This window comes from Myodes glareolus, chromosome 4 (assembly GCF_982192425.1).
Source record: "Myodes glareolus chromosome 4, mMyoGla1.1, whole genome shotgun sequence".
Classification (NCBI taxonomy): Eukaryota; Metazoa; Chordata; class Mammalia; order Rodentia; family Cricetidae; genus Myodes; species Myodes glareolus.
Genome location: NC_142029.1, coordinates 111,455,675 through 111,599,853, shown reverse-complemented (window position 1 = coordinate 111,599,853; position 144,179 = coordinate 111,455,675). Strand labels below are relative to the sequence as shown.

General features: G+C 44.0%; 2 protein-coding genes and 1 long non-coding RNA gene across 4 annotated transcripts; 2 read left to right on the top strand and 1 right to left on the bottom strand.

The window, feature by feature from the left end:
- The first annotated feature begins 25,237 nt into the window (after positions 1-25,237).
- Sesn3 (sestrin 3) lies at positions 25,238-89,914 on the top strand. 2 transcript variants are annotated; one of them, XM_085689912.2, is made up of 10 exons: positions 25,238-25,422; positions 64,155-64,220; positions 66,354-66,551; positions 68,155-68,337; positions 70,412-70,648; positions 72,355-72,529; positions 77,970-78,088; positions 78,794-78,984; positions 80,821-80,965; positions 82,506-89,914. In XM_085689912.2, the coding sequence occupies exons 1-10, from the start codon at positions 25,345-25,347 to the stop codon at positions 82,590-82,592; spliced, it is 1,479 nt and encodes a 492-aa protein (XP_085546038.1). In that variant the 5' UTR covers positions 25,238-25,344; the 3' UTR covers positions 82,593-89,914. The 2 variants fall into 2 exon arrangements, with proteins under 2 accessions (XP_085546038.1, XP_048289567.1); XM_048433610.3 differs by lacking the exon at positions 25,238-25,422 and adding an exon at positions 63,815-63,879.
- A 12,067-nt stretch (positions 89,915-101,981) lies between these two features.
- Endod1 (endonuclease domain containing 1) lies at positions 101,982-133,816 on the bottom strand. Its single transcript, XM_048433624.3, has 2 exons — positions 133,467-133,816; positions 101,982-105,788 (listed from the first exon to the last, which is right to left on the bottom strand). The coding sequence occupies exons 1-2, from the start codon at positions 133,764-133,766 to the stop codon at positions 104,568-104,570; spliced, it is 1,521 nt and encodes a 506-aa protein (XP_048289581.3). The 5' UTR covers positions 133,767-133,816; the 3' UTR covers positions 101,982-104,567.
- A 2,977-nt stretch (positions 133,817-136,793) lies between these two features.
- Positions 136,794-143,970, top strand: LOC125400681 (uncharacterized). Its single transcript, XR_007232049.3, has 3 exons — positions 136,794-136,904; positions 140,825-141,094; positions 143,036-143,970. It is a non-coding gene; the product is annotated as an uncharacterized LOC125400681 (long non-coding RNA).
- The last annotated feature ends 209 nt before the right edge of the window (positions 143,971-144,179 follow it).

The following is a 144,179-nucleotide window of genomic DNA, read 5'->3' as shown; positions in this document are numbered from 1 at the left end:
CCAACTCCAGCTTCACCTTCGCATGCAACATTGCAATAAGGAGCCGACCTGACCCACGTATGTAGCCCAGGCCATCATACCCATACATTCCCACATAAAATGGCACCCTCTTGACTGGCTTCCACTGGCTTAAACATAGGCCAAGATCTGCTAGGGCTTGTAAAGGAATGAACGGCCTATTGATTCAAAATCAGGCCGATCTCTGCTCCTAGGCGAAGCTGTAGCTGCAGTCTTCGTCATCTCTACTTGAGCTAGTGGTGCAGGGAAGATTGGATGGCACCGCAACCGGGAAATCGCAGCTTTCCTGCCAGCAGGAGGTACGCTGCCGTACAGCTCCGCGCATGCCCAGGTTGACTCTGCCTAGAGGGAGAAGGAGGCCGCCTCCACTGTGGGAAGCTACTCTCCCGGTCCAGTGAATTATCTTAGTCAGCAAAGGCATCTCTGTAGGAAAGAGGCCAGGCAGAAGTAGTCAGTGCTGCCGTTTCCCGTGGTCTTTTTAATTTCTGACTAATGAGGAACCAGAGTCCAAAATAGCTGGTTTGAGCTCACCCAGGAAGTGCACCCACACCCCCACTTCCTTCTACTCCTCTCGCACTGCAACTGCTGTGCCCTATAACCTGCCCCCGGGGTTTTCACCTTCACACAGTCTGCTGGTCCACCCTAGTTAACAGCTTCCCTTAAAGCCCTCTGCCCTCGGCAGCGCGTTTGTCCTTGAGGATATCCAGACAGAGACAGGGAACGCTGACCATGTTTCAGGTGCTTCATCTGTTATATCTCTCTTGAAAAGACCCACAAATGGAGCTGGAGAATTTTAAGAGACCCCTGGCACTACTCTCAAAGTTTTCAGAACACTGAGACTTAGATCACGCCTTCACTTAGTCTCTGAGTCAGCCCAACAGAAAACAACTGAAACTTACTTTTGCCCTTACAGTGAGGATTGGCTAAGCAAATGAATGCATTAGTGTAAACAGGGCCTCTCCAGTCTGCCCAGGAACCTGTAAGGCAGGGGCTTTCAGCCTCAGAAGCAAGCCTTTTTTATGCTAATTCCAAATCCCGCAGTATTGGTGAAATGGGCCTCTCTGGGACGTCTATTTGCCAACAAGTTGTTTATTTCCAGCTTAAAGGGAGGAGGGCTATGAATTATTGAGTAGCCCTCTCCCAACCCCTGTGTGTCCAGCCAGTGAGCCCCTGCGCAACAGCTGTTTATCTTCGTTGCCATCCTTGGATTTGAGCAGCGCCCAGTCTGCCCCTCTGGGCTGAGCGGCAGAGCTGCTAAGTGATTAAAATGGGCACCCAGCGCAAGACAGGCACGCGTGTCCGCAGGTACCACCCTCTGGCCACGCGCTCTGCTTTTCTCTAGGTTCTCCAATCCCATCATCGCGGTAGTGCAGGGTGGTATGTCCCTAATTCGCGCAAATTAACACAATTTTATAAATCTTGTTTTCATTTCAGTAATGAGAAAAGGGAGGCATTCAGTCAAGACACAAACTGTCGAAAGGGCTGTGTCACATGTAGACCTAACTGAGTTGATGGTGCTTCCTGAAGCCTACCAACAACTCTAGAAGAAGATGGAAAATCAGCATCTCCTTGTCAGATACTTCTTTCCTAGGCAAAGAAGTGTTTTCAACCACTCATGGGAGAGAAAGCTTAGAGGCCTCGGCTCACGCAGACAAGGTGTGTACCCGGGAGGTGTTGACAGTGATGCAGACACGTGGACTTAAACCTTCACCTGCGCCCTTTCTGATGCTGGTGTCACTGTCTTCCAAGCTCTGAAGACTGAAAAACTGTCTGGAAATAAACTTGGTGTTTTCAGGAACCCTGCATGCCTGCCTCACCTGGAAGGCAGTCTGCAGACCACATCATAATCTCTCCTGTAAACTTGTTTCAGGGCACACAGGGAGCACGTTTTAGCAAATTAGAAAGTTGGGCTTTTGACCCAGAGATGAAATGGCTGTTGATTTTCAGGCTGCTTGCCATTAGAAGACCTGAAACGTCACCAGCAAGTTCAAACTCTCTGAAGTTTACGGAGCATGCTCTGAACTTTACATAATGGCCCCTGTGCCATTAGCTTATTAGCCTCCCAGCGGCAGTCATTGCATGAAACAAACCAGTTTTCAGACGAACACAAGACAACATGTATAAATCAAGCCTTTGAAATAGTCACTAATCCTGACTTTTTCATGGTCCCCAAAATTCTTGCAGAAACGCATCGATGTGACTCTTAGGAGTTGCAGGACCGGCTCTGGAAGCGAACGGCCTCAGGACCGGCTCTGAAAGCGAACGGCCTCAACGCCTGCGCTCACAGTGCTCTTTCAGCTAAGGAGCCACCCAGTCTAGGCTTCAAGTGCAGAGGAACTGCAAATAACACGGGCACTTCAGAACTGAGCTTGCTTTTGCTAAGAGACTGCTGAGCAAAATCCCAGCTCGCTCTGATTCATTCTGCGTACTGATTGGTTGTTTTCCCTGGCCGCTGACGTCATCCTGTTGCTGGGTGGAAAACTTCTGCACTACAGTCCTCCGCACTGACTTCAGATTCTCGTGAAAGGGACATTGTGCTCCACAGCGAAATCAGATTATGGCTCAAGTGGAATGAGAGACTCTTTTGGGGTGATTGCTTCAGTCATCATACTGCCCTCCACCCCATAAATTAGCAGATGCTTTCATGTGGCACTTTCTCCTTCAAGCCACCCAACCCCCTTGAGAATCTTCGAAGAAACCTATCCTTTTTTCCTTTGTAAATGGAAGATGTTTTCACATCTCCTAGACTGGGCGAGCTTTCTGATGGCTTTATATCTGCCTCTACGGACAGGATTCAAGGGTGTCCTCATTTGCTACACTGGTTGTGGAGGAGGGCTTTTTGTAATAAGTGGCTTTCTCATCCTCATGTAGCCAGCATTCTGTGAGGCAAAGAGGAACTGGGTGGTGCTGACCACCTCCCTGCCCTTTATAACGTTCACGGCACTCTGTAGATGAATGTCTCTGGGCTCTCTCCAGTAGCCCTGTGAACCAGGGACTGTTACCTCTCCTATTATATAGATAAGGCCTCCTTTGCTAGGTATGGCATGGAGCTCACAGAGGGCAAGGCTGCGACTCCACCCTTGGCTTTCTGACCTGAATTCTGAGTACTTTTCCTCTTGGACAGAACAACTTTCAGGGCTGACAGCAAAATGATTTGCAAGGACTGGTTTGACGTAAATAGATAACCCAGCAAAGCACCAATCCCCAGTCCGGTCCGTCTGGACAGAGCCTTTGCTTCCGGGGAGCTCTTAGCACAGTCTCAGGCGATGCTCCTAGATACACATTTATTATAGAAACCTCTGGGCTTTTACAGCTCTTACTTAAGGCAGCTCTGAGGGGAGAAAATAAAAGCCTAATAATTTCGCTGCACATTTGCATGCGTTACATAAGGCTTCTCTAAGGGTGAGATTATCCAGTTGCAGGCTTATTTTAGGTCTTAATGGAATGGCTCTGACAGAGCAGAAATAGCAGGCTTCAGAACCAGCTCAGTAACTCAGATGTCAGAGCAGATAGGAGGCACCTGCTGGGCCATGCAGAAAGGGTTGCCCTTCTGTGCCCCTGATGGGGTGGAGGACGGCCTTCTGTTTGGCTCTCACACTGCCCAGTCTCAGAAGTCACCTCCTTCACCTCATCCTCAGCTGTACACCTCTCTTTTATTCAACCTCTGTTGCACGTGTGAAATAGTTCAGCTTTCCTAAGTTATTTTTACATAGGAAAAAGCAGATCACACACAAACACCTCAGATTCACTGCATGGAAACCACCACATCTGGCTCACTCAGTTGTAATCAAGGTTGCCTTAGTTTGAAACTAGACAGAGGCCTACAGGACACTTCAACCAAGGCTATGAGACCAACGGCTAGAGAAAGAACATGAGTAGGAGGGACACAAAGAGTGGGTGGGTGACTTTTAGTTTACGTTTGGTTTGGGGTTTTGTTTTGTTTTTCTCGCTTGACCTTGGGCTATAACCCCAAACCCAGCCTCCTGAGGGTGGGGCTGGGAGTGTATCCAGTAGGCTCTGCCGAACTTCTGATACTTCTTTCATTTTCCCAAGGGTGGCTTTGTGTCATGTAACGCTGTAGCGACCCATGCACCCCAGGTCATCCTGACTGGTGTGTAGCGCATCACTCTCGGTTTCAGCAGAATGTGTCATCTGAAACTAGATTTTGTTTTTCACAATGCCCAGATCGTCAGACTTTTACTGAATCTGTTTTCCTGTGTCGTTTTCTGGTAACAAGCAATGTGTCACATGAAAACTCATGATCTTTGTCTCGGTTCTCTCTGCCATTTCCGAGGACACAACACACCTGTGTGCTTGCTGTCACTTTGGTAGCTCTTTAAAAATGACAGAGTTAGGATTCCACGGAGGCTCAAGGAAATACCCATGTCATATACCTAGTCACTAGCTGCCAACCTCACTTAATTTATTGTGAATATTTGACTGATGAAGAAATACATAAATGCAGATTTAAAAGTTCATGTACTATCCACGCAGTTCAGAGTGCTGGAGACAGCAGTCAAATCCAGCTGCCCTACCCAGCCCTCCCTCTCCCTGACTTTTGTTCTCCTGAGCCCAGAAAGTAACTTAGTTGATGAACTCCATAAGTAGCCTTCATGTGCAGAGCCAGGTGAGCCCTGAGGCCACGTCTGGCATGGCTTGCTGTCTTTGGGCTCTGGTAGAGCTGTCAGCACTGCGCCTAGAGTTCAGGACCTAGAACTGGGCCTCGTTCACTCTTCACCCCTGTAACATACCAGCACACCAAGAGTAGGGATGGTAACCAAAGTCAATGTGGCAATGATTTCCCCACTAATTTAGTTTAAAAATAAACTAGGGACAGCAATGGATCTTTCCATCATTGGTGAATCTGAATGTGCTAATAACTGGGATATTCACATCACAGAACTAGGATGCACAGTGCAGAAAGGTCTCAAAAAGCCAGGCATGGCAGCGCATGCCTGTTGTCGCAGCACTGCAGGGGCTTCTGCAGGAGGACTGCAATGGATTTGATGCCAGCCTGGGCTACACACCGAGTTTCAGGATAGTTGGGTTGCTTAGTGAGACTCTATTTTAACAACTACAACAGCAAAGTCTCAGGAAAGGTTACTAAGTGCACAAGCATTTGTGCCAAACATATAGAAACGTAACTATAGTAAGAAAAACTCAGGCAGGGCTCAGTGTAGGAACCTGGGGAGCCACAGTTTAATTGCAGAAAACAGTGAAATGTGTCAACAGACAGTGAAAAAGTACAAACATTAAAAATAATTACAAATAGTTTTTCTTTTAAATTTAGCAACTGACTTTTCAATACCACACAAAGACGTTTGCCAATTTCTATATCAATTAATGGGAGCTCTATCTGTAAGTTTCAGGCACTGTGACACACTGCCTATAAAATTAAAAATGGTGACTTATATGAGTTCTGCCTCTCTTTTCTTCAGATTTATCAGCAATTATTTATTGTTATTATTGCTGTGTATACATGTTTATGGGTGTAAATGTGCCAAGGCACGTGAGTTGCAGTCAGCAAGGCACATGTGTTGTGGTCAGATCACAACTTTCAGGAGTCGGTTCTCTTCAGGGGTCCGGAGATTGAACTTGGGCCATCGGGTTTGCATACCAACCACCTTTATAGGTGGAGCCATGTCACCAACAAGTATTCTTGGATTTACCGCATCACTTGTAGAGCCTCTGGATCTACCGGAGAGACTAAGAGTTTCTATGACCCATGGTGCAGAGCATGCAGCACTGTAGAACTCCCAGGAATGAATGGTAGCCCTGTAGCTCAGTAACCCAGACAAAGCTAAACCAGTCACAGACCTGGAAATTATCTGCCAGGGTTTTACATTTCCACTTTCAAAGTTAACCAAACACCCTGGCTGTTTTGCATACTTCCTGCAAGTCTAAAAACAGTATGGGTTAAGTTGTGGAGAAAATGGTTGTTGAATGTCCACCCATGGCCATGCATTGTGCTCCAACTGAGAATAAGGTAGTGAGTAAAACAGCAGCACTTTATGGATCATCAGTCTATGACAAAATTGCAGTGTAACATCAGAGCTACTGTGAACCCTGAACTCGCAGGTCTTGTGAGCACCTTAAACAGAGCATCTGTCTCCACCTACGAGCTAAGATGCGGCTCAGGAAGAATGCCGTGTGTATGGACTGGCTTCTACTACCGCTCTGCTGAGGGGTGCCCTTGAGGATCCTGAGACCTGTCGTCAGTGTTTGAGGAGCGTCCTAGGACAACAGCAGACCGCATGCAGCAGATCTGCACACAGTGCAATTGGCAGGGAGAATGTTAGGAACGTGCAGGCTGACGCATGGTTCATAATACACGGCAGGCTGAGAAGGCTGAAATCAGAAAGATGTAGAAGTCTGTATGAAGAACACAAACAACTGCCAACCAAAACCAGTGCTGGGAAAACTGAATCTGAAGTAGTCCACACGAGACAGCAAGGAATCAACTGGGAACAATCCCCGCTCTATGAATAAACTTCTGTGATGAAGCCAGGTGTCACCTAATACCTCAAGGGTAGGGAGTGCATCTCAATATTTTAATTCCTCTCCCTTGTCTAGGACAAGGCCTCATTTAAAGAATTCTCAATCTTTCTGAAACCAGTCAAAATAAAGACACCTAAATAATGGCTCCAGCAACGAAGAAGACGCTGTATTTGGAGCCATTATCGGAGCCTGGGTCACTTCTCTTCTTGAATGTGGTCTTCCCATGTTGTCCAGGCTTTTCTCTTCCCATTTTCTTCTGAATGTAAAACTCAAGGCGCCGGATTTGATACCTCTAAAATCCCCACACGAACTCATGGCCAACTTTTCCTGCTCTCTCCACGACTCATACGTGCTCTAACTCTTGCCATTGCTTCCAGACCCTGTGTCTCCTCCACTCTGTACTCTTTACATGGGAGGTTTAACACACACGTCCCATATGCTTTAGGGGAGCCCCCTTGGACCCCACAGTCCAGGCAGAGCCCCGCTATTGGATGCTTGCTGATTCCTAACACTAACCTCAGCCATCACTCATTGTCAACTATGCAATTGTTTCACTATTTCTGTGCTAGAGAGACTTCTGTAAGGGTGGAAGTTCCGGCTGTCTTGTTCCTCCTCCCTATCGGCTGAGGCCGAGGTGAGTGTTCTTTACTTAAGCGTTACTAGTTCCTGGAGAAACTGGCATTTTGTGAACCTACAGACTGACTCAGTGGGGCTGAGGTGGGACCTGAGGCTCACACTTTCTTACAAGCTTCTAATAAGCTCTAAAGTTATGGGTACCCTGATCTACTTTAAGCAGCAAAGGCCTATAGCACAGCCATCTTACACGTCTTCGACGCCTTGAAGAAGCCCTTCTTCCTACCCATCCAGCTACTGCCTTAGTAGGGTCCCACTGTACTTTTCAACCAAACCATTTAGTCTCTAGCCAGTCTCCCAATCTTGGTTTTCTAGAGGTTCGAAACCATCAAACCAGCTTCCCTAACTGTAAAGCTGCTTGTGCTACTCCTACCTCCTGTGAAAACTTTTGAGACTCGGTGTGATCTTACAGGAAAAACACCTGCCTTTCTAGTGTGACCCTCAGGGCTTTCTCAAGCTCTACCTGGTGCTTTCTTGGCTCTCCCTCATGCGATCCACTCCTGTGTTGGCAAAGCCTTTTTGGGTCCGTTTTATGCTTCTGACACTTGTCCGAAACCCCCTCCACGTCTACCCTGGCTTCCCTCCTGCATGAAGGCACTTTGGTGGTTGCCCTCTCCAAGGGTTCTGTGCTAGCTCCTGTGCCACCAGCTTATTCCCACAGCAGCCTGGCCCTGTGTGAACAGAGTGCAGAGCATGGTGTCTTTCATCCTTATCATCTTTAGGCCTATATGACTGACACCTAAGAAAAATGTAACACAAATGAGTCAATGTCATTGTGCACCCAGCTCCAGGTGCACAGTTAAAAGGGATACTATGCACAGTGGAGTCCTCTGCAGAAGGAATGGTCCAGAGTCCCTTCCATATGAGGAGTAGCTCAAAGAATGGTCTAAACATGTAGCTGGAGAAAAAAAGCTACTTATATACAGTACATGCCCAATAAATGTTGAATAAAAGAAGGAGTAAGTGAGCCATACCACTGTGTCCATATAGAGCTGTCAGGTTGGAAAGAGTACATGATGTGAGCTACGTGTGCGCTCCAGTAGATTTCAGCCCAATAAAATGATGGATTCCTATGAAGACTATGACTTACCAAATGCTATTTCCTTTGTGAGTCTTCTTAATGATCTCTTTCTTAGAAAATTATAAAGTCACATGGTCTTGGGATTAGCATTTTTTGTAACAACTAATATTAAAAAACAAAACCAGTTTATCAACTCTACTATGTCTCAGGGACCCCTTTTCCCTTTTTCTGTCTCTGCCCACAGCACCTCCTCCTGTGTGGCTTCAGTGGAAAGGCCCCACAGCAACAGTACCCACCGCCGACCTCCTAGAGCAGGTTGTTCACAAACTGTGGCCTGCAACCCCTTTGGTGTCCAAGGACCCTTTCACAGGGCCACCCATGACCATAGGAGAACACTGGTATTTACATCACAATTCATAACAGTAGCAAAATTACAATCATGAAGTAGCAATGGAAACAATTTTATGGTTGCAAGTGACCACAACATGAGGAATTACTTCAAAGGGTTGCAGCACTAGCAAGGTTGAGAAGCACTGCCCCAGAGGCCCCTGTGGCAGCTGGAGTACAGGGGTGGGGCTGTGCAGTAATTCACTACACACTACCACTCACTCCTACCTCCAAGTTACAGTCAACACTGAGGGCAACACTGTAAAGCAGTCTGCCACCGTGGGCACCAGAGCCACTTTCCACTAGGAATTCACGGCTGCTGCGGCACAAATGAAAGCTCCACTGAGTTGATTATTCTGTCTCCAAAGTTTTCATACTGAATATAGGATGATGAAGAAAGTTGTCCTCACAGACCATCTAATCTCGTGGAGAAGGAAATTCTATAAAGATCACAGTGTGGGCGGCAGGTCTGTCAGAAAACATCCTGTGTCCATTCTGCATGGAGACACAAGAAGACAGGCTCAATGGCTAGGAAAGAGGCTGGGTTTCTTTGCTCCCTGGCCCCACTCCCTCTCCGTGCAGATTAGCTGCCACTGTTGTGCTCCCTCTCCGTGCAGATGATTCGCTGAAGCACTGTTGTGCTGAAGTCACCTCTTCTTTTTCTCTGCACACCAGAGGTATGAGCTTCTTGCTTTGGAGTTCGTGCTTACAGACTCAGAAAGACTCACAAATGTGCCACTGCGGGCATAAGTGATTTAAGAATCAGAACCTTCAGAAGCACGAAGGAAACATGAGATTGGCGATGTCTCAATGTCCACACGATTTGAGCCCTTATGTCACGCTACGTCCTTGGTTTCACTCATTCTTCTCAGATCGGTGCTCTGAACTAGTTCCAGCATCACAGAGCCGAATATTCTTTCTATCTGCGGGAGGAGAGTCCACGACTTGCCTTCCAGGACCCGAGGTCAGGGAGAGGGTGGTCGCCATTCCTCTCGGTGAGAGTCAGGATGCTCTGCCTTGTCTTCCAGCCTCCCTCACACGAGAGTTTGGGTTGTTTAGTTTTCAAGTAACGCAGCAGGAGCTGCCTGACAAAGCTCTCCAGATTCTGGGGTTTGCTTTGTACTTTGTTCTTTTTTCCAATTACTCATAACAATGTTGGTTGATAAGTAGCATACTATGATTACGTATCTGAGCACCTAGGAAATGGCTCTGGATGACTGTTCCCCCCAGGGAAAGCACAAGTGTGCTACCCTCAGGTGTCCCAAGAGGCAGTAGGTTCCATTGTAATTGCTGGCCCAATTGTGGGGCCAGCTGGACTGACATTTTAATTTCTCTCTCTTTTGTGGCTTCCATTATCCTTAGGGCCAAGGTATAAACGTGTCTGGAATCACAATTTGTGGGAGGTTAGTACAGTTTTGGAGCAGGGCCAGAACCATTCAGGGCTTGGGATGGATTTCCTGGAGATGGTCCAGATGCAAGACTTGTCCATTTGTGCCGTCTAGAATAGACAGTTACCATAAAGGTCTGCTTCCCGCAGCTAGCCACACAATGGGAAAAGCCTGAGTGAGCAGTCTGCAGAGGAGCACCTGGCTTCAGGGCTGGGGAAGGCTGCTGGAGCACAGGGAGGGCAGCATGCTTAGGAAGCAGTTACTACCTCAGGGAAGACCCCAGGGTCCTGATGGGTGCAACTACACAGGCTCTGTCTGCCCAAAAGGTAGCTGTGTAATGAAAAGAACACAGCGAACCAAAAATCCAAGGTCTGCTGGTTTTGTATTTCAGCTCCGATGCTCCTCAATTGTGTGACTGAGAAATCTTACCCCTCAGAAAAGCAATGATGTCATGAATCTAGGGATAAAGAAGCTAATGTGTTAAAGATTTAGCAGAAGGCCTGATACAGAAAGTAAGTATTTAGACTCAATCAAAAATATTACAGTTGGGCGATAGTGGTGCGTGCCTTTAATCCCAGCACTTGGGAGGTAGAAGCAGGCAGATTTCTGAATTCAAGGCCAAACTGGTCTACAGAGTGAGCTTCAGGATAGTCAGGGCTACACAGAGAAACCCTGTCTTGAACCCTTCATATATTCATTCATATATACACACATATATATGAATATACAATTCACATATATATTATGCATATATAGATATATATCTAATTGTAATTTATATATAGATATATATTACAATTAGAGGGTTGGGCGCTTACATTCTCTTGGGAACCAATGAAAATGGGACCCATGCTCCTCACTGGAAAGAGAACTCATACACAAAAGTACAGGTTTAGGGACTTAAAGATATAAGGCACAACCACAGGCTTCATGTTCAGAAACTTTGTTCTAGAGCTGGCCTCAGTTATGGAATAATATTTTAAATAGGCAAAGATTGCTACATCTGTTTATGCTGTGGAATATTACTTTAACTGTGTAAAGACTGTTACATTTGTTTCTGCTGCCTTTGTTAATGATGTAAGGTTGCTACATTTGTTTCTGCTGTGTTTAATTATGTAAAACTGTGTTGCATTTGTTTTTCCTTGTCTGCCTAAGATACCTTATTGGTCTAATAAAAAGATGAATGGCCAGTAGAACTAGGCAGAAGAGGGACAGGCAGGGTTGCTGGGTAGAAAGAATACATAGAGAAGGAGGAAGAAAGAGAGACACATCCAGGGCTAGAAGCCAGGCAGCCACCAGCCAGCTAAATGAAGTGGGACGTATAGAAAGAAAAGGTAAAAAGACTCAAGGCAAAATGTAAAGAAAGAGAAACAGGTTAAGCTGTAAGAGTTAGCCAGAAATGAGCCCAAGCTACGCTGAGCATTCATAATAAGTCTCCATGTCATGACTTGGGAGCTGGTTGGTGGCCTAATAGAAAAAACCTGGTACAGGCCCCATTCATAAGAGATAGACTAAAGTCCTTGGTTTTATTGATTGCCTATAATTTTGATTACTTACCATCAAAACCTCATAAGATATTTAATTTGACAGTAATTATTTATTTTCTCTAATGTAAATCCTCTCTCTTTCTTTTAAATATCTTTTAGGAGAAACTGCTAAAATCCTGAGAAAATACTTGGTGTTCAGGTAAACATGGAACTCTTTACCAATTTCACATTTCTGTGATAGTTTTTAAAAATAAATTTTCTTTATTTAGTCCCCTGATATTTTAGTAAAATTATAATTTGTTCCTAATCCCACTCTGAGACACACTCACAATTCTCAGAAATGCATAGCCACGCAAATCCCCTCTGTGTAAATGAAAATCTCCTCCACCACATTCATTTGCTACTGAGTAAGTTAACGCAAGAGCTTTGTTGAAGTGCCTCTAATGACATTGTCTGGTCAGCATTTCAACTAACAGACTGATTTGAATATCTAGAAGAGGCTCCACGCCACTGCATATGGTATACCCGAAAGAGCAGAACCTGGGCAGAGGGCAAGCCTCATGGAGCTTACAGTCAGCAACACAAAGGTCTTCTCTTTCAGAACAATATGGCCATGAGCAGCGTTGAGTCAATTCACACACGCAGGGTAAAGTGCGAGCATCCAGCCACAAGAATAGCACTAGTGTTCATACCGCCACTCTTCAAGGACACTTGCATCTGTTTACTTCACAAAAGTCACTGGTTCAGTACGGATAACATAAGACATGGAACAGAGTGTCTAGGCAAATCCCGCTGACCATTCCCCTGAGGAGGAGCAGGGACCAAGGTGGAAAGCAGCCGTGCCCTGTAAGTCATTTCTGAAAGCTACACTGAAAAGAAAATCTGTTTAAGCTCTTCTACTTTGCTATCAGGATAATGCGGGTGGCTTTGAGAAAAACCTAAACAATAAAGCAAAGTTCCTGGGGTTTGGTGGTTTGCTATAGTGAGAAGTTAGCAGGAAATACAGCAACTGATGTCAAATGCCACAGATTAATACAATGGATAGGAGCCTGGAACATGAATAATGGGAGGCAGGTCAGAGAAGTGACAGGGTGAAAGGCAGGAGACGCCAGACGCCTTGTAATTGCATGCTGCTGACAGTGCTCAGGGCAGAAGCAATGTGACACCATCAGGACAGCTGGCTTGTCACTGGGATCCACAGGTCTGAGGGATTCACCTCTCACTTCAGAATAGGGCAGGGTCATGCTGCCCAAACCTTGCTCAGGGATGTTAAGAAGGCACTGAACAATAGGCAAAGAAATGCAGCAGAGGGATGACTGATGTTCTGAAATCTAAGCAAAGAGGAATCAACCTAAATGAGTTAAACCATTAACCTACAAGAGCAGCCATTTGCTTTTGATCCACCCGTGAGGCAGTGATCTTGTTCCATGCACTCCTAAGTCATGGGCCACCAGAGTTTCATTTGGCAAATGAATTGCTTATCTCTATTCCCAGTGAATGCTGTCATAAATGCGGAGTAAATATCCTGTAGCCTAGGTTCTTAGCTTTGTAAACAACCAGGAAACAAATCAGGCATTTGGCTGATGACCAGTTCAGGCTGATGATAACCCTCTCTAAGCGGAAGGCAGTCATGCCTGCTGCACTTGGGATGGGCTTTTCCTGCTCTGCCCATTGTATAACTCAAAGGTGTCTCTCAGGCCCATAGCTAGGTTCCTACTTGAGTCACAAGGAACATTCTGAGCACATTACCTTTGTGATTTTGTTCATGTCACAAAAAGGTAGTTGTTTCCTGCAGAGTAAAGCTGGAATCATCAGCTATAACTAGTAGGCGACGTGCTTGAATTGCCCCCAAAGCTCTCTAGCCTATACTTCTGGCTGTTCAGTGGGAATAATAATCCCTTTTCATTAACTGTCAAACTATAATTCTTTAGTTAAAAGCTTAAAGAAGGATTGCCATCTCTAGCTTAGAAGAGCTTCGAAGAGGACGCAAAAATGTACACACATCTATGTCATATACACTAACCTGAAAACACAGGCAAAGCCAAACTGCAGACATCATCTTTCTTCCTTCTCAGAGACTGAAATGAGAGACGCATTCCTGGCACTTAGTTTTGCAAGTGTGTGTTTTCTTCTTTCTTTGCCAGTGCTGCATGCAATGCTGAAGTCTCTGTCTTATAGAACATGACCGGGTAGAGTGACAGAGGCAAAAAATGTGCTTAGCAAACACAAGTACCATAGCAACACTTCATGATAAACCATGTGTTTATCACTAAAAGCACTTCAGACCCTTTAAACTATGACAAATTGTCCCAGCAAACTGTATGGGAGGTCAGAACATTAAAATTCAAGTAAATTTCAATTGCTAGTGAAAATGTGTATTACTATTACATGAGACTGTGTCTACCTTCAAGCTTTTCTCTTAAATTATATATTTTCCTTAATTATTCTTTCATAATTTTATACATGTATATAATGTATCTTGATCATATCCAACCTGAAGTCTTTGGCCCTGTGCCACTGTTCCCTCAATTAAAAAATAACCCATTCTGTCCAGTTAGTGCTGTTTGCAGGCCCACAGGTGTGAGGCTCCCTACCAGAGCACAGGCAATGTACCAGTAGCCACATCCCAAGGAAAATGACTCCCCTCCCCCACAGCTGTCATTGCCAGGGATGGAGCCTCATCAGCCCCTTTCCTGTCCACGTTAGAATGCTCACTGACTTGATCTTCTGCAGATAAGTACAGCGACTGAGGGGTCACGGGAGCAGCAGCTGTGCTACAGCCGAAGGTGACATGTTATAGTGTGTCCCCCCTCTCCCAGCTCTTACATTCTTTCTGTTCCCTCTTCGGTGTGACTCTCTGAACTTTTGTTGGGAGAGTTAATATAAATGTTCCTTTTAGGGCCGAGCACCCAACAGTCCCTTCTCTCAGCACTTCAAAGCATTTTAAAACAACGAAACTAGTGACACTTATTGAGCGCTCAGATAGGAGAAACTGGTCTGTACACTTTATGCATTTTTAAAAATTTCATTCTCACAAACTCTATAAACACTACAAGATAAAGTTTAAAGAGCTCTTAAACAGCAATTAGATTCTATAGTATTAGAGAAGATATAAAGAGCGAAAGAATTTCCAGTTTTACCCTTATAGGCATCCTAGGCTATCTACTTCAGGTGATCACTGAAGCCACACTGTGGAACAAAGATTGTCTCCATATGATCTTAGTACTGGGCATTTCAGTTTCTCACAGACTTGAGACTTTCTAGGTGTCAGTGTCTTTAATGAGAAATAGAAAGCCATCTCACCGCCAGTGACCTCCCTCCTAGGATCACCAGGGAAACCGATCCATAAAGAAAACCACCACTGAGTGAAGGATTCCTTTATTTTCCAAAGGCTTAACAAAGCTTGAGAACTATTCTACAGAAAGCAGTGAGACAGGTGTGAGGGTTGGCGGACTGACAAGGAGACCAGCGGAAATTAGCAGAGAGACTGAGGCTCCCCAGCAGGGATGAGGAACGCGACTCAGGAAGAAAAGCAGAAAATCCCAACTCAAAGGGTTGAAACCTTCTTTCCACAGAATGCCTCTTCTTTCTTTCCTGGCCAGCATCCTCGCTCTTATCTCTACTGCTCCAGTACAGGCCTAGTCTGTACACAGTGCGTGACATTCTTTCTCTCCCACTCTGACTCCACTGATAACCGGCTTAGTGTCTCAGTGTCCCAAGGCTGACTTTCCAAGTACTGAATCTGACTGGTTCAGATTACCATTTAACCACTCCATACCTGCTAGCGATTGGTGCTGTAGAAACAGGACAGTTAGCCGTTAAGGAACATTGCTCAGGAAAATTGAGTCTAATAAAAACAACTCCACACATTTGTATTTGCAATGCAGAATGACCTCCTGGGACCTTCACACCCCGTGGGACTATCACAGTGCTGATTAATCTGCAGCCTGACACCGCTGTGTTCTCAACAATTTTGCCTTTTTTTTTTTTGACTACTAAAATTTCAGAAAATTTTGAGTTTAACCAATTTTTGTTTGTTTTTACTTTTTTTTTTAATCTTGGGACTCATAAACTCTAGGAAATCACTGGACTGGATCCACAGGCATCAAGTCTGGATGAAGGACTGAATGGGAAGGGTAAAGATTTGGTCTCAACATTTTCTTTGTAGGCAGCTGACAAAAGAGATGTGAGAACTACTTTAACCTTGATCCTGGAGAAATACGCTATGGGCAATAATACTGGTCACTGCTCTAAGGAGTTCTTTAAGGGACAAAAAATAGGTTCTAAGGAGTTTGAGAGTTTACACACACACTTTCTTAATGAAACTTTAAGACGTTTTCAGTGTGCAAAAACTAATGTGGAGCTTTCTGGCCCACTAAGTTCTTGTTCTTTCTTTTGGAATGTCTTACAACCTTTTACTAGCGAGAACTAAGAGTATAGTTCCTATGTCGGGAAGTTTGACATGGGAAAGAAGGAAGATTAACCCAACTAATCTTGTTTTCTCAAAAGAAACATGGGTATAGTTACTCAAAGAGTTAGTAGTGTTAAGAAATTTGACTGGGTAAGAGAAATCCCCGCACGCATAAACAGGGTCCAGAAATGGAGACCACCAGACCCCAGGGCAGCTCCAAGACCACGGGACTCTTTTTCCATGCATTGCCCACCCTCCTTCCCCAATCAGTGGTCTTCGCTTGCACATGTTCATAACATCCTCTCAGGATCTGACAAGTAAGATTCCAAGTAAGGAATCTGATTGGCTGAGATGATCATTTTTAGAACACTTTATAAAGATGAACAGCCAAGTTACAGAATGGCTGACAGACTTTGAGTCAAGATTCTATCTGACAATGGACAGATCTCAAACATGAAGTGATCACATGGCAGAGCACTGAGAACAAGTGTGTAGAGGCCACCAGCAGAAAGCGCTCCTTAGAAGAGGTTGCGAATTGGCAAATCATTATAAACATCTCAGGTTGCTGGCAGACTATCTGGAAACAGTTCATTCACCTTGGCAGTTAGCCGTACTAATTGCAAAAGCTCTGGTACTACCTTGATGCAGTGAGAGCAGCAACACCACCTTTCCCAGCTCTATCATCTCATGTTCACCTCTGCATCTCCATGTCTAGCTGTGTGCACGCGAGTCACCAAATATTCAAACATTTGGAATTTTATCCTAACATGCAAACAAAACTATTTTCCTTACCCAGAGATCATCTAGTTGCTTTATTTTAGAAGCAACATATCCGTGGGAAATAGATACTAGAATATAGGCCAGCAAAGTGTCTCAGTGGGCAAGACATCCGCCATCAACCATGACTACTTAGCTGATTCCTGGAACACACATGGAAGAAAGCAAGAACTAACTCCTACAAGTTATCCTTTCATCTCCACCAAGTGCTGTGGCACGCATGTGCCCACAAACATTTGCTACAAATAAATGTCAAAATATTTTGGATTAATTTTAGTTATTAGAATAGGGAATGGTGAGTACTTCTTTGCCCAATCTCAATGTTTATTTCACAAATGTCATGGAGGTACCCAAATATATGACAGATCTAAGCCAATCTGCTTGGTAGTTTGATAGCATAACACAAAATTCATTCAACTAATATTTACATTGACTGGCTGAATACAGTAATGTCAAGATTGGAATCATGTGACACTGTAAAAACAAGTTCAAATCACAATTCTTCCTTGAAACAACTATGTAACACTCACTAGACTTTTATTGCTATAAATCATATGCAAAATGGACTCAATACAACCAGTCCATTGGGGTTTACAAATATTAATATTTGTATGCATAATGATTGGCAAATAGTAAGTTCTCAGCATATGGTGGTAGTTGCTCCTATTACTATATAGATAATGACGAACATATTATATTATAAGGTTTGGAGAATACAGAGTAGTGGTAGGATTATATCTTCAAGTACTTTATATTCTTAATGCATAAGAACATACTAGTCAGGCAGTGGTGGTGCACGCCTTTAATCCCAGCACTTTAGAGGCAGAGACAGGTGGATCTTTGTGAGTTGAGGCCAGCCTGGTCTACAAGAGCTAGTTCCAGGACAGTGAGGACTGTTGCACAGAGAAACCCTGTCTCAAACAACAACAACAACAACAACAAACAAACAAGCAAACATAGCATACTAGAAGCAGTACACACATGCAACTGCGGATGGAACTTGGCAGTGTAAAGGTGTAAATGTGAGATAAGAAAGTCAACTAAAAGTCTTTCATCAGGAAAGGAGGAAAGATTCTGTCGAATGTTTGTTTAAGGGGTAGAACTCTTAGGAAATAACTGAGGATTTCACACTATGTGGAAGTTTGGTGGCTGCAATATATCAGGGCTCACGGGGGTTTTGTAAGTGGAACTTAACTCTATGGAATGGGAAATTGAGCCATTAAAATGAGAACTGTGTAAGGAAAAGGCTCCTCACATGGGGTACGAGAGCATCACTCTGGGCATGAGAAAAGGCAGCCGCTATGTGGATTTACTTTTTACTTTAACTAGGAGGCCTAAACAAAGTGACCAGCTCTGTTGTTGATTTCTTGTCTTGTTTCCCCTAGTCCAGCAGTCACTAGTGTTACTTATTTAAGGTTTATTTTTCTTGGCTCTGTTGTAAATTGTGACTTTTCTACTCTTCATGTCAGGTCTATGATGAAGCAAGTGCCGGTGCACGGGAAGCATTAAGGAACACAAAACCAGGATGCAAGCCCACTGTGATACTACTCCGCATCATCCTTCAGTCCTTGTAGATCAACCCCATGCTCTTGTTGATGTTGTAACTGCACAATATACAGGAACTCTTCCTCAGATGTCCCCAGCACTACTACTGACGGGCATCTGGTTAGAGGGATATGCGTCCAAAAGGTCTCTCTGAGCTCGCTGTAGTAATCGTTTCCTTCTAGTCTCCAGTTGCCATTTCTCTTCTCTAGTCATGCCGAGATTATGCCATAGCCACACCACTAGCTCATAAAACTGTCCCATCAGTTTTATTACCAGGACTTTCTATTTGGTAAGGGTTGAATAACAAAGAGTGGAAATAGAGGGAAATTTAGGCCATATGTTCTTCACAGCACATACTTCCAAACGTGATGTCTTCTAGCATCTCATAAACAGCTATTGTGGTTCCAAGCTTGCAATTCCTATTTGTGTGCATTCCCTTAGATCAGCATTGCATCTCTGAAGTGCTACATGGTTGCATCCTTCATTGAAATGGAAATTATCTCTTTACTAACAAGGTCAGCGAGTAGACTTTATGCTTGCATGCGAAGATGCTTACAACTTCAAGACTACTTGAAAAATTTTATTGGTAAAATAATATGTCCACTTGATTTCAGTTAGCAAACTCTGGCACATTTTATTGTTTCCATCTGAAAACTTTTGAATACCTCTTAAATTTTCAACTGCTAGAAATACCCAACAGAGTAAAACTTTCCCATGAGATGGATGTCTAGAGTCTAGGCATATCACAGCTATGTTCAGAAGCTCTGAAAAGTGCACTGAAGGTCATTATGCCCTTCCGAGGCCCCTCCAATCTTACTTTCATGTGCTGATTCCTGAAAAGTCCTTATAAAATGTAACACTATTCTAAAATCTCTAGGTCTTAGGTAATACTTCTGTGTTCATATTAGCCATATATTAGAGAATAATAAACTGCCTTATTCTCACATGGATGTCCCAGTTATAACACTTAGACAACCAGTGTACTTCATGGTTATCTTTACAGAAAAGATATAAATACTTTTGCTGTAGATGGCATTACGGATGGAATTTGTCATCTTTATTACATTTGCTCCTCTTGGGGCAGTGAATTTGGAGTCTCTGGGAGACGAGCAGAGTGACAGAAAATGTCCCCAGGACACAAAGAAAAACTAACACAATTTCCAAGTATGCTAGAGAGGCTAATAAAATCCACACTTTAGGATTTATCACTAATACTGGGTCATCTCTGGCCCCAGGAGAGCTTCAGGCCATATATTAACATAGTTCTATTTTAATTAAATTTCAAAAATAAGTATTTTTACCCACTACTGGCAAAGACTATATATAGTCTTTCGTTGTTCCAGTTCACTCCTTCCCACCTTCCTACGCGCTGGAGGCTCTGGATAGCAGTGCATCGTTGTCTTTCCTGCTAAGAAGGCTGAGATGAGAATAATTCTCTAGTCTGGACAACATTGGCAGTCTTCATGAAGATCAGTCGTTTCTGTATATAGTGATAATGTCTACAATGATTCACTATTATTAATTTTGTATTTGTAGCATTATTTTTTTCTTAAAGACAGTCCTTTATAGTACATGTTTCAAGTCTTTACAAAGCTGGAATCTGGTCTTTGTTTAACTTAATCACCACATACACTTTGTGGGATTGGAAAGCTGAGGCCTCGTATCATTTAGCTCATGGTGGTACTGTACTCAGTCCCGTGTTTCTTCACTTTCTGTACACTGCTATCGACACTGCCCCCATTTCATCTTCCATTCAAGACCAAATGTCAAAAACAAAGATCTTCAATGACAGAAGTCACTTTTATATTACAGTATTTCTTATAAACTAGGGATCATTTTCAAGTGTTTACATAGACTCAGACCATGATCACGGTATATGGAGAGCATAGCACCTTCATATTGCTCCAGCGGCGGCGGCTGCTGTACTGCTTGGCTCACCATAGGCAGTAGCTCATGCCATCTCTAAAGCCACCCTTGAGGACAGGTAACATTATTATCCCTTGTTACACTTGAAAAAACAGAGGAATAAAGAGATTTGTTGTCTAGTCCAAAGTCATGTATTGAGGAAAGGCCAAAGTCAACAGTCAGATTCAACCCATTGGTACCCAGTGTTTTAGCCCACCGAAGAAAACTTCCAATGAATGGACCAGTTCTGCCCTCTGTGGTTTTTTTGCCCTGTCATTACTTCCATGTCCATCTCCTGTGGTCTCCTTATTCTCAAACAACAATTAAAAGGGGAATGAAAGCCGCATTAGGGTAAGGAGTGGGGTTGATGGCTAAACAATAGCGGCTGTTGTTACACAATTGTCCTTCCCATCAGGGGGAGAGGACACAGACAGGCAGACCACACACACATCCTCATCAGGATATGTCACACTGTCATACATTGACCCCTTTTCTCGACTTTTGCTGGAGCTGGGAGATAACATTTACTTTTAATCCACACTATATAATAAAGTTAAGTGTAAAAATAAACAGATGAATCATTTAGATGCTGGAGAAAATTTATATAGGTGGCAATTCTAAACCTACAAAGGTTGGGAAAATAATACAAATAAAACAGCAAAACAAGTAACCAATAATGCATGGCAGAGACTGCATCAGACAGTGGTACAGTTCAGCAGAACGTTAGTGTGTAAGGAAGGAAGCCCAGCATGACCAGACCTCACAAAGTCTAAAAAAATCTGATATTTCTGGTACAAGAAATTCCTGAATAAGAAAAGTTAAAAAAAATCGCTTTTTAAAAAACATGAAATCGAATGGCATTGGACAGCAAAATAAACTGACACCATATTTGTGTGGTTTTCACTTGTAATCAGCCTTACAATGGGGTAGGAAACCCGCAGGTTAGGGGAAGGCTAGTAGGATCCATAACCTAGCAGATATTCATAACAATGGTTGTGTTGGTGGATGATTGAGGGGATACAATGTGACTAAGCCTGGCCTTTCTATAGGTGACTCTTCTGCTCCTCACGGTTGTACTGCTCCTGGGCACGGGGCAGGGATGGGAACAGCACAGGAAGGGAACAGCTCTGAGAGAGCAATCAACTCACAGCTGTTTGCAGTGCAGATTCCCCTGCAAGAAACAAACCACAGAATCTGCAAATGTGTAAATACTACAGGCTTTCTTTGCAGACCAAATGCCTTGGATGAGGGTGTGTGTGTGTGTGTGTGTGTGTGTGTGTGTATGAGAGAGAGAGAGAGAGAGAGAGAGAGACAGACAGACAGACAGACAGACAGACAGACAGACACACACACACACAGATCACAAACCAGGAACAGAATTTTAAAGATGTCTTTAGTAGTTATTGTCGCTACTGAATCCTTGCTTAGCAATCGCATAGGGCATGATAGTTAAGTCAATGGAATGAGAGTCTCTAGATAAGTCCAAAATTTACCTCATGTCACTAACTGGGTTCTTCCTTTCAAGAGATCTAAACATAAAACATTTCTCTCAGTGCTTCCTTCATACCTAATTTGTGTCAAGAGCATTAATTCTATAAAAGCAGCCCCAAGCAATAACCACATTCAATCCAAATAAGGGATCATGGCAGATAGACATGGGCCCAATCTCTCTGCTCCACAACACTTGCTTTTATGGGACATTCTATTCACAAACACTTACTGGAACCCTTTTATAAGAGCTCACCATTGTTAGTAAAGACGAGAAGGGCCCACCCTGAAAGAATGTTTGAAAGTAAGAATGCAAACTCATCCCTCTCGAGGATTTTCTAAGCACTTAGTTGTGAACACAGGTAAGAGTTAGGGATGTCATGGACTCCGTCTATGACCTCCAGGGGTTCAAAGTCTGGTGAGAAAGCATTTTACATCATTCCAGCAGGGAGTTTGATGATAAGGAAGAGTCCTAGAAAGGGACCCTGGATACTTGGACAAGCATCTGAATTCATCAGGAAATCTTTCAACAGAGGAAAAGCAATGACTCCTCAGAGGGAGAGAGAGGGCTTCCAGGTAGAGATAAACTTCCAGGGTAGAGATAGTAGGCCGGATACTAAGGGACTGACACCAGGGAGGACAGGGCAGATCTGCATATTCTGTAAAAAAAAAAAAATCACATTTGGAAGAATATTTCAAAACCAGCAAAATGATTATGACATGGATTTCAAATCATGTTAACATCTTTAAGAAAGTATCACCCTAAGTTTTTAATGGAAAAATTAAATAGGGCGATGGCTCAGTAGGTGAAAGCACCTGCCCCACGCCTCAGGACTGGGTCTGAGCCCTGGACACACTCGGCAGAAGGAGAGCACTGGCTCCTACAGTCGTCCTTTGACCCCCACACCTGTGCACTCAACTGCACACACATAAGCACACAATAAAAAATAAAGTAAAAATAAATAATTCTCCACATTGGTAGTAAGTTTCACCTATGTCTGATTTTTTTATATTTCTTACCTATTTTAGACATCAGACAACAAAGGATTGGCATTTTTTCCCATCTTGAGTAAAATAAAAGCAACTGGCTTTTTCTTCCTCTCTAAGTGATGAGTAGGATCTTGGATTGGTTGATCACTCTAAGTCTCATTCTCTTCAGTCAAGTCAGTTGATACACTAAGGAAACCCTCAGCGTGTAAAGAACTAATGGAAGCTGGATTCTACAGGAGCGAGAACAAGTGTGATGGAAGCTGCATGCTGGGAATGACTTGATGACACTGGGCATTTCAGGAGGGGACACACATATACACATCATGACTCAATATAAGAAATCTCTCTCTCTCTCTCTCTCTCTCTCTCTCTCTCTCACACACACACACACACACACACACACACACACACACCAACCAAAGGCCAGGCAGGCATGGAGGCACACACCTTCAATCCCAACACTTAAGAAACAGAGCAGAGGAAGGCAGATCTCTGAGTTAGTTCCAGGCCAGCCTGGTCTCCATAGTGAGTTGTGTGGGGGAGTGTTATATAGTGGGACCCTGTCAGAGAGGGGGAGGGATGGAGAGAGGGAGAGAGATCCAGGTAGGAATATAGCTCAAGAAGCTCAGCAAAATGGGAACACACATGTGTTTCATTTTTCAGAAAAACCGTGCCCTGCTGACTTTCTGCCTAGAATTCTTGTTTCTCTGCAATGAAGGGCACTCAGTAATCTTGTCTTTCATTGAGTTTTCTTTCTTTCATGGTTTCTTTTATATGAATGTTTAACATTTTACCCAAGCCACTGCTATTCTAGGCTATGTAGGTTTACCCAGCATCAAGCCACCCTTTGCTAGTTATCAGTAGCTAAATAGACCTTCACACTTATCTAACCATATCACCTAGACCCTTGGGGTTTTCCAGTCTATTTAAACCCTACGCGGGCAGATTTCCATTTCCTTTGTTCTTTGCATAGGCTTGTTTAAGATGTAGGTCTCTAAAGTGGATGGAAGAGAGACAGATGTTGAGAATGGAAGAGATTGGCAGTTTGAACAGCAGTTTGGTCTAATGGCTTTGTTATGCTAAACGTGCGAGCTCTTTCAAGTGCGCCTTGGATTTTGACCATACTACGTTAAATCCCTAACGTAGGGTAGTGTGTTAAATAATATAAGAAATGTAAACCAGTGGGTCAGTTCTTTTCAGTCATCTCCACAGACACATTCTGCGAACTGCAGGCCTTCACAAATCCTGCCACACTCGAGACCTTCAGAAAAGGAGAAGCCGAGAATACAGATTAGGTTCTCAAGAGCAAAAACAGGTGATGTCATAGCACGCAATGCGGTGTGGTCACCGCCAAGGCCGGTTGGGGGACTGCAGTTCCTGGGTGCCTAGTGCTCTGCGCCAGCGGCAGAGGCACCCTGACACGGGCCCGGCAACATCGGTGAGCACCGGCACCAATCAGGTGCTCGCTCTGCACAGTCTTTGTTCTCACTGGGGAGCAGTCTGCCGGAGTCTGGTCTGCAATCCTCCTTGCAGGATTGGTTCCTCAGGGTACCTGGCTCCCAGACTCGCCTAGGTTGGGCATCCGGCCAGCAGAGCTTTCTGCAGTGACTGCTGTCTTCTGTTTCCAGAACATAAAAGCTAAACCCTGGCCACCGTTGTCAGCGTTGGGAGACGGAGGTCCAGTCGTTTGAAATGGCAATTCGTGCTCAGAACCTACCTTCCCAAGCAGGGATTGCTTCTGTACGTCTCTAACTAGCTGCCTCGGACAGAATGTGTGTGTGTGTGTGTGTGTGTGTGTGTGTGTGTGTGTGTGTGTGTGTGTACTTCTGACCTGTTCATGATAGATAAAAGAACTTTCTTTGCTGTGAGAATAATCGTCAGGGGAGAGGGAAAAATCCTCTAAACCAAAGATGTGTCTCCCGGTCCCCAACTCCATTAGCTGTAGAGAACTCAGACCTCTGTCCCTGCAGCCTCAGGTAGTTGGATGGTCTTTCGCACAAGACTCAGAGTGAAGCATGAAGTTCTTTGAGATCTCTGGGTGCAAAGTGGTGCAAGACCGCAGTCTTCCTCACAGCTATTCTTAGATTTCGACCGAGAGAAAGCCAAACCACTGCCCCGGAGGAAGGGACGTTCTAGCGTTCCTGTCCACCACCGAGAGAGCAGGAAACGTTTAGCTCGGTCTCAGATCCTCTAGCGAGCTCTAGCTTCCAGCTATTTAATCTCACTCCATTCTGCCCCGACCTCGCTTGGGGGGAGGGAGGAGTGGCTTGTCCTGAGGGCGGCGCTAGAGCCCCCGGGGTAATTTGCATACACCACACCCTCCGCTTCTCATTGGCGGGATGGAGCCCCTCCCACCCCGCTGCCTAACTAACCCGCGGTCACCCTTCAGCTCCGAGCCTCGGAGATAAACTTAACTTGCCCGGAGATTCGAGGTGCTCTCGCCTTCCGCGATTGGCCGACGCCACTCATTGGCGGCGGGTGCGGAAGGGGGCGTGGCCGGCGCGATCTGATTGGCGGGAGGGGGCGGCTCCCGGCGCTGCAGCCCTGAAGGCGGCGGACCGCGGGGGCGGGGTTGCACTGAGGCGCTGAGACGGCCGCGGCTGCTCGTCCTGGCCGGCGGGGCGGGGGTCTGGCGATGGGGGCGGGAGGAACAACGGGCCGGTGAGCGCCGCGGCCGCAGTCCCCGCCGAGCTCGCGCGGGCAGCCGCTGCACCGTAGCCGCCGCCCGACCCCCTGAGAGAGGACGTTGAGGCGGCCCTCCGCTAGCAGCCGCGGTGACAGCCCGGCGTCGGCGCGATGAACCGCGGTGGCGGCAGCGCGTCGGCCTCGGCCAACTACCTGCTCTGCACCAACTGCCGGAAAGTGCTGCGGAAGGTACGGCGCGGCCGCGTCCGGCGGCGGTGGGGCGCTCCCCGGGGCCGGGGGCCGGCTGGAGCTCCAGTGGGGCGAGACGCGAAGGGTCCACCCGCGGGGTCCCCGTGCCCGGCCTGCCCCGAGGCTGAAGGGATGCTGGGATGCTGGGAGGGACCGACTCGGCTGGGGATGGAGGCTGGCCTGAAATCACTGCAGCCTGTCTGGTCTGCAGAAGCCTGGCTCCCTCTCCGCCGAGGCTGTCTGTGGGGGTATTTTCTTTGACTGGCTCGCTGCTGCCAGGCCAACCGTGCCCCGGCACCCACTCTTGATATTTTCTTGGTGGATCCCGAAAGGCCCCGTGTCGGCATCTTGAACTTTATGCCCATGGGAAACGCTGTTGGATCTTCCAGTTCCTTCTGCTGGGGTTGGTGGAGGTGGAGGCTGAAGCAGTCGTGGTGTCGCCCTCCGTAACATCCCCCACCGCGGTGTGGATCCAGAAAATCCGACCCAGAATCGGCTTATTGCTTTCCAGGCTGACTGATAGAAAGTTTACTCCAGTATTGTTTAGCTTACTTGGCTTAATCGCTCCGTGGGGGATGGGGATGCAGGGAGAGAAAGGATGACAAAATGTCCCTGTAGGCGCAGAAGAGTTTTTAACAGATCTGAGCAGCTTCCTTGAATAATATAACCCGTTTCTACTCCACACTCTATTTTTACATTGCATGAAGTGAGATCCTTAGGTGAGGTGGCTCTGTTTGTCCAGCACCAATGAATTAAAATTGCTGAGCTGTGCATATCCGAGAGCTAAGATGAATACAGTGCCGTTTTCGTCAATTTCCCTGTCTAAAGTCACTTTAGGATTGTTCTTTATGTATTAAGAAAAACAAGCGAGCAAGCACATAAATAAGCAAGCTCAAATATTTGCGTTCTTTGTCCAAAAACTGTTTTTCTTCCTCTGTGGGTCAGGCCAAGTGCCAATCAAAGTTGTTTTTCAAGCCTCTTTTCCCTGCAGTGAAGCGTTTTTTTTTCCCCCCCTCCTTTCTCCTATTTTATTTGAGAGCGTCAGGAAAGCAAAGGGATTGCAGGTTTGAAGTTAATCAAACAATTAAATACGCCTTAAATTGTGTTTATTGGATATGTTTCTCTTAAAACAGATTTTTATTAAATGTGCATGTTGAGTATGTGCAGTTATTTTTTCCTCATAAACTCCTGGATCAAATTACAGTTGATACTTGCTCAGCTCATTGTGGGGCAGCTTGTGAGAAATGTAATGGATCAGAAGCTCGGTTCAGTGCAGTCGGATGTTAACTCCTTCGTTGCTGGACCAGGTGGCATCTGAATTTAGCTTTTAAAAAATATTGGTTCTTATTTTTTAAACCGAAACTGCCTTTGTCAGTAAAAACAATGCCAGTGAGACCTGTTTAATTCAGTTTACTCTCAGTTAAAATGAGAGAAAATTATATATTTTTAACTGAATGTGGGGAAAGGTGCTATAACTGACTTGCTTAAATGATATAATTCTGTTTCAATCAAAGCACATTAAAATTTTAATAAAATTTTAAATAGTTAATAGCAAATTGTTTGACTAATAGGATAATTGTAATAGATATTTGGCTTCATATTTTTTAATTTTTCTTTTGAAAAAAGCTTTGATTATGGATCCATAACACCAGCGCTAAGGACATGTTTATGATTTTCTTCTAGTTATTAAGGCACTGGTATTTCTGTTTACCTAGGAAGGCCATCCCCACTTCTAGACATAGCTAGAAAAAGAGAAGCATGTGCACAACTGGGCACACACATTTTCACATTTTTAAAGTTGTGGTGCCCACCACAGCCAGTACTCAGTTTTCAGTAACTACAAGGTGTTTAATTTTGACTCATGTAGTAGCACAAAATGAGTTTAGATGGGAAAAGAATTCTTTTTGCCAGTTAAGACATGACCTGGCAATGTTTGAAGCTTTTTAAGATTGCTATTCTTACGGATTCTAGAAAGAAATCAGTATCTAGTACTAAATGCTTCATCATTCTAAAAGTGCCACATAAAGATTTAGTTCTGTTAATGAGATGATTTTATTTTTGATAGAATATATGATTTTGCAAAGTTAATCTACAGCTCTCACAGCCTGATACTTTACATTTTCGTGTGTCCATTTAATAGTGTACAGTAATAAACAAGTGAGTGATAGCCCTGTGGGTTGTAACTGAGTGTTGGTCATTGTGGAAGAAGAACATCACAAAGGGTCAGTGACCCTTTGCTATTAGAACCGACATTAATAATGGGACAAGGCTTTACCTTTATATATGACAGAAAACTTTTTTCTGTCTGCAAGCAGCCTAATTTATGCAATATGTATGATGGATTCTGAGGAAACTTCAAAAGGAACTGAATTAGCTGTCAAAGAAAAGAATTTGTTTTAACTCTCTCTGAACAGTGAATTGTGTATTGTATGAGAATCTCATTATTCTTAGAAGAATCTTCACAGTTTAGGTTCACTGTTTTGCAAAACAAAGAGAGTTGTTGATGTATCTGATTTGGTAACTTGAGTCAGAGAAAACCAGAGGAGAGAGCAAGAGCATCAGATCCATAGGTCTAGGTTGGCCTGCTCTGTCACCATACACAGTACCTGCTCTGTCACCATGCACAGGTGAGTGCGCCTGCTCTGTCACCATACACAGCTGAGTGCACCTGCTCTGTCACCATACACAGCACCTGCTCTGTCACCATGCACAGGTGAGTGCGCCTGCTCTGTCACCATACACAGCTGAGTGCACCTGCTCTGTCACCATACACAGCACCTGCTCTGTCACCATACACAGCACCTGCTCTGTCACCATACACAGCACCTGCTCTGTCACCATACACAGCACCTGCTCTGTCACCATGCACAGGTGAGTGCACCTGCTCTGTCACCATACACAGCTGAGTGCACCTGCTCTGTCACCATACACAGCTGAGCACACCTGCTCTGTCACCATACACAGCACCTGCTCTGTCACCATACACAGCTGAGTGCACCTGCTCTGCCACCATACGCAGCACATGCTCTGTCACCATACCCAGCACCTGCTCTGTCACCATACACAGCACCTGCTCTGTCACCATGCACAGGTGAGTGCGCTTGCTCTGTCACCATACACAGCTGAGTGCACCTGCTCTGTCACCATACACAGCTGAGCACATCTGCTCTGTTACCATACACAGCACCTGCTCTGTCACCATACACAGCTGAGTACACCTGCTCTGTCATCATACACTGCACCTGTTCTGTCACCATACACAGCTAAACGCACCTGCTCTGTCACCATACACAGCACCTATTCTGTCACCATACACAGCTGAGCGCACCTCAGAATTAAGGTGGTGTACTACACATATTTTGTGTTTTGAACTATTACTACTATTAGATAAATGAAATTTATTGATATAAATTAAAGGCTTTACATTTTTATTTCTTTCATTTTTAACAAAACAGACTTTCCCTGTGGAGCCTGGGCTATTCTCAATGTAGTTCAGGCTAGCCTTGAACTCTTGATTCTCCTGCTTTAGTCCTCCAAGTGCTGAGATTACAAGTGTGCAGCACTATGCTGAGAGGTTTCAATTCCTTAATATGATTCTAAGTAGTTCTAGTAATACATCTTATTGTGGCTATAGTATTTTTTCACTTATGCAGTTTGATATTCGTACAACTTCTTGATGTTTTAATAAGCAAAGAGAATATCAAATAAAATGAAAGAAATGTTACTTTGACCCATATGATCCTCACTTAATATAATCAAAATGGTCAGTATTAGAAATTTTATCTAGTTCACCCAATGGAATAGATTTGCTTACATGATGGACAGGTAGCTACCTTCTACCTTTGCCTAAGTGGGCTTTCTTGGGTTTTATATTTTTGATTGTGAAGTGGTTTTTTAATTAATGCTATCTTAGATCAAGTAGTAAGTTTGCAATAGCAAACCTAGATGCAGTTCTCTTCAGTCTACTCTCTGTGGAGTGCTAAGATGCTTTAGGGTGTTAAAACGCTTGAGTTGGATTAAATATTTAAGTATGTATTCAATTATTTTTAATGTAATTAAAAATATAAATACTTATAAAATGTACCCATAATTTTAACACATTCGAATCTATCATAATTATCTTGTTACAAGATGTTGCTAATGATCATGATGGTTATGATGGAGATGATGATAGTGGTGGTTATATTATACATTAGAACTTTTTATTACATTATTGATTAGGAAGATTGTCATTGTTTGTGAAGGCAGTAGACTTTATAAAAACTTTTTTTCCTATATATCACATATTTGTTTCTGGGACCACAAACTTAGTAATATAAATAATTATTAATTTGTAACAAAATACTAATTTAAATTGTTGCTTTGTATATTTAATGCTTCATAGTTCAAGATCAATGTAAGATTTAATTGGTAAAATGACTTCTGCTGCTTCCCATATTTTATAAGGTGGTTACAGTTTGATCTTTGGGTAAATTAACTAACTTCCTTGAAACCCAGTTTTTTTCCTGTAGACTACACATGGTTTCTACCTGTCTCGTGGTGGCTTTGTGGCTTAAAGAGAGTATGTGTAAGCACTGTGCAAAACCTCAAATGTCACTATACAAGAATGAAAAGCCCAGTCTGTGTGTTTTCCTTTGTGTGTTAGGATTATGGCTACTAATACACACTAAGTAATTTGGTTTGTAGTCATTTTCCATAGAAATTTTAATGATTGCTAGTATAAAAGAGGCCATGATAATATTTTTATTGAGAATAACCCTTATGCATATTTTTGGTTTCACGTTTTCATTTGTATCCTCCTGTCTTCATACATACCCTCCTTTAAAGAATAATTTGATATATTGCTTTTAGATTTTCCAGTAATTAATTAAATCCCTTTGACCAGGAAAATGGATATTTGCTTGAAGAGACCATGGGTTAACAGAGAAGACCTAGAATAAAGCAAGGGCATCAGTTACTTAGTTTAGGAGAAGAGTTATGTAACAGTAGTCTCCTAATCTCAGCACCTGAGTTTTCCATTTTTTTTTCCCTTGGAAGACAGTGACCTTGATAGTTTATAGAGTGCCTTTGCATCTTCTCGGGTCTCTCCCAACACTGAGAAGGTTTAGGTGGCAGAGTCTACCATACAGCTAGTAAGAAGTACCCTTAAGCTGGGCTCTATTGCTGTGATGAACTTTTTCCTTCTTCCCTGCAGTGCTGAGACTGCCAGGGAATATCTCCATTCCACACTCAGCCTCTGTGCAATGCTCCGAGGATCCTAGAACTGGGATTAGAAAGTTAGCCTTCCTAGACAGGGTGCAGCAGCTCAAGGGGAAAGAGCACAGGGAGTCAGCTGCACCTCCCAGCTCTTGAATGCTTGCAGGCCCCTCACTCCTCACTCTGGCCCTGGACTTGGGGAGTATGTCTAGGACATACTAGACATAATCAAAAACTGTTTTTTTGAACTTTTTTGAGGCTATAATCTCAAAAAACTGTTCTTATTTTTCTTTCTTTAGTCTGTATAAAAGCAGTGCGGGCATAATTGTGCTGATCCTTAAGCATAAATCAAGGAAATGGTCCCACTCAACATGGCGGAAGTGAGATCGGTCTCATTTAGGAATGCTGTTGGAGAAGCACTAAGCCTTACTCTTTGAATCGTCACCCTCGAGGACCCATCCTTTCACACGTGTGAGGCAGTTGGAAGGTGCACAGCACTCTGTGCAACAAGCTGCCTCTCTCCTGTGTAAACCTGTGCAGTAGTTTTAGTAGCATGCTCCATCAGACAGTTTTTCATATAACCCATTTTACTCAGAAGAGCACTGACAGACCTTTGCTTCCTCAGATTTCAGTATTTATGTAAACACAGATATTAAACAAATTTTTGTAAAATTATATTTTTCCATTAAATTGTTTCTTGTATCTATGTTCTGTTATTGAGACGGGCTCGGTATATAGCCCTGGAGGCATGGAATTTAGTATGTAAATCAGGCTGGCTTGGAGCCCCAGAGATCTGCCTGCCTCTGCTTCCCTAGTCCTGGGATTGAAGGCGTACACCATCATACCTGGTGCGAGCTTCTCACCTTTTAAACTCTCTCCTCATCAAGTGAAAGATTATATTAATGGATGTGATTTTTGACACGACATATGTGCACCAACATTTGGAAGATACACAGAACCCAGAAAACCAGTTTGTGGAAACTGCAAGTTGTTATACCCTGCTTCCTCTGTACCCCCCACAACCCACTGCCTTTCAGCCAAGGACCAAATCATTACATCATAGTGGGTATACACTTTGGGTTTGGCCAATGAATGTCTTAACACTGACGATGAATATTGTCAGTTGTTTTCTTTGAATTTTCAGGATGGTGTTATTCATTTTTGAGGTGTTTATCAAGATCACATAGAGATAAAATATCTGTTCAAAATGTAAGATGGATAGGTAGACTTTAATATAATATAAAATGTTAAATTCATGTATATGGTTTTAGAAGGGATATTTAAAAGTTTTGATGTGATGTCTAAGAAAAGTATTCATAATTGTCTCCTTTTTTAACCACATATCTGATTTTCTTAAATATTCTTCAGTCAAAACATCACAGCCTATGAATGCAAAAAGCCCAGCTATCTTATGATAAATAGACATTGAAGAGATTTGCAAAAATGTAAATGAACCTCACTGTTTCGTTGTAGAAAATAAAGTTCCATAAAGATATATGATTTATGTTAACATGTAATAGACTTTGGGGGGCTGATTTTTCGAAACAGGGTTTCTATGTGAAACAGTCCTGGCTATCCTAGAACTCTGTAGAGCAGGCTAGTCTTGAACTCACAGAGATCTGCGTGCCTCTGCCTCCCAGGTGCTGGGATTAAAGGTGAGCATCACCTTCGCCCAGCCATGTAGTAGACTTTTATTTTAGGTGAATTAAACATTTAAACTCTCCCTACCTTTAATTTCTATTACAGTAACTATTGACAGTTATAATCTGCATATGAACAAACTGCTCTGGTGTTTGCGATGTTTTTTGAGTGTGAAGGGCTTCCATGAGGGGATATCTAAAAACTGTTATGTTAGAGTTACGGACTGTAGAACATGGTACAAGCAGAAGGAGAAACTAAAAAGCAAGTCCTGATAGCATTGGCAGAAGATACGTATAAGGCCACCTAGTCACCTCTGCTGTATGGGGATGCTTGTAGATACTGCCTGGCATCTCTTTGTTGATGCTCTAGAAGCATTTCTCTTAGCATGGTAAGACTTTGATCAACTGCAGATGATCTTTTTGTGATTCTCCTGGGCATCCCTTTAGGTGGTAGAAATTAGGTAAAAGGGCAAAATTTTGGTTCTGAAGGAGTATTCTCTCTGCTATGTGAAGCAACTGAAGAAAGGTCTGGTCCAAGGCTGTCCATGGCACTCTAATTGCCTGGCGTTTGGCTGAAAAGGAGAGGAAGACCCTGAGTAGCAAGATTACTCTGTATGGCTTGAAAGTAATAGAGGGCAAAGGGAGTATCAGACAAAAGAGAAGTGTCAAGTCCAAGGCTCTGCTCATAGCATTCTATGACAAAGGAAACAAGGGCACTGGTGTGGATGGGAAATAGCTCTGAAGTCAGGGCTTCTGGCTGTTTTCTTCACAGGGGAGTTGTGTATGTGTGTGTCAGAGAAAGGATGCAGAGGCAGTGTGTTGAATGCATGGAAGCTCGGTAACCTTCAGTTGCCTAGCCTATGATCCCCAGGGTACAGGACAGGGATCTATTTACGCTCTGTGGTTAACTAAGACCTGAAAGTGGCAAGCAGTGTCTGGCCTATCTTAGATATCATTGTGATAAGTGTGAGAAAGAAAGTATAATTTGCTATTAATCTTCCCACCCTTTTCCTTCTCTGATGCCTGGACTCCAGGCTGTGCAGCTATTGCGTCAGTTGCCCTTCCTATTCTTCATTAGCACAAAGTTACATGGATTTTTGTCATACAAGATGGTCTCTTTTTTGGAATCTGGTTCATGAAGGTTTTTTGGGTTTTTGTTTTTTTTTCTCAAATGATGAGACTTCTATTTAAACACATAGGTATTGGCAGTGTGTTCATATTGGATGCAGTACAGTAGAGCCGGTACAGTACAATCACACCATTTCTGAAATGTATCGAGTCCTTTCCACCTTGATTCTACTGCCATTATAAGGAACATTGTCAGAAATACAGTAATAAAGATTATTTGAAAAATAAAGTGTACTGGTTGTTTTACTGTTTTGCTATTTTATTGTTTTTGTGGCCACAAGACTGTTTCAACTAACTATCCTACTAATCTTTGAACAGTGTTGTCAGAGAGTAAGAATGTTTACTGAGAGAGTGTGCCAACACCAGCCTCAGCTGCTAGTCATGCTTAGAAATATAAAATAGCTGTTGCTTTGGTGTGAACTCTTAAAATTTGCTCTTAGACTTAGAATTTGCCAGTGTTCTGCAAGGAATGGCTGTTTTAGACGAGTAGTTAAGGGCATATCTTCAATTTCCAAAATGTTTTGTAGGTATCTCTGAAGGTTCCCATTCAGTAAAGGGTTTGCTTGACCTTCCCTTCCCCTCCTCCAAGCCCTTTCCTTTACAAGGCTCCCACGCCAGCTACAGGCACGTTGTTCATCAAGCACTCTTATAGTAACCACGGAACAGAATGTTTTGTAGCCTCTGACTACCCCATAACTAGCCTTTACCTTTAAGATCCACCCAAGAATGACTCATTCATTGCTCTGTAAGCCAGAATATTGGTTGCCACCAAGGAGAAGACACAGATATTACAGATAGGATAACTGCAGGATATTTTGTCCTTACTTGGACTCAATGGTGGGTTGAAAACACTCACATTCTACCCCTGAAACTTCTGATAAGCTCTGACAGGTGCTTTACCTTATTCTTCTTAAAGAATAAAGCTCATATATGAATAAGCATAACCAGCATTTAAATATGCCTAGCTTAGAACTGGATTATTTCTTATACCAGTACTTCCTAACCAGAATAAGATACATATTTTCACCTTATTTTCTACAAATCAACAAGTTGTAATAGAGAAATGCATCTGAATATCTTATTTCAGTTTTGCCTTTTCCTGTACAACAGCTAAAGCAGGGCAGTTGAAGAAATGAATTTCATTGTTGTAATTACAGATGTGTGTACAATGTTTAGAAAGCTCCTAGCAGGGTAAGTAAAAATGGATTTTTAGATCATTATAATTATCTGAGACTGTGACACAGTTTCAAGTAATTTTATAATGTCAGTAACAAGGCATCTTTCGTTTTATGCTCTCTGTGTTGCCAGTCCCCAGTAGGTATTGAGTTCTATGTATGTTCACATTCTCTCTCTCTCTCTCTCTCTCTCTCTCTCTCTCTCTCTCTCTCTCTCTCTCATATGCTTGCATGTGTTTATATGTGTGTGTGTGTATATATATATACATATATATATGTGTGTATATATATATATATGCTTCTGCTCAGCTGTGCATGTGTGTGTGGGGGACATAGAATGACCCTGAATATCTTCTCAGTTGCTCTCCACCTTATTTTTTGAAATCAGGTCTCTCGCTGACCCAGAAGCTCACCAATGCAGATAGAGTAGCCGTCCAGCAAGGCCCCTGGATTCTCCTGGCTCCCCTCCCCCTTTTAGCACTGGGTTACAGATCTTCTTCTTGACCAGCTTTTTACATGGGTGCTAGGGAAACAGACTCAGAACTTAATACTTATATAGCAAGCACTTTATCCACTGAACCTGGCTATCACTTTTTAACAGTGAAGAAGCTGGGACTCAGAGGCATTTGGGAACTAGCTGTGGGTCATAGTACTAACAAGCTAACAGGATTTGAAACTAGTTTGAGATCCAAAGTGTGGCACAGTATACAGCTATAAACATTGTGGGACTGTATATTCCACAGTTTTCTCAATGTGAACAACTCCTCAAGTCTTCTGAAGTACAATTGACTGTACTGAATAGGAACCTAGAGCCTCCAGAGATTAACAGGTATGATCTCAAAGTTAGGTGTTTTCTACTCTTTTCCTTCTTAATGATTTTAAATGAGGTTATTAATAATCTGGGTCATTCCCTGTTAATGTGATTATCACAAGATTGATTCAGACAGATGTAAGTTGTTTTTTTTTTTTCCTCTTGTAGTAGCAGTTGAACCTAGGATTAGGATTGTGCACATGGGAGAGAGACAGAGTTGAAGTGCTCATTACAGTTTTCATTTATTAGTTTTTGCTTTTATCCTCCAAACCCCCAATTATGTGGTCAGTCTTTCTTGATCTCAGAATGCCTTTTTCAGACTGCCCAGCACACTTGACTCCTTTTCCTGCCAAGTCATAACTTAATCTCACGGTATCACTCAGGACTAGTACTGTATTTTTTGAAAAAGGATTGTCTAGGACTATTTCAGTTGTGTTTCTTGAATTGGACTCCCAAGAAATATTCTCACCTTTTGGTAAATTCTTTGCCATTCTTTCTGAAGCTAAGAAGTGATGTGAGTGCTCGTTTTTGCCATTCAGGTCAGCGTTCACACTGAGTATTAGTTAAAGGTGCTAAGAAGCCTGCACTGCTGGTGTCCCCTGCTTGCTGGCCCCCACCCCAGGTCCCTTGCATCTGCTGCTGTGCTGTCCTCAGCACGGTTCCATCCTTTACCTGGGTTTGTTTGAAAAGAGGGATTCCTGAAAGGGTAGGTCTGCTGTAGTAGATCAGAACTCCCAAATAATAACACAGAGACTTATTATTAATTATGAAAGATCATCCTTAACTTAGGCTTGTCCCACTAGCTCTTAAAACTTAAATTAACTCATTTCTTTTAATCTACATTCTGTCACATGGCTCATTACCTTATCTCTCCATGCTGGTCCTGCTGCTTCCTCAGCATCTTGCTGGTGACTTCTTCCCAGAGTTCTCTCTCTGCCCTGAAGTCCCACCTATACCTCCTGCCTAGCTATTGGCTGTAAAACTTTTTATTACACCAATCACAGCAATATATCTTCACACAGTGTACAAATATCACACAACGAAGAGTTCCCACAGAAACACATAAGATGCTTCTGTGTGGTAGATTGCTGTGGACATTGCAGGTCTGTAGAGGTGCTAACTGACGACCCTGCAAACCTGGCCACTAGGTATTGTTTCCAGGAGAAAGGAAGTCCTGAGATCAAAGTAACAACTTCCTTACGAATGTCTTTCCTAACTGACATTTTAGAAGGGTACAGATTTGGGCATACATGCAAGGAAAATCATTTCTCATCCAAACTTTTCTGTAATTTATTTGAAACTGGTGAATTCTCAGTTGTATTGTAGCCTACCTATTTATAGTGTGGTGTTGTTATTTAAATATGTTGTGTTTGGTATATATTATGTTTAAATACATTATGTTAATACTATATAATATAGATATTAAATGTGGCTATAAGATATAGGTTTCAATATTATTTAGGCTAAGTTGTTGATACTTGGAAATTATTTTAGCTTGGCCAGGTAATGAGTCAGTTGTAGATTACTTGTCAAGCATTTTTAAGGCTCTGGATTTATTCCCCAATAATACTTAAAAGAAATTACTGTAAACTACGAATTTCATTTAATTATGCTGGAAGCCTATTTAGTAGTTGGCTCTCTTTAAAATGAGGGAGATGTATGTTTAGGTAAATAAAAACTGTAGATTTTTTAGTAACATTATGTTTCTGTGTCAAATATTTTTTTAAAATGGCCTTCACATTCTCAGAAAAGAAATATTGTCTGTTAATATCTATAAGCCATTCAGTACTATATATCTTCCATTAATTAATTTATTTCTTCACACTTAAATCCTTCTACCTGGTAGGTGCCAAAAGATCAGGAAATGAGAAGACCATCATTTGTACCTAAGCAGTGATTGACAGTGTGCCTTTGGATCTTGGGAAGGTCTTCATGGTTGTGGTTATGTTCTTCAAGAAGGTTTGCGTGTATTTTGTAATGGCTTGGGCAATGCTTTAGGATTCATTTCATACTCACAAACATAGTGTCTTTAGCCACAATAGATAGTGCAAAGTGTATGTCTTTTTCTATCCTTGACCTGGCTCACTGCCTACCTTCCTTAACCAACCCTGACAAAAGCACCCATGAAATAAGTCTTGTAAGTGAAATGCCTGCATCCATCAGAGCTGGCAAGGGTAGCACCTGATGCAGGCTGCATGAATGTTGGCTTGGGGGACGTAGTGAAGGGGGATGTTCACTAGAAGGTGATCCTTCTAAGAGTGTTCCAAATACTACTGATGAAGATGAGCTTTTAAAATGAGGTCCTAAGCATTTAATCAGTGACTTTACGTAAATGGTGCTGTTTATCTGGGTCACCAGTGTATAAGTGCATCTGGATGTGATGGTAGGAACCTATTGACACTCAGAGCAGTGACACAGCCATTCAGCATGCACATTTCAAGCCTATTTGATCAGAATTCTCACTGAATGCGGAGTTGACAACCCTGCACTTAGGTCTAGAGGAAGTACTTTGACAAGCTCTTGCCATGATGCCCATGTAGAACTTCAATCCACACAAGCCATATGTCAGTAAATAGACTAAGAAATTTTACTGATAACTATCTTGTGAAATATTCACTAACTAATGTGTAAGTTTTAAAAAGAAAACAACTTGTTGATACATAAGCAGCCATATGTGATGGAAAATATTTTACTTCTGACTGGCTTTGAACTTTTAAAGGCAAGCACACACGTGACATTTGTGTTTTGTACTTTGCTTCCTTTACTGATTATTCACTAATACCTAGGTGGTTCTATTTTCCTTTTTTTTTTTTTTTCTAAATCTTGTCTTCACAAGAGGTATTGCAGAATGGCTCCCTGTGATAGGTGTGCGCTACTCATCCTTCGCAGAGGCCTGGAGCCCACGTTTCTCTTCTTCCTCATAGTCATTTCATGCACTTAGCATTCATGGATGATTGACTCTAAATAAAGGTATACTGTGAAGTCCATTGAAGATCAGTCAGCTCAAGGTGGAGTTCTAAGATAAAGATATAAGTCCATGGGAAAGGCTCACAGGAGGCAGATGCTTGCCTTTTCCTGAAATATAAATAATGCATAATTGGCTTTCAGTCCTAAGAGAAATTTACATACAAGTAGTAAGTTTCTCCTCAGTCCCTAGCAGTAGGACTTGTTTCTTGAAATCCGTGAATGCATAGGATGCAAGCTCTCTAGCACCACTGAAGGTCTGGGTTCTTTGTGTCTGCAGAACTAATAACAAGTTAGGACGTAACTAGGGCTTGACAAAAGCAAATACCTTTCTACATTACTATGATTGATTCCCCCGCCCCCACACACTGAAACTTGCTTTTCTTTTTAAAAGTTCATTTTGGAAAGATTAAAAAAATTAGCATGAGGTGGTTCTAAACTGATCCTAGTTATAAAAATGCGTGGTCATTAATCTAGACTAGTGTATGAGTGTTTTGCCTGCATGTATATATGTTCACCACGTGTGGGCAGTGCCCTGCTGGAGGAGTCCAGAGGGGAGTCAGATCTTCTAGAACTAGAGTTCTGAGCCACCATGTGGGTGCTTGGAATTGATCCTGGTCCCTCTGAAAGAGCAGCAAATGTTCTTAAATGCTAAGTCTGAAGACTGATGTTTAAATTCTCACAATGAAAATAATTTTTCCCTTAAAGAGAACTAGGACACATATCCTTTAAAAAGACCAAGGATTGATGTATTTGTTTTATTGTTTTGTCCTTAAGAGAAGATTTAAGCATTTATATAAATTGTAGGTATATTTTCATTTATGGTTACTTGCCTGCCTTGTGTAAATATTAGGAAGGCTGTAAATGAAGAGCAGATCCAGGATACAAACCTATATGTTACATGCATGTGCACACACACACACACATACATACATACAAATGCTCATATACACATGCATGCACATGCCACTAAGTGGAAGCTAGCTCTTTGCAAAGCATAGATTGCTTCAGTCAGTTACAGTCTTATCTATAGCAGCAATCACAACTAATTTTATTCTGTTTGGTTGATTCTAATTTTGTGGTAATGGGTGTTTTCCTAGTGTTGTCTCTAGTGCTAAACTCGAGCCTGTTGTTGATCTTAGGCAAGAGGCGGCTCATTACATGGTTCCCTGCCACACCTCCAGATGCCCAGGTGTAGGCCACTGAAGAAGCAATTGCAGTTACTTAATTTGAAACTGTGGGGAGAGTTGCTTTTCTATTGACCGTTTTCTGTATTCTGTGAGGAAAGGACTAATAGAGTGCCTTAAATAGAACTGTCTCCATGGCAGTGGGCACTCAGCTTTTGACTTGGAGTTTCATAAAAAGGAAATGTGAAAACATATTTTCATGATCTGAAATAGCAATATGGCATCAGTAAAGCATGGGAGTGCTTCCCGTCAGCCACTGCACCATTGACTCCACCAGAAGAAGGTACCTTTCTTTGAGTAGCACTCGATCTGAGCATTTTTAGTCTGGAAAACTCATCTTAATTAAGGGGTAACAGTGCTGATCTTCAAATTGACAGTAAACTCTAGAATCTCTTACAAATTTGGAACTGGGACCAGGACCTGAGAAAAAGGTATCTTTGATTGTATTCTTGCAAAGGAAGAAATACTGACCCAAGGATGGATTATTCTTGATTATACTTAAACAGTATTATCTCTAAAATAGTGGAAGCAATAACAATATTTAAAGTTTAGTAAAATGTATTTTCTGGTCACTACAATTTGTAATCTTAGATCAGTTTTCTTGTTTAAAAGACAGCTGGCAACCTGGCCCTTCTGCTTCTTCCCACACCCATAGAAGAGACAGCACCATTTGACTAGCTGTTGGGCCCCCTCGCTGCCAGTGAAGGCCAATAAAGGTGCACCCACAGTAGAGTCTAGGATGGGAAAAGCTAGCTTCTTCTAAGTATGTGAAATTTTAGTTTTTAAGAAGACAGACACAGAAGAAGGAATGTCTAAACTGACAAGATTAATTGGAGATGCTGAGATTGAAGATTATTTTAACAATGCTTATTATTCTTGTTTTTTAGTTTGTTTTTATTACTAAGCATGAATTGATAAAATTGTTAAAGCTGTTACCGCACATGTGAGGCAAACACTCTGCAACTGAATCTATTCCCAACAGCCCCCAACTTGGGGTTATAGATGATCAGGTTATTTGCTTATTACTATTAACAGTGGTCACAGAACAGATAAAACTCCAAATGCTCAAATATATTACTGTATGGAACAGAAGAGTGCTTAAATATGGGATTCTTGTGGACCTCCTACATGTATTTCTCAGGAAAAGCATAATCTTCTAGAATGAGGGAAATTACTATTTCTTGTTAGAAATGGTCTGACTGAAATTTGAATGTATCATTCTAAGGTCCCAGTTCCTTGAGGCAGCACTGAGTGATCTTCACAGCTATCTCATCTATCCTGTGTAAATGCTTTATGAAGCTGAGATGCCATGCCCACTTCATGAAAATGTTTTCCTACTGGCCCAACACTGCACCAGGACTATGGTACATACAAGTTCCCTTCCGAGGAAAATGTAGATAAGGGAACACTTTTATTTTAAAGTTATTATTTATAATAAAAAATACAGCTATCTTGTTTTCTAAATGAGAAAAAGCATATCTTTTCTAGGAAAAATACTTGCCAGCTTTTGTGCAGAAGGGTTTCATTGCCATATAGCCTTGGGAATCGATATTTCATGATTTGTCCAGTAGAGAATTAATTCAGAGCTGATGGAACTGAGTGATCCCTTGTACCTACAGCATTCTCGTGTAACTCCTGCATGTCTTTCCTAAGAAATCAAATAGCGTTCAAATATAAGAGGTCCACATTTACATGTGCACATTGAAATCCAGGTGTCTTGGTGTGTTAATTCTTTGAAAATATTTGCTAACTAAACTCTACTTATTAAATATATGTGTCTATCCAAACTACAACTTAAAATGATTTTCCTCACGTTATAGGTGGGTATGCCGTGGTAATTTGATTTCTGTTCTCCTTCACAAGGTAAAGTCACCATTGGAGTGATCAGTAAATTCTATGTTGATTGATCTGGAAGTGTACTGTCATGTGGTCTTGTTTCCACATAGGTAACTGCTGAAAAGTCTCAAAGCTGTTCTCACAGTGATGTGTACATTGTAAGGAAATGATAGTCTGGGGTACCTGGGAACTCAAATGCTTTGCCTTAGAAAGTAAAATTGGTCTGAGGAACCAACAGGAACTGCCAGGGTGCCCTGCAGCTTCAGCCTTTGCCTGTTTGGATGCTTCTCTGGGGACTAAACCCCATGACTAGAGAATGTGGGAGCAGTTCCTAAGAGGGAAACCAGGATATTGAACCAGTGGTAGTCCATTAGCTTACGACATCCTGACCTGTCAGCCCACCCATGTGCTGTGACAGTAGTAAATGAACTTGGCATTGGGGATCACATAGTCCATCTTTTATCAGAGAATGTTTGGTCTGGGGAGATGTGTTTCTTGGGCAGGAACAGCTATACTTGAAAGTCTGTCAGGATCCTGAGAACTCGCTAACAAAAGTTATGAAAAGTTAAGCTACAGCACTGAGCTGGTTCAGTTGGAAAAGTGCTCTCTGTGAGCATGAGGACCTGAGTGTGAGCTCCACAACCAGGTAAAAAGCCAAGATGGTGGCACACACGCCAGTGCTGAGGACATAGACAGGAACACCTCTTGAGCTCAGTGCCCAGCCAGCTTGCTATTTGTTGAGCTCCAGTCCAGAGAGACTCTGTCTAGACAACACAGTGGGCATGATGGGGAGATGACACAGAGGGTAAAAACACTTGTTGCTCTTGCAGAAGAATTAGATTTGATTCCCAGCTCCTATCCAGCAGAGCACAGCCACCTGTAACTCTAGTTCCAGGGAATCTAATGTTTTCTTTGACTTCCATGGGCACCAGGCACACACATGTGCTCATGCATACTTGAAGGCAAACATTCATACATATAAAAATAAATAAATCTTCAAGAGGAAAGCTCCTGAGCAACAACACCCAAAGTTTACCCATATGCACACACATATCCCACACAAACCTACAGTATATCCAGATCAAGTAATCCTTAATGCTGAAGCTAAGATTCCATACTATGTTTTTAATGGAAATATCTGAGGAAAGCATATCCATATATTGTTTTGTGAGAACTTTTAAAATTATTTATAACAATAGATTATGAAGATTATTAAAAAGGAGCTGGAAAGGTGATTCAGTGGTTAAGAGCACTGCTCTTCCAGAGGTCCTGAGTTCAATTCCCAGCACTCACATGGTGGCTCATAACCTTCTATAATGAGATCTGATGCCCTCTTCTGGCATACAAGCAGAACACTGTATACATAATGAATAAAGTCTTTTTTAAAAGATTATATTTAAAAAACTCATTTATATAACTTTGCTTATCATCTCTTGATTTGTAAAGAAAAGAAAAATATAGAGAAGAAGATCATTAAGTACTATAACAACACATGGACTTAATTTTCTTAAAGTATGATATGATGTGTGTGTGTGTGTGTGCATTCATGCATGTGTTTCTGTGGGTGTGCACGTGAGAGCAGGTGGATGTGCTATGGCTCACTTGGTCCACTAAGCTCTCTGTCTGGCTTGAGAATGAAATGTTTTTCTGTCTGGGTCACTCATAGAGAACAAAGAATGTAGACCGCTGAAAAGAACTTTCAGCATATTAAAGTCATTCTATACTAAAAATGCAAGTTATATAGCATATAATTTTGTTTATAGTCTTGGCTTTATAACATTTTATCAACAGAATCCAAAGCCTAATAGCTTATCAGCATATTAATTAATGAAAATCATTATTTGTCAATTTATTGCTATTACATTTGTTTATGGTGGGTATCACGTGGGAATCAGAGGACAACGTTGGAGAGTCGGTTCCTGCCTTCTACCAAGTGGTTCTTGGGGATCAAACTCAGGTGATCAACCCTAGCAGCAAGCACCTTTACCTACTGAGCCATCTAGCTACCCCAGATATTTATTATAAGCACCAAAACTTAGTTAAAATTAACAAGAATAACAGGGAAAACATTTATAGTGTTCTGCTTATTTTGTTTCTGAAAATGTTCTACCATCATTCATACCATATCACAGCATAACCATGCCACACAGATGCAAATGGTCTTTAATGATTGCTTCTTGTTCTACAAGGGAAGACCCATGTCTCCTCTAGCAACCAGGTCTTTCAGTGGCTAAAGCGGTCAAGAGCTCAGGCCTTGCAGTTCTTGCTACGGTGTAGCTTTCACCTACATTCAGTCACATAGCACTCAGTTCTTGTTTGCACTCTGTGTCAGTCATCAAGTGGTGGGAGCTCCTTTCAGGAGCGTTAAGACTTTGTATATGTCTGTACTTTATATTTGTGTGTTGTTAAAACATAATTATATAAACTAACAGGGGAGAATTTGGTTAGCATATACTGGTTGGCTGGTCGATTTATTTGAAAGTATGTGGTATTCTTTTTAGATTAGAATACCCAATGCAGTTCTCCAGTTCCTAGTAGATGGTCTTTAGTTCTTAAAGTTTAATAATGCATAGATCATATGAATGATCTTATTTATTTTGAGTTAAGTAAAAATAACTGTGGGTTTAGTACACTAACATTACAGCAGTAAGTACAGGCTATAATCCAGCCTGTTTTCATTAATCAGCACAGAATGGTACAGGGTGAAAAGCTGAAATGGCCAGCTGCGAACAGTGGGAGACGAGAACAGCAAACTCATAACGGAAGTCACAGATTATAATCATACCATGATTGCTCTTCACCCTTGCTGTCAAAGGCTACACTGAGTGTTTTTCAGAATGAAGATTCACAATATTTAAGTGATATGAAAGAATTCTACTGTGTGTGTGTGTGTGTGTGTGTGTGTGTGTGTGTGTGTGTAGACTGAGGTAAGTCCAGGATATCAGAACAATGCTTCGAATGGTTACTGTCCTGAAGTGGTTCCTCATATTGTGATGGTTAGTCTTGACTTTCAGCTTGGGTGGCCTAAAAGATTAGAGTAGCATACTTCTGGTTGTGTCTTCATAGGCATGTCCAGAGACAGGTCTTGAAAGCTATGGGCTAATGAGTGGATTAATAAGATAGCATTTTTTGGAGTTGGTAAAAAGTATGAAGTTGGGCCTAGTTGGAGGAAGCAGATCACTGGGAGTATTTCTCTGAGCGATATCTTGTCCTGGCCCCTTCCTATATTCCCTTTGATCTGCCTTCTGCCACCATAATATAAATGCTCTAATACACATTCTCCACCATGAAGGACTGAGCCATTAGAACCATGGGCCAAAACAAATATGTTCTGCTTTAAGCTGTCGTCTTGATTCATGTTCCTGTTGCTGAGATAAAACACCCAACAGAAACAGGTAGGATAGAAAGGGTTAATCTCACAGTTCTGGGTTATAGTCCATCATTGGGAGGAAGTCAATATAGGAACCCAGAAAGGCAAAGTTGGTCCAGCATATATAAATCAATAAACGTAACAGACCATTATGGAAAAAGCTTAAAGACAGAAACAATATAACCATAGGGTTGCTGAGATGAAGCACTGTGACCAAAAAGCAAGATGTGGAGGAAAGGGTTTATTTGGCTTATACTTCAGCATCGTCATCGGTCATTGAAGAAAGTCAGGACAGGAACATGGAGGGTAAAGCTGATGCAGAGGCCATGGAGAGGAGCTGCTTACTGGCTTGTTCCCCATGTCTTACTCAGGCTGCTTTCTTATAGAACCCAGGATGACCTACCCAAGGATGACTTCGCCCACAATGACCTGCACACCCCCCATACTCCACTCCCATCAATCACTACTTAAGAAAATGCCTGACAGACTTGTCTACTGCTCAATCTTATGGAGGTGTTTTCTCTATTGAGGCTTTCTACTGTCAGATGACTCCAGCCTGTGTCAGGTTGACAAAACAATTAACAGCACAATCATCTAGATTGATGCTAGAAAGCCATTCGACAAAATTCAGTATGCCTTCATGAAAAAAGGCCTGGAGACTTTAGGAATTGATGAAACATACTTCCAAATAATAAAGGCTGCATACCAACATTATATTGAATGGAGACTGTATGGCAGAGCCAGATACCCCTTCCTTGTTCCTCTTTTTACAGGGTTTTCTTGTCACTCATGCTTTTAAATTGTTTTAAAGTTTAATTTTACAAAAGGAAATTAATACTTCATTAGGAAATCTAAGACTTTGATATAAAAACAATAAATATTCATTGCTCTTAAGTTTCTTAGTACTTGGTTTTAATATGAATGTTAAAAGTAGTTTTGGGTGGTTTGTTGTGGGTAGTTTTCCATTTGTTAATTTGTTTGTTTTTTTTTTCCCCATGGCTTAAAGAGTTTTAACAACTGTATATTGCAGGAAAGGAAATGAGCTGTATGGGCAGCGTTCATTTCAGTCAGTGGTTATCCAGATGTGTTCTTTGCACCTTGTCTGGCACCTTATGCACAAATCAGAATGTGTTATGTGAAATCCTTTCGCAGGCTCTAACCCAGTGAGTTTACCTGATACTCCCTTCTATGCACCCTCACCAACCCCAAAGATATGGCCCAGGTTCCACATCCAATAACCTGGTCTAGTCTGGCCACTCCTGCCTTTGCAGCTCCCAGTTTGCCACAACATGTCCCACCCACCTCCATTCTGCAAGTCCCTCAGGCGCCATATTTAAATCTTTGTCCAGCCAGGTTTTGTACATCTTGCACCAAAGTCTGGGTGGGTAAGTCTACCTCATCCTCCCTTCTAAAACTGCACCTCCCACACCCCAAGCTCTCCAAACCCAGGCTAAGGCCAGGATGCACATGTTCACTTGACTTAATTCCATATATAACCTTCAGCTGACAACATCCTGTCTTCTGCTGTGTTAACCTACTCTGTCCATAACAGACACAGAACTAACAAAAGAGGTCCACATATCCAGATCTTGTCACAAAAATGCAAAGAAGATGAAAGATCAAGGCAGTACCTCCCCTTCAAAATCCTCCAGAATTTGGACTTGTTCGCCAGTGAGAATGACTTAGATGAACCCCAGAACACAGAATTTAAAAGAACAATCAAGAATTCCATCAAAGGATTCAAAGAAAAGTTTAAAAAAAGACACAAAGAAACAAGACAGTGAATTAAAGAAAAGGAACATAAAGAGAATAAATTTCTGAGTGATGTACCAGAAAATACAGACATAAGGCTGCTGGGAACAACAAAACAATCCAGAAAATACAGACGTAAGGCTGCTGGGAGCAACAAAACAATCCAGGATTTGGAAACAAATTCAGTAAAGAGATAGAAGCATAAAAGATGACTCAAGCTGAAATCAAAATGGAATTGAAAAACCCAATAACCACAAGAAAACTCAAGAGAAAGCCATACAAGATGAATGAATCAAACAAAAGGTAGACTATCAGGACTCAAAGATACAGTAGAAGCTCTAGAGAAAATAAGCAAAGAGTATGAAAAAAAATCTAAGACTGCAGGAAATGGGCATGTGGGAAATGCCCATGAAAAGACCAACTACAGGATACATGTGGGAGGAGAGCCCAGGAAAGGGCATGGGCCAAGTCTCCAATAGATGATAGACTAGACTGCATCACCCCTGCCATAGCTACTGTGTTCCTCACCGCTCTGTGCTCACAAGATGCGGTTTACTCAAGAAAGTCCTTGGTACAACAGAAAACATGCTGTGTTCAGTCAAGTCTTCACTGGTGAATGATTTAATAATTTGTGTTTCAAAATGGAGAAAATGCATAGCGCTCTCCTGCTTGTCCAGCAAAAGCAGTTCCATGATGGAGTGTGAGCCACTTCTGTAAACTGCTGGGCACCATCATTGTGGCCATTTGAACTTGGGTATTTTGACATACAGCTTCACAAAAACTGAACAAAGGCAGACTATCACTTAAAGGAAAACATCTAGCAGGATTTCCTGCTGATGACAAAGCCTTGGGAAGAAAAGCATTTTGGAAAATGCATATCTTGCCATGAGCTTGACTACCTTGACACTTAAAGACTCACCAGATATAATATTATGGTAACAAATTTTATTTTTAATACTGTATTAAATGTATCAACATCTGCAACTTACAGTGCTCAGTGAACCAATATTTTATACATGCTGAGAGATTAGCATTATGAAATCAAGCACGGGTAAAACGAGTCAAACTACCTGGTGAACCAGTGGGTTTTAATGTAACTGCATAAGAAGTTTGATACAATTTTAGATTTTATATGGCAACGTGCTTCTCTAAAAGTTCTGTCATGAATCTGGAGAGTATGATAAAAGAATGGCTACTGCTATGTTCAGAGGGTCACTAAGATATTCTGGGCTGGAGAAATGACTTAGTATGGTACTGAGTTTAGTCCCCAGAACCCACCTCAAAACCTGGACATGATGCATGTACACTAGTAGTCTCAGTACTGGGGAGGCAGGGGAAGCCTGGAGCTCACTGGCTAGTCTATCATGCTTGGCAAGTTCCAGGACAGTGACAGACCCTGCCTCCAAAAACAAGATGAACCACACCTGGGAATGGCATCCAAGGTTAATTTTTGGCCTCCACACACACTTGCACACACACACACACACACACACACACACACACACACATGCTCATGCACACCCCCACGCATGTAAATAAATATAAATGTAAGATTGTTCTGCCTCCCAGACACATATTTCTGAGCCCAGATTCTCTTTGTGTTTTTCAGTTACCATGACCTATAGCAACAGATAAAATGCTGGCGTATACATGGGAATCCAGCTGCGTTTAATTAAGTCAAATATTTGCACAAATATAAGACAAACACTTCAATTTTTCTATATTATAGTTTCCAAACAATTCCTTTTGTTGATATGTAATGGGTCTATTTTTCTTATTTATAGGTGGGTGAGGGTTGCTGGAGCTTGAATCCAGAGCCTGGCAGATACTAACTACATCCTCTCCCACAGAGCTGTGCCATTAGCCTTATTTTTCAGTGAATTAATAAATTAGATGCTTTTCAAGTTTTCTTTGATTTGGTTTCTAATATAGTTATTGATATGATAACTATAAGAAAAAAGGTTTGATATTCATATTTTTAAAAGAATAAAGAGGTGCTGATATCTAAAAGGTTCTGAGCAATTTTTTTAAAAGGTGCTTATTTTAGTGTGTGTGTGTGTGTGTGTGTGTGTGCGCGCGCGCGCGCGCGCGCGTGCTCGCTCATGTGCATGGCACAGTGCATGTGTGGAGGTCAGAGGACAACTTGCAAAAGTCAGTTCTTCTGTGATCATGTTATCTGGCTCAAACTTGAACTCAGGCCATCAGGTTCGGCAGCAAGCACCTTCTGCTAAGTCATCTCCCTGGGTCCAGGTATGGGTTTAATTCAGGTTACAATGCATTGTAAATTTACGCACATATATTAAGACATAATCTTGTAGTTTACAATCAGTGGAACTGACAAACTTGAACAGAGGTGAAGACCATGGGGTTTTACCATGTAAGCCAGTTCTATTTCTATTCCAGGTAAAAATTAAGAGATGTTTCTTTCAAACTAGGAGTAGAATTTTCTGTTCTTTTAATTTTTTCTTAAAACCAAAGCTTAACACAATTTGGTGTAAAATCAAACATTTTAGCTTGTGTGGTTGTGTTTCTGGGACACCGTGTGAAAGTGACTTTTTCAGTTAAGTGAAGATGAGTCCTTGCTGCTTCTGAGCGCTCTGTGTATGAAGAACGCCTGCTTCTGAGCGCTCTGTGTATGAAGAACGCCTGCTTCTGAGCGCTCTGTGTATGAAGAACGCCTGCTTCTGAGCGCTCTGTGTATGAAGAACGCCTGCTTCTGAGCGCTCTGTGTATGAAGAACGCCTGCTTCTGAGCGCTCTGTGTATGAAGAACGCCTGGTTTTCTTTAGCTAAATGCTTACACGTTTTGTGATTTCTTTAGCTAAATGCTTACACGTTTTGTGAATCTGTGGGGGATCAAATGTACTTAGTTTAGTACCTTGATTTCTTTAAGCCAAGCAAGTGGTCTGTGTCATTAAAAATAAATAAAGACCTGGAAATTGTCCTGTTCCCACTAGAGTAGTGAAAGCTCTTCAACTTTGTCTTGGCAAACTGCTGTATAGACACTTGATCCGTAGCTCCATCCCCCTGGTGCCAAGACTACTATGTTCCTATGTTTCTCCATAAGGACTAGTTAGCTCCTGAATACTGGAATGCTTTGATTATGGAAATTTTACTTTCTAGAATTTCCAATTTAAAATCCTCTTAATCTAATTAGGATGTGATTTTAATAGGGAAATCTTTCTAGGATTTAAGGTAAGGTTCTTGTTATACAGTCTAGAAGCCTAAATGTTTTTGTAGAAATGTAGGCCTTCCTAATACTTCTGTGGAACTGGACCTTATAATTAGGGGTAGGAATGTGCATTGTCTGTAAGTAGGGAAACATTGAGTTAGGTGGCTGTTATGGGCTTGTATTATCTCAGGTACAAAGACCTATAGTTTGCTCCTTACTCCCTTGGACTGTAGCCAAAAATTTTAATAGTATATTCAACAAGTATCTTTGTACCTTTCATCTCTGAATACTTAAAGGCTTAAAAGGAGATTTTTCTGCCCAAATTGGTGTCACAGCATGAAAACTATTTATTACTGGTCTCTAAGAACTTAGGGAAATTTATGGCAAATTGTAGATCCTGTTTGATTTAATGTAAGAAAACAAGTGAATGAGGATCCAATGACACATGGAGACCAGTGAATTGATGCACAGCTCTGCACTTCATTTATTAGTTTAAGCAACTGATGTTTCTAGAATGTCGGCGTCCTCAGATAACAACATGCTCTTACAAGGTGCAAGGAAGAGAAGGAGGCTGGAAGAGCCTCGGGCTGGCCACTGCCCACGCCTTAATTCAAACCTAGTAAATCTGTGAGGAACTTTTACTTCCTCCATTGTGCTGTGATACTGGAGTTGCTGATGTGGGTCCTATAGAGTTGTAAAGAAATGACAAGATTGTGGTTTGCCTTAGTATCTCTGAGGAAGGGAAACAGTACGACTGTGAATCTCCAGAATATATTCGAATTTATAGAAAAGCTTGAAAGTTAGCAAGAGTAGGGAGTGAGACCCACGGAGCTAGTATTTAAGAGGGATCTGAGACAGTAAAGAGTGGAGCATGGGGACAGAGAGACTGTCGGCAGCACCCCTCGGACTGAAAGCCACCTAACATCTCTCTAGTGTACAGAACACGTGGTTTACATGGTGCTACCCTGTGACCTCTCACAGAAGGTATGAAGGAAGTCACCTCTCCGATGAAGTGAAGGAAGTCCCACTCTTTGCCTTGAGTGGGGTTTCTGGGGTTAGCTCTGCTCTCAGTAACTAAATAGTGCAATGCTCATATTTTTATCACTGAATGTTTTTTTTATCACTATGGAGGTACAGGATTTAGATACCTTCAGGCAATCTGTTTAGAAGCTTGTGATCCATAGTCAACATGGTGGTTTGAAAGAAAATGGGCCCCATAGGCCTATACAGAAGGACACTATTAGGAGGTGTGGCCTTGCTGGAATAGGTGTGAGTGACCTAGTTGGAGGAAGTATGTCACAGGGGACAGGCATTGAGATCTCAGAAGCTCAAGCCAGGCCCAATGTGGCTCTCTTTCTGCTGTCTGCCAATTCAGATATAGAATTCTCTGTTCCTTCTCCAGCACCATGTCTGCCTACACACGGCCATGCTTCCCACCATCATAATAATGGACCAAACCTCTGAAACTGTAAGCCAGCCCCAATTAAATGTTTTCCTTTATAAATGTTTCCTTTTAAATGTTTGCCATGGTCAGGGTGTCTTTTCACATCAGTAGAAACCCTAAGACAGTCCATATCTAGGCATTTCTGGACTTTTAATAAGCTGCAAATTCTTCACATCAGAAGTATGTTGAATACACACCCTACTTAACCTCACCTTACTTACCTCAAATATGCACAGATACATGTTTATATAAATATATTTATTTATTTATTTTACATCCCACCTGTGGCTTCCCCTCCCTCCTCTCTTCCCAGCACCACCCCCTCTCCCACTGCTCAGATACTTAATGTTAGCCTACAGTTGGGCAAAGTCTTCTGTCATATTTTGTTTGTCGTATTTTGTCTTCTGTCATATAGAGTCTATATTTTTAAAAAGTGTTAAATATCTTGTGTCATTTAGTAAATACTGTTTGAAAGGCTAAAGGTAGAAACCAGAATTGTTCTTAATAAAATCAATGAATATTGTTAGTTAAATTCAAGAACATTATCTATTAACTGCATTTCATTTTTAAGTGGAACCATCGGTCAGTTAAGGGCCATCCTATTACTGACTCTGGGACTCACTGTATAGGCCAAGTTGGCCTTGAACTTGGAGTCCTTCTGCTCAGTCTCTGAGAGGTGGGATTACAGGTATGTATCACCACACCCCCAGTTCTGCATTATCTAGTGAGTGAAATGTAAGGGCTGGTGTTGCTAGGTTGGGGAGAACTCTTTTAGCTGCAGCTCACTTCAGTGTGCATAGTTTATTATTAGCCTCACTTTGCTCTGTGTCTGTGTTTTGATTCTTCAGTCCTGACATGAAGACTGCTAGGAATTTTTGAACTAATTCACTGCAAAGAGTTCCACTAATTTCTGTCATGTGCCAGTGCTTAGAGATAAGCAGAGTACTGTTGCAGCCTGCAAGGAGACTTGTGGCTTAGGGAAGAGGGAGGTAAAGAAATTGTGGTACAGTTGGTGAATGCAGGGTTTTTGAGTACAGATGTTTTAAGATTTCCACTTAAGAGTGGAAAATCTGTATGCACTGTTAAAACAGGCACAATTTTATTCTGTAACAGGATGTTTGTGATATTGGTTTCATAGCCTTGGAATTTGAAACATGGCCAGGGAAGATTTGATAGTCTTGGTTTCTATCTTAGTCAGTGTTCTATTGTGTAAAGAGACAGCATAACCAAGGCAACTCTTATAAAGGAAAGCATTTCATTGGGGCTGGTTTACAGTTTCAGAGGATTAGTCCATTAGCATGGTAGAGCATGGTAGCACCCAGGCAGACATGTTGTTAGAGCAGGAACCAAGAACTCTACGTCCAAATCTCCAGGAAGCAGGAAGAGAGAAGAGCTACTGGGTCTGGCTTGGGTTTCTAAAACCTCAAAGCCTAACCCAGTCACACACTTTCTCTAATAAGGCCAGCCCTCCTAATTCTAAGTAGTGCCACTCCCTACTGACTAAGCATTCAAATATAAGCCTATGGGGGCCATTCTTCTTCAAAGCACTCCATTCTATTCCCTGGCCCCATAGGCTTGTAGCCATATCGTAGTGCAAAAGTACATTCAGTCCAACTATAAAAGTCCCCGTAGTCTATAACAGTCTTAACACTGTTTAAAAGTCTAAAATCTGTCCTGAGACTCTGACAATCTCTTAATTGTAACTCCCTGTAAAGCCAGAATCAAAAATATATCACAAACTTGAAACATGCAGTGTCACACAATGTACATTACCATTCCACACAGGAGTATGGTGAGGAAATATTGGACCAAAACAAAACTGGAAACCAGCTCTGCAAACTCCAGACTCTGCATCTCATATCTGATGTCAACACTCTTCAGATCTCCAACAGCTTTTAGCTCTGTTAGATGAAACACTCTTCTTTCTCTTGAGCTGGTTCTACACCCTGTTAGCAGCTCTCATTGGTGGGAATCCCATGATTCTGGCATCTCCAACATCTTGGAGTTTCCAACAAAATCCTGTTTTCACCTTCACAACTTCCCTCAGTGGCCTCCCTGGGCATCCATGCAGGGACTCCCCTGAGACATGCCTGCCCTCAGTGGCTTTCCTTAGCTATGGGGGTCATTCCATAACCCCTTTCTTGTATCCTTGACTTTAAGCAAGAACCATGCAGCTTGCTACGGTTGAAATTGGACCCCTCATTTAAATACATTTTTTTCATCAGCTTTCTGTTTTTAATGGTTTCCTTCAGTGCTTAAAATTTTCTTTAATTCCTTTTCATAAGTTGAAAGCTTACCTGGATAGGGACTTGCCCTGAGACCATGAGTCCCTTTATTCCATTAGCATTAGACTTTTCTTTAAACTTTTTTCTCTCCTTGAGCATAACATTTAGCTCTATTCTAGTTTCTGGTGCTCCTTTTCTCCTCAGACTTTACATTTTGTATTTTTTTCCTTGTTCAGCCTTCTCCTTTTTCATTATAGATTGGCATGACAGAGTCAGTACTAGGCTGTCTTGAAATCTTTGTCAGTGCCATTATTAATCCAATAATCTTCAATTTAACCTCACTTTTTGGACAAGATCAGAAAGTAGCCACATTCTTCTTCAAAATTTCACATTGTCTCTAGGCCACTTATTAATATTCTTTTACTCTTAACTTCTTTTTAAAAAATTTATATTATGTATACAGTTTTCTGACTGCATGTATGCCTGTATTCCATACTCTGTAAGTAGTGCCATTTCTGGATGACTAAGATCTCATTATAGGTAGTTGTAAGCTACCATGTGGTTTCTGGGACTTGAACTTATGACCTTTGGGAGAGCAGCCAGTGCCCTTAACCTGAACTACCTATCCAGTCCCTCTTCTGTAACTTCTTAAGCTGGGCCCCCACAGTTCAAATTGTCCTCAGTGCTGTCTTCCATGCTCCTACTAGTATGGCCCATTAGTCCCTGCTTTCATAACCCAGAGTCCCAAAGACTACATTCTGCCAACAAGAATGTGGTCAGGCTTGCCAAACCAATTTCTGTCTTTGTTAATATTCTATTGCTCGTTCAAATGTATGAGCCTTTGAGGGCCATTCTTATTCAAACCACCACACTTCTGTAGCTCAGTTGCAAGTGGTACACTTACAAGGTTTTCTAGAACAAGATGGATTCCCACAGTGAGGGGAGCTTGGGCGCTCTTTAGGGTATTTGTGGACTTCCACACAGCACAGTGCGCATACCAGCTCTTGATACTATGCACGTCCCTGAAATGCTAGCGCAGAATAAAAGGAGTGGGGGCATGTATAAAAGATTCTTGTGCTGTTGCTGTCCTTGTTCCAGATCTTTCTCACTAAGTGGCTATAGATCTTAGACATTATAGTATTGTAAATGCAAATACACATTTTAATCAAGCCTGGGAGGGGTGTGACTTTTTAAAAGTCTAAATATTTTTCTTCTCAAAATCGTAGGAGCAATTACACCTCAAAGTAGGGAATGACACTTTTGTGCCAAGTGCTTTAACCACTAAGTCATCTAAAGCAGTTTCTCTATGTTTCTTTCTCTATGACTATTCCTTTTGAAATATACAATGTCATTAGTATCTGTGCAGATGTCATATAGATGAAATCTACTACTAAGGTTTTTAAACAGAAGTATCTACATTGTTTCCTACAACACTGTGACTGTGGTCTAGCCCTGGTCCTTCTTCAGTGATCCTGCTAAAACAGAGCACCTATGATTAGTGTGAGGACAGAAAACAGCTGAAATGCACTACTTGTATCTTCAGCAACAACCAGATTTCCTGTATTCACAGAAAAGGTTGTTTAGGGTGTATGTAGTCATTAAGATGTTTTTGTTGTTGTTGTACATTAAAAATGTTGAAACTGTTAAATTGTCATCTGAGGCTATCTTTGAAAGCTGTGGGGTTAGATTTCACTTTGCCAGAATAGTTTTTCACATTAAGCAGATAGCACTTATAAGGACATATAGAGTCTTTATAAAATTTATCGTACATGTGCTATTCATAATCTTTCTGGAGTAATTGCAGGAACAGCTTTACATGAGTAGGTGTATGTGCATAGTTTTGCATTTTCTAATGACACAAACTGAAGAAAAGATAAACAAAAACATTAAATTTAATCATTTAAATATATTAGCATCTTAGAATGTAGCAATTAATTCTCCTTGGCAGTCAGCTTTTTAGGGGCAAGAGGTGTGTCCATCTGTATATGTGTTCCTTTTATTGGTTAATGAATAAAGCTGCTTTGGCCTGCAGCAGGGCAGAATAGAGTAAGGTGGTAATTCCAAGCAGATAGAGGAGGAAAGAAGGAGGAGTTAGGGAGACACCATGTATCCACCGAAGGAGACAGATGCCCAGGAACCTTACCAGTAAACCATGAACCCAGTGGTAAAATACAAAATAATAAATGGGCTAATTCAAGGTGTAAGAGTTAATTAATAAGAATCCTGAGCTAGTAGGCCAAACAGTATTGTAATTAATATAGTTTCTGTGTGATTATTTCTGGTCTGGGTGGCCAGAAAATGAACAAGCGGCCCTTGCCTACAAAATAGCACATCAGTGTGGGTTGACTACATTCACATAAAACCTGAGAGAGCTTGGAAAGGAATTTTAGACACACACGCACACACGCACACACACACATACACAAAAAACAGAGTTAAGCACAGCTTCATGGTAGCAGCATTTTCTTAGGTGGGCTCTGTTTGCTAGAAGCAAGCAGAGGCACAATTCCTTTAAGAGAAGGCTTCCTCACTCAGTGATAACAGCAAAAACAGCATGGTTCCTTTAAGAAGGCTTCCTGGTTTATGCTAGCTACACAAACAACTCTGGTTCTTTCAGGAAGCTGAGTATTTGAATGGGATTTGTGGGCAGCATACTATAAGTTATTTGGTGGCCGCATGGACCAACTGCTTAACAGAGATGAGATAGTGAGTGCAGCTCCCACCTGGCAGTCCCAGAGCTTGTGGTAAACATACCTCTACCATATTGAAAGGCTGAGAGAGGCAGAGCCAGCATCCAGTGCCATTGCAACCAAGCTGTTTACTGATTTAAAAGCACCCCTGGTCTGAAAATGATTACAGATACTCAATAAAGATAGACTCAGACAGAAATAAACCTGTGAATGGGTCACAATGTGTTTATAAATGTACATAGACTTGAGAGAGAAAGGAAAAAGAGTATAGACAGTTATAAAAAGGAAGTAAATATCTTTAAAGAGACAATAAAAGTAATATATAAAAGAGTACAGTTATAAATTAGAGGAGTAAAAAAATAAGCAATGTAAAGATGGAAAATACACAGAGAATCTGGATTATGTATATTATTGTGTTTTCCTTAAATTTTTGACTGTAAATGAGCTAAGTACAGAGAGACATTTCATTGTATGGGCTGCTAAGCTAAATCAACATATATATTTTAAAGGTATCTTGACTTCAAAATTTGAGTCTAAAGATATGTTGCTTTGGAAAAGAGGTTCTGTTTTGGTTTCCACAGAAGTTAGAAAGCTGTGGATTCCTTACCAGCTATTATGGTTTGATCAAACAAGACCCCTGAAGCAATGTACCAGATGGTCCAACATCCATGACAGCTTCAAGACTGCTGGCTGATATGGACCTATCACACAGGATACTCCATGAAAGACCTTACTAACATCATCCCAGTCAGAAGGAAGTAGTCCAGAGAACAACGCCTAAATTCTCTAAATGGTTGTTTATAAATGTTTATTTATGTTTAAAAGGGATATGCTATATAGATGAATACCTTGCATTGATATGGATCTTGGTTTATTGATACAAATTTAAGGTCAATTTTTTATATGTATATTTCTGCTCATGATTAAGGTATTGTGTTTGTACAGCTCATTTAAAAATGTAATGTATAATTAAGAAATACAGGTTAATAGATAGTCATCTATAATAGTCAAGCTTGTAGTCATGTTAGTTCAGTTTTCTAGATGATATATCTAGAGATATATTTCAGATGGATAGGTCTTCTTCAAACCTTTCAAAGACTAACAGAATATGACATTCAAAATATTTTAAGAACTTAGGACTTTTCATGACAGTTAGACATTTCTGCTCCTAGTAGCACCAATTATTTCAAGAGGAAGATGGACATCAAAGAGTCTCCTTATGGAGTTTGTTAGCCATTTGGGCAAGAAACTGTTCTTGCTTGGATGCTTGGTGGTATGCTGTATGAACTGGATATGCAGGAACCACAGAAAAATGACTGATGAACTTGCCTAAAGGTGAGATGGTCCTGCTTTACAAAAGTCACTGCCAGACATTCTGCAGGACACAGAAGAAAGTGACCAATGAACTTTGCCAGTATAAGGCATGAGAGATCTTCAGATTTCTTGCTTCATGGAAAAGTCTGCCAGATACTATGGGCCTGTGAACTTAAGATGGGTGGCCAATGTTACAGAAGAACTTTGGGTGACTCTCCAGGCAGCAAGATGTCTCTGTCAATTCTAGAGTTTTGCAAGTTTCTTATAATGCACTTCCTGTTTACTCAAGTAATATTATATTCTTCTAGAGTCATTGTTGGAGTTGAAGAACAGATAGTTATAGTTATACTTTTCCTTACTTATGATAAAAGATTGGATATAAAATTTTTGACTCACAAAGGTAAGATAAATGATATTTTCCTTAATTTGCCAAATGTAAATGGACTAAATGTTATAACTATAATTCTTATTTGATAAATGTTTTGTTGTATGTAATCTTGCTATGTTAAAGTTAAAACCTTTCTTTTTGTTTGAACAGAAAAGGGGAAATGGTGTGAGAAGTCCTTCTGTATATGTGTTGCTTTTATTGGTTAATGAATAAAGACTCTGTCTTGGCCGGTTATAGAGTAGACTAGAGCTAGGTGAGGAAAACTAAATTGAATGCTGGGAGAAAGAAGACAGCGTCGGGGAGATGCCATGTAGCTGCCAAAGGAGATAGATGCCCCTGAACCTTACTGGTAAACCATGAGCCTCATGGTAAAATATAAAATAATAGGAATGGTTTAATTTAAGATTTAAGAGTTAGCTAGAAATATGCCCAAGCTATTGGATAAACAATGTGGTAATTAATATAATTTCTGTGTGATTATTTGCATCTGGGTGGCCAGGAAACAAACAAGCCTATCCACCTATAGGCAAGTACTTTGCTGATTAATTTTAAAGATTCATGATTTTTAGAGTCCCAAACTTGCAAGCGTCTTAATTTTCTATTGGGATTAATTTATATAAAGTGATCTAGTAAAGTGCTTAGCTCTTAAGTGTCAAAATAGCTAATTTTCTAATTATATCTTAACTTCATCCTTTCAAGGTTTTGTTTGCCAACAGGTAATTGCTTAATAGACATAATTTCAGGTGATTTCTGTCTAGTAGATCCTCTCTGTTTGCACTGTCCAGAAGGGACTATATCTGCTGGCAGTATTGTAATGCCCCTCAAAGCATGTAGGACTGGCAGGCATAAAATATAGCCCCCATTTTATGGCCAGTGCATTCTTGATTGAAATGGTTGAATCTAATAGATAAAATAAGAACATTTTGACTGTTGTCTAAAATATTTGAAAACAAGCCACAAGTTAGATTCCTTCTGTTTTAAGCACTTTATATACCCTTATACTCCCTATTGTTTTCCAGCACTGGAATCAGCATTATAGATAATTTCTCTTTATTTTTAGTGGTTTCAAAGTTATTAACAAATGAGGACTGAGAAATGGTATCTTCCAGCTTTTCTAGCTAGTTAATTTCTTGGTTTTACATTTTTCCCAGTTACATCTTGTTTTTCCCCCTCTACTTGTACATGTTTTGCTGGGTTCAGTCCTGTGAAAACAGCTGTTTTCCACCTTTCTATTGCCCTCAAGTCAGGGCAGTGCTGGGAAGTACTGCCTACTGTACCACAGAACCTTTGGTGCTGATGGAATGGTCTAGAATCACATGCTTGGAACCCACTTGCCATGTTGCTCGTGAATCTTGAGCACATAGGTAGGCAGTTGAGGCTTTAAATCTATCACTTAATATTAATCAACTAAAAGTCCAACAGCCCGTGAAGCTAATGGCCACCGTGATGGACAGAGCAGCTTTGAAAAATTCTAGGCTGTTTACTTCCTGTGACTTTCACAAAAGCTAAACAAGATTATTGATGTAAGTGCCGTGGTATGATAAAAGGCTTTTAAGTCCAAGAATAAGTCATTAACTTAATCACAAATAGTTAAAGAAAAGGACCCAGGACAGTTTTTTCCTTAAAATTAATGTAACTGGGCCCATGAGATGGCTCAGCTGGTAAAGTTCTTGCTACCAAACCCAACAACCTGAGTCTCGTCCAGGGGCTCACTTGGTGGGAGGAGAGAACTGACCCCCCAAGTGTTATCCTCTGATCTCTGCATATAGACCATGGTGTGTATACTCCTGTCATACATATGAATAAATAGATAAATGTAATTAAAGTTTGAATTTAGGACAGCCGCAAGTTATTTTCCCTTTAATATAGAATGACCCAAGTTTTCATGTAGCTTTTTTTTCTCCCATGAGAGAAAATGGGCAGAAGGAAACTATGATGCCTTGTTTTCTCCCAAGCCTTATATGTCAGCTGGAAGTGATGCCAGGGCCTCTTAACAAGGGCAGGAGCTACAGCCGAGAGCTGACATCTTCCTTAGCATGAGCAAAAACTGATGACTGAGAGACAGTTAGAGGACTGGCACTGTCTGCGTGTGAGCAGGGTCTCTGCTGCTGTGGTGCCCTGAGACCTACCAGTATCAAGTCTTTGGAATAAAAGATAACTTTCAATATGTGAATTTTTTACATGTGTCTAGCCTGCAGCTCAGGGCCTCATGTGATCAAAGACAGCTACAAAACAGAAAATTGTAAACTCAGGTAAAATATTGAGTTTTTTCTTTGTCACTCAGTCATGCAATTTCAGGATGGACTTACTAAATGACAAAATCATTTTGTAGTATGAAAGACTGAACATATCTGACAATGTGTCAGAATGCCCCAGTGCCAACTTAAGGACTTCAGAGAACTTACTCCTCACTTAGAGAAGATACAGAGTCACGTCTTTTGTTCTTTTTCCTTTAAAGCCCTTGTCGTTTATTGAGCTCCCCCAATCCTCTAGTGTTAAAGGTTATGGTCGCATTTAGGGTCACATTTGTTTGTGTGATAGTGAAAGCCATGGAAGAGAATGTTAACTTGAGAGAATTCTTTGTGGTGAAAGAAATGTGAGGGCATCTAGAAAAGGTGTCCTGGTGGGCCGTGGAGTTCATGTGGAAGCTGAGTGAGTGAAGAGCTGAGAGCTAGTGTGAACTGATCAGGCTATGAGAAGGCGTCTGCTGGAGACTGCTTGTAAGAGAGTCTGGTAGTAGATGATAGCTTGGCTGTGGTGGAGGCTTAGAGTTTCAGTTTCTCAGGACTTAGCTCACAGGGCTGCCATTGCACTGCCGCTCACTCACAGTTTGATAGCACATGCTAGTTAAAGGTAGATCCCATGTGGTGTTGATCTTAAAAGAGGGGCAGTTGTGTTCAGAACACTCTCAGAATCAAGACACATCCTCGGAGCCGAGGGAAGAGGGGAGAGCAGTGCTGGCTGTTCCTCTGCAGTGATTCCAGAACTGGCTCGCCTGGCAGCTTTGTGAGATGTGGCTGTCAGACTCTAGAAGTGTGACCAGTGTAGATGGAAACTGCTTTAAACTTATTTAAATTTAACTAAATGTGGCCAGTGCCTATCATATGAGCATCCAAAGCCTGGGCTTTTAGAATGGTTAGCCTAAAGAATGAAGTAGGAAGCTGGTTTTTGGTATTTCGGATACCCAAGAAAAAGCCAAGGAAAGGTGAAACGTTGACTAAAACTCTAGTAGTTGAAAGCAGATCTCTTGGCCATTTTGATTTTTTATTTCTCTTATATTTGATCTTACCTTAAAGCATACAGTGATAAAAAGGGACTGGTAGAATTTTTTTTTTTTTGAGAGTAAAACTGAGGATCTGCATTGACCATTTTTATAATTGGCTTTCAGCCTTTTAGAAATGTATACAGCAGCCATTTGCTGCAGCAGGGAAACCCCAGGAAGTCTGTCCCATGCAGAAGCTGGACGGAGTGGTGGCTTCAAAAGCGGTACCAGTTAGAGGGCGCAGCTGAGGGAAGGCAATGACTCACACTTGTAACTGTAGTTAGTCTAAGAGGAGGCAGAGGCTGGCAGACTGCTGCAGGTTCAACCTGGTCCACACTGTGCAGTTCCAGGCCAGCTAGAGGTACATAGCAAGACCAAGCATATACACAAAGTACACATGTACCTGTAGGTATATTTACATATGTATACATTGTTACATACTATATATGTGTAATAGCTACACACACATACATATATATATATATGTATGTATGTATGTATGTATGTATGTATGTGTCTGAGAAAAGAAAGAAAATGCTGTTAGCTCTCCATTCAATTTATTGAAAAGACAGTGCCTTCAGGTAAAACTACACCATCTCTCATGGAGTCTCTCCAGACCTCTACTAATTTCCTCTCTATGGCCCAGATGTGGTGTTACCCCCAGAGTGACATTGCAAATATAGATCTGATCCTCAGCTTTGTTTATGAACTTGGTACTCAAATAAGCATACAATAAAAGGACCCAAGCACATTTCTACTTTTGAAATGAGTGTGCTATGTGGACATTTTCTCAGGTGATAAAAATGGGCATCTTTATTTTCCATAGCAGTATGTAACTCTTTTAAGGTTAATTACAGTCTAATCCCCAGAATTCATCTTGTAGTAGAAACTATGCCAGATCTTATGGCCTACACCACAGGTCTTTTGATATAAGGATGTTCGTGCCAGCATTACTCAGGAGTGAAGTGCACACCTGCATGTAGCTGGAACAGTGAGGTAGATGATGGCTGCTAACACTCTTGTCCCAGCTGCTGTGTGTGCCTGCCAGTGTGAGGCAAATGGTGTAGTTAACTGCATGTATGTCTGCCTTCTTAGTAGTGGGTTAAAAATGATACTGTGTTGAGCTGCATGCATGATCCTGTAGTTACATTACAATAAAAACACAGGTTATATTTAAATGTTGTCTGTTCCAGAAAGTGCTTTTGTAAGCAAAGTAAAAGTTTAAAAAATTTAAAGGTGAATTAGGTTGATTAATGTATTAACTCATGATTTTTATAAATACATTATAACCGTAGTAAGGGTATGTGTATTTTTTGTACCCTATATTTTTCTGAACTTCTCTGAATTTTGTGTATTTTCTTCTTTTACAGTGTTCATTTATCACCATACTTACATTTTTTACTCTCCAAACTTGGTTTTCTCCCTTATATCAGTTCCTTAGGTGCTTTGTTTGTTTATTGGAAATGGCTAGTTATCCAGGAAGTTGCTTTCCTCATTATAGTTCATGAAAGTCTACAGACAGTGGGATGCATTGGGTTTTGTGTTTTGTTTTGTTTTGTGTTTCTAGAGACAAGATGGCTATATAACCTAGGCTAGTCTCAAACAGGTGTCACTACCACAATGTCTTGACATTTTATCTGTTGTCATTTGCAGAGGGGAGCTAGGGAAACATATATCTTCTATTTTGGATTCTTTTTTTTTTAGACAAATTAGATTATAGTCAGTGTAGACAGAAGTACCAGTATGAGAAATTCTGAGTTAATCCAGTTCATGTGCCATCCTCCATGTCCTTGAGCAATCGACTGGGAATTACGGCATTGCTTTGTGATCTAGATGTGTTGCTTGTTTGGAAACTTAAGCAGCTTACAGTTGTCATGTGACATACACATTTTGCTAGAACACTGACAGTTGATGGAGAGTGTGTGCCACGCTCAGAATGGTTGGGGCTAAGTCTATTTTCTTACTCCTCTCCTCGGCCTATCACAATATCCAATTAGGCTCTCAAAGAAATCACTGTTGAATACCCAACTGCCTACTTTTGCCAATTTGTTTTAAAACTGCTTCTTAATGAAGTAAGGGACTTAAAGGATTTAAATAACTATTTGTGTTTGGTAAGCTCTTTTATTTGTTAGAAACAAAAAAGACTAAAGTTACCTCCTAACAAGGGGAGGGAGGAAGGGAGAGAATGAATATAAACGACCTTGTTTAAGCTTTACTTTTTTCCAGAAATCCATAGCAACACCACTGGTTTCTCTGTTGATACCCACCCAGGGCTTTCCTTTTCTTTCCTCTTGCATCTGCGTTTGAGTGACATTTTGTTTCTCCTGGCTCTCTGATTGCATCATGTTCATGTAACTCTACTGTATAGTCCTGAGAAATTGTTAATGTATGCTAATTAGCCTTAATTCGGTTTGGACAGAACAATTATACCCAGGTATAAACCCATGGGCTACCATTCAGTTTCCATTTGTCTGGCTCTTACTGTAGGCTCATTTAGAAAGGTTCTGTTACTTTCAGGTAAGGAGCCACCTGAGTTACTTTCTTAGCGTCAAGTTTCCTCAGCAGGGTTCGTGGTATTGAAAGCTCGACAAACTTTTCTAATAGGCACAAGGCCTGCATTCATCATTCCTGCTCAGTCTTTGTAACTTTTATGCTGTCACCCATAGTTTTATGTGGTTCTTAACTCAGAGTGTTACCTTTATTGTAGACAATCACGTGGTCATTTCCCCCAAGTGTTGTAGATGAGGAATTCAAGAGACCTCTTTGTTCTCTGCACCCAGGCTTGCTCGTGGAGAAGGGAGCAAACTCATTAGAATCTTCATGATAAATCATAAAGAAACTTAAGTGAGAACAAAAAATATTAATATTCTTCAACAATGTCGTACTGTTGCAGTGTAAGGACAGGTATGAATTTACTGTAGAGGTTAATAGCTTTCAATTGTAAAATGATCTCTGATGACTGAGTCTCTCCCAGCACTGTGGTAGGAGTCTGTCCTTTTATCTCACAGCTACACAACCAGTGCTGCTCTGAATTTTCTTTGACCTGACCCCAAACTTCTTCGGAGTTACGTAATTGTGTTGACTTGCTCATTTATTGTAGTGCATTGGCTGTCCTTGTCTACCAATCAAATTTTCCGGGAAAGTTATCATAACACATTGAACTTTTCTTTTACAAACAGGATAAAAGAATCAGAGTGTCTCAACCCCTAACAAGAGGACCAAGTGCCTTTATTCCAGAGAAGGAAGTAAGTTCATTTGTGTTTAATACATTGTCTAGTCTGAAACTCACTAAAACTGCATCCATATTTTCATGTAAAAGTAGAAGATGTGTTTTGCTATTTAATGTGTTATTCATGTCAGAAAAATGTGTTGTTTTTTTCAGATTCACTAAGAAAATCTTAAAGTTTTTGTGTTTAAAGAGACCAGCATTTCACAGTACTTAAATCATGTAATTGGGATAGAAAGATATTTTGAAATGAAATGTAACTTTAAAAGACAAGACAATGACTTCATTGCTGGTAGTTACTCTTTTTGCTCATTTATAAGGTTGATTGACAGGATACCACAAACTCTCTAACAACTGTGTGTCTTTGGTGAGGGTTTGGTAACAAGATGGTAAGTGCAAGGCAGTGGTACAGAGTAAGGTTTGCACCTATTTTGTTGGTAGGCATTGTGGGTGATGACAGTGAGGTCAGGGTCTTGGTGATGCCTCTGGGCTGTCATCAGGCTGAAGACCACTGTTAAGGACTTACTTGTCTGCTTGTGGGTGTCCAGTGCACATGGATGCAGTTGTCTCCTAGCTGCTGTTCCCTGGTGTGCACAACTGTCTTTGTCTGTGGATGTCTAGGGTGGTGCCTTTACTTCACTTCCTGTTCCTGCTTCAATGACCTTCTCATTGAATCAAAAAGTAAAGTGACCGTGCTGCATCTCTAGCTCTCAGAGGGGGCAGCTTCTGTACAAGAGGCGCTGCTGTGCATGTGCCTGGATGCACAGCTCAGGGCTGCACTGTGGATGGCGGCCTGATGCATGTGCGCTACGTTCTTAGGATGTGGAGCAGCACATGAATCTAGTGATATATTGTCAACACCCAGGGAGAACTCAGAAACTTATAGAGAAAGCAAATAAAAAATAGAATATTCTAGCCCTAATTATATTTGGGTTTGGAGCCTATTATTTCTCTCAACCATTCGCTCAGTCCCTCTAGTTGACCCAACAGGCAAGTGAGAGTACCCGGGGTTCCATAATGAGCTGAAGTGAAGTTGCCTTTTGTGTTTATGCCAGTGTAACTAGCATTTCTTCATAGCTCCACTTTCAGATATACTCCATTTAAGTATTTATCCACAAACACTTCCTTTGTATAATGTGCACTCCCCCAGGGGTAAAAGGAACTGTGAAGCCAGTTCTGGAGAGAGCAGTGAGTCTTTAAGGGGCATCACTTTGGACTTCACAGACCTAGTCACACCCTTTGCTATGAACTAGATGTACAACGTTGACTTACATCCAGAATCTGCTTCCTTATCTCTAAAACTGAGAAGCATATTCATCTACATCTAAAAGTATAGCTCAAAAATACAAATGGGAACTTAGCCAGTGATGGGGTCATCTTGGTATCCATCCATTCCCACAGAGCTGCATCTTTTCACAAGATTAACAAGCTCTTCACACTGCCACAGCCAACTGGGTGTGTGACACCAACCTGGCATGGAGTGTATGGCTGTCTATTACCATCTATTTTGAAAAAGTTCTTTGGTCCCTAGATGGAGGATGTAAGTTCTATTGTCATGCCTTGTTTTTAGTAATTACTATGTTAGGCTTAAACTAGCAATGATGGAATCTAGTGTCCGTATTAATTTTCAACTAATATTTTCCCACAAGTCATTATATGTTCCTGTATCTCAAAAAAAGATTTCATAAAGATGTTAAAAATATTGACTAGCAAAAACAACAAAGGATCAGATATTTGTCCAAAATAATGCAAATAATTTTCTTTGTCAGTTGATGAAAGTAGCCTGCAAATACATGTGACCAAATGCTGCTGGATTTGCCTTGCTACATTTGTGTGACAATGGCCAGGCAATGGGCTCTGGAGTCTGTCTGCTTGCCTGCAAAGACAGATGGAGGCTTCTTCCCTCAGCTTTATAGCTGCGTGTTTAATGTTTGATAACTTACCATTTGTTGTTTAATAAATTGTGGTACCAAAGCCAAAACTGAATGGTGCTTTCTCTTTTTAAATTTCTGTTTCTAGTATGAGCAGCTGCATAATTTCAGGGTCTGTTAGCATCAGATGAATATGTATTTCTCCGGTAGGCAGAGTCCGCGGAAAGCAAAGCTCTCTTTCCATCACAGTAGTCACGACAGTCTCTGCTCTTGGTTAATAGGTTGTCCAAGCAGACACGGTGGATGAACGGACAAACTTTCTTGTGGAAGAGTACTCTACGTCTGGTCGCCTGGACAACATCACACAAGTGATGAGCTTGCACACTCAGTACCTGGAATCTTTCCTGCGGAGCCAGTTCTACATGCTGCGCATGGATGGCCCCCTTCCCCTCCCAGACAGGCACTACATTGCCATCATGGTAGGTGCTTACTTCCCACTACTCCCTGCCGTCATTAACTAGGTTCCCCATATTCTGTGTCCCTTCTAAGGTATGTGTTTGGGGGAGAAGTGTGAGTGAGTGTGCCTGTTAAGAGACTGTGTATGTGAATGTGTGGAATGTGTGTGTGTGCATGTGAATGTTTGGGGGTGTGTGGGTTAATATGTATATGAGTGTGAGACTATATGTATGGGATGTGTGTGTGAGTGTATACATATATGGTTGTGTGTGTATCTGTTGAGGGGTGTGTATGTATATGTATGTATGTGTGTGTGCATATATGTATGTTTATATGTGCATGCATGTGAAGCTGAGTATAGTTACATGGGGCATAACTGAAGAAGCCTCTGGCTTTTTGAATGCCATATCCCTTGGATACATTCAGAGTTGCTTTAAGTCACTTAATATGCTGAGTATTTCTTGTTTAACCTTCAGTGGAATTATTTTCATGTTTAGTTTCTTATGATTAAAGATGGATTTTGGGTCTAGTTTTGCTGTTATTCTTGGGGTCTTTTTCTGCATAAGCTGATTGAAGGCATTTTCTTTAGTCATCTTGTACATGAAGATGATCGTTGGTATGGAGTAGGAGAAAAGTTCCAGTTGTCACTAGTGACAGATCTGTATAAGAGAAGACTTACTGAGTGGATCACAGCACTTCTAAGTGTGGACCTTGTGGCTCATTAGTCCATGCTATCTGCAAGTCAAGGGCCGGGGCAGGGAGCTGTGGTGGAGGTCCTAGAGCAGTAGGAGGACGGGAGAAGCTGTGCTCTACTGAGTCAGCCAGTGGGGAAGAGAGTGGGGGCATGAGCCCATGCTGCTGTGTGTGGAAAGGTAAAGGCAGCAGCCAGCAGAGCTGCCCTGTCCAGGAGAGCGTCACCGAGCTGAACAAAAAAGCAGCATTCTGTGCGTTCTGACATGAACTTGATGAACTGTGACTTTAACACAAGTTTTCAATGACAGCAAGGCTGAAAGCAGACTGAGAATGCTCACTCCCTAAGACGGAGCTGAGATACAGAGACTGGAAAGAATAAAATAGAGTTTTTACAAGCAGCAGCCGTCCTTCACATGAGTGTCCCATTGACAGCACTCAGCTGACATTGACTACATAAAGAGAGGATCCATGATGGCGGTATCTAAGCCCATCCCTGAGTTCAGAGGTGACTGCTCCATTCATAGTACGGGAAGATGAGGGAAGTCCTCATATAAGCCAGATTCCTGATTAGGATACACATTCCTAGAAGCTCCTGAACTTTAGATGGAACGTACCGTATCTTCCCCATGGCAGACTTGCCCCGTGCCTGTGTGTTTCCTGAAAATAGCTAGTGTAGCTGCTGCTCTGTGTCCACCAAACTCAGGAGGAAGTCGTTGACTTCATGTGACAAGTATTTGGTATTTGCTTTGAAAACTGCATATCCGCCTCATTATTGACTCAAGAATCTGCAACAACAGTGTGGTAAACAGTTCTGAGGGAAGATTTTGTGAGGAAAGAACTACTGAGTGAAATCTGAATTGGCTCCATCTGCATTACTCACTGTGGAAAGACCTGCTCACGACTGTTCTCAGGAAGCTTGTTTCTGTGCTTTAGGCTGCAGCCAGACACCAGTGTTCCTACCTGATAAACATGCATGTGGATGAATTTTTAAAGACTGGAGGGATTGCTGAGTGGCTGAATGGCTTAGAATATGTACCACAACGACTGAGAAATCTTAATGAAATTAACAAGTTGCTGGCACACCGGCCCTGGCTGATCACGAAAGAGCACATTCAGGTATTGGGTGTTTCTATACAGGTTCTGAGTTACGCTTGAAGTTTGAGAGTTTATTCATAGCATCTTTTTCATTATACATGTGTATATGTATAAGGACTTAATTCTAAACACCTATATATTAGTAACCGGAGAAATAAGAGATGCTGTATTACTTACATAAAAGAATTAGAAATTCAGTGGGTTTCATTTAAGTGCAAATAAAAATTGATCCTCTATAAGCGTTGCTCATTGGCCTGAACTTGTGCTTTGGTGTCTGACTGAGAAAAGTTGGCTTCTGTTGTCAAGGAGATAATAGATCCAAATCCACTAGTATCAAGGATGTCCTGCTTCTGACTATATTGTCAGTGATATGTGCCCTTTAGTTAGTAAATTCCATAAAGTTGGAAGATCTCTGAGTTCTAAATCCTTCAGTAGTTTTAACATTTCATAATTTAAGACTCATAAAGAAATGGTTTTTATAAATCAGAAGTGACTTCCAGCTGGTGTGGGAATTACTGGCCAGATAAGAAATAGACATCTCCATCTCAGACACTTAGTTACTTCCTCAGACACAGTGCTGCCCAGCAGAGTTCAATGCAGAAGAAGCCTTACCTTTGTCTCAGATACTTGCTTACAAATACACATGTAATTTGCTAATACCACTGTCAGGTTTTTAAAGCAAGCACTCTGTTTCTATTTTTTAATATTAGATTTTGGTAACTTTTGGACTCTATGGAGCATAGCACGGTTCTAGGCCTATATTCTGATTTCATAGTGTGTTAGTCCGTCAGAGAATTGATAGGATGGTCCTCAGATAGGGAGGACATAGTGACAGTTGAGGGGGACTAAGGAGAGAGGACTGGGCACAGGCAGGACAAGCCAACATTTCAAAGACGAGTGAACAGTGTGGATCGCTCCAGGGCTTGACAGGAGCTGGAGCACAAAGAAGCTATTCATTGTAGCAGGTAACTGAAGAGAAAACAGAAGAACAATCTGACATCAATTCAGAAATGAAATAGTTAGGTGCATTACAATTGTACCTGTGCTTTAAAAATAGTGTAACAGTGTAGCCTCATGAAAAATGAACATGTCAAAAATGTCAGATTTGAAAAGCAGAAAAATATATGTCTAAGGCTGTGGTCATATAAAGATGATTTTTTTTAATAGAGAAAAGAACAGCATTACCTGTGTGAATGAATACTGAACTGATGGAAAGGAGTCTCTGTGGAGTATTGGTGAAATTCACCCTTGGGAGTTAATCCTGCAAAAAGCAACCTATGAGAGAAAAGATTTATTGTAAATTACAATTCCAAGTTGCAGTCCATTAATCATTGCAGGGAAGTGAAGACAGGATCTTGAAGCAGCATGCACATCCACATGTCAGGAACAGAGAGAGAATGCATGCATTCTCAGCTAGCTTTCCTCTACTTTTATCCAGTTCAGGACCTGATCCTCTTTTGGAGTGGGCTTTCAAGTAATATAATCAGGAAAATTATTCACTGAAGTGCTAGTGACTGGCTTGTAGTTGTCTGCAGACACAGTCAGGTTGGTAGCTAATATTGGGTATTACATGGTATTGTTTTTAATTGGATTTAATTGTGGCTATAAATAGAGGCCAAATGAAATAGCATATGAAAAAGTGTACTGACATGTCATAAGTTCTTACTCCAGTGGACAGTCACTTTCCATCCTGCGGAACGGGGAGGTGGAGGTCTCTACCAAATGCTGTCTAGAGGGAAATCAACAGCTATCTTGTTAAACCGGATCTTCACGTGACTTTGGGACAGAGTATCTAAAATGCCTGAAAATGAATGGCTTTGGTAGAAATTGTCAAAGCCACTTCCAGCTTTAATGTTTCTTGATTATCTTAACATCCTATTAATGTTACAGTGCTGTAGTACAGTATTTATTATAGGCGATGCCACCACATGTTGCAAGGCTTTGGTAGTTTGCACATGGCATCGTGTGACCAAAGGCCTATCTAATGTGTGAAACATTCTAAAAGAAGTTTTAGTTAACATGACTGCAAGTGAGCATGTGAGACTGTGGCTTCCTCTGGTTTTCATGTTGACCTTGGCTCATATTCTCATTTCAGAAACTTGTCAAAACTGGAGAAAACAATTGGTCCCTGCCTGAGCTAGTGCACGCCGTGGTCCTCCTGGCTCACTATCACGCTCTGGCCAGCTTTGTTTTTGGTAGTGGCATCAACCCAGAGAGAGAGCCGGGAATCTCCAACAGTTTCAGATTAATCTCAGTGAACAGCTTCTGCGTGTGTGATCTGGCTAATGACAACAGCATCGAGAATGCGTCCCTGGGGGGCAACAACTTTGGGGTTCGTACTCAACTGCTTCTCTGTAGCTGGAACCTGCTTGTTTGTTTCCCGGACACCCAGATCTGAGTAATTACACAGAAACAGTGTTATAACACTGGCATATTAGCTCAGGCTTTTCATTAACTAACTCCTACATGTTAAATGAACCCGTTTCTATTAATCTGTATTAATCTCTACGAGGCTGTGGCTTATTCAAAAGTTTCTGGCAGCGACATCTTTCTCCTTCAGCAGCTACATGGCTTCTCCCTGACTCTGCCCACTTCCCTCCACATCTCCAGCTGGTCCTCCCACCTAGCTCCACTCCACCCTGCCTTAGGCCGAAGCAGCCTCCCCATCAATCAGTGGCAGGGGAGCCCCACATCATTTCTCTTGGAAACTTCTTGCTGATATTATCCAGAGAGAGTGCACTGTGACCAGAGAAAATATTACCTACTTGAAAGATGCTGTTAGCATTGTAAAAGTTTCATCAGTACCTGAAGTTTTGACTATTTTTTTTAAATATTTTATTTATTTGTTTAGTATGTATACAGTATTCTTTCTTCAGTCCAGGAGAGGGCACCAGGCCTCATTACAGATGGTTGTGAGCCACCATGTGGTTACTGGGAATTGAACTCAGGACCTTTGGAAGAGCAGGCAATGCTCTTAACTACTGAGCCATCTCTCCAGCCACCTTGACTATTTTTTTTAACTTTAGGGCTTTATTATATAATGCCTTTGCCCACCCATATATGAATTTTTAAGTTGTTATCACTCTGAAGACACTATAACCAAGAAGACTCTAAGCTTTCTTCTTTAAACATACACCCTTGTTTACAGAGTTCACCTTTCCACTGACAGTGGAAAACCATACTGAAATTTATCATTAGACTATTTTTCTCTTCTTAAATGTGCTTCTGAATATCTTTGTGGCCAAGGTGACTTCTTGACCTTAATTTCTTGGTATACATGATGTCTGTACCCTTCTTTGGATTTCCTACACCTTTCTTAGCACCTTAAGCAAAGTGATGTTGTTAGAATAACAAAACTGAGCATTGATACAGCCAGTATCACAGACCTTTAAAGTCAAACCCTTGCACAACACCTGTCTGTAGGGTGCTCGACAACTGAGGGAAATACATCTTAGGAGGCAGAAAGGAGAAGTTTTGAGACAGCATATACCAAACACTAAAATTCTGTATTTATACACACACACACACCTATAATTTTTTTGTATTTATAACTGAAGCAAACTCATACATCTGAAAATATTTGAGTATGTCATATAATTGCTGTGAAGTTAGTGAAAAACTCAAGTTATTTTTTTAAATAGCTTCAATGAAATGTCAATCACGTTTCACCCAATTTACCCATTAAAAGGGTACAACCAACTACTTGTAAGGATGATCACAGAGTTTGGCAACAATAAATTTTAAGATGTTACTGCAGTATAAAAAGCAACTCCATAGCCATTAGCGTCACATACACACATCCTCTTCTCCCATGTGTAGCCCATGGCAGTCACTCATCTGCCTTCTATCTCTATATACTTGCCTACCCTAGCCATATTTAAAATATTTCTGCCAATTAAAAGTTCATATCATTTGGCTAGTATCTCTGCTGCAGCCAAAATAACTGTCCTTTGTGCATGCTATAGTAGAGTTGGAGAAGGAGGGGCTTCCTGGAGCAGTCTGTAGTGCCATAGCACCAACATTGTCTTGTTCTTCCAGATTGTGGACTCACTCGGTGAGCTAGAAGCCTTAATGGAAAGGATGAAAAGGCTTCAGGAAGACAGGGAAGATGGAGAGACGACTCAGGAAGAAATGACCACGCGTTTTGAGAAAGAAACAAAAGAAAGTCTCTTTGTGGTCCCTGGAGAGACTTTCCATTCATTTCCTCACTCAGGTGTGTTCTTCCTTGCTCTTGGCTAGTTGTTCAGAGACTATTAACCACCAGCCTTTAGTATTTTCCATACAACTACATAAAGATGAGTCTGCTACCATCTTTCTTTTACCCCATGCACACCTGCTTCAGCAACAGTGGGGTGCATTCTGAGAAACCTGCAGTTATGCAGACACTATGGAGTGCACTTTCACACACTTAGATGGTGCACCTTCTGAACACGAAGAGTGTACAGCTATTGCCATCAGAACATGGCATGATATTCGACAGTACCTGTTTGATAAGTGAATGGGGTGTGTTCAACAATAGCACGAGAAGTACAGATAGGAAATACATAAATCTGTGGCTCTATTTTGTGTTATATCATGGTATCTGCTGTGTGGCTGGCAGGGCGCCAGGTCTGTTCATAGTGTTGTCACCTCAAGTGTGACATGCTTGAGACTGCAGTGTGCTAGCTGTAGTGTCACAGGCTATAGGAATTTTCTAGATCCAGTGTCATCTTGAGGAACCACCTTCATATATGCATTCAGTCTTTGACTAAATAAAGTGTTGTTACACAGCACATGGCTATCACTAATCCTGAGACAGATATGTAGGGCTCTTGTCCTGATTCTGGATACATATTCAAAGCAGATCAGTTGCTGAGATCAGCAAGATGGCTCAACAGTACTTGTCACCAAACCTAACAGTCTGAGTTTGACCCTGAGACCTCATGGTGAAAGACTGGAACTTACTCCTGCAGGCTCTCATCTGACCTCCACACATCCTCCATGGACTGCATACACCTATGCACATACACAGTTATATAAATAAATGTAAAACTAAATTTTTCTTATACTCTTAAGGAATTTTTGAATAGTAAGGCAACTTTCCAATTCCATCTCTAAAGGTATAGAGCAGGCTATAGTAACTATTACTCAGCAGCATAGACAGGATAAACACAAGCCTTCAAAGGTGTCGTCTAAGCTCTGGGAACTGTGCTGCTGTGACATGTATGCCAACTCAGAAGTGCTGCAGAAGAACAGTGTGCCTTTTGTCTTTTTCTTGATCATTTTAAATTTTAGATTTGCTTTATGTGTGTGTGTTTTCCCCACATGTATATATGTATATCACATGTGTGCGTGGTGCCCATAGAGGTCACTGATCCCCTGGAACTGGAGTTGTGAATGGTTGTGACCCACATGTCTGTGCTGGGGTTCAAACCGAGCTCCTCATCAAGAGTACCCAGTGCTCTTAAATGAGAGCCGCCTTTCAGTCCAGAGACCTTTGCACAGTACACAAGAGCAGAGAAGAGGCCAGGAGGGAGCCTTAAGCTAGAGCACAGTGTGTGATATTATCCATGTCTCACAGGGAGCTTGAGTCAGAAACTAAGAAATGAATTGGGTGTATTGCAGTTAACTAAATTCCAGACATTAACAAAGAAATGAAAAAATACAGAGAAAAAAGTGAGGGAAAAAAGGAGAGTAATGCAGTGGGTGTGTTAATACTGCAGCGGGGGAATGTTGCTGGTGTGTTAATGCTGCAGCGGGGGAACGTTGATAGTGTGTTAATACTGCAGTGGGGAGCCTTGCTAGTGTGTTAATCCTGCAGTGGGAGAACATTGCCGGTGTGTTAATACTGCAGCGGGGAGCCTTGCTGGTGTGTTAATACTGAAGTGGGTAGCATTGCTAGTGTGTTAATACTGCAGTGGGGGAACGTTGCTGGTGTGTTAATACTGCAGTGGGGAGCCTTGCTGGTAGAGCACTGTTTGAAAAGACAGACAGTGCTATTAGAGTTAATATCTCTGTACTCTAATATTTCTGTTTCTTTAAGATCACCAGAGCTTGTAAGATATAAATACTTTACCTCTTTATGGTGTTTTGAAATAATAGAAATATCTTTTAGGTTGCAAGTAGACTTCTCCTTTTTTTCTTTTCAAGACAGGCTTTCTCTGTATGGCCCTGAGTTTACTCTATAGACCAGGCTAACGTTGAACTCAGAAACCTGCATTTGGAGTGCTGCATATGCCACCACACCTGGCTCCAAGTAGACTTCTTGAACCCTTACACAGACTACTTAAAGATAATTTTTAACTAAAAAATCTTGAACCTGTTAGAATTTTTAACTAAAGAAATCTTGAACCTATTTCAAAAATTATATTCTTATTTAAAATATTTTTTTAGATTTATTTTATGTATATTAGTGTTTTGTCTGTCTGTCTGTGTATACATACACACACACACATATGTGTGTGTGTGTGTGTGTGTGTGTGTGTGTGTGTGTGTGTGTAATGTGTGCATGTATGTCTGGTACCAGAGGAGGTCAGAAGAGGACATTGGATCACCTGGAACTGGAGTTTCAGGTGGTTGTAAACTGCCATGTGGGTGCCAGGAATTGAACCCAGGTCCTCAGAGAAGAAACAAGTACTCTTAACAGCTTATCCATCTCTCCAGCTGCTACATTCTGATTTAAATAAATAAGGCCATATCATATATCAGTCATTCCATTGTATTTTTTATCATTAACCATATCAGTACCAAATTTGCCATAATGATCCTGTACAGTGGATAATTGAGTTTCAGATAGATAGATATAGATAGATAGATAGATAGATAGATACATACATACATACATACATACATACAAATAAATATTTATCAATTTTAGAATGAAAGTAGAAATTAATTTTTTCCTATTTTAAAAAGTATTAATATGACAAAATTCCCTGATTCCATGTAAGGAAGAGTCGACTATAAGAGTCTTTAATTCTGAAGAAGGCATGTTTATTGTATTCATATTACCTTTATGAGAGAACCACTGTGTTACTACAGTGGAGTGTCTTCTGTATCACACTGCTAACTACCTATCTATTGTCTGAAAGCTGTATACAGACAGACGTAATAGAGAGACCCTGTCTCAAAAAAACAAAACAAAAACAAACAAAAAACCCAAGAAAATTATGTGTGTGTGTGTGTGTGTGTGTGTGTGTGTGTGTGTGTTTAAAATGCTGTTTCCTTTTAGAACATACTTAAATATTTGTTTAGGTAAAATCCGAAATAATTTCAGGCTGTTGATTACCAGAGTAGTATTTGTAATCCTTCAAGGTAAATCTAGAAAGAATAGTGTCAGTCAGTTCTTTGTGACTCTTACAAATACTAAAATGATCAGTCCAGCTTGTGCAGAGCTGCTGGATTAGGCATCAGCCTGTGATTGCCTGGCCTTTTAGACATCAGCCTGTGATTGGCTGGCCCATTGTTTTGGATCTGTGATAACACAAGTCCAGGAAGACACCAAGGTCCTACAGTCACTTTTAAGGAAACCCTAACCACCTAAACACCTCACAGGAGGCTTGACCTCCTACAGGTCCAGCCTTTTCCATGTGGACATTGGAAGATCACTTAAGACCCAAGTGTAGTAAACTGTAAACAGTCAAGGGACCTTCATACATCCTTTTATATGGACAGATTGCTTAGAAAACAGCTCTTGTCTGCTGCTAATTCTAAGTTATAAGGTTTCTCCTGGGGCTCACTTTGATATGGTTAGTTAACTATTTTGAAATTAGCATGTTTAAAATTGTGATGATTTAAAATTAGAATATTTAAATTGTAATTTAAAATTAGAATGTTTAAATTGTAATTTAAAATTAGAATGTTTAAAATGAGCAAAACAGTGACTAGTATCAAAGACAAAGGGAGTCCTTTGACAGACAAGTACAGTGTTAGCGCTTGCAAATGAATCCAGTGACCCAGGGGCTAGGGAAGCTAACAGTTCAGTGCCACAGATGTTCTTGGTTGGGTTTTGTCATTTGGTTATGGTGTGATGGGTGGATGAAAGAGAAGCATGACTTCTTTGAGTCGAGAGCCAATGCTTTGAAAACCATTGCTGTACTAACGTTCTTTGAATGGAGCCTGGACTGTAGGCAAATCAGAGGTTATGAGTTCGTATTACACATAAGCCCTCATACAGGGCTTTCCTCACAGACGAAAACTGCTTAAAAGCTTTAGATGGTGCTGGGGACAGAGCTCCTGGGTGAAGTATTTGCCCCACCCCCACCCTGTATACACAAGGCCTAGCACTGGAGAAAGTGGAGAAAGAAGAAAAGATAAGAAAGAAAAGCTTCAGATCAGAACTGACTAATAGTTACTTATTTCTTAAGTGAATTTTTCTTTTTAATATAACGAATTAAGGAAAAATGTGGCTGTTGGGGTTCTGGCATCACACCTGCTATGCAGGAAGTGCTCAGCAGGTGTCAGTTTCCTCTTGGCCTAAGTAATGAAGGGTGAGGATTCAATGCCATGTGTTCAGTGCTATGTAGTCTGGGAATCTGATCTTCTCTGCTCTTCTCATACATCCTGAAATGAGTTGATGGCCCCAACTTAAAGATAAAAAGGAGACTTCTTTTTCTTATTAGAATTTTCATGTATAGTCTTTCAGAAGAATTTGTGTGATTGTTTCTCAAACTCCTAAAAATTTTACCCAGATGAGAATTAGTTTTTTATTAAAGATCAAACTAATTTAACATAAATTACTTACAAAGAACTTATTTCTTGCATAGGAACTACTTTTTTATTTTGAGAATGATGTGTTCATTTATAGAATAAAGAAAAAAGTTTGTTTATTCACTGTTAAATAGTTGAAATCATGGAGAGGGTGGAGTAATTACAAAGACACTAATCTAAAACACAGTCAGTTGGAAGAAAATTGTTTTCAGCTTAAAATAATATGCACTAAGCATTTACAGTTCCTCAGTAGTGGGTTTTACCAGCGAGCATGCTGAACCTGTGGTAATGGCAGTGTCGCCTCCCTGGCGTCCCTGCACTCTGGGGCAGTGCCCTGACCACAGCTTCAGCAGCTCTCTCGACACCATGGGAGTGTTCTGCTCACATGTGCGTGCTCAGGCTTGGGGAAGGGTGTTCACCAACTGCACAGAGAGGCTAGCCAGACACCCAGAGGCCCCTTCTCTTGGAATTCCATGCCTCATGTCTTGACTGGCTTGCTCCTGGAAGCTAACAGTGAACTAGAGTGAAGGGATTTTTGCTATTAAATGTAACCAGATATAATTTTAAAAGATCTGTCTTCAAACTCAGTCATTGTTTCTTTTGTCTCTTCTCTTTCCCCATATCCCATGTTATCCCCTTGAAGAGGTCAAACAAGCTTTAAATCTTAGATTCACAAGCCTTATCTTTTATTTCTAAATTAGTAAATATGCCATAGTGATCTTTTGCTATTGTTGTTTAAATATTTTAATTTAGTTGTTTTTTTTCCTGCCTACTCTAATTAAATCTTATTACCCAATATTTGGTAAGGAAATTGTATTTAGAAGTTCACTAACCAGTATTTTATGTGACTATATGCCAAGTAGTCAACATTGTCACTTTTGAAAACCAAAAAATTGGAGGGAAGTGGGTTTCAGGCTCATTATCTTGGCTGTGTAAGTATCCTGAATGCCTTTATTGTCCCTTAGATTTCGAAGATGACATGATCATAACGGCTGATGTTTCCCGATACATCGAAGACCCAGGTTTCGGGTATGAGGACTTTGCCAGGCGAGGAGAAGAACATTTGCCAACATTCCGAGCCCAGGTACACAGAGCTTTTAACATAGAGAAACTAGAGAGTTCTGCCCTTCCAAGGGATAACTGTTGAAATGTAAATAAAGTGTCTTCTAAAGTAGCCAGTAGGCATTTTGATGGGATCTTCAACCCAGTCTATCTGACGTTCCCTAGGAAGGTAATTATTTCAACATACTCGCCTTAGGAAGTCACTAGTAAACAGTTTGCTTAGCTTAGTTGCCTGCATTATGCAGGATAGTTATATATGTGTGTACCATTCTTGGAGGGGCAGGGAAGAAATCAAACCATCTATGACATTTATAGTGAGGCATTTGGAAATCTGACTGCAGCAGTCCTCCCACAGTACAGTGGAACTCTGTGGGGACAGGAGTTAAATCCAGACTCCTTCATGCTTGAGTAAATTTGATGGCATAGCAATAGCCAAGAACTTCTGGGTCCTGTCAGATAGAGTAGAGTGTGCAGAGTGCCTGTCCGGAGGAGGAGGCCAGAGTTCATCTCAAGCATGCCACACCCTAGACCCTAGGAGACAATACCCTGTCTCTGCACTCCACAGCCTGACCAGTAGCATGCTTGGTAAAGCTGCCATCCTAGAACTGAGTCAGAAATACCCCACACTAACTTTGTTTAATAGTTTTATCTTATTTTAAAAATAAAAAAAACTACAGGGTTTAGCAGAGAATGCTCATTTTGTAAGTGGACCTTTTTCTGCATCCAGGACTACACCTGGGAAAACCACGGCTTCTCGCTGGTGAACAGGCTTTACTCTGACATCGGACATCTCCTGGATGAGAAGTTTCGGATGGTCTACAATCTCACCTACAACACAATGGCCACCCATGAGGATGTTGACACAAGCACGCTACGCAGAGCATTGTTCAACTACGTTCACTGTATGTTTGGAATCAGGTGTGTTCACTGTGCAGACAATGTTACACATTTCTGAGTGGAAATTCAAGCATTTGTTATATATGTTTGGGAGTACATCTTTCTGGAGGGGGATAAATGCTACTTGATTTAAAAATTAATTTCATCTTAGAGATTATTTTCTCCATTTAAAGTGTTTGGAACTTAGAGCGATGGCTTGCTTGGTAAACCTGCCATAGATAGAGCATTAGGACCTGGACTCAATCCCCAGCACTTACTTAAATGCCCACTTGAATCCCAGCCCTCGGAAGGTGGGGACAGGTCCCTAGGCCTCACTGCTTAGCCAGCCTTGCCTAATTGGCAAGCTGCAGGTCCTAGTAAGAGATCCTGTCTCAAAAACTAAGGTGGACAGCATCTGAAGACTAGTACTAAAGCTTGGCCTCTGGCTTCCACACATGTACTTCACATGTACATGAACATGTAAGTAAATCACAGATAAATAAAAAGTGTGTTGTGAATCGTGATAATGACACAGGCAGAGCGGTAAGACTGTGTTTACTAAGGCAGGGGAGTAAACAGAACGAGATGCAGGTTTGAGAATCCTTCCTGATAGGTCAGTGTGGGGAGAAAAAGGTGTCCATTCAGATAGCAATAACAAATTCAGGTCTGTATGGTTACTGTGGCTTGCCTTATGAAGGAATTATAATTAGGGCACTCTGTCCTCCCAGTGCTGGGCTACTCCCCAAAGCACCAAGGTGAGGTGGTTGGGCCACAAGTTAATTAACAGCCTTTAAACTGAAGAAGTGAGCTGGAGAGGATGGTAAGACCTGGAGGGAAGAAGATGGAGCGGTCTATCGGGAAAGCTGCTTGAGCTGGGCTCTGTAGACTTCCTTAGGACATAGATTTGCAAACAGAAGTTAGCAAGCACATCAAAAAAAAAAAAAGTATTACAGATTGAAAGATTGAAACTGGGATTCAGTTTCAATTTGTTAAGCAGTCTTTTCTATAGTTTTAACTCAAACACCACAAAATGGCCGACAAATCAACTAATAAAGAGCACTACCAGGTCAGCATTCCTCACCTGCTCTGCCTGCACAAGAGAAATCTTGTACAAAAGAGAAAGTTAAAAACATGTCCAACCCTAACCATGATCTCTTGCTCACATAACTTTGAATTTGGGACTATTTAGAATTTTGGTTTTAAGACTTTCCTGCTCCATCGGTCTGAAGTGTTGCCTGACTCATAACAGTGTGTTGGACTCAGGGTCTCACCCTCTGACTGACAACACCTGACCGGCCTTTACTGGCTGACCGGCCTTCACCAGCCAGCCGGCCTTCACTGGCTGGCCTTACTCTTGCTCATTCAATACCTTCCAGTATTTTCTCACCTGCCTGCCCTGCTGAAAATTACAGTCCAATACTCCAATGCTGTATATCCATTTTTCTTTCCTCTTTGGTTTTTCAAGACAGGGTTTCTCTCTGTAGCCCTAGATGTCCTTGAACTCACTCTGTCGGCCAGGCTGACCATGAACTCAGAGGTCCGCCTGGCTCTGCCTCTGGAGTGCTGGAATTAATCGTGCACACCACCACAGTCTGGCCCACTTTTCTCTAAGTAGTTACCACCGCCTCCAAACTGTATGTTTGCTTTGTAGTGTTTTCTCTTTACATCTTAATAGAGTTTAAGCTCTGTGACACTAGGAGTGGATGTTTTTCCCTCTTGTTCACTACAGAATCTCAGTAATGAGAAGGGTGTGTTATACACCAGACATTCAGTAAATACTCCTTATGACTTACTTAATGGACTTTGCTTATGACATCATTGATAGCAAGGCCTAAGCAGTGAGGCTTGGGTTTCACATCACAGTACTGTCACTCACAGGTATGATGACTATGATTATGGGGAAGTTAACCAGTTACTTGAACGGAGCCTGAAGGTTTACATCAAGACGGTGACCTGCTACCCCGAGAGAACCACAAAGCGCATGTATGACAGCTACTGGCGGCAGTTCACACACTCAGAGAAGGTCAGTGTCATCACCAAGCAGACTTCAAGGACATATGTTCAGCATGACAGTTTCAATCGTGAAACAAGGAGGATGGTGAATTGAGCTAGCTCTTTTTTCATGTTTTATTAATCTAAAGTATGTTGACTGTTGACTAATTTAGCCGTGTGCTCTTGTCTAAGAGGGTGCACATCTGAGTCAGTGCCCTGTCACTGTGATAGCACCTGGTGGGGAGCATCTTTACAGCTCTGAGGTCACACAGGTCAGAGCAGGGCCTGCCCAAGGGTGGCACCATCCCACATCTATTATCAACCAAGATGCCCCACAGACTTACCCGCAGGCCAATCCTATGGAGGCATTTTCTCATGTTTCCTTCTCCTCAGATGAACTTAACTTCTGTCAAGTTGACATAAAGTAGCCAACATTTTAGCATCAGCCTTTCAAAGATTGAATCTAAATACTAATAAATCTATTAAATTCTATTTAAAAAAACCCACTAAGAAGCAGTACTGGGTAGAATTGTACCCAGCCTGGAAGACACTGCCATTTAGAAACTTAGTAGCTACCAGGTTACTGTTCCAACAGAAAATTCTCATTGTAATTTAGTATTTTGCCATTATAGTAAAGGACATGTGAGCCAAATATATTTTTACATAAGAATATATGTGGATGGAGTAATATGAATTATTATTTAGATCAGAACCTATAGTAAGAATGAAGAATCTTTACCAACAGTATAGCATCAGATCTGACTTTAGGTCCTAGGCCTTTAAAGCATTGAATCTGTCTCCTTTATACTACTGCGTTCAAGCTGAATGTGAAAAACTCATTCTGGGGTCCTAATGGTCCCCAGTGATCTGTACAGCAGTGTGTTATGGCTCCAGTTTTAATAATTTTTGAAGTCTTAAGTTTAGTCATATTACCCACTTCATCTTCAGCCTTGATGCATCCTTATGCTGTTTTTATATTTGCAATAGATTTCCTCCCTTTCTAGAAATTGTATATTGCCATCAGGAGCGTATGCCCAACATCATGTTTAAATGATAAAAAGATGTGGAGTAACTCAATGCTAGAGCAGCCATGCTCAGATGATAGGAAGGTGTGGAGTAGCTCAATGTTAGAGCATTTCCTTGTAGTCAGTTTAGAAAGTGTAGGGGTTTTACATCAGCCTTTCAGCTGAGAGGTTTTCCCCCAGAGAGAAGCCCTGAGATTTTCCCAGAGTGTTTGCAAGTGGTGGGCATCTGGTGAGATCAGATAGTCACACAAACCGAGCTGAGCTTCTGCTTCACTCTAGGGCTTAAAGTTAAACCTGGGAGTGTATTTTTAACTTTAATTCTTAATTTAAAATTTTAAATGCTAGGAATGTGTTTTTAATTTTATTTTAAATTTACATTTACTATCCACAACAGCAAGTTTGAGTGTTCATCATATATATGTGCATATTCAGGGCTGTGGTTGGTATCTGAGTACGTAGAACATATGCAAATGGGGTACCTGAAAAGCTCTCCGCATTCTTCCCCTGTGTTGTGAAGTCACTGAGCTAGTGCCATTTGGTTTCCAGGTCCATGTGAATCTACTGCTGATGGAAGCCCGAATGCAAGCTGAGCTGCTTTACGCTCTGCGTGCCATAACTCGGCACCTGACCTGAAGCGCCACCAGGAAGGCGTCAGCATGTGTCGGGGCCTCTCACACAGGACTCATGTCAGAACTTGTTTGTGACGCAGCCTCAGCAGTTACTCAGTTCCTAGTGTCAAAGTTTAGCTGTCGAGGTTTATTGTTTCTGTTTTTGTTTTGTTATTGTTGTTAGGGTTTAATTTGGGGGGGGAGTTGTTTGTTTTGTTTGTTTTTTTTATTTTTTCTGGCTGTAATGTGCAATGGTGTGTTTTATATTTCTCTATGCTTAACATTGCTAACAGTTGCTAAAGTAACCCTGACGAGCACTACTTCACATTGCTTAGAGCTGGACTGTGGGATCTGACATAAATCATGACCTGGTTTGTTAAGGCTTCACTCAGTGCTCTGGAGTTCATGTGTATGTGTCTCTCTTGTCTTTACTTAAAGAGCATACGGAAAAGTGCTTGCAGTCTGCTCAAGCAGTTCTTCCTCCGTTATCAACATCCGGCAAAGAATGGTGTCGTCTACCGGAAGCTGCCCACATGTGTCCTGAGTCTGGGAGGGCTTGTGCTATTGAACCAAGCTGCCCCTGGAGCACAACCTGTGCCCCAGAGATGATCAGGCACTGTTCTGTTTTCATTTATCTGATTTTTTTTTCTTACACTGCAATTGACAGTAACGTGAAATGTGATACAGACATTGTCCATAATTTAATGTGAAATTAATTATGATGAATTCTATAGCATGCTACTGAAATGCCAAATTCAGCTACTTTCTTTGTCTTCTAAAGCAGAGGCCTCATTTTCCCACATGGCTGTCTGTGCGGCAGTGGACTTAGGCACAGTTCCTTGAGCCCTGCACCACGGTCCTCGTCACCTCTAGTAGCTGGTGTCTACAGTGCTTTACAGCTCGCACACAAATCCCAGCACACAACACTGACCAAATGTTTCTTTGCACATGCTCCTTTGCTGAGAGTTAAGGAAGGTTAGTTAATACACCCCTTTTTTCCCCTGTTACAGCTTTGGAAATTATTTTACATGATTTTCGTCTTATAATACGTTAAGTCATTTGTTATTCAAAGGAAGAATGTGTTTCTGTGCATTAATGTGATTGAGCAACAACAAAACAGTGCAATGTTTTCAAAAATCAACTCAGCTTCCCCTATCATGTCACTACAGAAGTGTCCTTTTAAACAGAGCCATAATGAAATGACCTTCAGATGTCTTTATTGTGCTAGGTGTTTTCCAGTTTTACCTTGCTGAGGTTGAACTGTGATTCCACTGAGCCAAAGCATTCATTCCCCCAGAAAAATCTGTTTGGACAACTAGCTACACAAACACACACACACACACACATTGTCATAGGGGAGAAAAGGCAGCCAAAAAGTCGCATTTTTGCATCAATTTGTGTTGTTTGATTAGACTATCTTCAGAGAGCACAACCTTGTGTGTTTATAGCTTTAATTTGTATTGTGTTACTGACCAGTGAAGTGCCTAAAGAGCTGCTATAGCACCCAGAGGACACAACTGCACGGGTTAAGCGCCTTCGCTTGGTGAAAGGTGATTTGCATTTTACACATACATGTTCACCTAAAACATAGCTGTCTCTAGTGAGTCATCCATGAAGCTCCCACAGAGCGCTCACTAAGGCTTTCCCTGTTGTGTGGGTGTACTTTTCCTCTTATGACAGAACTGTGTGCCGACGTTCCATTAGGCTATCCTTCTGCCTGCTGTCCTTTTCTGGGATGTTAGCTCCTTTTACTTAGTGTTCTGTCCCGGGGAAGAGAGCAATGATGGCTGTAGACCTGTAGCATGGGTAGTTCTTCATTTTTAGACTCCAGGATCTTGCTTAACATCCTCCATGTGAGGAAAAAACCACTGAGATTTGAAGACAGGGTGGTTCCTTTAGAACTTAGTCAGAGAGCTTGTGCCAGGGTTCTGTACTGTGTTTGCTGTGTGGACTGTGCCCATTCCTTCTTTAGATGTGTATGAACTACAAGAGCAGTACTTAGAAGAATGGCAAGACACAGGTGGTGGCATAAATGCCCGTGAACTTTCCCAGCTTTAAGGCTTTCACATTTAGGATAGAGTTTATTATTGCATTTTTTTGCATGTTAGAAAACAGTTTCACTTCATAGCCTCATTCTTTCATTCAGATGAACTGAATGACAGGATGAAAATAGTTTTCATGTATTGACTAAGAGGAGGAATTCTCACAGAACCCTGAATAAGCTTTAGACCAAAAGGGAAGAAAAGGGTTAAGTAGAGTGGCCACTTACTTTTTGCTTTTGGTTTTGTGTTGCCCCAGAAATGTAAGTAGAGATTGGACTATGGAAATATTAGTGCCTTTAATAGATTTCTCTCCTAGCAAAACTTCCTTTTAGTTCAACAGACCAATCAATAATCAGGAAAATAAGTTGACTTGGAACCGTGAATAAAAACACAGCAATGTATTTATGAGCCTCAGTGAACCAGCCTCAAAAAGTTGGTTTGTGAAGGTGGCCACACCTCCATGCTACAACATGCACCCCACATTCCCAGTGCAGATGCCGCTGTAAGAGTGGGCTGTCAACCGCTTTATCTAGTGCAAACTTGAAATTTCGATGCGGTTTTCCAGGGTGGCATTTTTTTCAGAGTATTGAATTTACAATGTAGTAATTTATAGTGTAGCTTTTTATACTGAAATGTGATATTTTTCAAAGGAGCTGTCTGACTATCGGTGTAATAACAGAGCCTATGGCAAGCTGAGCTGTACCCGGGGCTCTCACTGTGCCAAACAAGCCTGTGAGTGTGTGTGAAGAACACACGCATCTGGCTGTGAAGTCCTCAACTCCTTGCTCCTTCTGTTACAATCAGTCTGATAATCGTGATGGGCATGCTGGAATAATGCCATTCAATTTGGAATCTCACGTTTGCCAGCATCTGCTAATTTTCAGTTTCTCAGATCATTGTCAGAAACATCAAGGAAATCAGGCTTGGTGGCACATACCTGTAATCCCAGTACATGGAAGATGTATAAGAGGATGCTGGTTTGGGGGTCAGCCTGGGCTATATTGTGACACCTTGTCTCAAAATTTAAAAAGAAGGTAGAAATATGTGCATAGCCTTACACATGAAAGTGGGCCTGCTCTGTAACGCACTGAACTGTGGGAATGGCCCGGGTGCCCTGGGGTTGCCTCAGACGTGGCTTCCTCGGGCAGATTCATGCTACTCTGATGGAAAATGGCTTTTGCAGGTGGACTACTTTTTAAAATAAGTACCTTGTCTCAGTCCAATGAATTGTCATCCCCCCTCTCCCGCCTTAGGGTGCTCTGTAAATCAGGGGTAGCTAAAATGGAATCCAGGGTGTAGCCTTGGGCTTTTGAACCAGTTTTAAACCCAATATAGCACAGCTGTACAGGGCTATTTTTAAAAGAGAAAACTCAAGATTTATATAAAGGCCATATAAAATTTAAACAAGAGCCCTATTTTGTTTGTGTTGTGTCTGTTAAAAATTTACATAATTCTAAGATCTAATGGATATCATCCAGGGAATTACTTCCTCTCCCACCTCAGAAAGCTTTGCTAATCCAAAATCATAGAATTTTATGCCGCACCAAAGTGAATTTAGCAGCAAACAGTTATAGATTACTACTTAAAATAGTCAGCACTTCCGGTGCAAGTACGTGCCTGGATGGTGGCAAGGCTCCTTTAAACTGTAAGACAAGGACAAAGAACAGAACAAATCCAGTGGACTGTACAGATGGTATGTGCTGCGACGGGCAGATGAGCTCAGTCTCTGAGAAACAGACCGTTTTACATGGAATAAAAGGCCTGCAAGATGATCCACATATGCAGTGCGTAAGCTTTCTTAGTGTTATCTCACCAGCAAGCAGAAAGGTCTGAAGGGGGTGCGGTTGGAACCAGTTCGAGGTGGCCATCACCCTGTGCTGGTCCCTACTGTCCCTATGCCTCTGGAGACTCAGGTGCAGACTCAATCTTTCCCCAAAGCAGGCCATAATGTAAGTGTATCCTGTCAGTCCACAGTGTGAACCCCACACATCTGCATCTTAGGTCCCTGTTAATTTGGCCACCGACAGCACCTGCTTAGGGAAGCCCAAGACCAGAAAAGGCTTGTATGAAGTGGGTCTGGAGTGGATGTGTGCACCGAGGCTGAGCCCCATGGGGAAGAAAACAGTTTCCAGGAACCGTTGGAACACAGAGCTGAGATTCTGGCTATCCTTGGCACAGGCACCTGCTGTATAGGTAGAAACTCTCACCAGCCTCCATCCACCCTTTCCTACTTTTCTCTTCCTCAAAGTGCCTCATCCACCATCCCCAAGCCTGTCTGGGTCTTAATGCCTTTCACAGTCGAACATCACCAGCCACCTGCTGAGCATCACCAGTGCGTCTTTCTGAGTATGTCTTCCCCCACCATGAAGAATATGGCTTTTCCCCAACCCCTTCCACTCTCTCCACCATCCATCTATATTTTTGCCTCGAACACCTTAGCAGATATATACAGCATCCAGTGTGTTCTGTCTACCCACTGCTGTTCATACCCACTTCCCAGCTGCCAAGATACCTTGCTCTCCTCTACCTCATCCCCACAGAGCCTATAAATTCAGAGCACCCAGTCTTCTCGTGGGCTCATTCTCTGTTCAATACTACTACTCCATATTTTAAATAAGTCATAAAACGTTTGCCTTCTGTCAAAGTAGGAACCTTTATATTTATACATGATAAAGAAATTAAACTATTTCTACCATGCAGAATTTAACATTTAGCAAGAATTCAAAGTGATTGAATTACTAGCCTAACTTGGTCTGTATTAGAGGATAAATACTGGTAATAGTCCCGGTTGCTTGAATGCAGAGTTAAAATTCTCCAACAGTCCAGAGTAACCTGTAAGTCTTCAATGGGACAGGAAATCCCTGCCAGACAAATTTGGATCACATTAGCCTATTTGCTGTGTAATGTAGATTTGGAAAAAAAAAACAAAAACAAAACCAAATGCCACAAAACTGAGTACATGAGCATTTCACTCAATTAACTAAGCTTCTAACCCCATTCTTTCCTGGATGAGATAAGAAGGAAGTGTGTTCTTGCTCCTGCCGCTGCTCTCTGTGTAAGTCCAGATAGCATCATTAAGGAGCAGAGGTAGTAATGCTGCTGCTTCTCCCACAACCAGGCTCCTGACAGGAGACAAATGTGTTCACACGTAGATGACTGTCTAACCCAAAAGTGAACTACCCTGTTTGGAGTGTAGATCAGATCTTTGATGGTCTTCAGGTGTTCCCATCCCAGTCATGAGCACCTACATGCAATGGTCGATTAATGCATTTAAGGACCCAAGAGTAAAGGAGGCACTTAGTTAGGCAATGACCTGGTGACTTAAAATGATATGTCAAGAAGTGTTCATTTAGCTTTAACTAAATTAGGACTGTACTGCCATGTAGTACAGAACTGGAAGGGTAAGGGAGCGTCTGCTTCTGAATGCATGTGGAAACCCTTGAGGTGATTCAGCCTGTGCCACAAAGTAGCCCATAGAACGAGCAGCCCATTTTATAGTTCACAGGACCCCAAACATTAAAAATTGAAATATCATAAATATAATTTTGGTATGTAAAATTTTGCTAAAGCTGTGTATTTCTTACTCCAAGTAACCTCTTAAAATGAATGTATCGTTTCTGTGGAAAGAATGTTAGAGAGAGTCTGTGGTCTTTAGTGTTAAAATGTTGCTCATGGGTATCGCTGAGTTAAATGTACACATTATATCCAGAAGAAAGCTGATTTCTTAATTGATCTTTAGAAACTTTAACTGGGCTCTCCTGAGTCTGATAGAAGAACAAAAGGAAGGATGAAGGAAATGTATCAGATGAGTGGCCAAAGATTTGCCTTTTCAAAGCAGAAGCATCTCTTTCCTGAATCTCCCTGGTTTCCCAAAATAGAAGCCCAGTTAAATGGTACCCTGTCCACCAAGAAAAGTGAGCCCTGTTTCACAGCCAGTGCAGACATTGCTTTTATATTGGATGTCTCTGCAGAGAAAGAAATTAGCATTTATTTTCTTCCTCTATCTCGTCGCATTTACTCTTTCAACCCAAAACAAGATGGATGAGAAAGCAAGGGCCAGGCCACTTGACATCTTACTCATTGACCAGGGACACAGAGTCTTGGCAAGGAAAATCAGAACCCTGTCTGGCCACCCTGGAAACATGGCCTCGCCACTTGGCTTACCTCCTTCAAACCTGAAAGAAGTGTTTCTCTCATGGAAGAACTGGATGTAGCTTGTAACTATGAAATAGAAGTTGAACTTGAAAATTCTTCTGAATCCTGATTGTGCAGGCCAGCTGCATAATGAATGTATACATGAAGACTGTGGCTGAATCACACGAGTCAGATGCCAAGTTCATGACTTTCCACATAGACATCTTCTCCTTAAGGTGTGAGTGATGTATGTAGCATGCTGTGAAGCGCCTGTTCTAGTTCATAATTCATCAGTATTAATACAGAGTTACCCTTGCGTCCCTTGGTACTTTATAGTTGATGTAATCAGAAGCTGTGATGTTTCACCTTCGTAGTCCTGTGCTTTGTTGCTGTAATTTTTTTTATGAAGCACGTGACTTTGGACTCATGTAAGGTGGATGACCATGATCTTGAAGACTGCTACACACACACACACACACACACACACACACACACACACACACACGCGTCTCTTACTCTATGGTTTTAAGTTAGGATAAGCTTCTCTCCAATAGATTGTTGATGCCGTTTGCAGTTTAGGGTCTACAAGTTCACTGTCAAGTGGCAGCATCCTCTTTATAGTTTCAGCTCTGAAAATAGCAAGCTTCTCAACAGCCACTTCACCCTTTTTCCGGCAGAACAGACCCTGCTGTGGATGCAGACGATGGTGGTAACCGATAATGCCCTCCACATGCATTGACAGTTCTGGTGATGACAGAACCCAGGAGAGCTTCTATGTATAAGTAGGCTTGATTTTTGTTCTTCTGTCGCGGACTTGACGGTTCTGACTAGAGCTGACCCAAATGGGCCAGCTTGTGTGTAATACCCTAGTGCTCTAACGCTTCTCTTCTCGTTCTGCTGTTGTTGGTTTTGTTTTTTGAGGGATGGGTAATATTATTTGAACAGATAAAGAAGGAACGGTTAGTGAAATCAAGACAAACACATCTGAAATAAAGGAACTGTGTATTAACCTGTTAACAATTCATAACTGCACTTTTTATGACATTTTGAAAATCTATTTATAGGTACAGAACAATGGGTTTTGTTAAACTGTATCACGTTTATACCTACAGAATTTATTTCATTGTTATTAGTAGGAATTTTATTGGTTCAATAAAATTGGCAAAACTGATCCCACCTTTTTTCATTACTTACAGTGAAGAATATTCTCGCCTCAATTTGCATTTGCCTAGTGACTGAAGCATGTGCTCTGGGAATTGTGAGGTTGTTGGGAATCACTGTCCTCCCCGATGGTTTCGGGTCTTGCTTTCTTATCTCTTGACCCTCAGGAGCATAAGTTGTTCAGAACATAGAACTACTGTTACCTTTAAAGAGTGGACTCAGAAAGGGTAAGCCAGAGTTACTAGTGTGTCCTATTGCCAGTGTCATTAGAATGGGGAAGCAGTGCTGAACACGGGGCCAGAACTGTTTAAAACCTAATTTTGTCATATTCTGCTATTTTTGAGGCATCAGGAGTAATCTAATCTCTATGGATTCTGATTTTCATACACAGCATGAAAGAAGTACCTATCTGAAACATTTTTTGGTGAGTCAGGTGGTACGCACTGGTTTCTTCACATATCCAGCTCAGAAGTGAACTTGAACATATAGTCAGAAAGCCCGGAGAAGGGTTTTTATTAACTGAGGTCAAGTAGGAAGGAGACGGATGGAAGGAATTGGTGCCTGTGATGCTGAGTGGTAGTGGCACACAGGAAAATGGGGAGGGGCATGTACAGGCTTTCCAATGACAGTCCTAAGAATCCATCCCAAAGACAAGATGCCTCATCGCCACGTATTCCAATTCTAGGAGGGGATCAACAGAACCAGCTCCTTGCTGGAGTCTTCTTTCCAGGGAAAGAAAGGACAGGCCAACTCAAAGTTCATACTCTCAAGCCTTTTATAAGGTTACAAACAACTTTATGCACCCCAGTTCTGCTCATCTCCCACATTTCCCCATATCTGTCTCCCACCCTTGCAGTGTTCCCCCCTAAAACAAAACTAAAACAAAACAAACAAAAAACATTCTTCACTTCTGTCTTTCTGACTCTTTTAGTGAGGGGGGGAGGGGGCTGCAGTGTGTTACACTTTTCTCCAATCAGCCTCACTAAGTCACTGATCTGGTTCAAGGCCTCTAGTTTCTGGTACCCCGTTATCACTGGACCCCATCCTTCAGCCACTCCAAGTCACAGAGATCCTGCTTGTATTGTTCCACAGGACCGGTCCCTTCACAAGCTCCAGCAGGTCCTAGACGGGGTAGATGTTAAGAGTGGGCCAATCCAAGGCCCTGGATGTGAGTCTGGGTGGTTCAGGGAACTGGGGCCCCACCTCAGGGAGGGGTTGAGCCAGGTGAGGGGTGGAGCCTGCTCTCCCATGAGGGTCAGGGCAGTTTTCTTGCTGCATGTCCAAGGGTGGGACCGGCTCAGCATGGCCCTCTGATTTCATCATAAATGGTTCCTAAGGACCCTGAGGTAACACGGGCCACAGATATCAACACAGACCCCCAGCAACGACAGAACCACAGACACAGACATGGCCCTCAGCAACTTGGCCCAGGTGACACCATGGCTGTGGGTGGCAGCACAGATACCAAGATCAGCATGGCTCTGGTGGTAGCACAGCCCTTGAACACAAACAAGGCCACAGATTGTGGCCCATACCCTGGGCTTCCATGTGCCTTTTGGTGGCAACATGGTCCTCAGACTTCAAAAGAGATCCCAGCTACAGTAGGACCATGGGTGCAGACATAGTCCTCCACAACAGCTTTTGTAAAAAGGGTGGTGGGCCGCATCCCTCTGCAGGGCTCCTGGCTAGCTTTACCTGAAATAATTACACAGAAACTGTATTCATTTAAACATTGCCTAGCCCATTATATCTAGCCTCCTTTGGCTAACTCTCACATCTTGCTTTAACCTATATCTAGTCATCTGTATCGCCACTTGATTGTGGCTTACTGGCATGAGTCTAACCAGCATCTGTCTCAGAGAGAAGAGCCATAGTGCCCACCTGACTCTGCTTTCTTTCTCCCAGCATTCTGTTCTGTCTACTCCACCTATCTAAGCTGTTGTCCTATCAAAAGGCCAAGGCAGTCTCTTTATTTAACCAATAAAAGCAACACATAGAAAGAAGTCCCTCCTACACCAAACAGCCAGGTCTGAATGTCACCATTTCTCCAGGTAGCCATGTAGGCCAGTCAAATAGGCATGGCCCAGTGGCAGTGTGGCCCTCAGACACAAACGTGGCTCCAGGTGGCATCCCAGACCTCTGGCATCCTCATGGCCTTCAATGGTAACAGGAACCACAGACATGAACAAAGACCCTGGCTGCAATAGGACCACTGGACCCAGACACTTTCTGACATTTTTATACTGAAGTTCACCACCTTCATTCAGCCAGGCTTCTTGATCAGAGGCATAAATGACTATTGCTATATGCTATCTATATGACATTTTACTTAGATGTAAAAGGATAATATATACTCCAAACACATAACTTTCTTCTCTGGCTAACTTGATATTTTTAATTAATTTTTTTTCTAGTCCTAAATGGGACATATGATTTAATAGGTGGTCCCTAAGAAGTGAGATTCATCGATCCATTTTCATCTAGGGATATGGATTGCAAGACTCAGGAAAGTCTTAAACTTCTGTATTTTGCTGGTGGGGACTTTTCTTCTATATTTTAAAGTTATAAATCAAGTTATAGCTTCTAATGTAAGGTTCTCTTTCTGTGGGGAGAAAGCCCATCTCAGACTATGTCTCTTTTCCCAGAATTTCTCACATTTGATTTGGCTCATAGACACCACTTATATTGATATCTTGGAATCTGAGATGACTTTAAGACACTTGGGCAAAGTTATCAAGTAGACTAGTGTATGGGGCTTAGGGAAACAGTAAGAGATGCATGATGGTTGAGGGGCTCCTGAGAGTTATGGGCCAGGGCAAGTGGAAAGAACCAGGGAATGGAAGCAATGATGCAGGGAAAAGGGCTGCTTACCATACCTGACCTCATGCTGCTTGCAACAGGGAATGGAGCACATGTGGTCCTCTCATCGAACTTATGGTGGAGGGAACAGAAATGGAGGAGAAAAAGCAATAAGGCCACAAATCTACCTAACTACATGTTGGAGCAAAGGAAAAGACAAAAAATAAGAGTAAATGTTAAGGCATACCAGGACTATAGGTAGTGCTATAGGTTCTGTGGTAGTACCTCAACTGTGCTATAGGTTCTGTGGTAGTGTCTCAACTCTGCTATAGGTTCTGTGTAGTGTCTCAGCTCTGGTATAGGTTCTGTGTAGTGTCTCAGCTCTGCTATTGGTTCTGTGTAGTGTCTCAGCTCTAGTATAGGTTCTGTGGTAGTGTCTCAGCTCTGGTATAGGTTCTGTGTAGTGTCTCAGCTCTGCTATAGGTTCTGTGTAGTGTCTCAGCTCTGGTATAGGTTCTGTGTAGTGTCTCAGCTGTGCTATAGGTTCTGTGTAGTGTCTCAGCTCTGGTATTGGTTCTGTGTAGTGTCTCAGCTCTGGTATAGGTTCTGTGTAGTGTCTCAGCTCTGGTATAGGTTCTGTGTAGTGTCTCAGCTCTGGTATAGGTTCTGTGTAGTGTCTCAGCTCTGGTATAGGTTCTGTGTAGTGTCTCAGCTCTGGTATAGGTTCTGTGTAGTGTCTCAGCTCCTAGTATTAAAAAGTGATGGAGATGGGAATCCCCTTTTCATGTTGTCTACTCGCCCACTGCAAGATCTTCCCTCCCCAGTTCAGAATGACTAAGTGCCTTGACCAGTGAGCATCTCTCAAAAATATCAAAACAGATGAAGAATCCACTAGAAGCAACAAAAGGGGGGGTTTCTACCAATATGATGGGTGAAGGAGTCATCACAGACCCTGGCCCAGTTGTGAGACAGGTGGGAGGACTTGCATTTCCTGGGCAGCAGGTGAGATGTTAAGCATTGTTAAAGCATGGTTAAAATCAACTATTATTGGTAGTTCTTATGTTTCTGGTGTAAGCTCCTTCTGCTCATGTTCCTGTAAATAGGCAGTGGTGTTGGGGACGGGGCAATTGGACTATGATCACCAGGTATTGGATTCTCACTTCTTTCCTGTGCTGTCTTAAGAAAAGCACTACCATCATGTCTAACAGTCAATGGGACTATCCTTATGCCAATACCAGCTAGTCAGAACTCTCCATGGCTTCCTCAAATGATCACAAGGATTCCAGCTGATCACCTGGCTCCTGAAGGCTGCTCCTGCCAGGCCAGGTTGAAACAGTTTTCTTCTTGGGAGAGAGGGAAAAAGGGGGAGCCTGTCCCAGGGTGAAGGGACAAAGATGATTGGTGCTAAGGAGTGAGGTTGTGATGGCCCCCAAACCACAGCATTAATGACTGCTTGGTGCTAAGGAGTGAGGTTGTGATGGCCCCCAAACCACAGCATTAATGACTGCTTGGTGCTAAGGAGTGAGGTTGTGGTTGACCCAAACATGTGGCACTGATTGGTTCGAAAACCCCTTGAGACATTTTCCTGTGCTACCTGCTTAGGTGTTACAGCGTGGGGCCTAGAAAAAGGATGGGCAGAGTGGGCTGGTAGCAGAGGCGAGGCCCCACAGATGGGGCGGCAGCGGTGGACTTGAGAGCTCATGAAAGGGGCAGACTCAGCTGCTGGGACCAGGACTGCCCGGCTTTCCATCCCCATCACTGAGCTCCCAACCAACCTAGCGCACATCCGTCAGTAACACTGCTTGACAGCTGACCCTGCTGCAGTAGGTGGCCATCCTGCCGTGCACCCTGCCTGTCCACTGGTGATCCTGTCTGCTTGCCCGGATCCCGCCTCGTGGCCAACAGTCCCACTGGTGCTAGCACTGGTGCCCAGGTCCTTAGCTGGCTCTCCCAGGTGCCCAGCTCTCAAGCACAGCCCTGGGCAGGCCAGCACCTCAGCTAATCCAAGTAAGAGATACAGAGGCTCAGGCAGTCTTGAGGATAACAATTCCAGAGCAGCCAGAGAAGGAAAAGAAGAGCAGTAGAGGCAGTGAAGACAGCAGAGCACTGAACCCTGACTGAGGGGCCAGATAGCAGACCATGCAGGCTCTGCTCACCAGGAAGAGCCAGGCACTGTAACGCTGGCCACCGCCAGGAGCCCAAGGCTCTGATACGGAGGCCCACAAAGGGGCCACATTGTTCGTAGTACTAAAGGTCCTAATATCCAAGCAGACACAGGGACCATAACAATAGACTGTCACCTGCCAATGTGCCCCCCCCCCCCCCGGCTGCCACCACTCACTGCTGTCAGACCAGCATTGAACAACCATCTTGCTCACTGTGAATTTCACCCGGGTAGAGCAGAACCCTCAGCCTGCTGATTACTAGCAGTCGGATACTTCCCCAAGCCTGAAGCCTACACAAAGTGGTCCATGATGGGCCCCTAAGGGAACAAAGCCCTTGGTTAAAGCAAAATTACCCAGTCAGTATGAGGTCTCTCTCAGCCAGGCCAAGCCAACACCAAATCAAAGATAACAATGGTTGTCATGGTGATTTTTATGCTCAGAACCCAAGGCAGTCAGAAGGTCACACTTACTGGGGCACAGCCTAACAGGTTTGTTGTCTGAACCACATCCCAGACTAAATCTTAATGTTGATTCAGCAAGGTGCATGTCACCTGCATTCTAGATTTCTTTAATTCCTGAGAAGTGTGGTCTGATGACTGCAACCCAATCTAAACTGGGTCCGTGGGTTAGCGGGGCTGAGGGAGCAGCAAGGCACAGACCCCAGCTCGAAGTCCAGCTCTACCAGCTGGTTCAGTGACCCTTGGCAAATTAGGTTTGTTTTTTAATTTCTCAAAATGCTTTGTCTTCCTTCTTCACCTTTATGGGAGCGATGAAATGAAGGCCCTTCCCAGCCTACGCAGACCCAGTGCAGGCTCCTCCACCCTGCACTCCTCCACCCTGCACTCCTCCACCCTGCACGTTTGCACTCCACCCTGCACTCCTCCACCCTGCACGTTTGCATCCTCGCCCACAGCTACCATCTCTCTGACCACACGCCCCGTACCCCAGCTTCCCCTGAACCTTCCAAGTCTATTGAACGCCCACTTGTCTTTCAGGGTACAAAGCAAATGTCACCTCTTCTTTGAAGCCCCTGTGCCCCACCTTATCCAGGAGCTGCTTCTTTCTCAATACCTACACCCTTCCTCCACCTCCTACACGTGCATGATAAACACTGCCAGAGCATTAGGAACAGGCTTGCAAGTGAGCGCAATCTTAGAATACAGGACAGAAGATAAGGGGAAACAGAGTGACCAGCTCAGTGGCTCACAAGCTAGGCCCCAACACCAGGCGAGTACTCTGAAGCACTGAACCGCTGTTATGCACTGCTGACTGCAGTGCCCATGACGCTCATGCCCATCTCCTCCGCTGGGTGAGACATCCGGGGACTAAATTTTAGCCACTTCCATATTTTACTCGTTTTTCTGCAGCTCCCCTCCTAGCACCTGGCACACAGGTGTATGCCAATTTCTGCCCCCCAGACACTAACGCGGGGTGATTGAAAGAAAACCCCCAACCCAGAAGAATCCCTTCCCTGGCCACACGTTAGTCTCCCTTCTGACCACGACTGCCAATCCCTCCACTGTAGTCATGTCCACAATGTCTGATACGGTCTCTTGGAAGTTGGTGGAACATAAGGAGCTACTTCTAGACCGGCCAGAATATCACTGGGCAGACCAACAGATCCAAGAAGGTGATGCATTTAAAGCCTTCAGTTAGCAAAACGGGAGGTTACCTGGCTTGTGCCTGTCTCTTTTGCCAAGTTTAGTGTCTAATTTTCATTTTCCGCTCCCCTCCCTCCCTCCCCTCTCCCCTTCTGCCTTCTCCTGTGATCCCCATGCTCCCAATTTACTCAGGAGATCTTGTCTTTTTCTCCTTTCTATTCACCTGCCACGCCTGTGGAGCTCTATTCAACTGCCACTTTCCAGGAGAGCTTGACACTCAGGGTCTGGCCAGAGGCCCAGCAAGGCCTCTGCCTCATAGTAGGTATTCCATAAATATATGTTGAATGATGAAACAATCCTATGGACCTTTAATTGTCGAGAAGAAGCACCTAAGAGGAGACTCATGTGCACAGAGGCCATCCAGGTCTCCTGCCCACAGCCGCTGCTATTACCGCAGCACACAGCAAAGGCCTCTGCACACAGGCCACTCTCACACCCAGACACACACACAGATACATACCCACACTGACAAACACACAGACACACGACCTTTATCTGTCCCTCTTGCCTCATGTTGGAGACTTCTCAGCTACTTAAAATGTAAACAGTTCTCCAAAGGAAGGAGAAATAAAAGAACAGTCTCCTCCACACAGCCAATTTACATGGGCGTTTCTAGTGACAAGGCTCTTCAAGAGCCTAGCTGGTTAGAACCACTGGAGGATGCCCCAGTGCCTAGGGACACTCTCAGAAACCTGGAATAAGCATGCCCTCTGCTGGTAAAGCTGGGAAATGCACTCCCTGTGCAAGAGTGGCGAGAACAGCTGTGTAAATCCGGGCTGCTCCCTAGTGGAGTGGGATTGCTCAGAGGCTCCACAGTAAAGCGGGCACTGTGGTATTCAGCATGCCATCTGGCTGCCTTGAAAGACGTTATCAGGTTGTCAGAGCTGGGTGTAACTCCACCTTTGCTGCACCTAACTCCTGATCTGAGAGCACCGCCTTCCAGCAGCTTCTGCTCCTGTCCCGCCCCCGTTTCTGTCAGGCACACCTGTGGACCCCCGGTGGCACTTTCAAATTAGCAAGAGGCCCTTGGCTTGGTTTCACCACTAGCCTTCTCATCCCAGGACCCTCGAGGTGGGCAGGCACGCACCGGGCGGAGCTGGAGGGCACCCAGAGACCCAGACGAGTGGCTGCCCCAGGGTGGACTTTGGGAGGCCAGGGGATCCTGAAGAGCTAGGGGTTTGGCCCTCTCAACCTCAGCATAAACAAGACAATAGCATACATGGTGACCTTATCCATTTCTGGTGGGCTCTGCAAAGATTTCTTTGCATCATTGCCCTGGGACCCAAGGACCAGGATTTGCATGTGGTTTTTTTGTCTTCATCTTGGCTTTGTCCAGGATCCAATAGCTTATCTTTGGAACAATATGGTTTGGGGTCTTCTCCTTCCATCTTATGAGCTTGCATTTGCTATGAACCAACACTGTTGTTTATCAAATGTGGACTCTTTTCAGTGGAACAGATACGTTTGAGTCATTCCCCTCCTGTGAGTATCCCCTCTCCAACAGCCCTGCAAGCAACTCCAGTAAACTCATCAGTTCACCGAGGCGAACTTGGGTCCTTGGTGGCTTCCTACCTGGGGTGAGATGGGAGAGAGAATGCTTGGGTGACTTTCGCGTGAGTGCTGGAGCGGGGCTGGACATCAAGACCCCAGCCCGTTTACTTCCTGTGTGACCTTGGGCAGGGTTTATGACCTCACTAAAGGGAACACAAGCCCAGTGTCCTCCTTTATAAAAGCAAAGTCCAACAGGAACACACCTTACTCCCCAGAGCTCAGTGATCCCTGGCTGCTGTTCATCTCATCAGTAACCGTATGGGACTGCCTAAGCGTGGAGACAACGGGCCCCTCTCTAGAGACTGCATTTTGGTGTCTTCAGAGATCATAGCTTCATCCTCACCTAGCATGGCTTCTGAGTCCCAGGCAGATGTTACTGGAAACTGAGCCCTAACTCAGAGGAGGGTGTCTCCGCGAGAGTGAGCATGACTGTGTGGTGTTCTACGTTGATTTTGACACGGCTTTCTCCAGATCTGAGAAACCAAATGTGGGCCCTAGCGAGATCCTGGGAGAAATGGGGCTGATCAGAGGAAGGTTCACACTGAACACAGAAAAGATTCACCCGATGGTATTTCCATCTTTTAAATTGAGAATCAGAACTGCCCATAGACCAAGACAGCATCCGCGTCTGAGTACATTGTACCCGCTCGTCACAGAGGAAGCAGAAACTACTGCAATCACTTTCTCACCCCAGTAGAGCATCCTCAAGGAGGCTGGAAGCTTCTCAGTGTATTCACTTTCCAGAGACAGAGTAGCAGAGGAAGCCAAATGGGGACTGGGAGGGTGGCTGACACAGACTAGGTAAGGGACGTGGGATAAGTCATGATTTGGTGGCACTGGGCTAAAATAACTGGATGCAGATCTGTAAATAGTCAAGCAAATTCCCCAGACTTCCTCGGTCCTGCACAGCACGTCCTGGCCTCTCTGTGGCCTTTCAGCTCCCTTTTCTGCTATAGGTCTTAGTTGTTTATCTTATGTTCACATGGAACATAGCAGAATGGTGGCGGAGTCAGCTCTCAGTCCCCGTAACAACCCATCCGCTTGGAAGCATGGAGCAGGCTGGGGTGGACTAGGGTGAGGATGTGACCAATTCTGCCCAAAGCTGCCTTCAGAGGATCACACTGGCAGTGAAAACCCTCAGAAATCAGCAAACATCACATGTCAAGGAACTCCTCCCTGGCCCCAGAAGGTCAGGTGTGCAGCGTGTATCAACACCACTGGGTGTGAGTGCACTCTGTCTGCCAACCTGGTTTTTCTCAGGTGTACCAGCATGGAATATTCTTACACTCACACTTAGAGACAGATTTCCTGGACTTAGAAAGCCTCTCACTTTGTCCAGCTCTCATAACCAAGGGCTTTCCTTGAGTCAGGAAGGCGCTGGGTTCACGGGATGCTGGCCTAAGGTAGGTGCCTCCCAACTCTCAGGAACACCTTTTACCCACTGAACAGACATCTCCTTGCATGGGGAAACTGTTTTCAGCTTGGGAGAAGATTTCACACGGTTGCTGTTGGTCTGGACATGCTATTTAGCTCTCCTCGGACTGTCTGCTTTTGTAACCTACAGGAAGAGCCAAGTGGTGAGATTTCCCAAAAAGCTGCAGGCTGCCGACATGTTATCTGGGAACAAAAGCGTGAGCAGTTTCTGACACACTTTCAGGCTAACTGCTGCAGTAGCTCCTTTACTCCACAAATCTGCAAAGAAAATGGCAACCGTGCAGCTGGGGAGCCCTGCTGCTTAACCCTGTCTTCTTGTTTGCAGACACAGCAGCAGCAATCCCTGCAAAAGGCAGTTACTCACTGGGAAACTCAATCAGGGGGCCCGGTTGCATGCTCCCCACCCTGCTTCTCTTCTGGATGCAATGAAAGTTGACACCTGGGGATCTACAATCTGCCAACACGTTCTGGGGTCCTCCGGCAGCAGCACCAGGAGCTGCTGTCTGGTGCTCAGAACTGCCTGGGCTGGTCCAGGGTTTGCCTGTTGCCAGGCATGAGGCACCTTCTCTGCTCTCCCCTGTGGCTTCTCGGGCTCAGACACTTGCTTCCCATGCACCTCTTCCTGCCAGATGACTCACAATACCTTTACGTCCATATCTATTATCCCAGGGATTCAGCTGACTTACCCAGAAAGCAAATGGGTCCTGGGTGTGTGAGATAGTCCACTACAGAGGCAAAATACATTGGGTTTCATGAAATAAAGACATAGGGCCAGAGAGGTGGCTCAGAGGGAGAAAGACACTTGCCTTTCATAGTTCAGCTATGGAGGTTCAGAAAGCCTACCTCATCATTTCCCCAGGTCAAGCAGCCTTCTGTGCATGAATTCATAGTATCTTATCTAGGAGGCTGACAGATACAGAATGTCTATTTACAGCAAGGACCACCACTTTCTGGCAGCAAAAATGCTGCCATCTGCGTGGTTCCTAGAACCTAAGTAAAATTCAGAGAAGCCACATCTGTCAAAATACAGACCCATGAGACAGAGGCTTGAGGGAAAATGTCTAAGTCAGAGACCAGAAAGCCTCGTGTGTCCCCTCCTAAACAGGTTTCTGTTTCCTTAAACTCTTTACAGACTCCCACCCAGTCTTTCAGATTCATGGACACCAATGAGGCACTCTGTTTTCCTTGGCTTTCATTCATGACACTGAGGCCTATACTGTCCTTTGACTTTTGGCTTTCATTCACAACACTGAATGCTGTCTTATACTTTGACTTCGGATCTTTCGGCTTTGATCTAGAAACATCACGATCTTTATAGAAAGTCAAGTTCACCCAGGATGTATGGGCACGGTGCCAACAACAGCAGCTCAGCTGACATTTGCTGCACAGCGAGCATAGTAATAGATACTTTGTTCATTACCTACTTTCTCTAAGGTGTCTGTGATAGGCTGGCCAGGTGAATACTCAGCCCTGTCTTCCAGAGAGAAGTAACTTATGCACTTGGACTTTGTCATCTGGACTACAGAGCAATACTGGCCTCCAGGAGTGACCTCCTCACCTCCAGGGGGCATCTCAATTGGAACCCTGGACTGACACAGGGGTCATGAGCACTTCCTTAGTTTGCATTGTGTCCCTTAGACATCAAATGATGATCTTGGGGGAATACCAACACAAGACAGCCAATGAGAACTCAGAGGCCAACAGCCCCACTCTATGCTCAGAGTGCAGCACTGTGTAAAACATATGAGGTGTGCCAAAAAGACAAGGCACTCAGCACGAGATACACATGAAGTTCTACCCTTTCACTGTAGGGGGCGCCACAGGGGCCCACCGTTCTCTCTCCAGGCTGTCCTGAACTGTGTGAGTTTCCCTATGAATAAACAAATGGGATCATTTCTATAATTTTCTATGTGAATCAGATTCTGGAGGCAAACAAGGCCTTCGGTGTGCACTGATGAAGGAGATAAACGGTGGTTGGATGCCATTTCACTCAGCCGAGCTTCTGATTTCTCGCATATAACTCAAAAATTTTAATGAACAAAAGCAAACAGAAAATTGCTTGAGTTGATATGAACAAGAAGAAAATAAAGGGCCTGGGAAGATGGCAGAGGGCTTGAGTTCAGATCCACAGCTCCCCACACATCTGTAACACCAGAGCTAGACTTGCCAGCAAGCTCCAGGTTCAGTGAGAGACTGAACTCACTGACTCAGTAAAACAAGACGGAGAGCGAGAGGAAGGCACCTGGCCTCAACCTCCAGCCTCCACACATATACACGCGTGTACACACACGGATACAGAGAAGAAGATGAGCATGGTGTGTAACTCAGTAGTAGGGCATTCTCCTCACATGAGCTTGGTTTGCTCTCTGGCCTCACAGAGGAAAAGGAAGTGAAGGAAGCAATCCCAGAGAACCCAAACCTCATTCCGAGCATTCCGATGCCCTCCATTAACCCCAGGGAACCACTGTGCTGTCAACAATGACTTTATTGAGCATCTACAGGGCGCAGAGCATTGTACATAGCTTGATGTGGCCAACCCCTCTGCAACGGCGTCCTTCATTCTTCATCCTGCAGGTTTCCTTCCTGTGCTCCACGGAGCAGGGCAGGTAGCCTCTGCACGGTGCTTGCTGTGATAGGTCACAGCATGGACTGTACCACCTGTTTTCCCCACCATCCCGGAAACTCCTTGTGGATGGAGCTTTTTCCACCTCTGTAACCTTGATGACCGAATACACGTTTGCTAGGTAGCTGGGTGAATGAAGACCAAGGATCCTTCCATTCCCGAGTTTGCACTGGGTGGAAAAGGCACAAAGGCAGAGGGGCGGAATCCGAAAACATGGCCGGCACAGACCGGAAGTACAGTTCTGTGAGTGACAGAGTCCGCCAACATCCCCCAAGGGCCTGAGAACAGAATGAAGACAGGGCTCAGCCTCCTAAACTCCCACCCCAGAACCCCATGTAACCTACTGGGAATGGACCAGCAGCCCAGTGACCTGGAGGACTTCAGAGCCACGTGCGGCTCGTTCCAGTGACTCCCAGGCCCCACCAACAAGATACTCCAGAATGAAGGGTCTCAGTCCTCTAACCTGAAGGATATATGTTTGTCTTATTATCCTTTCCCATATTTAAAAAAAAAGCCACACAAAAATAAATAACCAGACATCTGAATATGGGGAGGGGGCAGTTCCAATGGTTCCCTAAGGGGGCCCAGATGCCATGGGTGTCCTCTTAGGGCCTCTCAGAATGCAAATATTCATTAAAAGGGAAGAGGGCCATATGAGATGCAGTCTCGCGTGGATTTCTCGCATTTCATTAACCTGCCAAATTCAACTGATGATACAGAGTCTAGAGTCTTTGGCAGGCGATAAAATCCTACTTACACTCAGGGGGCACACCTGTGTGATGGGGCTAACAAAATCAAGTCTACAATCTCCTTGTGCCTCTGAGACCTAAAATAAAATACGAGGGTTTAGCCAGATTGCTTCCCTGGCAACTTCTGAGAGTCCCTTTTTTGACCCATCAGTGCCAACTCAAGCCCTAGCACTCCCATTTACACAGAGAAAACTCCTGGCAAATGCTGCTCTGAGTCTTTAAACCGTGGGCATCTACCCGAATGAGGTCCGTGGTCCAGACTCCAAATTACGGTCGCATGGAAGTCTGCAGGCTGCTAGGCCTCTCTGGCGCAACTCAAATAATCATCTGCAAAACTTGGTTCCTGCTCCACTCAGGGTCTCATGTGCCCCCAGCTCTCCCGGACAGCTGATGTCCTGTTCCCTTCCTGCTTTCTTTCTAGACTCCTAGTCCGTACAACTAACTTCCGGCCAACCGGTACAGCCCCCAGGTAAGTCCACACTTGGTCCTTTCCTTCTTCACAGCAACTCTCTGGAACACTCAGAAAAATACTAGACAATCCAGTCCCACTGTGGGAACGCTTGGTTCCCACAAAGCAGGTCTGGTTCCCTTTGTTATAATTTTTAGCGCAAGATTTAAAATTACAAGTGATCGATCAAATCAGGAATAAGCTCTCAAATTTAGCTAGCATTAATGGAGGGCTTATATTTGTTTTAGTCTCAAATACACTATAAAAATAGTGGTCTAAGAGACAAGGATTTTTAAATATGTACATATAATATATTTCTGCCCGACATGGCCAGAATATGTTTCATCTTGTCTATTACCTAGATAGTTTTAACAATCATTTCAGGAGAGAAGTCAGAGTGCTTTATGGTATGGAGGACTCATTTGATGCATTAGATGTCGCAAAATATGAAGTTTCATATTATTAGATTAACATGCAAATCTTTGTGTTTAACACTGTCAACCAGAGATTTAAAGTAAGTCGATGAAGCCTCCCTAAGAATGCCCTCGGACACAGCACCTGCTTACTGCTGTCTCCTTTCCATTCTACACCTGGAGAGACCTGTCTTAGCCTAATGAGGGTTTTATTCAAATTTTATTATGCCATATTTGGCATAAGAATTGTGATTTAGCAGAACTCAACTTTTGGAGAAAATGAAAACCAAACAAGCCCTTGAGAACAAGTAAAGGTCAAACTCGCAGCAGAGGCTGCGTCTGTAGGGAGGGGTTTCAGTGGAGCCGTCACTGGCACATTGCCAGGATTGGTTGGGTCAGAGAGGAACAGAAGGAGATGCAAAGAGACTGGACAGCAATGTTCAGATCATTTGTCTTAAATCTCTAAGAGCATTTGGAGGCACAAGATTCTTTTTCCACCTCTCGTAACTTTTAATGCCATCTTCTCCCCCTTTGTGTTTAGTTTCCTATCAAGCCTGGGTCAGCCCGGGTGTGGTCATAGCACAGGGCTGAAGTTAACACAGTCAGGGAACGCTTGTATGGATAACTGCAGTGGGCAGTAGACCATGACTCCGAACCTACCCTGAACATTGCTCTGAGATCAAATCTAAACTGTGCCAAACTCCTTTGCAGAAAAAGACAACCCATCCCCCCAGGTGAACATAACACCACAGAAACCCACTGTAAAAACAGACCACTCTAGCTCCCTATTGAAAAATAATGAGATTTACCACAACGGACACTAGGATGTGTTCGAGTTATAAAACTCCCCAGAATTGTCAAAAGTAACCTTGTAGCCAACCCGCTTGAAGATACTAAAAACAACCTGAAACAGGCCACCCATGGTGCCAAAAGCAGTGCCACAGAGGAGGGAGAGAATGCCACCCAGGCCCACAGCAATGTCCCTGCACACGACAGGAATGGCCCCCATGGTGTACACAGGGAAACTGGCTACATCCACAAGCACTCGGAGAGGAATGCTCAGAGCCCGGCAGACAGTCTTCAGCAGACAGCAGAGGATTCGCAGAAGGGCCCTGATGACTTTGGCCACAACCTTGAGCACTTTCCAGGGAATGCCCACCAACTCGTGTCCAATGGCCACGAGATAGGACACAGTGGCTGCGCCCAGACGGTACAGACAACTCTCAATGCCGTTTATCACCTGCTTGGCAACAAACCAAAGGAGATGGAATATATTCCTTAAGACTGTCATCACAAGGTAATAAATTAACTGGAAAAGTTTGATGAATGGGGTCAAAAGGAAACCAAGAACGTTCCCCAGAAAGCTGCCTCCTCCCTCTGGTGCTTCTGGGGACGGCAGGGCAGACCTCTGGCTTTGGGCACTGGCGAGGGGACTTGTGCTCTCTTGAGACTGCAGAGACCGCTCCTCATCTTGGACTTGGTTGACCACTTCCAGAATCTTCTTCATCTTCTCTGTGTCTTGCTCCATCTCCCCACAGTTGTCCCGGAACAACTGAGGTTTCTGAGGAAGCAGCTTCTCAAGGTCTCTCACCATAATATCTTCTATGATATCACCGGCCTGGGTGTGCTTGGTGAAGCCCATGGCCCAGCCTCCTCCAGGGACGTCACAGCAGGCTGCCAGCCAGACGAATTCTGGGATAGTCACTCTGCCCTTCACTCTGTAGTCTGAGGGGATGGCACCTGTGATGATGTACAGGTCTTGGCCATCGCCACAGTGTGGGATCAAGGCTCGGTCCATGAGGCTGTCAAGATTCATGTGCCACCGTTCCCGGAAAGACTGGGTCATTGGAACGGAATTTGTGAGTGGGAATGTGGGCATCTTGAGGTCACTGCTAAGGAGGAATGGGTACAGCTGTCCGATTTCATAGTCAGAGTCGAGATAGTCTGCATTCAAGGCTTGCTTGCTTCCCAGATTGTTCACGGAGGCGACAGCATCAGCCTCTTCGATTACCTCCTCAAGGGTGCTGTCGGGGTCATCAATCTGAAAGGAGAAGACAGTGCTGAGATGGGCCCTGCTCACAGTACCTGAACCCTTGCCAAAGCTCCAGGGAGATCCTACTCTCTGCCGTGTCCAGCCCTTGAGTTTTTGCTCATGACATGGTTCTTACACACACACACACACACACACACACACACACACACACACACACACACACTTCATTCTCGTATCCCTCAGTGCTGGTATTTGAAGGCATCCTCAAATAGGATACATCCTGCTTCATGTTTTATCCTTGCTCCACCCTACACAGTCATGATGACTTCTCTCAATGCATGCAGGTGCACATGGCGAGGCATGCACAAGCATGCACATGCATGTGGCATCGGAGAACAATCTTGAGTGTCATTCCAAAGCCATCTGCCTTTGAAGAAAAGTTATTAACTTACATAGAATTTGGTTTCATTGTGGCATTTTTGGAATAAAATTCAATTTTGTTGTTCCTCTTCCAGGCCTGGGTTTTGTTTGTTAGTTGGTTTGGTTTTTAAAAACTTAAACAGAACAATTGATTGTATGTTATGTGTTTTGTGGGAAGGTATGTGCAGGTGTGTGCAGATGGCACAAAGGCCAGAAGAGGGCATCAGATCTCTCATCAGGCTCCTAGAGCTGGGTTTACAGGGAGCTATAAGCTGCCCATTATAGGGCTCTCGGGAAGAGTAGCAAGTGCTCTAACCACTGAGTGACACACATACACACACACACACACACACACACACACACACACACACACCGCAGTAAACCTTGTTTTTTTTTGTTTTTTTTTTTTGAGTCACGGCTTCTCATTAACCTGGAGCTCACTGATCAAGCTAGGCTGACTGGCCATTAAGCCGCAGAAATTTGCTTGTCCCTATCTCCCTTGCTCTGGGACCCTCAGCCCAAGCTGTCACACCTGGTATCTTTAATATAGGCTCGGAGATCAAATTCAGGTCCTCGTGCTCATTCTGAATAAACTGTTCTGGCTCAGCCATTTCCCCAGACCTGACTCTTCTTTCTTTTTTTTTTTTTTTCCATTTGCTGAGACTGAGCCCAAAAGATCAAGCGTGGGTCCTTTCAACCCCTATCCTGTGTTATTCTTTTTTTAATTCCTTCCACTTTCAGCTTAGCTGATCCTCGAAGTAATTGTTCCACAAAGCTGACTATGGTTAACAAGCCAATCAATATATGTGTTATATATCAATTATAATATATAGTTGTATCTTTTCTTATACAAGATGCTTTTGTAGTTCAACAGGATAACATATACACACATAGACGCACACATACACATAGAGATAAATGCTAAATAGATACATAGATAAATGACAGACAGATAATATATAGATAGATAGACAGACAATAGTCACTTTGCTAATCCAAAGGACAAAAGAATGCTGGGTTAAGGAATACATTTATTCTTTCCCAAAGTAGACTGTGCTTTGGTTGGAGGACCCGGCCCAAGGTCTTGTGGACTTTCTGCTTACCTTTAGGCCCAGAGAACATCATAGTGACAGTGCTTATAACAACGGGGGCTTGAACAAAAATTGAAAATGTAAAGTAAATAGTAATATATCCCTTAAACATCTCAAACCCTTGGAAAACCGCTTGCAGCTCTTGGAGTTTGTGGCGTGGAAGCACGCGCTGTGATAGTGAAAGCTAAGGCAAAGTGTATCAGAGGTCGGGCTAGAGAGACGGCTGGGCGTGCTGCACGGGCTGCTTTGGCACGGGCTGCTCTGCAGAGACTTAGCTCCCGGCACCCACTCAGTGGTGTTGGCTCGGCCCATCTGTAACTCCAGTTCCAGGGGATCCGGTGCCTTCTTCTGGACTCTGAGTGCACCAGGTATGCATGTGGTACACATAGATACATGCAGAAAAACACTCTTACACACAAAATAAAAATAAATTTTAAAAAGTCATAATTTTGCTTAAAAGCACAAAACTACCCAATCTAAAAATTATCCAAAACACCCTCAGCCCCAGTTGTTTGATTCCTGGAGAGTTAACAGGTCCTTCTATCACCCCTACCAACAAATCAAAACAAATCTCTCCTTGCTAACTATCACCCTAATATTGGAGTCCATCTCCTAAACCACCTTCAAATCTCCAGTACAGTCAAGGCCAGGGGGCTTTGTTGCCTTCCCATCTAGGTCAAGCTGATATGTGTTTGGCCAGCTCTGCTGTGGCCTTTCATAGCGTGGCCTTCAGACATGTGTGTATGCACAGGGCAAGTGCTGGTGAGGACAAATCAGGCTGGCAAGAAGCAAGAAGATCTGATGGAGCCTCCTGGAGCTCTCTGTAGGCTGACCCTACCTTGTCACTCCATCCTCCCCTAGCCCAAGAAGCAATGCATCTAGATGCTCCCCCTACCCACCCCATCCCTGATAGGAGGGAGATAAGGAGCTCATTCATTTTGCAAGGCCTTTGTCTCCATTTTCTTACAGCTGAAAGATACACCCCAGGAAACAGTAGCTACGCTGCTGAATCAGGAGATCAAGACATAGCCAAGCCAGGCTCTCTGGGGCCGGGTGGAAGGGCCACAGGCTTTAAGATGCCTTCCTGGATTCATTCTCTCGGGTGTTCTGTCTGTACTGACGCTGCTGCAGTGTCTTTAGCTTGAGCGGAAGTCCGGAGGTGACTTCCGGTTATCACGTTGGCAGAGCACAGACAGCATGCTGGTGTCTTCAATGCAAGAGCCACCCAGGGATAGACCGCAGGTCTAGGACATGCCCAGAGAAGTGGGCTTCTTAGATGCTGAAGGAGAAAGGCTAAAGAGAGGGGAGAGGAGGGTGAAGAGTAGAGAGGTACAGGGCATAAACGTCCTGGTACTGGGGAGAAACCAGGACTGGCCTGATTCACTTGCAAACTGCAAGCTGGCCCCCCAGCTGCCACAATCACAGGGGCTCCACAGAGGACACTGACTGTGGTGCCTCTGCTTTTGTTCTGGCCACATAGGGGTCACTGCTCCCCACAATTCCAGGGTCTTTGCAGAGCTGGCTAATTTAACTTTTCTTGGGTTTCCATGCATTTTATCCTTCCAATGAACCCATAATTTCAGAAGAAAACAAGAAGCTTTATCTATGAAGCATACACGATCTCCCGAAAGGGGTGCAGAGCCCATAAAGCTGTACCATTTATTTAGGTCCTGTGTCATTCACTGTGAGCATCACACTGTCAGGGGACTGATGGGCTATGGCTTTGATCGGAAGGTTTGCTGTCTTTTGCTTTTCTGTCCGCACTTTCTAGGTACATGGAGAGCAGATATTCTTGCACTACAGTGATATTAAATGGTAAAGGAGCCCATGAAAACCTCAGCAAAATTCTTCACAGACCTCAAAAGAACAGTACTCAACTTCATATGGAAAAGTAAAAAAAACCAAGGGTAGCCAAAACAATCCTGTACAACAGAAGAATCCCTGACTTCAAACTCTACTACAGAGCTACAGTACTGAACATAACCTGGTATTGGCATAAGAACAGACAGGAGAACCAATGGAACCAAATCAAAGACCCATATATTAATCCACACACCTTCGAACACCTGATATTTGACAAAGAAGCAAAAAATATCAAATGGAAAAGAAAGCATATTTAACAAATGGTGCTGACATAACTGGATATCAACATGTAGAAGAATGAAAATAGACACATATCACCATGCATAAAACTCAAGTTCAAATGGATCAAAGACCTTAACATGAAGCCAGCCACACTAAACCTTATGGAAGAGAAAGTGGGAAGTACACTTGAACGCATTAGCACAGGGAACCACTTTCCAAATAGAACCCCAGCAGCACAGACACTGAGAGAAACAATTAATAAATGGAACCTCCTGAAACTGAGAAGCTTCTGTAAAGCAAACGACACTGTCAACAAGACAAAACAACAGCCTAGAGATGGAAAAGATCTTCACCAACCCCACATCGGCAGAGGTCTGATCTCCAAAATATACAAAGAACTCAAGAAACTGGTCATCAAAAGAACAAATAATCCAATAAAAAAAAATGGAGTGGAGACCTAAACAGAGAACTCTCAACAGAGGAATCTAGAATGGCTGAAAGACACTTAAGAAAATGTTCAGCATCCTTAGTCATCAGAGAAATGCAAATCAAAACAACTCTGAGATTCAATCTTACACCTGTAAGAATGGCCAAGATCAAAAACACTGATGACAACTTATATTGGAGAGGTTGAGGGGAAAAGGGAACACTTCTGCATTGCTGGTGGGAATGCAAGCTGGTACAACCCCTTTGGATGTCAGTGTAGCGATTTCTCAGAAAATTAGAAAACAACCTTCCTCAAGACCCAGTAATACTACTTTTGGGCATATATCCAAAGAATGCTCAATTGTGCCACAAGGACATGTGCCCAATTATGTTCATAGCAGCATTATTTGTCATATCCAGAACCTGGAAAAAAAACTAAATGCCCCTTGATAGAAGAATAGATAAGGAAAATGAGGTACATTTACACAATGGAGTACTACACAGCAGGAAAAAAATAACATCTTGAATTTTGCAAGAAAATAGATGGAGTTAGAAAGCATTATTTTGAGTGAGGTAACCCAGACCCAGAAAGACAATTATCACATGTACTCACTCATAAGTGGTTTTTAAACATAAAGCAAAGAAAACCAACCCACAAATCACAATCCCAGAGAATTTAGACAACAATGAGGACCCTAAGAGAGACATACATAGATCTAATCTACATTGGAAGTAGAAAAAGATCTCCTGAGTAAATTGGGAGCATGGGGACCTTGGAGGAGGATTGAAGAGGGGAGGGGAGAGGCAGGGAGAGGAGCAGAGAAAAATGTAGAGCTCAATAAAAATCAATTTAAAAAAAAAAGAGAACACAGTTAAAGCTGGGCAGTGGTGATGTGTGCCTTTAATTCCAGCATTTAGGAGGCAGAGGCAGATGGATCACTGTGAGTTCAAAGGCATCTCTGTCTACAGAATTAGTTCTAGAACAGCCAGAGCTACACAGAGAACCCCTATCTCGAAAAACTGGAAGAAAAACAAAACAAAAAAGAACTAAAAGGAGACCAAAAGAAGAAAGAAAGGAAGGAAGGAAGAAAGAAAGAAAGAAAGAAAGAAAGAAAGAAAGAAAGAAAGAAAGAAAGAAAGGAACAAAGAAAGAAAGGAACAAAGAAAGAAAGGAACAAAGAAAGAAACAAAGAAAGGAAAAAAGATCCTGAGTTACCAAGGTAAAGGAGATAAACCTTACAGAACTTCACCTTCCTGTGGAGCCTGTTTCCAGTGGACAGAGCCTCTGATTTGGTGGAAGGATAAGAGGCTGGAAACTCAAGAAAGGTTGAAACGACAGATCCCTCAAAGATCTAGGAATTGTGGTATACCCTGGAGATGCTGGAACGAGACACTCTTCCAAAAAGGCCAAGAACACTTTTGTACTCTGTGTTTGAGACTCATCACATCCCAAGTGTGTGAGACCTTGTGGGCCACACTTGACCTGTACCACCAAGGGTGGGCACATCCTTCATGTTGGGTCTTCCTCCGATTCCTGGTGCCTGTCCTTCATGCCTGCAACTTGCACACGGATCATTTGTGACCTCCCTAGCCACCTGCCGCCATCATGAGCTCTAACTGCAGGACCGCCTATTCTCTACTGTGGTTGGAATGTGAAATGTCCCTATGGCTCACGTGTTTGAACACTTAGTTCCCCGCCGGCACCACCATTTGGGGAGGTTATGGAACCTTTGGGATGTAGCGCCTCAATGGAGGAAGTGGATAAGTGTGGGGGGGAGGTCATGGGATTTTATAGCCAGCCTCATTTCTTCTCCCATCTCAGTATCCTCACTGGCCCAGATACTATGAACAAATTCTCACACCACAGCTGAGACACTCCTGTGCCTCACTTTCCCCAACACCATGAACTGTACCTCCAAACTAGAACTAAAATGAACCCTTCTTACCCTCAGCTGCCTCTTGTCTGGCTACTCACACGCAGTGGTGAGGAAAGTGTCTAATTTCCTACTTTAACACTGAAGAGACAAATCTCATTTCTCAACCAGTTTCCACTAAGACAAGGCTATAGAAGGGCTGCCCCGCTCTGTCCCACCAGCAGTACGCCAAATGGAAGAGAGTCGAGCATGCTCTTCCTGCCTGCACAGCCCAAGTGCTCACCACCGTTGGCTTGGTTTGTCTGGTTACGGCCTCAGAACAATGTACTACTATATTCAAATTAATGTGGTTGCTACTATCCAAAATTAAAATAGAAAAGAAAACCCTAGAGAAACCTCCCAAGGTTTATCTAATCCAGTATTAAACTACAGCTAAATAAATAAATGGCAAAGATCTTTTTCAAACATGTAGAGCGCTTCATGGAGACCCCAGCTAGACATGGGCCTGGAGCCTGCCCTTCCTTCCTGTCGGCCTCTTCCCCACAGTTCACATCTCCCCTCTCTGTCTGGTGCAGAGCCAGCCTCCAGTCCGTGGCTCCCCTTCAGCTACCATCTAGCTTACAGTTGTCAGTATATTTTACTTCCTAGAAGTTGTTTCAAGCCAACCCTCCACCAGAGACTTTTAGCTCTCTTTAATAACACACTTGTTTTACAGTTTCCTCAAAGATGTCCTCTCTCATTTGGGTATTTTTGTTGGTTTATTTACTTGTTTATTTTTACGTGTGTGCTGGCGGTGGAACTTAGGTCCTGTGCTTATAGGCTAAGTGCTTGCCACTGAGCGATTCCTGCAGACCCCTAGTCTGTTTGTTTCTGCTAATTGACTTGAGACGGTAGGTAAACCCAAGTGCTTTGCAGCATCGACGGATGGGTGGGTCTACGGGCCCAGTGCATTCGTTGTAAGCAGTGGGATCAACACTAGTCGCTTTTGCCAGGACCCTACAGACTTCACTGACCCTGGACCAGCTTTGCGATGATTTCCTCAGTTCCAGGTGTCTCACGGAGAAAGGAGAACAAAGAAGTTGCTGGCTCTAGGCTGCTCCCTCAGGAGCCTGCCCCTCTCTAGGCCTCTCCCAACCTCCTGGGCAATTCCTCTCACAGCATCACCTTGGCACCTCCAGTCTTGCTGGCCTTAGCAGGACGGCAGCCCTCTCTCAGCTCCCAGTTGTCCCCGGAGAGCCCTGTTCTGCTTCCAGGTCACCAGCACGTAGGCCTTCCTCCCCTGTCCCCAGCATGTTGAAGCCCAGCCCCAGTGGCACCAGTGGCTTTCTTTGCATCACTTTCTCCACCTTTAACATCTTTTTGACACCTAAGAACTTCATTTTTTTTTTGCTCAAATATGAACTCAAAATTTTTAAAATTACACATCTTATGCAAAGTTTATCTGTGTTTTCAGAAGAAGTCCATGCAGGCCTTTGTCTCTTCCTATTTTGCCGGGCTTTCACCATCCCCAAATGTAGCTGAGCCGGGTGTGGAGGGTCACACCTTTAATCCCAGCACTCAGAGGCAGAGGCAGGCAGATCTCTGTGAGTTCAAGGCCAGTCTAGTCTACAAAATGATTTCCAAGACAGTCAGAGCAATGTAAAGAGACCCTGTATAAAAGCAGTGAGAAGTATCTACTTGGCTTAAACCTCTCTTCTCAGACCAGACTCCTCGGCAGTCTGGAATGGTATGAGCTCCTTCTCTGAGCACCTTCTATTATCTGGGCAGTTCCTCAACTGAGGTTTCTTTTCTCAGATGACGGGGGATAAGAAGGACACTATCACCAACAGAGGGGCATGGGAACTCCACACCTTTCCCAAGTCACACTGGGCAGTTTTGGTAACACGTGTTTTTCTAATAATTCTTTTGCATTAACCATTACTCAAAATTAAAAATACTTCAGACTGATTCAAACATTCTTAACATATTCTCTGCCCTGTGGCCCCCTGAAGAGCAGGCGTGTTCTCCACCTCTACAGAGAGTTTAATGATCTGCCTACTGCAAGTGCAGTAAAGGGATGACAACACAGCTCCCTGAAGACAAAGCTAGACCTATGACCAGACTAGGGCTGGTTTCCAGGCTACACCCACCCCCTGACTCGCCCCAGGTTTACTCTGGTTCCCCAGGGGCATCTCTGTAGGGAGCAAACATAAAAACCTCCCTGACTAATCTGCCTCCCAATTGACCTTACCTCTCAGGACTGCTGATGTAATTTGATGCCGTGCCTGTATTTAACAGAATGTTTTTCCCTAAGATCGACATGTTAAATGGGTTTTAGAAGAAGAAGCTGTCTCCATTTTACTAGTCTCCTGCCTCATAACCGTATAATACATTCCTTTTCAAATTTAGTACAAGAGAAAAGGACACTCCTCTCAGCAAGCAGAAGTCTTCCCTTAACAGATAGTAAAAGCTATTTAAGCCTGTGGTATATCTTCTTTGTTTCAGGATTAAATAGTATACCAATTTGTATTATACTCATGTTAGAAAAACAAAGGGTGGATAATTAAGGATCACGAGAAGGGTGGCATCTGTCCGTTAAATAATACTTATCAGGGCTGCACTGTGTGTAAGCCACTGTAGAAGGGACATTGCCACTGGGGATAATAATGACTCACTGTAAGAGTATTATAAACTATTCTGAGAGCTTTACACGTAGTAAATCGATAAGTCCCTCACCTAAATCACAGCTACGTGTTACTTTTATCATCCTTCCATGGAAAGATCTGAGGTGTTGGTGAGTGGGTAGATTGTCCAAGATTGACACCACAGTTGGTATGTGGGGGGGGGGGGGGATCAGGGTGCGACCTTGGGAAGTCCCGCCCCAGAGCCAAAGTTCCCACTCTCTACTTTCTATGCCTTCAAATAGTCCTCCCTGAGGGAGGTCAGATCTATTTAAGGAGAAGAGATGCAGATGCTTGCAGCCTTAAGAGAGTCCAGAGAAAACAGCCCGCACAGTTTGTAACAGATGCTAGACATGAGGGAGTCAGACAGAGGGTAATCAAGAAGGAAAGGCATGAATGCAGGAAGACTGTTTTTTTGCTTTGTTTTTCAGCAGAAACAAAATATAAAGTGGGAGTTGGGAGACAGAGGACCACAAATCAGTGAAACCAAAGGTCAACAAAGACTTAGCCCAATTTCCTTACTAAGAGTTGGGAGCAGAAACAAGCAGCCTGGGAATTGAATTCTGAGGAGGAAAAAAGTATAAAGCTTATTAGAAGGAGGGGACAGGAATCAGAAGAATCTGGGGAACACACATGCTGCCATTCCCTCCCCTGCACTCTGAGGTAGGCACGGTGATCGCTGGAAAAACTGAAACCCCGAGAGTGGCAGGTACAAAGTCATTCAATTGGAATGTGGACAAGCCAAGGATCAAGCCCAGTTTACCCAGTTCCAATGCTCCAATGGCATGCCGGGAGCAGCTCCAAGCCTTTCAGGCAAGGAAGGAAATTCTGAGAGACACACTGCAACCTCTGTAAAGACAGGAAGGGGCAAGATTCACTTGGAAGGCAGAGACAGAGCCGTAAGGAGAATCAGTCACCAAGTGTCCTGTCCAAAGCAAAGAAAGGGGAAGCTACGCCTAGGCGCGAACCACAGTGTGGAAGCAGGAGGATGGGGGCGGGGGACAAGGGCCGCAGTGACTGGAGATCCGTCCTGAGGGCTCAGGAATGAGGGCAGTGGGGGAAAGACGTGGAATACAGGTGAGAGGGGCTACAGACGCTGACTTCAGTCTGAGGACCCTGTAAGTCAAGACAGGAAGGATGGCATCAAATGGTAGGATGAGGGTTTCCTGAAGGGGCCGGCGAAGGTGGACTTCCGCCCCAGGACAAATGGGATTGGGAAGTTAGAGCCACTTGGGTCTCATCTTAGGGCTGGTCCCTAACAGCCAGAGAGCAACGAGCAAGGAACATTGAGTTTATATAGCCTAGACGCTAAAAATCAGTAGGCTTCAAATCCATGCAAACCTCTAGGGCCGGAGCCATGGAAAGTTAGCACACGGAGCTCGTCACCCATTGGGTCTTGGAAGGGAGCTGCCCTCTGGTAGGATGCGCCTTAGGAGCACACGGCAGAGCCGTGGGGCTCAAATCGATGACAGTGCTCTCTAGCCAGCTCCACTCCTGTTTTCTCCTGCTCGTCTTCCAGATGGGCCCATGCTGCCTTTGCATGGCTCAGAGATAAAGCAGGTACAAAGGTCTCTGTGGAGCCAGGTATCCCAGCTAAGCCTTCCCAAACCAGCCAAGGGACTGAACCAGAAGACAAAGAAATGAGAGCAATTCTTAAAGTCAGAGGAGGGTGACATTCTGTACCCAAATGGACAGGAGACTGTGGAGAGTTCTAGGGGTGGCTGAAAGGGGGAAAGGGGATAGTCTTTAACGTGTTACTAGGATCAGCTTCAAAGAGCATGGACAGTGCATACACATGCATATGTACACACTCACACTGCACACACGTACACACACATATGTGCACATTCCTCTGCCCCATACACATGGGTACATGCACATACATGTACACCAGGGTATTTGAAAGTCAAGAAGAAAGTCAGAGAGGGGAGCTGAGCGTTGGCTCCTAGGCGTTGGGCCTGGCATTTTTACATTCTGGTAGTTTGGTCTACTGTCTAACTTCTGTCTGCCTGCATCAAAATGAAGAGTCTTTCTGTGCAGCAGGTCCAGGGGGGCAGGAGATCATGGTATTGAGGGAACAAAAGGAATGAAGAACCAGGAGGGTGGTATGAGGAGCCGGCCCAGGCTGAGGGAAAGCTCTCCTGAGAGGAGGGAGGATCCGGGACTGATGTGGATGGGGGACGTGGCGGTCAGCATCGCCACCGCAACATCCAGGACAGAGCACAAGGAGAACGTCAGGTCACCGGCCTGGGGAAGAAAGGCTGTTCCAGTCTCAGGTGGCAGAGGCAAGCACGGTCCACTGTGATGGAAGCTGGCATGCGTGGTGGCAGAGACCAGGGGCACACAATACGAGGCTGGGCAGCTTTAGCATTCATTTACTGCAAATGAAAAGAAGCTGTGTCTGGCGATGAATAACAGCAAAAAAATAAGCACAAAAAATAAAATAAAAAAAACAAGAAAAACAACGTTCTGGAAAGAGTTTCTGTGCCTGGAGAGACTGATGGGCAGACTGTAATTTCTTTACTGTGGAAAGACTGGAATTGTTTAAGGCTCAGAGGCCAATTACTTTATCCTGGACTGCGCTAGCCTTCTAAAAAGCAGCCGTTCCCTGTCCCACTCTGTATCTGAACTAACGTCTCGTGATAACAAATAAAAACCTCTTAGAAGATATTAGAATAGCAGAACATTAGCATCTTGGATCTGGAGAAAAGCTTCCTCCATCTTGATGCGCCTGCCTCTTTGGTGGACCCAGCAATTATTTTAAACTTGTCTTGATTTATGACTTTTTGTTTTTTGTTCTCTGGAACTGTAAAAACCCTGTGAGAATGCTCTACATTGGAGCATGGAATTTTGAGTAACCTAAAATCTGTGTTCTCAGGCCATGGTCATTCAGAATGGCTCCAGAATAAACTATCTCTTATTCCCTTGAAGATGAGAGCTGTAAGCCAGGTGTGGTGGCGCATGCCTTTAGCTCTAGCACTTAGGAGGCAGAGGCAGGCGGATCTCTGAATTCAAAGCCAGCCAGGTCTACAGAGAGGGTTCCAGGACAGCCAGAGCTACACAGAGAAACCCTGTCTCGAAAATCCATAAAAAAAATTGAGAGAGGGTGAGAGAGAGAGTTGTGGTTCTTACACTGACGCCAGCTGCTGGGCTGAATCTGTCTGTCCTACTGAACTGAAGGGTCCAGGCCTGTGCCTGTCTCTGCTCCACACCTGGCACAGCAGCCTGCCCATAGTATACACCCAGGATTCATCACAATGTGTAAAAGAGGACGGAGAGAGAACAGACTGTCCTTTCTTATTGCTGCCTCCCAGACTTCCACAGGAAAAGCAGGGATGATGAAGAGCCATCAAAGCGGTTATTAAACTTGGCAGTGGTTGCCACGGCCAGGGTGGAGTTTCCTTCCCCTGGAGAATTTTAAGCCACAACTAGATAAGCACTCACGGGGATGAGTCAGTCAGCTGGGAGGTGGCCCAGTGAGCATCAGTTGAACTGCAGCCAGAGCCTTCCTATGACTTGTTTTATTTTTTTTTTAGAAGATTTAAATAATAGAACAGGCTGAATGGTGAGTGCTCTGAATTTGCTTCTGCAGAGTGAGGATGATGTATGATGTACATACACACCGAGAGAGAGAGAGAGAGAGAGAGAGAGAGAGAGAGAGAGAGAGAGAGAGAGAGAAAGCCCATTGCCACTGGAATGAAGTCCCTCTTTACCAGAGACGGTAAGAACCTTGAGCTAGATCAATCAGATGATCTTATCAGGTCTGTCTAGAGCAGAAAGGCCCCCCCTGTGATCACACACTAGAATTAAGTGTCCTTCAAAACCTCTCACCATGGACAACAAGGGGCTGCCTTACAACAATAACAAAAGCAACAACAAAACCCAAAATCAACAACAAAGGAGATCCAGGGAGACACAACAGCAGTTTTAGGACACTGGGGGCGGGACAGACAGGAACTGTCTAGCTCTCAGAAAAAAAACAAAGTACAGACCCACCCATAAAGACATGAGCCTAACTCCCTATTAGGCATCTGCAGTTCCGTATCCCCCTGAGGACAGAAGCAGCTGTGGAGGAATTAGAAGGATGCTAACATTCTTTCTTTGGCTTTTTTTAGACCTCTGGGTCTAAAAGAAATGGAGAGGTCTCCATTTCCTGTGCTGAGTAGTGAGTGTCTGGCTGCAAGGGCCCACTGGCCTGCCTCCTAGTGAATCACCTTCCTCTGGGCTCCCAGGCCACACACACACACACCTTCCTGCTCTGGCTTCCAACACCCAGCCAGGCTGGGCACACCCATGAGTAAGTGCTGCCTGACCTGCAGGCGTGCAAGGTTCTCCATCTCATCCACTGACATAGAACCGGGTGGGGGAAAGAAGTCCCTTCCACTTCTGACTTTTTCTTTAAAAAGAAATCAAAGTAAGAAGAGAAATTAGAACACACCAATTTCAAGTTGGCAGGAGGTGTTGAAAAGGAAGCCCCAGGAGGAGACTGGCACCAGGGCAAGCCAGCTCTCTGTGGACTACTCTGGCTGCCCCTGCTCTTACTGAGGTCCTCATTCGACCTCCTGGGAACCTAAGAGAGCCGGATTCTTCTCAGGCCTGCCTTTCCAGGTTGCGGAACCCTGTCAGGTTACAAACCCAGTTGTCTTGGGTTTCCTTCCCCATGACGGTCTCTTTTCCACTGGGCCCTATTTTCTTTTGCAGAGCGACTGCGTTTGGCAATCACATGTGGCACTGAATTCAGAGTATCAGCTAAAGGGAAGATCCCCATTTCTAACTTTCCACCTTCTGAATTCGGACACCGAAATCTCAGGATGGACTGCACATCGAATACCAGACGCAAAGACAGTTCCTGAAGCCTTGCCCAGGCCTGCTGAACAGGCTGACGGAGAGCAGAGAAGCCCTCCTTCGGATGCCTTTAAAGCTGGCCAGCTGGTTCCAGTGCAGCTCCACACTGTTTCACTACCAAGCAAGTCTCAATTCGATTTACATGTATTGTCTCTGGTGGAATTAAGCCCTGCCTCCACAGCCACCAAAGGAAACCAGTGACACCACCTTAAGTCATTAGTTCCTAAAATTAAGTTTATATCACAAACACATCGGTCCTTGCTAAAATGCGGATTTCTGTGTTCAATCCACGGAACCCTCTGTGGAAGAGGAGAACCTGATATCCCAAAGTTCCTCTAACTGCCACATGCATGTTGTGACATGCACACCATGGCAGGTACACGCCAACACCCACACCCACCAATATACACAAACACACACAGAAGGAGGTTGAAAACAAGGTTAAGGATTGCGATCGTCTGATTTACAGAAGTTTCCTGGCCCTGGTTCCTTTGAGATTTGAGTACTTTGTCTCTTTCCTGGGGTCTGTGGGTCTTCTAGTGTGTTCTCATGCCTCACCCACACATCCACATCTGACCAAAAATACCGGGGATCCTCTTACTGTGAGAACCCAGCAGCCCAGTACCGATAAAGGGCAGGGACCTTGTAGACAATGTAAACTTCCAGATGCCAGGCGTGAAACTGGGAAAAGTTTAGAGATAAGTTGCATTAGTCCTTGCAGCTGGGAGATCAGCGGGGAATCTCAGGGGGCAGCAGCAAGAAGCCTAGTCAACAGAACTACACCTGAGGGATGCCGCTGTCAACTCCGTCATGAGCCACTCACATCTCAAACTGGGAACGTTTACATGGAAGGCATATAAGATTATTATTATTATTATTATTATTATTATTATTATTATTATTATTATTATTACGCAGAGCCAAAACCAGTAAGACCTTGCCTAACATATATGCAGCTCTGGTTTCCACCCTAGCCCAGAAACAAAGGAAAGGGGCATGGGATGGAAAGAGAACCCGAGAAGAAACATGGACATCTACCTTATGGCTGAGCAACTTTGAGCAATGGTGACTCTCTCCTCTTCTATAAGACAAAAGGGCAATAATTCTCTTTGCAGAAGCATGGAAAATGGAAAGAAGGGGGGAGCTATTTCTTGTCCCTGTGTGAGAGGTATAGTTATGACGACCGCGTGAGAGGTATGTTTGTGATGACCATGTGAGAGGCATGTTTGTGATGACCGTGTGAGAGGCATGTTTGTGATGACCACGTGAGAGGCATGTTTGTGATGACCGTGTGAGAGGCATGTTTGTGATGGCCATGTGAGAGGCATGTTTGTGATGACCGTGTGAGAGGCATGCTTGTGATGACCGTGTGAGAGGCATATTTGTGATGACCATGTGAGAGGCATGTTTGTGATGATCATGTGAGAGGAATGTTTGTGATGATCGTGTGAGAGGCATGTTTGTGATGACCGTGTGACAGGCATGTTTGTAATGACCGTGTGAGAGGCATGTTTGTGATGACTGTGTGAGAGGCATGTTTGTGATGATCATGTGAGAGGCATGTTTGTGATGACTGCATGAGAGGCATGTTTGTAATGATCATGTGAGAGGCATGTTTGTGATGATCGTGTGAGAGGCATGTTTGTGATGACCGTGTGACAGGCATGTTTGTGACGACCATGTGACAGGCATGTTTGTAATGACCGCATGAGAGACATGTTTGTGATGACCGTGTGAGAGGCATGTTTGTGAGGCATCATAGAACTTTGTTTGCTAAAATGGAGAGTATGAAACAGTGTATGCATCTTTAGGTGAGACAGAAATTTCTGGACTGTTACATACACATATCTACACATGCACAATCTATGGTGATTGGTTATCTCTGAGAAATGGGATCCATTTCTTTTGAATACTCAAAATGAAATAAATCTCAAAATAAAATTACATCATGAGCATATGTTACTTTTGTACACACTGAAAAATCTAAATAGTATAAATAACAACTACAGTGATCGCCACAGCAGAAGCCTCCACTGGAACGGCCCTCAGACCACCTATGGCTGCTGGGCCACACAGGAATTAGGATGGCACAGCTTTCAAACACCACAACCACTCAGTCCACACGTGCTAAGTGCTCAGCATTTGGTGACATTTGTTATTCATCTGTGCTAGACCAGGCACTGTGCTAGACCAGGGGCTGAAAATCTGCATCCCATGAGCCAATCCCAGCCCCCACTTTTTCATCAATAGGGTAATCACTTGTAGCTGTTTCGTTAAAATACAAATAGTTGAATAATTGCAGCAGAGACATCTGACCCATACCACCTGGCTATTCCTCATTTGGCCATCACAGAAGAAAGCTGCTGCTCCAGTGTTAGGCAATGTGATCCAGTGAGTTGCAATCACAGCCCTGGCCTGCCTCAATGGGACTTGGAGTTGAGTCATGCGGTACTCAGTCACAGAAATAGCTGTGTGGTTATAATACGCTGGCAAAGATATGTGTGGGGGTGACATTATTTGTGATGTAATGGTTTGAATGAGAATGGTCCCATAGGCACACATGTTTGAATGTTTGTTCCCCCAGTTGGTGGAACTGTTTGGGAAGGATTAGGAGCTGTGGTCTTGTTGGAGGACATGTGTCACTTGGGGCTCTGGAGTTTTGAAATACTCATGCCATGCCCAGTGTGATCTCTCTCTGGCCCCTGCTTGTGGATGAAGATGTGAGCACTCAGCCACTGCTCCAGCCCCTTTCATCACACCTTCAATCCACTGTCATGGACTCTGGCCTTCTGGAGCCATAAGCCAAATTAAACTCTTCTGTTTATAAGCTGCCTTATATGATGTTTCATCACAGCAATAGAAACCCTAACTAAGACACACAGGCAGTTGGCCTAGTTGGGAATATTACAGAAAGCCAAAAGCAATAGATAAGGATTGCAGTGTGTGTCAAAGCCGTGAGACGGGACAGATGATGGACATTGAAATACTAATCAGAGTGAAGCCCCAGCCTCCAACACTGAAGGCATGGTAAGGCATGTGAGCCCAGATAAGGTGGGAGGAGCGCAGTGGCAGGCCAAACAACTCTTTTGGCTGTGATAAGGAGCTATGTCTTTATCAGAGAGAAATGGGGCATCCTGAGGAAACGAGGTGAATGTTCTCTGAGAATGTCTCTAGCTTCAGGGCAGTGCACAGGAGGGCCCCAGTACAGCTAGGAAGGATGGACTGACCTTAGCCATCGGTGGCTGAGTTGCAAATTTCAAAGGCTGGGGGCATGAACCTCAGATGGCAAACGTCACCGAGGTGGAGTTGATGCAATTCAGGCGCAGAAAGAAAAGCCACCAGCTATCTCAGACTGTCCTCATCGCTGAAATAGGTAGAGCTGATGCTAGGTTTCCATGGCAACAGACACAGCCGAGAAATCCAAGGATGGGGACAGAACAGGTTGATGGCTCAGAAGCTAGTCTTCCTTGTCCCATGCTTCCACTTGCCTTGACCCAATGGTGGCTACTCAGTCTTTCAGGAATGCACACAGGGATGCAATGGTGAGCTTTAACTGACAATCTAGAATCTTCTGGAAAGAGTATCAGCGGGGATGAACTGTGCATGTCTATGGAACATTGTCTTCATTAAGTTAATTAATGTAGAAAGGCCCAGGCCACTGTAGGTGGCACCATTCCCTAGACAGGAGGGTCGGAACTGTATCAAAGTCGGGAAATAAAGCTGAGGACACGCGATCAGGCAAGCAGCATAAATGTACTCACTTCTCTCTGCTCTTGACCATGGATGCGCTATGACTGGCTGTCTCAAGTTTCTACCTTGATTTCTACACAATGATGAACTATGGCCTGGGACTGTGAGCTTAAATTAACCTCTTTCTCCCCTCAATTGCTTTTTATCGTGAACCAGACAGAGGCCATTTCCTTAGAGGGCCCTGTTCAGCCATGCGTACTGATCCATCCAATCAGCAATCGCATTTGGTTCTATTCCTTTCCTTCATAATGAATGTTAAAATGATGTCAAGCAGGGTTCCTGGAACCCCCATTACCCTCTCAAAAATCCACAGGACAGCAAACTGGCCAAGCTGTGATGAAGTCTGGACAAAGGATCAAGAAGGGCTCTCAGAAAGATGAAAGTCCATCTGCTTCCTACAGTCATAAAAGGCATTCTGCATAAAAGTCATAAAAGGCAGAGGTGGGATGCCCTGAGTTAAAGCCAGCTTAACTCTGAGAGAGCTAGAAACCATCACAAGGGGACAAGAGACAAAAAGACCCCAACCCTTAATCTGCCACCTGCTAAAAGCATGCATTTGACATTTTCAACAGAAAACCCCAGACGAGGCACAAAGTCAGGGTATTCACTGCCCAGAAGCCCTTTCTGACTAAACTAAGTTAAAACTCAGGCCCTGCTCTGCCAAAGAACAAAGACAAGGGAAATGGCTGTGAAAAACCCAGCGACTCCCCTTTCTCTGCTTGGTCTTAGTTGATAATCGATAGTGAAAAGACCACTAACCTTGGTTGGCACTGGAAATACGCCAACGTTTTCCCCCAGTGGAAAGCAGTATTTTTGAAGGCTCTGGACATTTAGGAGGTGGGCCTCGCTGGCAGAAGCAGCTCACTGGGGGCTTTGAAGGTTCCAGCTCTGCACCTAGGCACAGCCACGCTGGTCTTGGTCCCTGACTGTGTGAATACATGTCTATAGCTTGATGCTCCAACAGAAGTGACAGAGCCCTCCACCATGCCTTGCCCACGACAGAGGACTGAAGTCCCCCGAAACCATGAAACAAAACAAACTCTTCCTCCTGGCTTAAGTCATCTTTGTCAGGTATGTGTTTTACGGTGGTTGCCTGGGTTACTTCTTTGCGCTAAGAACTAAGAACTAAGAAGCCGACTCTAGAACCTGAAGGCATGTCATAGGTGACTGAAAATGGACTAAAGATGTGGCCCTTGACTTCATATTGTATCTTCCCCTTTGCTGTCTCACCCTCTGAGTCACTCGCGGAGACAAGTTGATAAGTTGAAACTGTTTTCTCTTAGACTACAGGCATGATTAACTTGGCCCAGTGCCCCCGGGCAGGTGAGTGTGTCTGCTCCTCTTCCTTGTTCTTTCTTGCCTGCTTAAGCACTCGGCCTTATAAAGTGCAAACCAATGCACAGGACCAAGACCTTAGGGGAAAGAAAGATGCCTGCAGCAAGAGCAGGTCTCGGTTCCCCGATGACGTCATCAGCCATGAGCCCACTAAGCACAGAGCCAGAATGTTTATGCAGAAGAAGGAAACACCATGGAGAGCTGTGCCCTTGACTGAGGAGCAGTCACCAACTTCAGCCTACCCACCTCATCACACGACAGCCAGCCAACCCCTCAGTTAAGTTGGGCAGCCCAGTGGTGCCCTTCATCTCTCAAGCTGAACTGCCCACTAGAGCTTTGCCTGTCTTCTATGCATACATGGCTCTGTCTCCTTCCTGTTCCTTTCATACTGTGAAAAAGTGCTGCCCTCTATCACCTCTTTCGGTCCCTGAAGTGGGCTCACTCCTTACTGACTTAGCTAGGCTCCCGTGGCTTTACTTCCCTGAAAATCTAGGCTTCCTGCAGGGAAAACCTTGAAGGTGTCTCACATTTGGAATATTCAAAGCTAAGCCTCAAATATGTGCACATGCACACACACACACACACACACGCACACGCACACGCACACGCACACACACACACACGCGCACACACACGCACACACACACACACGAGAGGGAGAGAGAGAGAGAGAGAGAGAGAGAGAGAGAGAGAAAATTTTACTAAGGCATTACTGACATACCAAGAAGCAAACATGAGTAATGTGTACAAGTTTGAGGCGTTTTGGTGCATGTGACCACCCCGGTGCAACATGCAAAGGTGGCAGGCATATCTAACACCTTTCAAAGTTTCTCTATGTCAGTGTGTTTTTGCTGGGGTGCATGCATGTGCATGCGTGTGTGTGGAATAGGAGAGCCTGACATGAGCTCTACCCACTTTTTAATCGTTAGCGTTAATTATAAACTTGACAAAATATAGAATCTCTCTGGAGACGTGCCTCTGAGAATTGTCTGTGGAAGATTGTCTTGATTATGCTAAGGTGGGAAGACACGCCCACTGTGGGCAGTCCCGGTCCCCAGGCAGGGAGTCTCAATATGTGTAAGAGTGGAGACGGCAAGCTGGACACTGGCACACGTGGATTAGTTCAGTGCTCTCTGTCCTTGTGGGTGACGTGACCAGCTGCTTCAAGCTCTTGACACCTTAACTTCCCTGTAATGACAGTCTGTGACCCGGGATTTTAAACCAAATAAGCTCTTTGTCACTTATGGCTTTTGGCAAAGTGTTTTACTAACAACGCTTTCCAACGTGTGATGAACAGCATCACCAAACGTAAGTGCACACTGTGCAGACTTCTAGGAGATACCATCCAGTGTCACTAAGCAGCACGCACAAGGCAGCTCCATGGCCCCCACCTCTAGTAGCCACCATAGTGTTCTTGCCCTTTCAAGCAACACCAGCTCTGATCTGTTCCCAGACTGGCTCTTCCAGGACTGCTCTCCTATTCACAGGACTTGTGCGGCATCATTCCCAACTCCACCCATCCTCTTACCCCAAAGAGCCCTGGTCCTTTCTTCAAAATGCATTGAGAACCAGAGTCACGTCACAAGTGCTCCAAACACTGACCAAGCCATCGCTGTGTCTTTCTGAACGACGCTCCTAACTAATCTCCATGTCTGCAGTTGAGTCCACACACCTGTTCTCATGGCAGCACCAGAACCATTCTAAATGTGAGTTGGATCGTGGTGTCAGCCTCTGCTTTCAATTTCACACCGTGGAAAATCCACCCTTTCCAAAAAGCCCACCAGGACCCAAGTGACCCAGCATTTCCACTCGTTCCCTACTCGCTTCCCATGGCCATGCTGGCATCTTGCTTCTTCTCTTACAAAGACCACACCTACCAGAGGCCTTTGCACTTACAGCTGTTTGCCAGGAAGGTTCTTGCCCTAGATATCTGCTCCAATGGCTTCTTCCCTTCCTTCAGACTTGTACCCAAAAGTTACATTCTTAATGATGTCATTGTAAGAAAACCCTCTCAAACCTCACCTTTTCTTGATATGTTAATTTATTTTCCTCCTTAGTGCTTAGAACTATCATCACGCAATGTTTCTCCCACGGATTCGTTTTACTTGTCTGTACTCTCTGTCAGGTACCCGGCCGTAAGACAGCAGGCAATTCTGTCTACTTGGTTCACCGATCTCTTCTTAGCAATGAAGCATAGTTGATGCTCAGTGAACTTTGTAGTAAGTTAAGAGCCCTAGGCTTGGTGATAGCGCTGTGTGTCTCTGCTAACAGAGGGCAATCACAGCTCAGGACAAACTGGAATTAAAGCATAAGTTAAATAAAACATGATATTTAATTTAACTTATATTTTTAAATAATGCCTTCAGAATGACTCCTTTGGGGTAGTAGGCTACACTTCTGTCTGGTACACAGTCAATAAATCACAACAGGAGTGCTGAGTGGACCTTCCACACATAGTTCACCACAAAAATCAGTTTCTTCCCATCGGCTCCTTCCTTTTTTGTTTTATTTTTTCAAACAGGTTCTCATGGAGCCCAGGCAGGTCATAATTCACTATGTAGCTCAGGATGACCTTGTATAAGGTTGATGCTCTTGCCTCCACCTCATGACAGCTAGAATTACGGGCAAGCACCACCATGCCCAGCTATTTCTTTCCTTTCTGTGAACAAATAGACACAGAATCAAGAGACCCATGCTGAGTGTTGTGGATGAAAAGGAAGGTAACCACACAATAGCTAGGAATTGCATCCCGAATGTGGGGAAATTCCAGTTCCCCTGGACTGCGGTACTTCTCACAGAGAAAAGGCTCCCCAGAAAAGCCACGCTGCCTCAGTGTAGCAGTTTAAAGGGGAGGAGCTAGAAGCCCAGAGATGAAGAGCCTTATGTCTCAAGGAAAGCTCCATCCGATCATCAGGAGCCAAAAGCTAAGCTACGAGCAATGTGAAGCTGGGATTTTAAGAGCCATGCATTTGTGGCAAAGCCATAAGCCAACCAAAGAACTGGTTTGATTCAATAAAACTGCGGATCTAGCCAGTCAGCTTGGACTCTGAAGAAATCTTTAATTTTTTAATTGAAAAAAATTCATACACTATATGCTGATAACATTTTTCCCATTCTCAAACTCCTCCGAGATTTTTCCCACCTACTCAACTACTCAACTCCACATTTTCTTTCTCTTAAAAAAAAATATGGGGGGAGCATGTGCATGCCATCTGGTATGTGTGGAGGTCAGAGGGTGAGTGTGTGGAATCTTCCACCGTGTGGGTTCCAGGAACCAAGCTCAGGCCTGCAGGCTTGCCAGCAGGTGCCCTTACCATCTTGACAGTTCAACTGGAAACTCATCTAGAAAGTGGCATGAAAGAGAAGAAATGCAGCTAAAGGGCTTGGATGCTCAGCACCAAAGAGGGTGCAGGCAGCCTGGGCTCCATGGTCTACGAGCTGAGAGACCTTGGATAAGTTAATTAGTCACTTTGAACGTGAGCTTCTTAAACTATAAAACATGGGTCACCAGGTCTAGAGATATTACATGATTAAAAAAAAAAAAAACAGTTTGATGGTGAAGTCCTTTGCCAGAAGTAAGGGACCTAGTATGGAGAGTTACCACTATGTAGATGTGTTCCCGAGAGAGGGAAAGCCCTTAGCATGATCCCAAGAATGGCCTGAAGAGGAATGGGAATGCTGGATCCACAGATGAAGAAAGAGCCAGGGAAGAAAAGGCTCCTGTGCTCTGAGGGAGATGACTGACAAGGGAGCCCTCCCACGTCCTGCACGTCCAGCCTCACCAGGCTCTCCACACCTTTGCCCACTGTTTGTGACACAACACTTCTTGGTTGCTCAGCACCAGAAAGGGTGGAGGTGTCTCTGATACCTGTCTGTTATTGCTGATTTTCTGTCACTTTATTCCATCCATGCATGCATCCATCCATCATGCACCCATCTGTCCATCATGTCCCTGTCTGTCCATCATGCACCCATTCATCCATCATATGCCCATCCATCCATCATGTCCCCGTCTATACAGGAACACATCCATCCATTACGCACCCATCTACCCATGGACCTATCCATCCATCATGCACCCATCTATCCAGGGACCCATCTGTCCATGAACCCATCTACCCATGGACCCATCCATCCATCATGCATCCATCTACCCATGGACCCATCCATCCATCATGCATCCATCCATTATGCACCCATAAACCCATTCATCCATGTACACATCTATCCATCATGCACTCATCTCTCCAGGGACCCATCTGTGGACCCATCCATCCATCAGGCACCCATCTCTCCAGGGACCCATTTGTGGACCCATCCATCCATCATGCACCCATCCATCCATTATGCGCCCATAAACCCATTCATCCATGCACACATCCATCCATCATGCACCCATCCATCAGTACACACATCCATTCAACTTTTCATTCCTTCAAGTTCTCTCTACACACGTGCCGAACACTAGCAGAGTGGGGGATGTAGTGTACTTGAGAATATCCACAGTGGAAGGGTCTGTGTGGTAGTGCACCCATCTAGCCCATGTGTGCATTTGTGATCACCCAGCACCCTTTAGACCCCGACAAAGTGTACACATTAATACTGTGTGTCTACAGTCCCCAGGCTACACTGCGCGCTTACTATGCTGGCTTGATCACTGTCACAATCCCACTCTACGATGGATGTCACAATTGCTTCTGATAACAAACAGGAAAAGCAGGATGGCCGACACAAGGTCTTACGGCTGGCACACGGCAGGCCAGGAGTCTGAACCAAGCCTTTCATCAGGAAGTAAAACCCAGAACTGCCCCGACTACTGCACCCTGTACAGGGAGACTTCAGTGTGTGGTGACTGAGATTACAATAAACTAAACAGCGTGTCCAACTGCTTCTGGGTGTGTAGGCAGGAAGCAACTGCCATAAACTAAGACGGAGGACTCACGGTTCTAACCAAGACAGCTTCATCTGAGCATATTCACTGAAATGTGAAATATAACCTTCTAAGGACCTCTGAAAATGTCCCCGTCACCGCAGAGCCACTGGAGATTAAACAGGATTTCTGTCTCTCATGCATGTTCTCACTAGTCTGTGACAGTGGAAAGGAGAAAGAGACACGAGAATGCCCGTGTGTATGAAAAGAACACTATACTGAAAGCAATGGGTCCAAGCTGTGTGACCTCAGACGCCAGTTAACCTCTCTGAGTCAATTTCCTTGTGTCAGCAATGAAGAGACGTGATGGAGCTATCTTAATGTAGCTTTTTAAGATGAATGAATGCTGTCTCGAAACAACAACAACAACAACACAAATATTAATGAACTTTGCCAGTACACTGCCATCACTGGCTATCATGTAAAGGCCATTCCCTTTAAGTTCCCGTTTATAAAATAAGGTCTTTCATGCCAGATTTGGGTATGAGTATACTCTGGAAATCATGGTTATCATATACAGAAGCATTCCATTGGCCACTGAGACATTGGCAGACCCTGTTCCTTAAATCTAACACTGCTCTCCGGTGCTGGAGTCTCCGTTGAAATGTCCCCAGGTAGGATGGTCATGCGGAGCTGTGTTTTCTTCTGCCTCCCACCATCTGTCACGTCAGGTTCACAGGGGAGCCTCTCCCCCACGGGTCACAAGGCTTTCTCGCTTCCCTGTACCCTGCTCTTTCTGTTCCTCAAAGCATTCAGACACCGGATTGCAGGGCTGGGGACCCTGGGGCCTGCCAGCACAGATGGAAGCCATATCACTGCAGTGTCCCAAAGCCCCAAGCTAGTGCTGAATGGAGGCCAGAGAGGGCTCCACCTGTAAATGCGTGGACAGCAGGGGCTGCTTGCCAGCGATAAGGATGAGTTTCCGACCCAGGGAAACACCCCACCCAAAACATCCCCGCAGGACCACTCCCCACGGCACCTGCGTGATCCTCCGGCTCATTTGATCCATCACTGATTAAATTCTTCCCATGTGTTAAGCTCTGCATTTGCAGGACTGAATAACCTCTGCCCTACATACTCAGTCAAAATTCTAGGGCTCAAGCCGGGGAGACAGACAGACAATAGGAACAGACAATTACAAAACACTGCAGTAAGTACAAAATGAAGAAATCAAAACTAGGCATGGTGGTGCATGCCTTTATTCCCAGCTTTCAGGAGGCAGAGACAGGATGATCCCTGAGTTTGAGACCATGGTTTAAGCAAAGTGAGTTCCAAGACAGCCATGGCTACACAAAGAAACTCTTGTCTTGGAAAAAGAAGGAGGAGGAAGAGAAATCAGCCATGGTGGCCAGAGCCTGTAATCACTGTACTAGAGAGGCAGAGGCAGGGAGATGGAGAACTTGAGGACCCTCTGGAGAATGAGGATGTGGAAGCTAGCACAGGAGAGCTTAGCAGTGTGGTCCTGCCTGACTCAGGGGCAGCCTAGTCAGATGGGGGAGATGTTCCCGCAAAGATGTAAGGAGGGAGCTCAAGGTTAGTGGGAGCTGTGTGAGAAAGGCATTCCAGGACCACAGGTACGGCAGGCCTGATGGCATTCCCGTGGGGTGTGGAGACAGGAGGGATAGAATTTGACTTGGAACTAGCATTCGACACCCAAAGGGTCTTGTGAATGGAAGCACCCAGCCTACTGCTTGAACTTTGTCCCCGAGGTGTGGAGGAGCAACACCTCAAAGGTTCTAAGAACCAGTGGCTACATTTCTGCATCTTCCATTCAAGGACCGTCTTCGGGGGTGATTATAGGACATCCAAGAGCTGCCTGGCTGCCGAGCTGGGCTGGTGCCACCCTGCTTGACTCATCATCAGAGGCCAGTGCTGAACTGTCTGCCTCCTGCCTCTAGACTCCCTGCTCATGCTGTCCTCATACGGTGACACAGACACAAAAGGACTTGGTCACGGGAACTTCTTGGAAGCAGCTAGAAGTACACCCTGAGCCATGAGCAGGACCTGCAGTGGGGCACTGGCTGAGAGGCAGGTCTTGGAACAGAAGCACGCACGCAAGCAAGCACGCACGCACGCACACGCACGGCAGCCTGCTGCAGTGGCCTAGAGGCACCTGCATTTCTGCCTCCCCCTCCCCCTTTCCTTCCCCCTTCAGTGTTCTTTGGCTCCCTTGCTGACTTCAAGGTGGGCACTGTGGAGCCCACCATCTTACAGGGAAAAGCAACCTCGGTTCTCAGCTTTGGCCACTCTCCAACAGTGTCGGAGTTGAACTTGTGTGTCTGTTTGTTTGTTTGTTTGTTTGTTCTAAGTCTCACGTAGTCCAGGCTGGCCTAGAACTCACTCCCGAGGCCTGAGAATGACCTTGAACTTCTGACCTGAATGCTGAAATTGTACGCACGAGCCCCATTCTATGCAGTGTTGGGAATAAAACACAGGGCTAAGTGAATGCCAGGCAAACACTCTACCCACTGAGCCACAGTCCAACACTCTGGAACTTTCCAGAAACCAGGACCCCTCACAGCTCCAGCTGCCATTGGGAGCTATTCTCTCAGTTTTCCACCTGGATCTCTCAGCCTCATCCGATTACTCCACCCAGGGTCTCCACAGCCTCATTGTCAAACCCTGTTCCCTTATGACTCCTTAATAACAGGAAGTCTCCCTGATGAGTCCTTGCCCTGCCCCTCCCTCCCATGACTCCTCTTTATTCTGAGTCCTTGGTTCCAGGGCTTAGGATACAGTATTAAGTATTAGCTTACCTGCCCCAATCATTCCCAAGCCATGATCCAAGAATCTGCCACGCCCATCTCATACAATGCCAGGCTGGTATTTCTTCTTCCTCCTCCCTCTCCCTCTTCCTCTCCTTCCTGAACATGAACATACCTAATCCTTCCAGTTTCGGCACAAATGCCAAGCAGACCCTACAGCTTTCCCCTATCACCTTACCGATGGATTAAATCCACCAGAATCCTGTTTACCTTGGTTAAATGATGTGTTTTTGTGACCAACACAAGAGCAGCTAGTGCTTAAAAGTCCTGCACCTCTGGAGAGCAGAACACAGAGTAGCTTAGCCCCTCTCCCTTGCCCCATCATCCTGTTATTATCATCCTGCAGTCCTGGTCCTTGTCAGTCAACAGCGAGTCTAGAGGAAGCAGGATTTGAATGCACACAGGCGGGCAGGGCAGCAGTGGTCATCAGGTGTATTCAGAATTCTCATGGCTTCACCGTCTGTATGTTCATCCCCTCCCGATGCTAACGAACTCCTTGGTGAGAATGGACTAGGTTACTGCTTTCTTCACAGGCCCGGGGAACATAAAGAACTCGGGTTGTAGGGGTGCACTACAATTTTAGATCTGCATCCATATTCACATGTCAGTAACTCTTTTCACTGGCCTGACCTCACTGGCCTGGCCTCACAGGCCCCAAGATCAACAAACTGCTGGACAGATGTAAGAAGGTAATATTGGTGCAGACTGCCTGAAACCTTCCTGGCCAAGACATGGTAGCCGGAAATTGATAGAGAAACAACCCACACCTTCAGGCGGAGCCACCTGAAAACCTGAAGGGTGGCCATCAGGAATCAAAGGCTGTGGACATGCAAATCTGGAAGGCTGGGGGGAGATCAGAGAGAGGCAGGATCGGGTGTTGCGGCAGAGTCCTGGCAGAGGAGAGTCAGTCAGCAGGTTCTGCAGGGCCCATAGAGGCCTTTCGGAGCGCTTGATCCCTGCCACCGGACAGACCCAACACTGTGAAAGGTCACATGATTGCCAATGGTCTGATAATCTACAGTTATAAAGAGTCAGGACAAACTAGTTTGTGCCTCCTCCCTGGTTACTGCCCCACTGAGCTTCTCAAAGTCCGCGCTCTCACAAGCTTTTTCCTAGCAGAAGGGGCAGTGGCTTTCTAGCCTAAAGACCAGCTCACCTTACCAACTTGGGGGGGGGGGTCTTCTGCAAGCTCCTAGGCCTGTAAAATGGGGTGAACTTGCCCATCGCCCAGAATAAATGCTGTTGAGAGGACAAGGGCGCGCCTCGGAAGCTTGAGCTTCCCGCGATCTGTCCGGATCCCCGAGTGCTGTCTCCAAGTTCATCTCATCTACTACCCAGGAAACCAACCAGACACTGCAGGCGTCTGCGCCCACAAGGAGGAAGGGCCATCTCCCCAGGGGACCTCCCGCCACTGCGGCTTAAGTGGCGACTCCCACCGGCAGACTGCCTGGCGGGGTGGGGGGTGGGGGATCTCAACCTGGGGTCCTCTGTCCCGTCCGTCTCCCACCCCCCATTCCGCTTACCCCGGGGCCGAACCCTGCTTACCTGCGGCTCCAGCAGCCCGCGCTGCTCAGCATTGAGAGGCGCGGGGCGCGCAGCGCGGAACGCGGAAAACACGGGGATGCGGTGGCCGGGGCTGTATAGGGTGGCAAAGCGCTCGGAACCCGCGAAGCGCTGACAGATCCTCACGTGCGCCTCGGTCTCCAGCCCGGCGGGCGGGGTCCCCGCATAGAAGAAGCGGTCGCACTCACCGAAGCCTGTTTGATGCGGGGTCAGCAGCCGGGCCTGCAGCAGCCCCGCCAGGGCCAGGAGACCGCCCAGCGCGAGCCAGCGCGCACAGCCCATGGCGGCCTCTGCGCGGCCGGCCGGGCGCCGCAGGAGCAGGAAAGTCCGCGCTGCCGCTCAGCCGGGGCGGCTCCAGGCCAAGGCCGCGCCCCTTCTCCGCCTCCACCCCGAAGATGGCTGCAGCGTTCCGCCCGGCTTTCTGCGGCTGCACCCGCGCGGGGAGACTGGTCCCCTGCCGCGTTGCTGTTGGGTGCCAGACCTACCTACCCCCTCCGCGCTGCTCTGGCCCAGTCCAAGGGACGGTCCCCCAAGCTGGGGCTGAAAAGCCAGGGCTTGCTCGCACTAGGGCCCTCCGGGATGCACAGGGGCGGGAGATGTCCGCAGAACAAGGCTCTTCAGAGCCTTCCGCATCAGACCCTGAGTGGTAGTGGAAACGGGTTTAATCCCAGCACCTGGGATGCAGAGACGGGAGGATCTCTGTGAGTTTGAGGCCAGCCTGGTCTATAGAGTTAGTTCCAGAAAAGCCAAGGCTGTTCCACAGAGAAATCCTGCCTCAAAAAAAAAAAGAAAAAAAAAGAAAGAAAGAAAGGAAGAAAGAAAGAAAAGAAAAACAAGAACATAAAAGAAACCCGGTTAAAGCCTATCGTGATGGTAGAGGCAAGGGATCCATAATTCAAAGTTAAACAGGGCTCTATAAGACCCTGCTTCGAGTAAATAAATTAATTAATCCCCGTTAAAGGAAGTTCCTCAGCTGACAGCACAGCCCTGCTGTGGTTTCCTTGGTGCTGGGGCTGGACATCAAATTGAAACTCAGAAGGGAAAGAGACCACCAACACCCTTTATTCCTCCCACCGTTTATATGCCCGCGTTCACTCCCGCCTCGGATTAGCACAGTGAAAGCAAACAAGAGCAGCGTGTCTGTGTGGTGAGTACGGCCCAGAGGGAACCCAGCTTGTTATCAATTCAGAAGGCGCGCTATTAAAAGAATCCCTGAAAACCCACCGTGAATTCACCGCGTTACTCCTACAGGACTTTAGGCTATAGTCTAAGGAGAGGGCCTGACAAGATGCAGTCTGAACCGACAGCAGGAGGAACGCAGCCCAATCGTGGTGTGCTTGCCTGGTGTGTAAGAAGCCCGGGGTCCCATTCCCAGTACTGTGTAAACTAGCTGTGGTAGCATGCCCGTAGGGAAGTAGAAGTAGGGGGACCAGGAGTTCAAAGGCAGTGTGGGTTTGAAAGCCTGTCTCAAATAACTAATTAATTAAATTTAAAAATAAAAAGTAATGACTAGTTGCTGACTTAAATGTTTTCTCAGAGCCACTAATGGATTATTATAACCTGAAGTTTGGAAAGAATACTATGCATGAGGCTAATGATCCAAGCAAGGTGACTCGAGTTTATAATCCCAGCACTAGAGAGAAGGGGCCCAGAGAAATGAGAATTTAAGACCAGCCTGGGCTACATAGCAAGACCTATGTCAAAAAAGTCAAACTAAACAAACAAAAACTATTGTCTAAACTTGGGCCTTTCGGCCATATTTCCGGGAGAGACTGGAGTGTTCCAGAAAGGATGAAAACAAGCAGGCTGGGGGGATGATTCAGTGGTCATGGTGACTGCCACAGTGACTAGACTTGGGGGTGGAGGATCGGATACAAACACTATCTGAGAGTCGATTTGCGTGTGATGCACAAAGCTGGGGTCAAAAAGCAGGGCACAGTGTCAAAGACTTGTAATCCCATGCTGGGGAGACAGAGGAAGGTGGGTCCTTGGGGTTTGAAGGGCAGCCTTGCTTACGTGGTGAGTTTCAGGCCAGTGTGAGCGAAGTGAACAGCTCCTAACCGGGTGGGAGGCCCAGAGCTGATTCAAATACTGGCAGCTCATTCCAGGGAAGACTGGCTTAGCAGCATCCAGGAATGCTCGGGAGTACCTTGTTCACTCTGAGCCTCTTTTCTTCCCCACTGACTACTGACAGAGGGGCAGCTGTGGCCTGAGTTCTCCGTCTCTCTCCTCACAGCCAGACAGCCCTAACACCTGTCCAGAGCTTCCAGCTGAGGCCGAGGAAGAGATGGTGGCTGAGGTGAAATACAATGGCATCAATGTACGTGTCTGTGGTTTGGGTTTCTAGCCCAAGTTGCTTGAAAACGTGAGCCTCCCTTGTCCCCCTACTGTGACAATGACATCCTACGACCGCACTGAATGAGCCAGGCCTTCAGTGCCAACTCCACCTACTCTTCCTTTGCAGATGCAGTGACTTCCTGGCCCTCTACTCCCACATTCTCCAATTACTCTTCCTATGCCTGCGGTGAAGACCAGCCTGCTGCCGGTTCTACCACCGCTACCCCTCTTCCTTAGGTTCCCTTCCTCTTTCCGCTCCCACCTTGCACCCTGCCCTGAGAGCTGTTCAGTTCCCTGCAGCTCCGCAAACAGGCCACATTCCACTCAACCTTGGTCCTCCGCAGCGGGAAGTACTTCTCTCTCTCCTTTGCTTGCTTTCCCCTTCAGTCTGCCCTACCCACCTCACACCTCGAACCATTCACCTCCCACAAGCTCACACCTGTCCCACCACCCCCACACAGCTTGAGGTTAAAAGGCCCTTCTAGATTGCACCTGTTAAGCCCAGCACTGCCCCCTTGACCTGTGACCCTTCTGATGGTCCTGTTAAGCCCAGCACTGCCTCCTTCACCTTCAGATGTGAACTCTGTACCTGTTTTAAAGTCAAATTCCAAAGTAGGGAGGACAAAGGAAGAAAGGAAGGGAGTAAGGATAGGAGGGGCAGAGAAGGAAGACTTTTTCTTACTACTCTTCATTTAGGCTTTATCGCTTCAGCCCGTTGCTCTCAGAATGCCTCTTTTCCCATTTATTTTACATGTGTGAGTGTTGGCCTGTGTGTGCTCTGTGACCACTCATTCACCTATTGCCAGGGGAGGCCATCAGAGGCTGTTAGATCTTAGAGCTAGCATTAGAGACAATTGTGAGTCACCATGGAATGCTGAGAGATGTACCTCAGTCTCAGAACATTTCTTCTTCCTTTCTCTCTCTCTCTCTCTCTCTCTCTCTCTCTCTCTCTCTCTCTCTCAACAGGCTTGATTCACTTTATTTTTCTTGTATGAAAATCCTTCTGTGGTGGCCACAGCTGGAGCTGGGGCCTCTGAACAGAGACTCTGGTATGGTTTTCACAAGATGCTCAGTGAATTCCTGGTAAGGAGACATAGAGAACGCAGGGACAAACTGATGAGCACTCCGGTACGCTGCTAAGACAATCTCTCCAGAGGTCAGGATTCAGGTAGCTGTAGATCTTGGAGATAGTGTCAAAGGTGGACTTGGCAAGTTGCCCAGGGTGGCAGTGCAGCCCCAGGCTGATGTGTAGAGTTCATCAATACTGGTCATCATCAGTAGTCTCTTGAGTACAAGGTCAGAGACAATGCCAGTGTCTCTGGGGACAGGGATGAATGCACCAGCACAGAGCCACAGCACCTGTCACCTTGTATGGAGCAGTGTGGGGTTTGCCAGTCTTATCCCCCCAGCAGCCTCTCCAACACAGGCACAGTGAAAAGCATGGCTGAGACGATGGGCCCTCGGAAGGCAGTGGCTACCTCCTTGGAGCCCTTAACACCAAGATCAACCCAACCATCGTAGTCCCCGTTAGTGACAAAAGCCTTGAACCTGTACTGCTGTTTCTGCACTGGCATGATCTTTAGAACCCCATGCTTTAGGGATGCGCCCAGGAAAAAGTCAATAATCTCAGATTCCTTAGTGGACAGGGGGAGCGAGCAGATCTCCGAGAACTTGATCGTCATGTGCCTGACCAGGCAGCCCAGCTTGGTGACTCCTTGTCTTCAGCTTTACCTCCGGGAGCCCCGTGGCCTTGACTAGGACCGTTGCCCCTAATCCTGACCACCTCGTGCTCTGGGCCCTCCTGTTATTTGCTATTTGAATGAAGAAGAAGCAGCCAGAAAGTTTCTTAACTGCCCTCCACAAGCTGGTGAGCACACTAGTCGCTGGGTATTCAGAGGAAGTGGAGCTTCACCTGGTTCCCACGCTCCCCTAAACTTGCTCCAGTGCTTTTCAGGGCCAGGTGGGCACCCCAAAGAGAAAGCAGAAGTCAGGGATGTCCCAGAAGCTTCTGTCTGAGACCAGGAAGGGCAAGACACAGGCTCCACAAAAGCCACAAAGCTCTGAACAATATCAGGGGACCTCCACGTCACAGGAGCTAAAATGGGACAAGAAACAGACAAGCAAACCTAAGCACAAAATATTTGAGCTGAGAAACTACTATGTGCAATGGGGCAGATGGCATTTAGGCAGACAGTTAGCAAAGGTGGAATAAAGGAGACATGTTATAGCATGGCTGTAACCTGGAAGAGTCAGTCATTTCTAGGCCCCTGAGGCTGTGTATTTGGCTGTTCTGTCTGTAGAGTCTCTAGCATTAAAGAGAATCAACACACAATAAGGAAGTTAACCTAATTTGGTTTGGGAGATGCCTGGGAGCTAAGAAGTTCTCTTTTGGGTTAGAATTCATTCTTTCTCTTCCTGATCATGGTGAGCCTAGAAGCTCGGTTGGATCATCCCATAGGTGGGAGAGTTAGCTGAACAAGACTGTAAGAGATGCTTAAACAACAGGACAGAGAACAGAACACTGCTCACCTGTGCCTACAGCTGACATGTTTTCTACTTATAGAACTCTGAATAATGTTCAAAGGTAGTACTGGTCAATAGTCAATGAGTGCAGAGACTCGGTCTTACAAAATAGAAAAGTTATTGAGATATTTCAGAAAAATATATACTTCACACTTGAAAATAGCAAAGATGGTAGATTCTATATTTTTATCCCACTAAAAAGTTGAAATATAACAGTATTAGACAACTTCAGATCTCATAGGAGGGGTGCATGTATGTGTACACAACCCTACTCCTCTGATCTCCCTCCCCCTTGAGGCTACAGTAAAAGAAACTGTCATTAAATGGCTGAACACTTCAGGGATGCAGGATTAGCACTGGGAGATGGAAAACTGCTGACCTCACAAGCAGGAAGACCTAAATTCAATTTCTAGAACACACACACAAACGATCTGTTTGGCGGCATACTTATAATCCCAGTGCCATGAAGCACGGGGTTCTGGGTCTGGCTGGTCAGCCAGTCTAGGTCTAGCTTAATTAACAAACACCAGGCCAGGGAGAGATCTGATTTCAAAACAGACAATATTTCTGAAGTGCACCTTAGGTTGTCTTCCAGCCTCCTCATGCACCTTCACATATATGCACATGCTCTCATAAGCATAAAAAAACAGATAAAATTTAGCCAGGCGGTAGTGGTGCACGCCTTTAATCCCAGCACTCGAGAGGCAGAGGCAGGTGGATCTCTGTGACTGCGAGGCCAACCTGGTCTACAAGAGATAGTCCCAGGACAGGTTCCCAAAGCTACAGAGAAACCTTGTCTTAAAAAAAAACAAAAACAAACAACAAAAAAAATCAGATAAGATTTAAGCCTTTGTAGTAAATCCAGCAAGTAAATACTGCAGAAAAACCGTCAGTAGGGTTTTCTTCCTGCTGCTGTGTGGCTCCAGTGCCCTTGCTTGCCGCTCCTAGTACAATACATGACAGAAGTTTTGAGCAATAATGCAACAGGAAGACCCAAGACCGTGTCTACAGATTGGGGTAAACGTCTTGGTTTCTTTCTTCTACCTGAAGACTGTTAATATCACCCAGTCCCTGGAAGCCATCTGCTCAGGCAGAAAGAGGCTGGCATTCTGCCTCTGCATCCTTCTACCCCACCCCATTCAAATGAAGTAGAGGCTTTCTCCTCTGAATACCGGTGAGAATGTGGGAAAAATTCACTCATTTAGTGCCAGGCTCGGTGCTAATCACTGCGGACACAGGGAATAAAATGTGGAGCCTATAAGGTACTTTTCTGGGGCTTTTGTTTAATATTAGAAAGACTAACTAACCTCAGTTTATAAGATTTATGCTGATTATTTAACTCCAAACCAAGACAGAACTGTTGATCGGGCTGGAGAGATGACCTAACAGTGAAGGGCACTGGCTGTTCTTTCAGAGGACCTGGGTTCAAGTCCCGGGACCCACAAGACTAATCACAACCATCTGTAATTCCAGTCCTTGGAATTCTGATGCTGTCTTCTGGTGTCCAAGGAAACCGCACTGCAAACTCCTGGTGCACAGACAGATATGCAGTCTCAACATCCATACACATAAAAACAAACCAATATTTTTAAGGGTAGAATCATTAGCAGGGTGTGGGAGGTGTACTTATGGTTCCAGCACTAAGGAAAGACAGTCAAGAGGAAGGAGAATAAAAGGACAGACGCCTTCCATCTCAATCCCCAGATCCACTTGTTGGACCACATACTGGGCAGCACGGTGCTGGTTCCTGAGTGGGAAATAAGAGCATTGTGGGACAAAGGCAGGAGGAAAGAAAGTCCTAAGTGTTCATGCTTAGACCCGAATGGTTCACAGCCTGCAAACGCCTCTGACCTATTACAAGGCCTTGCTGAGGAAAATGAAAAGGATGGCAGACAGAGTCACGCCATGAAGCGAGACCAGGGTTGTGGCTAGCCTGCTACCTGATTCTCCCGGGTCAGGGGTGACTAGACACTGACATCCCCACCACAGACCTAAGTACACACGTGAACTTCTGGACAACTGGCCCTTTTTATTCCTGGTCTCTTCTCCCAAGAGCCCACCTACGTTCCCAACGTCATCCATCCACAGTAAACTCCATTCCCAGTCTTCCCGCAGCCTGCCCCTCACCTTGCCCAGTTCAGCACAAGGCCTGTTCCCAGCAGTAAGAGCCCGCTGTTAAAGTTGCCAGGCGTTTGAACCCTTTGTTTCGGGTTTTTAATTTGTGCTGCGTGTACCCAGCACCCAACAATGAGGGCATCTGTTACCAATCTATTATTAGCAACAAATGCCAGCCGCCTCATCGTGTACAAAGAGAGTATTGAGAGAGAAACATTTGGTCACTTGCAGATACATGGCAGATACAAGGAGCTTTGTCCAGTGGTAGGACCCCAGGTGACACAGGGGCAGGGAGGGGCTGGGGTGGGAGAAAGGGCAGAAGAGAGAAGAGTGTAACTTCCCTTCTTCCTTTCTGCTGTCTCCAGAGACACATTCTGTACATCCTAAAGTCTGACTACATATCAGGGGGAGAGGACCAGAGCGATTCTACAAGGACACTTGGACCACTTGAATTGGGAGCAGAGTCAGACGCACATGTTTGAGGGCTTGGCTTATGAAAGGTGTGCTTTGATTAAGGATCTACCAAACCAGCCATCACGGACCAAGTTAAGTGATTGCAATGCTTTTGACCACATGGTCAGAGTGCTCCAGCAATCTTGTCTTTTCGACCAGACCAAGAAGAGCAAATCACTCAGGTTAGTTGCAGGGGCTCTTGGGGGATTTTTCCAACTAGAATGGGCTGTGTATAGAACACCCAGCTTGTCTCGGAGGTCAATGGACCAACTCTGGCCTCTGAAAACATGTGGGGCTTTTAAGATGTTTAATTAACCCCTGATGTAACAGCCCAAATCTTTTCATAAACTCCCAAGTTTCTGCCTCTCCTAAAACTCAGAAGATGACAACTACATGGCCACTATTCCATAACACCTGGCAGATGCCCCCTCTCTGGGCCCTCTGACACATGAGCAGGCACAGAAGAAGCAAGGGAAGACCCTTAGTTGAGGAAACACAACAGCAGCTTTGAATGAGAGAGAGAGAAAGAGAGAACGGAACTGTACCACAGCTTGGGCAATGCTGTAAAACCCAAGCAAGGCTGAAGCCTTGTCGCTTGTCTTGTTGGCTGGGATCGTGTGGTTGGGGAGAGAAGAATGTGCCCTTGTCTCCCGTTGCACATCTTTGTTTTGGGAGCTTCACAATCAGCAAACCAAACTAGAATCTCAAAGTCACTTGAAGAAATGAAGCAAAACTCCCATGGACCCTTGCAACCAAACTCCTCACTGGTCCTAAGCCATGCGGAGGATCTTAGCCATGACCAGGAATTTACAAGGCAGTGTCACCCACGTGCGTTTTAAAGTTTTGTACTCCAGTCAATTAAAATATTTGGAGTTGGGGCAACAAACCAGAGACATGGGTGAAGTTCAAACCCAACCTCAGTGAAAGCAAGATGGAATCTCCCTCCTAGTAGAACACCTAGCTCTCACTAGCGCAGGCTCTCAGACTTGACCCTGCCCTGGACTCAGCTGGGCACACACACAAGATCAGGAAAGGCTACATTTCCACAAAGTTTGGAGGAGGACTGGGGAGAGGGTGCGGTCCCAGAGCCTTTGGATGCTCAAGGCACAGGGTCTGGTCCTGAGCACAGGAAGAAATCAGGTTGAAAGGGGAGCCATTAGGATGCCTGGCCACACTCGACAAAAAAAAAAAGCTTCAAGTTTGTCAGGAGGGAGCGAGGTATCAAGTGTACCTGCAACCTTTATGTCTTCAAATAACGGAGTAGTGAAGAACACTCACCATCAAAGCCTACCCGAGTCCAACTGCCAGAAACCACAGCAGCAGAAGAGAATGGGTTCTCCATAGCTGTTGTCTGATCTCCATATGCCTGCCACACACACATCAAACACACATACAAACAAATAAATAAATAATGAGAGCAGGAATTATCAATAAAAATAAACAATGGATGATAGAGGGATGGGACATGACAGAGCTCTCCTTTAATCCCACTGCTTGGAGGAAGAGGCAAATGGATCTCTAAGAATTACAGGTCAGCCGGAGCTACGTAGTGAGAACCAGTTTCAATAATAATAATAATAGTAATAGTAATAAAGAACAATAATTAATAATAATAGTTAATGTGCTAACTGGACACGATGGCGCGTCTATGCATTCGTCATCTATCATGGGGTAGAACTCTCGCATGACAACACAGAGTCACCCACACTCCTGTGAGTAAGTAAGCTCAGTAAGCTCACTGGTGTTGGCTAGGCCTGGGTAGAACCCTTCTGGTATCAGTGGCCTAGATGGGGAGAACAGACCTCTGTTCGCGTCTCTTCAGGAAAAGTTCTTACAGGAGGACACCAGCCGCAAGGTTGACATTGTGGGTGAGGTCATAAGGAAACAAAGTCCACTTCATGGAGGCCTGGACATAGACGGTCAAAATGGGGCTGGAGCCAAGATACTCCCTTCAAAGCCATGCAGGCCTCACCTCTGAATAGACCACAAAACTGTGACCGGGTCGATGGATTAGGCCATCTGTGGCGCTAGAGAGCTCACAATCTGAACCTCTCAAGCCCCTGAACACTGCAGACCCCCTATGTGACTGTGGGCGCTTATTTTAACTTCCTTAATCTCCACAGAGCCCTCATCACCATAAACAATGCTTCGTTTCCAATTTACGGAAGAGGAAGGTTCCGAGGCTACACAGTCCCTAAGTGCAGAGAAGCTGTTTAAGACGCCACGTGCATGCTGGGGAGCTTAGTGCTCCAGGCTCTCTGGAAGTGATGTCCCCATTGGCCTTGCTGTACAGACTGACCTGGTGAGAGACGAAGTGAGTGACGGACACAAAGTCACAGCCGAGGTTCTTGGTACACTGCAGATGCTCATGGTGTAGTCGCTCTGCCCCCGTTCTTTTCTCTCATTAGTCTTCCTTGCCATGGGCATCCAGTAGAAAGTTTAGATGGCACTTCGCTGGGTGTTGTCTGGATAGCACAAACCATAAACTCTGACTTTCTGGTTCTGGAGGCTGAAGAGTCCTCCGCCAGGGTACCAGCATCATCCAGGTCTTGGTGAAAGCGATTAACAGATGATCTCTTCATCCCTCCCCCTTCCTTCCTCTCTTCCTTCCTCCTTTCTTCCAAATATTTTTCTTGATTTATTTTATTCTAAAATATTTAAATTTAAAAAGAATTTGTATAATAATACAAATAATTCCTGTGTGTTATTTATCAGGGTTTGTGTTTTGAGACACTTCACTTTGGAGTCTTAGATGACATGGAATTCATTGTGTAGTTGAGGCTGGCCGTGAACTCACAGAGATCTATCTGGTTCTGCCTCTTGTATATGCCTGGCCTAAAGACACAGAGATTTAGGAACCTAAAGCCACCAATTTGGGGAGACCCCAGACATAGCAGTGACTTCTTAGGAGTTTTGTAGCATATAATAAAGCTACCTTCCTGCTCGTCTGTGTCCACATCTAAGGGACTCTAATGTTCCAGCTTAGCCCCACGCACAGTGCCCAGCATACAAGGAGTGATTAAGGAAATGGGAAGTTTGCTATTGGAACATGGGAAACAGTTTATTAAAATTGAAGTTACTGAAATGATTAAGACCCCGGTGTCTTTTTAATGTGTGTGGGTATTTTGCTGGCATATCTGTGTACTCTGTACCCACCTGGGTCCTGCAGAGGTAGGAAGGTGTGGGCAGAGCCCCTGGGACTGGGTTTACAGATGGTGTGAACCTCCTGACCTATGTGCTGAGGCTTCTGGAGGAGCAGTGTGTCCC

What these genes read in the sequence shown, in the direction of transcription:
- Endod1 (XM_048433624.3), bottom strand. Translation starts at nt 133,766, where the DNA reads ATGGGCTGTGCGCGCTGGCTCGCGCTGGGCGGTCTCCTGGCCCTGGCG. An exon ending in GCGGGCTGCTGGAGCCGCAG is followed by an intron (nt 105,789 to 133,466) that starts GTAAGCAGGGTT and finishes TTCTCCTTTCAG; the next exon opens with ATTGATGACCCCGACAGCAC.
- Sesn3 (XM_085689912.2), top strand. Translation starts at nt 25,345, where the DNA reads ATGAACCGCGGTGGCGGCAGCGCGTCGGCCTCGGCCAACTACCTGCTC. An exon ending in TGCCAACATTCCGAGCCCAG is followed by an intron (nt 78,089 to 78,793) that starts GTACACAGAGCT and finishes TTCTGCATCCAG; the next exon opens with GACTACACCTGGGAAAACCA. An exon ending in AGTTCACACACTCAGAGAAG is followed by an intron (nt 80,966 to 82,505) that starts GTCAGTGTCATC and finishes TTTGGTTTCCAG; the next exon opens with GTCCATGTGAATCTACTGCT.